The following is a 121597-nucleotide window of genomic DNA, read 5'->3' on the forward strand; positions in this document are numbered from 1 at the left end:
CTTTGGATTCTGTTCGCTGATTCGCTATGTAGAGACGCTCCACTGCCAATCGTTTCTTAGCGATTTGCCAAGTTTAACTAAGAACAAGTGTTTCACACACATTGTAAGAATGTTGTACAGTACTGTAGCATGCAATTAAATCACATTAACACTGGGGTGAGTGATGAGGGGCTCTAAATACAAAAAATACCCAAAAAGATCCCAGGAAAATTCAGTGATGCACATGAAAAAACAAAGGTATCTCAGGAGAATTTTGAGGATCAAAACCCTTTCTAAATGCCACCATTTTGCATGTAGGCACCATCAGGATTTGAAAATTTTTCAAAATGGGAGGGGGACACCCCCTCCCCTTATACCCCTCCCCCCAGGACGCGGATCACTGTCACAAATTACCCGGCTCTAAAAATGGTCTGGTGACAACCCTGGTCCTAGGGCTATAGACCTAACTTAATTAGACACTGATAAAGTGTTCTACGTTGACCCAGGCCTGGTCACTATGCTTTATCGATGTAAAATCAGTTGTGCAATGCCTAATACTGGGGCAGATATCATCATTAGCCAAGACAGGTCACACTGCGTACCCAAATGGCATACCCAACACTACACAGTAGATCTCAATGCCTGGCAGTCACATTATGCAGCCCTACCTCATGATCAGACTAACTGTCCATTTCATGACAACATACATTCACAAGAAATAAACGATTACAAAATACAAATGGGAACAGGCCTATGTGCAAGCATTCAGAAAAGTAAATTACAAGTTGCTGACACTCATAAACCTAGGCTTAGGCACGGGCGGCGATCATGGGGGGGGGGGGGCCGGGGGGACATGTCCCCCCAATATTTTAGGTGGGGGATATAGTATCTAATATCCCCCCTTTTTTTGGTGGCATAGTTTTTGTTGATCATATTTTTTGTATTTTTGTTTATGATATTGCTAGTAATTTCAAAATAGAAAATGCTTAGATGCAACTTACAAGGCCTGGGAAGTGCCATTTCCAGCGATCTGGGAGGCATTTTCGGCCAAAATTTTCTTTTACGCTTCGCGCCAACTTATGGTGGCTCTACGCTTAGATAGTTTGCATTAAAGCTTCGCCCTCCCTTGTCAAATTCCTTGCAACGCGCCTGTCTAAGACGTGTCACAATTTGTTACTAAATATCACCAAAAAACGTCACAGACTTTCACTGAAAGTAGTTTTTACTTTTTTTTCGAAATGAATTAGCTAGATGGACCGCATCCGTAATGATGTTTGGTTTGCCGATAAAAAAAAAGCAAAATAGGGCTGTAGCAACCAGTAACCATATAGATATAAAGATATATATATAACGAATAAATATACTATAGCGCGAACCATGGGCGGGATTACGGGGGGGGGGCAAGAGGGGGCATTTGCCCCCACTTTTTCCCAGACCTTAGTTCACTTTTTTGTCGTTTTTGCAGACAAATGTGCACAACCCTAATCGAAATTATCCCCCACAACAGCTCTATCAAATAGGTCTATTTGTTTCGAATCTAAGTCGAATTTGTGTTTAACATCGTAACATGTAGCATGCAGAATAACTGGAGCTGGAGCTAGCACATGGTTCGCAGCACAGGTTAGGAATCCTGGAGCTAACACACTATAGATAGCGATTCAATTCTGCATGTGATGAACCCGCGGCATGTGCTACAGTGCTAGCTTCAAAAATTGATTTTCAACGTTGCTGCTCTACTTAATGCGTTGAATAACTAAATCCAGAGAAACGATTTACGAAAGCCAGATTTGCATATTGGGTATATCAATAATTAAATTCAATACACAGTGTATTGAATTTGTTGCACCCAGTCGCATTGTAATATCCAAAAAGTCACCCCGCCTCGACTTCAGTGGCGACGGAATTAACCGGTGGACTTGAGGGGCTTATCCCCCATGAAAAAGTGGGGGGGGGGGGGTAAAGCTAAATAGTGACGTATAAGCTTCAGTTCTTCTATCCGTCCTCCCTAAATTTACACACGTTCATTAATTGTTTAGATGCAATTTAAAGCCTATATATGGGTGTTAATTTTACCGATTTAAGGGTACCTTTCATCGAGAATTTCGACGCTCCTTGCCAACCGATGATGGCGCTCCGCTTAGATAGTGACGTATAACAAAAGTTGTACATCTACATCTGACCATATGTTCTACTATCAATCCTCTTTAAATTTGTAAACGATAATTAACTATCTAGATACAATTGCAGACATGAGATCCATATTTCAAGGATGGGTACATGCAGCTTAGAGCACTCGGGAAGTGCCGTTTCCGGCCATCTGGAGAAAAAATCTTGTAGCGTACGCTCCGCGCCAACCGATGGTGGCGCTCCGCTTAGATAGTCTTGCTCGCAGGTTTGCCCCCCCCCCCCCCCACAACTCAAATCCCGCCCCTGGCGCGAACAACTTTGGGGATGAAAGTTGCTACACGCCTGCACCAAAGCAAATGTCCCCCCCCCCCCCAAATATTTGAAACAGATCGCCGCCCCTTGGCTTAGGCATATATATGATGCTGCTATGCTAGCTTGTCTTCTTTCATATTAGCTTGCTGCACAATAGAGTACTCAACTGTCACAGTATGTGTGACTCACTAGACTACATGTAACACTATTTGTGCAGCAATCCAGGTGGCTATAGACTATAGCTGCGTAACTAATATTCACCATCCAGCTCATTGCCTTTGTCCAGGACTATCCATTAACAACATGAAGGAACTGGCTTTATGAGTCCAAGTATGGCAAGATTACATCCCATCGTGAAACTTATTTTGGTGTGTACACAAGGTCATTCAAAAGTCATGTGTCATTTGAAGAAGTGAAGGTTGTTTTGAATTATTTTAATGATAGCATCGGTTGACAGGCCGTCAGAATTCCTAGTTGTTGTTGATAGAATCTATGCGCTGTTGTGCGTCTTTCTGCATACGTTATGTGCATGACATGATATTATATTTGCATTCAGCTGTGTGTGATGGATTGGCTTATCCAATCAAGAGTTATCATTATTGCTTGCATCGGCTCTTCAGCTGTAGGCCTATCACAGTTTGAGAGAGTTTGAGAGAAGCATATTTTCGAATTCGGGAGTTGAGTTTGTCTTCGTCCTATTTAAGGACGATTATTGTTTTAGTTTCATCCCGACTATTGCTCTCAATTTGGAATCTGAACATTTCATTCAAGTTTATCACAAGAAGAAAATATCTGACTCGTCTCCTGAACTGTTTCTGTATAATCTTTATATTTCGGACTTAGCCCTCGGCAGAATAATCTTGTGTAAGGTGCCCATGTGACAGGGAATAGTGTCCGGGCGTCTCACGGACACTATTCCACGGGAATTGTGTCCGTAGGACAACTTTCTCGGGGGGAATTGTGTCCGGCGGACAGTATTATCTGTCCGGACGGACACTATTAACTAGGAAAAAACGTCCGTGTGTGGTGATTTTCTGTCCGCGCGAACAGGATGAGAGAATAGCACGGACAAATGTGTCCTACAAGCTCTTCTGCATGGAAACGTAGTGCAAAAACATCAGGACAGCAAGGCTTCTTTGGAATATGCCTTTTCATCTTAATTGCATTTCTTAATGGCAGGATTTATAGAAGAACTTTAGACCAATTTCACTACATGATGAACGGCTGAAATATATGGTCATAAATGATTTCTTGCATGATACTATTTGGACAGACACAAATGAATGGAAATATCAATTTAATTTAAAATTTATTGCAAATTTAATTCTCCTTCATGTTCTCTGCTGCATAAGATAAATACATTTCTATAAATGACAAAAGTGCTGCAAGACTCGTGCAACATCCTACGTCTATTGTGACATAGAACAACTGTACCTGTTTCTTTATTTTTAGTACAAGCTGTTTCAAATACTTTGTTTTATAAAAATCATCCAATTTCCCTTCTACTTTTAATACTAATGCTGGACAACCATTGACAATAACAGATAGCCTCACATCTAGTAACTTTTGAAATCTTGGGGATCTCAAGACAAAATGACATTCACATGGAAAAAAAGGTTACATAAATCAAAGTAAACCATGCTTTGGCATCCACAGTTGTAGCCTAGCAGTATTTGTTGGTCAGGCAATCAATTAAAGGTAGACTACTGTTAATCCAATTATCGACAGGCTGTGAATGTGAACTATGGTGAAAATACTTGGGAATTCCTTTTCATGTGATATATTTTAAGATTGGGCAATGCCTAGCTGGTTGGAAATGGTACTTGGGAAGCAATATCAAATCATATTGTATAGGAGCAGAGGGTTTGTGTAGGGTGTTTTCGTGTGTTCATGACATGTCAACGATCGAATCATGATATATTGCCTGCACAGTCAGGCAGTGCATTATTCATTAGAAGGTATTTCCAAACGAATATCTCACCATGCACAACTGGTATTGATAAACACCAAAAACGTTTGTTGCTACGATGTATTGTTAATGGGCATAAAGGCCTCTAAGCTATATCATTTATTTTCAACAAAAATAAGCTGAAAGTTATGTTGCATTGGCTTCAAATATGCCAGATACTAAAATATGGTCACCTATGGTCAAAATTATTAAACTGTTTTTGTACCACCTGTAGGAAATTTACCTCACTGGGACATTCTGTCCTTTTGCATGTTCTTTTAAAATGTCTGAGAAAAATGTGGAGATTATAAAGACCTCAAGGAAAGTACTTCTTGATGTCACAATACAACTTTGGGGCCTACACAGACTACCTTCAAATGACATGCTGCTGGTCACACTAAGTATCAGGCTTAACATAAATACTGGGAAAGGAGGCTGTGTGAGAACCAGTTCTACTACACTCAGATTGTTTAGTGTTAGTCAAAGTATCTCAATGACTTTTGTTCAAATGTTGGAAAAGAAAAAAAATGAATTAGGGCTAATTGGGAAATGCAAGCTGAAGCCAGTGAAATCATATTTGTACACAATTCAGACAACTTGGTGCAGTTAACATTTCTCTTGCTTTTGTCTACATATTTGGCCCACCTTTTCCTTTGACATTAAATAAATATTCTTTGCACTAAAAGTTTGGTCTTGACACAGTCAACAGTATAATCACCTGAATCCTTTACTGGGGAGCATCCAAGGCCAGTCAACACTGAAAATAAAAATACACATATATACACATACATACACCCACATATGTACACATATACACACATACATACACACATACATATACATATATACAAAACGTACAAGTGCAGCTGTCTACAATACCATCCAGATTACCATTTTGTAAATAAATAGCAGCACGATAAATAAAACTATTTCTATACACATTAATTCTGAATTTTGGTGTTATTGCTTTGTTTCTCAGATTATACCTAGTAGTTTCTCGAAGTAGAGAGTTAAGTTCGGTATGCAAAGAATGTCTTTACACTTCTAATGAACTCATTTTTAGCAGCATTGTTTACAGTACTCATAAGAAAGTTAAAATCTATATTAAAAATTCTAGAACAATACTTAAACAAACAAAAAATCTCTTATTATCTTTAATTAGTAAAAAGTGATACCAAGCAGAACTAGCATATATTAGGTGTGGTAAGATATTGGCAGTAAAAACTCTTTTCCTTCAACATAAAAATATGGAACTATATACGATAAAGTTGAGACTATGAAGTGCACCCGTTTAAGTATTTTGCTTATATGACCAATGAAACTTAGTTTGTCATCAATACAAACACCTACATATACTGTATGATGAGTGCGTTCTACTTCTGCATCTTTAATTGAGATTTTAGTTAACTTACATGATACAAGACCTTTTCTACGAAAACGCTTATTCAGTTGCAACAACTACATAATGCATCACAGATAAAGAAACTATATCCCAGTTGTTACTTGCCTTGATATACTTGAATGGCATATGAGGACAGCTGTCAAGTAGCATGTATGCATAAACCAGACTGTGGTTTCTATGATCCAACATGAGTATCATTTCATATGAATGGGACATACTGACACACTTGATCTTAGTAATACAGCAAGAAGTGACAAACAGTATCTTCACAATGACAGATGCTGACACAAATGACCACTGATAGCCTGCTTGTACTCACTTAATGTGATACATGAACATACTACAGTAAATATGAGATTTCTTCCAGCTTCCTCATCTTGAGATATCAAGTTTTAAAGGTTTACAAAAGTTGACCACTGTTAATCTCCACAATAACAAAGGCCTCTTTTAGCCATGTGGTATACTTACAGACTAAATATGATATCTGTTCAGCTTCCTTTCTTGAACTTATAATTTTTACATGGTTTTCACAACTTGAAGCCTGTTTACCCTTTGACATCGGCGGAGTGTATAGCCTAGTGGTTAACGCCGGCGTCTCCCAGTCATGAGATCCCCGGTTCGATTCCCCGCCGACAGCAAGGTGTGTCGTCTGGCAAGGGTGTTGTTCAATAACAACTTCCCGACATGGACGTTAAATGGATGTGTGCCGAGAGATTGGCTTCGGTCAGCTTGCGAGTCTATAAGCCTCCATGGCTTCTTTCGCGAGTTCCTGCTTGCGGGAAGATCACATATACATACATACATACATACATCCACCCCGAAAATGTAGGATATAATCAATATGGTTCAGATACATACCAAATCTTACATTTTGAGATAGCGTGTTTGAAGCCAGGTGTCATACCGCACACATAAGTATTATTGCATAGGTTTATTAAATCAGCAAACAAATTAAGCATTGATATTGAGATGACGCAATATGACAAATCATTTTTTTCTAACCCATACCGTCACGACTCTAAGTTTATGCTTAGAACCAGGGGCGTAGCGAAGGGGTTTTTGTTGGGGGGTGTGGAGAATTTGATTTGCCGACGGATCTGGAAGTGGTGACTGAAATGGGGGAGGGGTCTAAGGGGAGGGGGTTTCCCCCTCCCCTTTGGCAATTTTTTAGTTTTGAAACGTCCTTAGATGCAATCTGGTGCATATTTTAAGTCAAACTTGATTTGCCGACGGATCTGGAAGTGGTGACTGAAATGGGGGAGGGGTCTAAGGGGAGGGGGTTTCCCCCTCCCCTTTGTAAAATTTTTAGTTTGAAACGTCCTTAGATGCAATCTGGTGCATATTTTAAGTCAAATTTGATTTGCCGACGGATCTGGAAGTGGTGACTGAAATGGGGGAGGGGTCTAAGGGTAGGGGGTCTACCCCTCCCCTTTGGAAATTTTTTAGTTTTGAAACGTCCTTAGATGCAATCTGGTGCATATTTTAAGTCAAATTTGGCACGGAAGAAGCTCCCGTTCTCCTTTTCTCTATTCAGCTTTCCTTCTTTCTTCCCCTTCCGCTCTCTTCACCTTTTCTCTTTTTGCCGACAGACCCAAAATTTGCCGACAGCGACCAAATTATTGGGGGGTGTGACACCCCCCCACACCCCCCCGCTCGCTACGCCCCTGCTTAGAACTAACAATGAATGTATATGCTATATCAAGTGAGCTGGCTTCCCTCATCTTGGAAAGATAATTGTTCTGCTTGTTTTAGCCAGTTTTCTGTTAATTAGTACATATTCATGTGACCAAAGCAAAGCATAGCAGAACAGAACAGAACAGAATTTAACCCGAAAGTCAAAAGACTTAGTGATTCCTTGCCCATATGATAATAAACTTTAGGTAGAAGATTTTCTGAAATGCTGAGCAGAAATGGCAAGTCTTGCAGAATTGAGTAATGCATACCTATGCAAAGAGGGTCGAAGGTCAAACAAACTTCACTTCTGTATAATTCTACTTATTCTGACTATAACCAACAATTGACCTTGAATGACCTTTGACCTCCATGAAAAACAATAGGGATTATCTTCTCATCAAAGGCTACCAACATACCAAGTTAAAGTTCATGAAACTTTTCTTCTTGAGATATTGTATTCACAAGGTTTACAGCCTTTGACCTCTGGTGACCTCAAATAACCATTAGCCTCCATGAAAAACACTAGGGATCATCAGTACACCAAAGGCTACCAATATACAAAGTTTAAGCAACTTTTACTTCTTGAGATATCGTGCTTACACGGTTTGACCTGTGGTGACCTTTGACCTTCATGGAAAACATGAAAAACCATGTCAGACCCCATCAGTTGGAGTTTCACAAGTTATTGCCCCCAAGAGCCATAATTGACCTTTTGTGACCTTGGATTACATAACGGTTATTTAGTAAAACGTGCACCTACTTCATTCACAATATGTCCCAATATCAGCCATGTCAGACTTCGTCACTGGAAGTTGTTGCAAAAATTAACGTAAGTGGACATTTTTTTGCCCATAAGCAACCTTGAATGACCTTAGATGGCGATTTTATGAAAAATGTTCCCCTTAATGAAGTGCACTCCATCCTTAAATTGTTATGCACTCCAATATGTACATACACAATGTTATTGCTAAAAAGGTATCAAATCCAACCATTGGCACCTCATAACTTAAGAACCAGGTGTCCGATCGAAGTGGGAGTTAGTTTCGTCTATAGAGCACACAGAGCTCTATCATATATTAAAATATTTACAAACATTTTTCTCTTTGCCTTGTATCTCCTAAAATGAGCATATTTATAAAAAAAAACATGTCGGAGCCTGTCAATGGGAGTTTGTTTTCAGCCTTTGACCTCTGGTGACCCCAAATGACCTTTGATCTCCATGAAAAATAACAGGGATAATCTAATCACTAAGAGTTACCAACATACTATGTTTAAAGCTCAAGTCAACTTTACTATTTGAGATATCATGTTTACATGGTTTTCAGCTTTTGACCTCTGGTGACCTCAAATGACCTTTGGCTCCCATGAAAAACCATAGGGATTACCTGCTCACCAAGGGCTATCAACACACAAAGTTTAAAGTTCAAGCATCTTTTACTTCTTGAGATATCGTGTTTACAAGTTTTTTAACTTTTGACCTCTGGTGACCCCAAATGACCTTTGACCTCCATGAAAAAACAATAAATATTTTTTGCTCACCAAGGGCTATCTACACACCAAGTTTACAGTTCATGCATCTTTTACTGGCTGAGATATCATGTTTACATGGCTTTCCGCCTTTGACCTCTGGTGACCCTAAATGACCTTTGACCTCCATGAAAAAGAGTTGGGATCATCTGCTGTCCTAGGTCAATCCACAGTCTAATTTTCAAGTTGAAGCATCTTGTACTTCTTGAGATACCGTGTTTACAATTTTTTCCGCCTATGACCGCTGGTGACCTCTCAAATGACCCTTGACCTCCATGAAAAAAGATAGAGACCATCTACTCACTAAGGGCTACCCACATACTAAGTTTGAAATTCCAAAAACTTTTACTCCCTGAGATATTGTGCTTACAAGGTTTTCAGACTTTGACCTCTGTTGACCTCAAATGACCTTTGACCTCCATGAAAAACAATAGGGATCATCTACTTACCAAGGGCTAATCACATACCGTGTTTACAAGCAAAGCGTCACATACACACACACACATACACGCATACACACACACGCCATCACCATCGCATAGATTCCTTTCGGCCTTCGGCAAGGAATCAAAAAATTAGATGATGAATGTAAAAATTCCATTTACCTGAAGAAAGACGAACTAACTGCCATTTACTCTCCTGGATGTGACACATGAGTTTATAGATTACAACTACCAATAGAACAACTTAATTTCTACGTGTGATAAAATATATGCTTGTTATGTGAGACTTTTGTTAGAATTTTGTCACCTTAGAGTCCTTTGAACTTCACAATCAACAAAAACAATCCCAGGATTTACTTATACCATCATTCTGACTGGAATTCTCTGGGAACATTGCTCTTGATTCAACCTTACAATGACATTACTTATGCATTATAAGATAATAGAAATACTAATTCTATTAAGTATACTAATTGTGTGCACATTTTTCTCCTTGCCAGGGGGAGAAAAACAGACCCTTTGATATATATGGAGGGGGAGGAAATGTGTGTGTGAGAAGGGGGGGGGGGGTTATGAATTGAATTGAAACCAATCTAGTGTGGTTTGAACAGAGGGAATGTGTGAATTAAAGGTTGCTTAATATAAGGACACTTATTGCCGGTTCCAAAAAGTGCTATCTGACGGCATTTATGCTTTGTTTTTCTTGTTGCTTACTGTTTTTAATCTATCTTGCACATATAAACATACTTAAACTTTAAGCGGGTTTTTTTTTCCTGGAATTGTCTATCAGTGGGGGTGGGGGGAAAACAATAACGATATGCATGAAAGAAAGAAACCTTTTTATCATAAATTATCAAGTTCTTGTCTTAACCACTGGTTGTTATACTCAAACACCTGATCATCTCCAACCTCATCATATTCAGCTTAGATAGCCTCCCTTCCTATCCTGGTGAAATGCTCTGACCCTTGGCACCAACCTATACCTATACATAAAAGTTTAAAATTATTGACTCAATAGAGAAGTTAATAAGTAACCACATTCAAGCTAAAAAAAATGCATGTTTACACCACATATCATATTGAAAAGAAGATAATTGTGCATCAGGATCATTACTTTGGTAAGCTTTTGCGCAGTTGACTACAGGCTGCTTCAGCTTCTGTTTCGGTGCAACCTGTGACAAGGTGGTAGAGATGGTCCACAGCATGAGAGACAAGAACGTCATTGAGGTAATTCAGCCTGCAGAAAAGGACGCATGAATAGTAAGCATTGCTTCAAAGTTACAGAAATTAAATAGAAAGTAAATATTACTGTGAAAACATGATTTCAGCAATCATTACGAATGGGTACTTCAAATTAATGTATGTTGCAGCATTCGGTAATAACAAGGTGAAGCATTCAGACTAGCAATATTGTTTATTGCCACAAATGCAGATCTGATCCTCCATGAGCATGCGAGCATTCAGACTAGCAAATTGATCCCCCAATTGTGGGTCTGATCCACCGTGAGCATGTATGGAGTATATTCAGACTAGCATGTACGTTGATCGCCCTTGTGGGTCTGATCCTCCTTAACCATGCAATAATTTATACTATCGGACGTTGATCACCCAAATTGTAGGGTCTGATCATCCTTGTTTGCAACAAGTAGCGAAACTTTAAAAGCGTTTGGCCGAGCGATGATGATAGGTAACAGGTAGAGCACCTTTATCATTAATATTAATCAATATTTGTTTCTGCTTGAATTTTGAGAGTTGCTTAAGCACTACAAAATTTTGCTTGTAACTGCCAATGTGTACCACTGAGGTTGGTATCAGTAACTGCATGATTATGGAGTGCATATAATCCCACTTTAATGAAATATTTAACACTTCCTGTACTTCAAACTGTTTGAGTTTCTTCAATTGGTCGTACAACTGCTTCGTGGAACTTGAAGAAAAACTGTTGCAAACAGATCTCAGGTTTATCATATTCTTTGTTACATTTTATACTGTTTTGTGAGACAAATTGCAGTCTCACCCGACACAGCGACATTATCCCGCCTACGTGTCGTTGAACAATGTATGTTTTTCTGGAGGTAGCTGAGTACTTGTTAAAATAATAAATATGGTAACTAAATATGAGCTTAAAAAATATACTGTCCTATTTTTCCTCTTCTAAGTGATGTAACCATTTTGTTTTCTTCTAATTTGCCAAGTTTTTGGGGAAGTGTAAATTTCTAAAATGTGAGATTATAAAATAAAGAATGTTTATATGCAACTTGCAAGGCCTCAGATGTGCCGTTTCCGGCAATCTGAGAGGCTTTTTTTGCCAAAAGTTTTCTTGTAAGCTACGAACCAACCGATGGTGGTGCTCCGCTTAGATAGTGTCACAGGAACTTTCGGGCACAAAACTTTCTGCCCCCAAACTAAAATGGTCCCGTACACCTATGACCTTGGCCCACAACATTAGGCTTCTGTACTCAATGTGGTACAATTACATACCATATATGCGATCGTTCCAAGCTTCTGAGATATTATGTTTAGGAAGGTGCGTTAGTGTAGGGACAGGTTAGAGGGGAGTGAAGTAACTGTTTGGCATTTTTTGACTTCAAATGACCTTTATGACCTCCGACAAAATCATGCAGTTTCTTTTACTCAATGTTATGCACTATCTTACCAAGTACGAGATCTGCCCAAGCTTCCAATATTGAGATACCATGTTTACAAGGTTTCACAATTTGACCCGAATGACCTTTGACCTCAAACAATACAAAACGCTTCTTGTACTCATGCAACAATGTACTCTTTAGCACAAACTATGGGATCAATCTAAGCTTCGATTCTTGAGATATCGTGTTTACAATGTGGGCGGTACAAAGACACGCACACACATGCCAGCATGAATGAATAGGTTACGATTATTATCAAAGCCAGGAAAGCTGCTCTTCAGAAGTTGAACATTAAATTGCAGAGTTTCAAACTGACATCACATAAAATTATCTTCTCGAAACTAAAACAAATGAAATTTAATTTCTGAAAACAATTGTCAGGAAACTGAAGTTTTCTTCTAATTAACTTATTCCTGTCTTTATTATTGTTGGCAATAATGGTTAATTTGTTAGGCCATTAAGTCGAAACTGATTTATTGTGTGAAGACAGCTACAGTCGTTTACCCTCACATAAGCCAGCAAATACTCAGAACTGATTAAGTTGCTGATTATTTTTAAGGAAATTCTGGAGGAATCATGCCAATCCTCCTCCCCCACCCCCCCCCCCAAAAAAATACTGCAAAGAAATCTTACTTGTGCAAAATTCTTTAAGTAAAATTGAATTGAATTTCTTCTTCTGAGGAAGGCCTGTGGTACTGTTAATAAGTGTGTACAGTCCTTTCTCATTCACAGCCTTCACTTCATACGGCCCAATTAGCCAAGAGCTTTCAAGCTTCCCTCCTATTCGGGCATCCTTTCTAGTATTCCGTAAGAGAACACTGGAACCAACTTCGAAGCTCTGAATAAAATAAAATCCAGCAGATATACGTAAACATCATAATACAATGCATATGTTGCCATTCATTTAACGTACAACTTCAATGTACAACATAGCATTATATAATTACCTTTTTGGTGCCTATTATCCAAATTTTTTTTGGGCCGTTCTTGGGCTTTGCCAATATTTTCTTTCACAACACCTTTGATTATGTCCGGCGACTGTGACATGAGTTGAAAAACCCTCTCCCGCTGTGCATCGCTGCAGTCTGTAGTAGGAGCTTCTGGTTGGACAATGGAGTCTTCCATGTCGACTGGTCACAACACTTTGTTGACTGAAGAATAAATAAATTTTTATATATTTTATTTTCACTATTAAGACCATTGAACCAGAAATTTGAGTCACATCACATACTCAAACCAGCATAAATATAAAACCCTGTATTCTGTGCTGTTATAGGTCCAACTTGCATACCAGCCAGTTATGATAAATATATAGTATATGAAAAACAAAACCAATGTCAGTGGCATTAATTGCATGTATCTTTTAAATTAATGGGCATGCATTTACAGTTTAATGAATGTTCATATTTTGTACTTGCTGCAGAGTGTACCATATACAGGGTTAATATTTATTTGTTTAGATATTGTAACTTAAATTGGGTTATTGATGGTCCTCTATTTAGCGGTTTTTCCCAGGACCTGGGATGTGTCAAATTAGATTTTATCGTACAGAGGACTGGTGTAGCTATGCAAGATTTGTCCAAACTCTCTTATCCCTGATTGCTTTTTCTCTGTATATGGCCTTAGCAAATGTAAATCTCTATTCAGCAATGGTAGTTTAAATTATTACAAACCTTCCAAAAATCACAGCAAAAGGTGAAAGACCTATTGAACCATGTTTGGCTGTATGGTACCCCATGAGAATTGACGACAGCATTTCATCTCAGTCATGTTTGAATCTTTCATCGAGCCAATTGGTCTGTGGGTGGTAGCTAGAGGATTCTCTGTGGTCTACCCATATCATGTCAAACAGGGACTTGTTCAGAGCATTAACAAATTCTCCTCTCTGGTCTGAGATGACAATTTTCATGCACCCAAAGCTAAATAAATGGAAACATTTAAATAACTATTGTTAAAGTATTGATTACGAGTAATGTAATGAACTACTGCCATCTGAAGAATGGCTGCATGGTTTAATCAGGAAATCATTTCAGCACTGATTTAAAAAAAAAGTAAGTTAAAAGCACTGACCATATCCCACTAACATTTTATTGACATTAACTTAAAAAACAACTTCTATAAATTCCTGTAACCAAATTTGGCCGCTTTCTGGGTCACAGTTAAAACAGTGCAAATGCAGGTCTGCGTAACTAAATCCATGTAAAGTAGAAACAAAAGTAGATGAATATTTACCTGGCCATGGTTTCAAACAGAAAGTTTGCAACAGTTTTTGCTGTTTGTTTCTTACAGCAACAGCATCTGGCCATTTTGAAAAAATAGTCACATAGGGTTTATATGATGTACTTATTTCCATTCATTGTCTCAGGAAGGGGTCCAATCATATCCACACCCATCTAAAAAAAGGAGTAAAATGGCATTCAGAACCATACACAATCTAATCATACGAACTGATGTTCAAGTGATTTATATCTGAGTTTTGTAAAATGCTAAACATTCAATTGTTTTTATTTTTTTTATTGTTCACACTGGAAGACTCTGTTACCAATTTTTTTCTTCATTACCAAACCTATTACTTACTGACTTGTCAAACCCAACTGTTATATGGAAGTCCAATGGGAAATCTCTGAAGTGAGATGCAAGTCACATGCAGTGATCTAGCTGACAATCTAGATGGTATAATTGTCACTAGGGACTATCATAGGCCTGGTAACCGTTTTCATCACCTTTGAATGTGGGGTGGGAGGGGTAACACATGTATAAGTACCTGGATGAGTGATTGATAGTTAGTCAGAAAATTGCCTTGGAATCTGTCAGTGAGATGACAGGGTTACACCTAACTGATGTAGGAAGCATACATTGGTACAACCTATACTTTGGTATCTATATATTGTAAGCATTTAGAAATGTCAAATTAATCTTTGACGGGAATTTGCAGAATTTTTTATATTAATATGACAGAAATTCACACTGTAGAGTTACAGTATGGAAGGAAAGACTTCTTGGTTATTAACCAAGTAGCAAATTTTACTTAAATAGATGTTGAAATAAGCATGGTTCATTGGGGATGAATTTTGGACAAAAGGCTATGGCTTTGTTGGTACTTTAGTTATGAAATGCATATGAATGTACGTACCTAGGACATTTTCTCGGATACTTCTTTATGACAACAATTCAACTACTGAACTCTGTTATGTTCATGTGTCATTCTTGCTTCATATCACAGTTTTCTTTTCATTTTGAAATTCATATCAGATAATTATGAAGTCCTATGTAAAGGTTTTCCTGTTGCTTTAATTATACGCAGCTAAAAAAAATACCAAAATGTGTTCTTAGCGGAATTTGTGTTTATTGCTGCAGTACATGAATATTCCCAACAGTACTGCGAGTCATAAAGTCTACTGAATGTACCACCATCATGATCATCTTCAATATATGCTTAGTAAGTTATAACTGTGAGAACAAATGAATGAGCTAGATCTTTCATTCTCTGGGCAATCTCCACACATACTCCTTATACTCTTGCACTGGCCAACAAAGGGATGCAAACTTTAAGCATCGGTTGATAACTTGATATGCATATGGTGAATGACTTTGCAGTTACAATCATGCAAACAAATATTGCTTTATAGATGACAAAAACAAAGTGATTTAGTGATAACTGTGCTGCTTGTGAACAGTATTTTCGACCCAGGCCTTGCATTTATAAGCTGAACGCATAAGGTGGTCCTTAGCCTATGTATTCCATTAACATGTAAGGCCTATGAGCTAGGATAGGTATTTGAAGAAAAAAAAACATGTTACACAACTTCCATTGCAGATTCCATCAAAATCGGGTGTACATGTGCCTCCTGCTGAAATGCCGATGAAAATAATACTTAGGTGGTGAAATTGTCACCACTCGTGTCCTACAAGGACTCTTACAGAAATTGAAATTAACCTGATATTTCTATTGATTTAGCCACCTTCTCAGATCCCTTTCTTTCAAATTAGGGTCTTTTACCAAAGTACTTCTATCATTTGGTCAAATAAGTTCATGATAAAATGTGGGATAAAACGAAAGCAAATTGTTGTGCATTTTTATTTGCTCTTTTTTCAATTGTTTCTCTCAACACCCAGCTATCCTCCTGAAAAAAATTTTATTCACCCACCCTAAAATTTGTCAAAGAGATTACACTAGGCCTATATTAGTTTTACGTCCATTCTGGTCACTATTCTAGCAATACTACAGTATATCACCAAGCAGTGTCTACATGTGATAATACATTGTAAATTTAATATAAATGATATAAACTTGGTTTAACCATGGAGCTATAATCCCAGGTTTATAGCTCCATGGTTTAACCTGCACTAATTTAATTGCAACATTGTTTTGTGCATATATTAACAACCTTAATTACTGTGGAAGAATGTTTAATGAATATTCTACCATAACCATGTACATGTTTGCATAATTAAAATATCACCAGCAAAAAGGCCCATTAACCCGTACATTATTACTTAGCCAGCACAGCTAACCTTCTGACAATGAAGTGATGGGCAGGTGGCCAACTGATTACCTAGCAGTGTCTGTGCACATCCTGGCACCAATATATTAAAAAGATATGGGAAAACCTCTAAAAAGAAAGAGATAATAAAGTAACACTCATTAATTTAATTGATCCTCCAAAATGGACAAGACAGGGACCCCCCCCCTGCCCCCTCTCCCATGCTACCTTGTGTTTTAACTAGTAAGGGGACTAATCCCAGGACATATCTTTCAGAAAATCTGAAACTAGTCCTATCCTGAAGATTTCTTTTGGTTTGTAACCTAGCAATTTCAAACACATATAATCATTATTGAAATTAAAAGCTTGTATACTCATGGTGGCATGGGTACACACTACACAGCTGATATATAATTGACAGCTGATCTGGGAGTTTTGGCAGCTACCACAGTAATATAAATTATACCAAGTAGGCTTTGTTTCAGAGATTGCCAATCGGAGTGCCTAAATTTGAATGAAGCAAATTATTTGCAAATAGGGTTAACTCTCGAAGTCCTACTCCTAGGCTACAGTAGGCTAGCCTATAGTAGCCTAATACTATTCGTGTCTTGCCGACTAATTATGCATCACGATATTCTCTAACACTAATAAAGTTTAGACTTTTCAGTTCTACTCTTAGGTGATTACAAATAATAAAATATACCTATAATCTTCAAGGCCCAAATGGCCAATGCACTTAGTTCAAGTTATATGCATATCTATGGAATCATTTCTTCAGTGGAAATAATTCTTAAAAGTTTTATACAAATAAACAAATAATACACTTACCGCCAAACCCTTCTTGTAAGCTTTCATTTTGTGGGCTTTGGCCAAGGGCCTATCTTCGTTGCCATGTGGGCCGACGTAAACTAGATCGGCATCTCCCGTCAGTCTAAAACTCTTCGATCTTCCCCTTATCGATCTTTCTAGATTTAACGTAGACTTTTCAGGGTACAGTCTTGACGAAAGATATTTTCCAATGATAATGTAGGCCTACTCGTCATCGGTATCCAGCTCAGAAGAAGTCATCTTGTAATATCAGATCGGGCTAAGTAAGTTAACGGTCTCAACTCTTAATGCAATTACTGTGCGTGCAAATATGCAACTACTAAGAAATTTTGGGCCTGCGACATGTAACGTTAACGACGTAGACGGCACATTCGGCTTACTTCACTGAGTAAACAGCAGTATACACTTTACAGTAGAATGCAAATACGCATGCGTGAAATAAAAACTTTGTCACACCTAGAACGTAGAGCGGGAGATTTCCACATTTCCCTCGTACTGAATAAAATATATTGACTCTGACCAGGATATGGCGCGAGAAAGCGGAATATATGGTGTACAACAATATATATGCTTTACTTGCAAAATACATACATGGTTTACTTCAAAAATACATATTAGACATATTTATATATATTCTGCAAAAAAATATATTCTCTGACACAAAAACATTTATAATATAAATAGCCTATATATTTTCTTTCAATATATATATTTCAATATATATATATATATATATATATATATATATATATATATATATATATATATATATATACATATACATATACATATATATATATATATATATATATATATATATATATATATATATATCTTGTTAAAAAACATATATTCTCTGACAGAAAAATATTTTTCTCTAACAAAATATATAAATTCTGAGACAGAAAAAATATATATTTTACAGGAAAAATTATATTCTGTGCAAAAATATATTTTTATTGTGTGTACGGAAAATATATATATATAAAGGACAATGAACTTGCTTCTTTATCTAAAAAGGAAGCAATTTGCACTTCGGGCTTTGGAATATTCGCTCAATAAAAGCTGAAAACAAAGTGACTTCATTATGTAACCTTATCATTGACCAACGTATGGATGTGATGGCAATAACAGAGACATGGTTAAAGGGAGATGACAGTGATGATTGTATTTTAGCTGACTTACACACTTCACTTCCAGACTTTGCTTTTTACCATTGCCCACGAAATAAGGGTAAGGGAGGAGGAGTTGGCTTTTTGATCAGGAAGGGTTTTGATGTGAAATTAAATGACAGTGGCAATCTTAGGTCTTTTGAGTTCATCGATCTCAACATTTCGTCATCAAAATCAACAATACGCATGATCGGACTATATAGGCCTCCCCCAAACAACAAAAATAAATTAACTTTTGCAATGTTCATCGATGATTTTTCATCTCTACTTCAAATTTTGTCCTCTTCCACAACCCACCTTAATTATCATGGGGGATTTGAATATTCATGTTGATGTTCCATCAGATCAAAACTTTGCTTCTTTTGATGACTTACTCCAAGCTTTTGATTTCCAGCAACATGTCTCTGGTCCAACCCACAGAAATGGACATACACTTGATCTTATCATTTCACATAAAGACTCGGATCTTGCTAAATGTACGTGTGTGCATGATGAACATTTATGTACTTCTGTCCACTCAGTTGTAAGTTGCCTCATTAATATAGACCGACCACCTCCTGTCAGGAAATTCACTCAAAGGCGCAACCTAAAGAACATTGATTTTGACCAATTTCGTTGTGACATTGGATCTTCATCTTTACTGCTAAATCCGCAAAGTTCTCTTGACTCTCTTGTGGACCAATATTACTCAGTTCTTAGGACAATTATTGATAAACATGCACCTGTCACAAGAAAGGCTGTAATTATGCGCCCAAGGGCAAAATGGTACAGCAGAGACATCCGATTAGCAAAACGTGAGAAACGTAAATGTGAAAGAAAATATAAACACTCCGGTCTCATTGTCCACAAACAGCTGTACATGACTCAATGTAAACATTACAAAGATTTGCTAATCTCCGCAAAGTCCTGTTATTTTCGACAACAGATTACCTCCGCAAACCAGAAGGATATGTTTCGTATTGTAAATAAGCTAACTTCACCGGAAGTGGATAATACCCTCCCAAAATATGATGTCGCTGAGAATCTTGCCAATCGATTTGTTGATTTCTTTCAACAAAAAGTAAATTCTCTCCAACATGCTTATCCTGACTATGGGACTGGTAATATTCCGATGGAACAATGTAAATCAAAGTCAGTTTTTACTGCTTTCAAAGAAGTGAGTGAACAAGATGTTTTAGAAGTTATTAACTCGTCACCAGTTACCTCTTGTTTTTTGGATCCTTTGCCAACATATGTCTTCAAGGAGTGTATTTCAGACTTACTACCTTTCATCACGAAAATTGTTAATCTTTCTTTAACTTCAGGTCAGTTACCATGCTCACTGAAGCAAGCGGTGATAATTCCTCATATTAAAAAACCCAAGCTTGATGCTAATAATCTTGCAAATTACAGACCTATATCAAACCTCCCTTATCTATCCAAGCTAATCGAACGTATTGTTTGCAAACAGTTTCAAGATTATCTTTCAAACAATGATCTCTATGCGAAAATGCAATCTGCATATCGAGCAAATTACAGCACAGAAACTGCTCAACTTTATGTGCAGAATAGCCTTCTCTGTGCCCTTGATGAGCGTAAAGATGCTTTACTAGTCCTGTTGGATTTCTCATCCGCCTTCGACACAATCACCAAACACTTTTAACACGTTTGCATGAAAGATATGGTGTTGATGGAGTTCCATTGTATTGGATGAAATCATACTTAGCAAACCGTACCCAATGTGTTATTGTGGATCAAAATCTGTCAAAGGAAGTTACGCTTGCAACTGGAGTCCCACAAGGCTCAGTTCTGGGGCCGTTACTTTACACCTTGTATGTAGCTCCATTGCATGATTTAATCATTTCAGCTAATATGCAAACTGTTATTTATGCTGATGACATTCAGTTATTCACATCTTTCCATCCTGATCATTGTTCCGATTCTATTAAAAAAATCCAAAACTGTATTGCAGATGTAAAGTCATGGGCTATATCAAACAATCTTTTTATCAATGACTCAAAGACTGAAATCCTCCATGCTACCTCGCAATTTAAATCCACAACAATCAAATCTATTTCAGTCAAAATTGATCAGACTACCATCACTCCGTCCACGCACGTCAAAAGTCTAGGAGTTGTACTGGATCCCCATCTAAGCATGAAACAACAGGTCAATGCTGTTTGCAAATCATCATACAATGCCGTACGGAAGATCAGCCGGATAAGGAAGTTTTTAACCAAAGATATCACTACAAAACTTGTATGTTCCTTAATAATGCCCAGGCTTGACTACTGTAACTCCCTTTTATTTGGCCTTCCTGACTCTACTAGACCGGCAGCCCAGTGCACTTTGATCAAACGAACGAGGTACCAATATCTGAGTATTGGAACATTTGTGGAAAAACCCTGTATATCCAAAAGTGGATGTCTGCCGTGGTCGCTCTGCTGCATGGGGCCGGTTAAAGGGGGCCCAAAAATGCATCTGATCAAACGAACGAGGTACCACTTGAAACCAATGTCAACTAATGCATGAATGCCACATAGTACTGAATGGCCCATGCCAGACAAATTTTCTGCTGCAAAGGGCCCGCCAGACGCCCAAGAAGGGCCCCTAAAAAATGCATCTGATCAAACGAACGAGGTACCACTTGAAACCAATGTCAACTTAATGCATGAATGCCACAAAGTACTGAATGGCCCATGCCAGACAAATTTTCTGCTGCTAAGGGCCCGCCAGACGCCGTCAAATATGGCCCAAATGCCCATTAGCGTAGCATTGACCCAGATTAAATATGCACGGTACCACTCAAAACCGGTTTGGAATGTTCGGGTTGATTTTACAGACTATGGAAATCATCATGCCAGACAAATTTTCTGCTACAAAGGGCCCGCCAGACGCCCCAATAGGGCCCATAAAAATGCATCTGATCAAACGAACGAGGAACCACTTGAAACCAATGTCAACTTAATGCATGAATGCCACAAAGTACTGAATGGCCCATGCCAGACAAATTTTCTGCTGCTAAGGGCCCGCCAGACGCCCCAAAATATGGCCCAAATGCCCGTTAGCGTAGCATTGACCCAGATTAAATATGCAAGGTACCACTCAAAATCGGTTTGGAATGTTCGGGTTGATCTTACAGACTATGGAAATCATCATGCCAGACAAATTTTCTGCTACAAACGGGCTAACAGACACACTAAAAAAGGGCCCTCAAATGGGCCATGATCAATCATAGTTGGTACCACACAAAACCAATATTAAGTGCAAAGGTACTTTCCACAGAGTAAAGAACTGCCAATGCAAGACAAATTTTCTTCTGCATAGGTCCCACCAGATAGAAAGTATATGTGGCCCAATGCGGCCCTATATGGGCCTAATGAATTGTATATCGATGCAGACTATATGTGCCTTGTGACATGACATTTGTAGCATTCCACACAGTAACGAAATGCCAATACAATACAAATTTTCTTCTGCAAAGTGCCCACCACATGTAAACAAAATTATGCAGTTTAAATAGTTAAGATACCACAAGAAACCAATCTATAACAATCAAGAATATCCTGAATTATTCAAATTCCTTCCTGCTACATAGGCCAATGGAATAATGAGATTGGTATACTAGTAGGTGTATCAATTACTGAACATTTCATTGAGCAAAACAAAAATGACGCGAACTCAGTCTTTGAGGGAGATCCTGACAGTTATAATGCATTCTCAAATCCATTCTTTTTCCTTTTATCCATTCTTTTTCCTTTTATCCAGTCAGTACTTTGTATCGTGAGCAGTGTTTAACTTGACAGTTACTTTGTTTCGCTGGAAACACTGGAGCAGATTAAAATCAGTTTATATATTGTAAATAAGAAACCCAAAATCATTTTGTATCTTAAAACACTGTGTTTACGTTAGCATTGTAAATCTACAAAGTTTAAAATCTTGAGAAAGAACGCTTAAGTGTCACCTTAAGACATACATGTAGTCGAACAAAAGAGATTGTTTTGTTTCTTAAGCTCAGACAAAGAAACAATTATCAAACAATGGTGAAAATGCTTTATAACGTGTACCTTAACGATAAAGGTTTGGGTTGAAACTGTCCAATATGGTTTTTAAAAGATACATAATTGAAGCATAGAAATGTATATGTACCTTTATGCTAGGTACACTCTTTAAAGGACTTAAAATGCTAAGATTGAACAAACAAATACTGATATCACCACGTATGACTCCATTCCTTGATACAAAATATAAAATGAGTAATTGGCCTATATTATTACACTAATTCAATTCGAATAGCTTGTAAGTCCAACAAATAGATGTGGCATCCATTTTTTCAGAAATATGAATGCTAGATGAGGGTTTTTGTTTTCATCTATGAAGGAATCCTTTACCTTTCAAGAAAGTCATCTTGCTAGTATAAAATGTACTAAAATCATAATTGGCAAAGATAGTAACAAAAGATTACTATGTGATTACTCTGAACATGACACATGTTAGGTTCGAAGTATAAGAACTGAGAATTCATGTCTCTTGACAGTGATTAAACACTGGAGTGTGTGCATTGTAAAAAGACACTGCATTTGCCATTCAGACAGATCTCAAAAGAATTATTAGTAAGTTTATGAAAATTAAGTATTCCCATGAACTTGATTCTAAAAAGACAATGGAAGCTCAAATCTATGTTTCATTGTCGGAGTCATCACTCCAAGATGGTTCAGTACTTGAATCATCGGCATCAAACTCGGAAATCACGTCTGGTCGGCTACTTTGAAAATCTTCGCTCAGTTCCCCCTCATGGAATAGATGATCTGGGAGAGCCGGTCCCTCAAACCAGTCAGGGCTGTAGCACCCATTCTTGCTCTTCCAACCGTAGTTCTGTGGATCCAAGCCAGGCAAGACTCTTCCTCAGAGTGTTAGAATTATAATGTGGGGAACTGTAATATTTGCCCAGGCCAGCAAATCCCAAAATATTTAGAGGCTTAGGTGAAAGTGTTATCTTTACTTTGCATAGAGCAGCGAATAGCTAAATAAGATAAAACACTGGTCTTGTGTACAGTAACTCCAATTTATGCTGGAAACAATATAATCATGAGCTTGAAATGTCATGTTATAAGGCACATATATCCAATTCTTTAGACCCATATATAGGGCCACATTGGGCCACCTATTCTTTCTATCTGGTGGGACCTATGCAGAAAAATTTTTGTCTTGCATTGGCAGTTCTTTACTCTGTGGAAAGTACCTTTGCATTTAATATTGTTTTTGTGTGGTTCCAAACCGGTTTTGAGTGGTACCTTGCATATTTAATCTGGGTCAATGCTACGATAATGGGCATTTTGGGCCATATTTGGGGGCGTCTGGCGGGCCCTTAGCAGTAGAAAATTTGTCTGGCATAGGCGATTCAGTACTTTGTAGCATTCATGCATTAAGTTGACATTGGTTCTAGTGGTACCTCGTTCGTTTGATCAAATGCATTTTTATGGGCCCTTTTGGGGCGTCTGGCGGGCCCTTTGTAGCAGAAAATTTGTCTGGCATGATGATTTCCATAGTCTGTAAGATCAACCCGAGCATTCCAAACCGGTTTTGAGTGGTACCTTGCATATTTAATCTGGGTCAATGCTACGCTAATGGGCATTTGGGCCATATTTTGGGCGTCTGGCGGGCCCTTAGCAGCAGAAAATTTGTCTGGCATAGGCCATTCAGTACTTTGTGGCATTCATGCATTAAGTTGACATTGGTTTCAAGTGGTACCTCGTTCGTTTGATCAAATGAATTTTAGGGGCCCTTTTGGGGCGTCTGGCGGGCCCTTTGTAGCAGAAAATTTGTCTGGCATGATGATTTCCATAGTCTGTAAGATCAACCCGAACATTCCAAACCGGTTTTGAGTGGTACCTTGCATATTTAATCTGGGTCAATGCTACGCTAACGGGCATTTGGGCCATATTTTGGGCGTCTGGCGGGCCCTTAGCAGCAGAAAATTTGTCTGGCATGGGCCATTCAGTACTTTGTGGCATTCATGCATTAAGTTGACATTGGTTTCAAGTGGTTCCTCGTTCGTTTGATCAGATGCATTTTTATGGGCCCTTTTGGGGCGTCTGGCGGGCCCTTTGTAGCAGAAAATTTGTCTGGCATGATGATTTCCATAGTCTGTAAGATCAACCCGAACATTCCAAACCGGTTTTGAGTGGTACCGTGCATATTTAATCTGGGTCAATGCTACGCTAACGGGCATTTGGGCCATATTTTGGGCGTCTGGCGGGCCCTTAGCAGCAGAAAATTTGTCTGGCATGGGCCATTCAGTACTTTGTGGCATTCATGCATTAAGTTGACATTGGTTTCAAGTGGTTCCTCGTTCGTTTGATCAGATGCATTTTTATGGGCCCTTTTGGGGCGTCTGGCGGGCCCTTTGTAGCAGAAAATTTGTCTGGCATGATGATTTCCATAGTCTGTAAGATCAACCCGAACATTCCAAACCGGTTTTGAGTGGTACCGTGCATATTTAATCTGGGTCAATGCTACGCTAACGGGCATTTGGGCCATATTTGACGGCGTCTGGCGGGCCCTTAGCAGCAGAAAATTTGTCTGGCATGGGCCATTCAGTACTTTGTGGCATTCATGCATTAAGTTGACATTGGTTTCAAGTGGTTCCTCGTTCGTTTGATCAGATGCATTTTTATGGGCCCTTTTGGGGCGTCTGGCGGGCCCTTTGTAGCAGAAAATTTGTCTGGCATGATGATTTCCATAGTCTGTAAGATCAACCCGAACATTCCAAACCGGTTTTGAGTGGTACCGTGCATATTTAATCTGGGTCAATGCTACGCTAACGGGCATTTGGGCCATATTTTGGGCGTCTGGCGGGCCCTTAGCAGCAGAAAATTTGTCTGGCATGGGCCATTCAGTACTTTGTGGCATTCATGCATTAAGTTGACATTGGTTTCAAGTGGTACCTCGTTCGTTTGATCAGATGCATTTTTATGGGCCCTTCTTGGGCGTCTGGCGGGCCCTTTGCAGCAGAAAATTTGTCTGGCATGGGCCATTCAGTACTATGTGGCATTCATGCATTAAGTTGACATTGGTTTCAAGTGGTACCTCGTTCGTTTGATCAGATGCATTTTTGGGCCCCCTTTAACCGGCCCCAGGGGCCACATGCAGCAGAGCGACCACTGCAGACATCCACTTTTGGATATACTGGGTTTTTCCACAAATGTTCCAATACTCAGATATTGGTACCTCGTTCGTTTGATCAAAGTGCACTGGGCTGCCGGTCTATACACTGAAAAAACTTCAAACTGTTCAGAATTCTGCTGCCCGGTTAATATCATGTTCATCGCGTCATGATCACATGTCTCCAGTGCTTCAATCACTCCATTGGCTTCCAGTAAAACAACGGTCAATTTATAAGCTCCTCCTCTTAACGTACAAATCACAACACTCCCTTGCCCTTGGTTACATTACAAATTTAATTCCTCAGTATCATCCTCAACGCCAACTTCGCTCGTCTACAAAGTGTCTTCTTGCCACCAGCCATACCCCAAACACAAAGTTTTATGGAGAAAGAGCCTTCATCTCTGCTGCACCTCATCTCTGGAACAATCTACCATCTTCAATTCGCAATGCACCATCGGTTGACTGTTTTAAGCGTCTCTTAAAAACACATTTATTCCAAAATTTACAGTGATTTGTCTTGCATATTTGTGTACTTGTTTTAAGCGCTTTGAGGCCTTTGCATAAAGCGCTCTATAAATATTTGCTTATTATTATTATTATTCTCTAACAACAAAATTCTATTCTGTGCGAAAAAATATATTCTGGTCGAAAAATATATATATGCTGTACAAAGTACCAAAACATATATATTCTCTGACAGAAATATATTTTTCTCTAGCAAAATATATAAATACTGAGACAGAAAAAATATATATTCTACAGGAAAAATTATATTCTGTGCAAAAATATATTTTTACTGAATGTAAAGAAAATATATATATTCTCTAACATTCAAGACCTATTCTGTGCGGAAAATATATTCTGTACGAAAAATATATTCTGTGCGAAAAAATATATATGCTGTACAAAGTCGGAGCTCTGTAAGTGCTGACTAAGATGTTTGTTATTGTTCAGTAACTTCAGCAGTGACCAGCCTGTTCATTTCACTGGCCATTCATAAAACGCACATGTTTGCTCAGAATCTTAATGCAGTTCATAGTTAGTGGGTTTGCGATATCACATTGCACATGATAGTACCAGGGATTATTCCATAACAACTCCCTGATTGTACGACGGTACGTTCGACAGCGAAGCCTTCTGTACCGTAACTAGCCGGTGTAGCAGTACAAACTGTCGCAAATATTCCATATTCAGTATAAACTGTCCCGGTCCCACAGGACAGTTTATACTGGATTTACCAGTACGTTTGGTCTCCCCGGACCTATTGTACAAGGCCAGTTGGTACAGACTGTCTCCCCAGACAGAATATGCTATGGTTACACGGAGGGGGACATTATTTGACGGTCATATATTTTGTTGTAAATTGTGTCCCCCTGAACACAATGTCCGCCGTAGCATGTACGTCCCAGTAGCAAAAATTTAATTAGTAATGGACTCTGGCAGTATCCGTATTATTAGCAAATTGTCGCATTTCGGCTTCCGTATATTTTGCAGTAAAGTCGTGCGACAACTAAAAACGGAAAAGCTAGCAGAAAACGTGAGACAAATTGCGGATATTCTAAGAGATGAGAGCTATCCAAGTGGGTTTACAAGAATAAAACAGAGAAGAATCTTACGGAGACAAAGTCAGTCTTTCAGACTGGCTGAAAATGGAACTCTTGCGTACCGAAATTGAAGGAAAGTGTTGCTATCTAGGGCTACTCAACTCGCCCAAATCGAAGCAGCTCACACTGACTAGTGACATATATAAGGTAATGTCTGTAACTTACAGTATAGGATACACAATATGCCTTTGGTTGTTAAATGGCGAACGGCCATTCCACAGTTAAACTATAACCAGGCCTCTAGGATCTTTTTGGTGAACAAATCATGATATTCTTTTACCACGTTTGGTTAGTTGTAAACACTCATTCGCAAAAGTCAAGCAATTGCTTGTGCAACATTATAATCAGTTGTATGCTTGAGCAAAGTTATTAGGGCCTATTTCTTTTCATTTTGTTTACCCAATTGTTTACCCAAACAAATTTACCCAAACAAATTTTTGTGACAATTATTATAAATTTCCACCTTTAATCGCCCTGCCTATCATAAAAGATAACAACAGATTACTAAAGCTTAGAGAGCTAGTCTGGTTTGCATGCATGGGACACTATAAAATGCAGTTATTGGACTATAGCATATAGCCGAGCCTACTTCTAGAGGAAAGTGGCACTAATACTGTACATAATAAATTCACGTTCATTAATTTTGGTTGGTAAGAACAGATATTGAAGGCCTGATAGTACTTTTTTTAGGTGTGGCATATTCTCTACATGCCAAACATCACTGCAGAAGAAAACTTCTTAAATATCTATAGACCCCAATTGTGGCCAAACAATGTGTACAATATTGGGAATATTCCATTTCAAACACTGATATAGAGTTGTAATTCAATTTTAAGGCACTTCAGCTAGAACTACCAATTCTGCAGCCCATATATTTGTGTGTGTTTGTTTGTTTGTGGGTTTTTTTTTGGGGGGGGGCAAAAAAACATGATATCTCCTTTGATCATGAATTTTCTTATCTCTTTGAAGGTGTTCATCTTTGCATAGATAAACCAGACAACAGAGTATGTCTATTGTCTAGATTCTATTGGAAAACTATCAACGTTGATGTAACAAGTTATGTTCAACAGGATGTCAAAGCGTCATTGTCATGTAGACCTACGAACAAGTCTCCATAGCATTCCTGTAACTGGATTATGGAAACAGGTAAATATTCAATCTGTTTTAATTGCACAGGATGTCCTCAGTATGCCGTGAAGGTTTAGTTTAGTTAATGTCATTCTTTCTGGACAAATTAAACATTTACAAGTTTAACGGTAGTCTGTATTGGCCCTAAATTTTGGCCACTTTAGTTGCTAGAAGTTTTCAAAAAGTACTTTTCTGGGGGTAATAACCCTTTAAATTGTGCTCAGACATTCTAAATGATGACACGAGATGATTGAATGTCCCAGTGAGGTAAATTTCCTTCAGGGATATAAACATACTTACAGAATTTTGTCCAAAGTGAAAATTTGGCATATTTAGGGCCTATACAGCAAACCTTTAAGCCACACTCTGGCCTAACTGCAGAGCAACCATCAATATAGGCATGTAATTGTAAGTTGCAAAAAGTGGCGTATCATTTTACTGGTTTAGTGGTTGAAGCGATTGTAAATATATGGTACAGTATGGTGTAAGTTACATTTTCATATTTGCAAGGTTAAAATAATTGGCCTAAATCCACCAACACCCTGTTTCGATCAGATATCCCACTGTTTTTATCTAGATCTGTGTACAGCATGAAGCAATGGAATAGAACAACAGTCAAGGCAAAGCCTACAACTTGTAAAAAATATTAAATTAGCACCTAAATGCTGTCTTCTTTCTTAACAGGTTGGTGTTGATCTTATTGGTCCTCTACCAGTGACAGCTGCCAATCGACTGTACATGATAACACTGTCTGACTTCTATTCAAAGTGGCCTGAGACTAAGGCAGTGCCTGACAAGACTGCAGCATCAACTTCTTATTTCATTACTGATGTGATGATGAGGTAAGCATGTCTTAAAAAGTGAACAATTTTCTGTAGTTAGTAACTAGTTCCAATATGAATGGCATCATATCTGTTATTTGTACCATGCAAATAACTTGTAGTGCATGCCAGAATGCTGTGTTTGAGTATAACTCATTTCCAAATAGGTATTAAGCATACAGAAAGGTCACAAAGGTAGGTGAGAACCGAGAAAGTGTACTGTAAATCTTTGCAGGTTAAGTCCCCATTAACAAGTTTATATGTAAGTAGTTTTTGTTCCTATATTTACTTGCAAAGGTTCCACCTCTGGTTTTTAAGTAGCATATAGCCTGACAATTGTCGTCATTTAATTTACATCCCCAAAAAGTGATTTTGGCTGGACATGTTTCACTGCAGCAGACACAGTTTATTTGTTCAAACAAATGATGAGTAAATAATTAAGACCACATTCCACAGCTAGACACCACCTTTTGTGTGTTGTTTTTCAAAAAGGTGTTGGACAGTTTGATATTGTAACCACAGGGAACTTTTCTGTTTAGAAAGTGTGAACTTATTACTGATTGGCTGTTTTGACAGGAACTTCGACAAGATAAGAGAGATAATGTATCAACTGAGTTTTGGTACCATTTCTCTGTTAGGTCCGTTGTGGAAAATTGCTAAATGTGTTTGTGTGTGTGGTGGGGGGATATTTCCTGAAACCTGGAAGAGGGACCCTCTGTTTTGGCAAAATAGGGCAATGTTTAGGTCTCTTGATTCAAAATGATGTATAATAGTACATTTTACCATAATAATGGTTAGCTAGCATTATTTGGTTTTGCATTTGGGTCATAGAGAGGGTGTTTTGAACTCCCATGGATCCTGATTCAGGATAATTAATGTTTGATCGGCATTAAACAGTCATGCCATGCACACATACATCAATAGAGCACCAAAAGGCATCAAACTTCTGTTGTATCCTAGCTTAAGCTAATTTGATAAATTTCTGATATTAAATTTCATTAATATGTCACAAATGTTGTATTGGCTCATGTGGTTAAAACTTTTCAGGTTTGGTAGTGAACTGTACAATATAGCGCCAAAATTATGACATGCAATCTCCAATTAAAAAAATGGACCCACTATTCCCATAAACATGTAAGTGTCACAATAAAAGATCATCCAATTAACTCAATGCCTAAGCATAGTTCAGTTGTACACTATACAGTCTACACTTAACCAATATGGTGAATGTTAATTATCTTTGTAGTGGAGCTTACACATAACCTTTCAAGAAGATAATTTATTTTATATATGACTTACAGTGTGGCATTCACTACTCATAATATTGCTTTCAACTTTTATTTTGCACAGATTTGGTTGTACTGATATCTCATCTCTGCATGACCACCAATGGAGGGAGTATGTATGAAGTTAACAGAAGACATGTCTAGACGATTTTCTTAGCAGTTAACTTGTTACCAACAATAATCTTGTCTTTCACTCTAACATATCATCAGAGAAAACTTCGTCGGCTGCTATATGTTTAAGCAAAGACAGGCCATTGACTTTTCACTGCCAGTCGTTCGGTGGAAATCCATATATTTGCAGTTCAAGTTGAAGGGTTGTGACGCTCGAAATTCTTTATCACCTCATTACTTCATTAAATAAAAAATACGAAGGCGTGTTTCTTGGTTCTGGAAAATGTGTTCAAGATAAGTTCTCATAGTAAAACATATAACCGACCATATTCTGCTTCCTGTTGTAACTTTTGCTGTTATGGATTTCTGTGTAAGTCTTAACGAAAAACCCGTTGGATACATGAGAATCAGCTATTTTATTTTGTAATTTACAATCAAGATTTAACTTTTGACGGTATCAAGTTGCACATTAAAGCATTTTATAGGTAATCCTACTGTTTGTGGAAAGCAGTTCAAGGGGGGATTCTAATAGGGAAACTTCTGCATGGTTTTATTGAGGTCTTTACCAAACTCTAAAGAGGATGTTCTTCATGTGGATTATGAGAGTTTCAAGTACATATTGTTTGAAGAAGAGTGACAGTAGTATATCATTCTAACCAAGCAATACCTCCATGCTTGAAGGATGCTCTAGAAAGCATGGATTATCTTTAGTTGCATCAGAGCTACAAAGGGAGAGTCATCATTCCAGTTAAATTTCCCCATGCAGGGGGTAGGAAGTGGGTGTGGGCACACAACATCAGAGGGACATTTTCTCATTCCACAACCACCACTCGTTATGCTATAAACCGATACACACCGGCCATATCACTTAAATATATATGATGTGTTAGTATGTTATCAATACTATTTATTGAGATTGTTTATTGTTAACCTTGCTATAAAAAGATATGGGATGCCATTTTAAAAATAGTATGTACAGACAGTGCCCCCCCCCCCCGGCTCCTGCCTCCCTGATCCCATGTGTAATCATTTTTTCATTCTTTGCCCAGTCTGATATAGATTCAGAATATTGTGTTTGTGCATGACTATCATCCAATTTCATGTTTTGATTTTACTATATTAACTTTCTTTAAACAAACTTTTCTCTACAAGAATGACATATTTAAAGTGTGAGAAACATGATGAGACAACAAATCTAGCATATTGCATCCTGCTCTGTCCTATTTGCTTTATTCTTTCCCTTGTTTGGCTTTGTTTTGTTTCCTGTATGTTTTGCAGCTCTTTTGAAGAGAATATTGTCTAATACATCTTTTCTAATTTGAACCACTTTTGTCCAATAAGAAACCTTCATAATAAGAAACAACGAACCTTTATCACTGGAATTGCCTGGAATGCCATTTGTCTATACATATGAAGATTTGCTTCGCGCATGGCCATCACAACGGGCTTAGGGGGCAGGGGTGGGGGAATGGCCTTCCACCCTGTTGAGAGGAAGAAAACCTTGACTCGACGATTGAGTGACAAAAATAAGGAACGGTTAAAAAGTAAACAATAAAGTAGTAATGAAAGTCAATAAATAGGTGTCAAGCCCATACGGAGAGGGTTGGGCAGTGTTGACATTTTCAAGGTCAGAGAAGTATCTTCCAGCTAATTCACGGTTGTTATTAGCAAACAAAAATATTTCGGAACTCATCACAGATAGGTCACAGACTTAAGAAGACCCCTCCCCATGACACAAATTCGATAACTTACCATCCCAACTCCCCCCCCCCCCACTTATCCTTGCACTCAAAATTATGTGTATGGGCCTGAGCTTTGTATACAGCGTTGCCCATTTCATTTAGGATGTAACTTGAAAACACTCTCGGTAACTTCCCGTCCTATCATGAGCTTTACGCACGGATGAAATTTCATATTGGCTAGGCAACTCTCGTAGACCCATGAAGTACAGTTACCATACTTGCCAAAACTTACCCACTGTGTGTTAGGGAAATACGGAAAAAATGAAGTTTGGACTCCTAAAGTTCGTAATATTTTACCTCTGCAATTATCATATTTTGTTGTAGCTGTTGCATTACCTATCCCGTACCAGCCCTCCGTTGGGGAGGAAGTTAGGTTTATACTATCTCTCCCTCTGTAAAGATGACTATGAACGCAATGTAGTTGCCGAATACAAAATGCAACATATACGGAGGATAACATAGCAGCAATCACAACAAAAACATGATTAACATCTTCTACAGATGGAAGACTTGTTTCTTTTTTTGTCCCGTTCTATTCTTTGTTTTGCAGCAACGCACAACGTCTCATTTATTTCCTGTAACATTTAACTCTGACGTATGCATCTGCTCTAATTATTGATATAATGAACTCAATTGCCTTTTGAATATCGAAATGCTTAAATTTTATGCGGGACAAAATATGCTATGAAGTATTTGCGGACATTCTGTACCAGGACATTTCGTCCGGTGGGACTATATTTGCTGTGAGGGTGGGACACAATTTTCAGCAGATAATGTCCGACCGGACTAAATATGCTGGTACAAAGTGTCCGCGGAGACACTTTGTACAGGGGGACACTCTGTACTGTCACACCGGCTTAAAGCAGCATTTTGCGTTGGGTCGCTTTTTTCCACCTTTTTAACGTGTGCATCGATTTTTTTAGATGTATCAATCATAAAACAGCAAACTAAGATACCATCCAAGTTTCACCCTGCCAAGAGCGTTAATTAGCGAGTAATTAACGATTTATGTCGATAACGAGTAAAAGTGTCCTCGACAAAGTTTTCATATCTCCAAATCCACTAGTTTGAATTCCACCAATCAGTGAATAGTATGTTTATTCATGAGCATTTTGCGTTTGGTCGCCGTTTTCTACTTTTTTGACATGTCCATCGAGTTTTTTACATACATCAAATCACAAAACAGCAAATTAAGTTATTAGCCAAGTTTTTCCCTGCCAAAAACGTTAATTGGCGAGTATTCCACATACAAAATTAATCGCATTCAGTTCCCAAACCCACTAGTTTGAATTCAACCAATCAGAGATGCAGGTTTAGTTATGAGCCGTTGCTAAAAATAGATTCAAGACTTTGCGTTGGTACAACCAGGGAGTTGTTATGCAACTTTCTGGTACAACTGCCATATAGACTGTACACAAATCAAGCGTGGTGTTATATTACGTATCTGTCAATGACGTTCGTAGTGTTTAAATATTCATATTATGGGCGAGGTTTATTGGGTTCCCAACGGAAAATATCTTGGAGAACAACAAAGTTCAAAGTTGCAATTTTTTCGACTTTTATGCCACCATTTGAAGTAAAATATAAATAGATAAGCTAGTTATGTATGTCGTTATGGCATAGTGGAGTCAGTGAGGTTGAGAAAAATCATAGAAAAGGACGCAAAATGCTGCTTTAACAGTAACTGCTTACTTCTTCACATTCCAAGGTTATTAGTTTGGAACGTTTGCCGGTGTGTTACGTAAGCAGTTTGCCAAACCTCAGTGAAAACCTAGTGCCCCCCCGAGTGCCCCCCCCCATCTGAGATTTGGGTTGGTACAAAAATATATATATATTTTGTTATATTCAACTCCCATCATCTGAGTTGGTTTTTCATAAGGACAAAGCAGCACAGTAATTCGTATTTTCTTCAAATGAGCTGCGAAGAAATGAAAAAAGTTTATCCTTGAACGTCGGGTTTCGAAGTCGTAACCCGCGCCATCACAACAGGTGTCGATATTTACATTGAATGTGTCAGTGCTCACGCCATACCAGCGGATATACACGTCCGCTTCGCGAGCTACATGACTGTGAGAAGGGAGGGTACTGCAATATGTTGCCTTGGTCTGAGGTTGACAGGTTAGGAGCTGACGAAATGTGAGAATGTGAGGGTCCGCAGGCACCATACTTGACTATATTTGTGGACCCATATATTAACCCTGTTGTGTAGGGGGTGCAGAGGTCATTTGAGGTCAGATGCTTGTAGGAACAAATGGCGAATGTTCACACCTGCATACTGAGCCATACTCGATGTGTGATCAAACTTTGGATTGCATGGTGAGATCCCTGGTAGGAGCCAATAACGATGCTGGAACCTGTTACATCTTAATAGATAATGGGAGAAAACGAGAAGGACAAGAAAGGAGTCGGGGGTCATGCACACATTAATTCAACAAATGTAGGTTCTATTGATAGGGTTAGGCATAATATCGACAGCATTGTGGTTCATATCCTCTGCAAAATTCTGCGCCTTGTTAAAATCATTACCTCAAAAATAGCAATTTCTGGAGATATCTTCAGATCAAATTTAGCATCAAATGAGGCAGCATTTTGCATCTAGCCCATCCTCCGTATGCGAAAATTTTCCAAAGGGGGCAGTGGCGGCGGAACCGGGGGGGGGGGGGCTCAGCCCCCGATGAAAAAGTTGAGGGGGCAAATGCATGATAAGCCCCCCCCCCATATTTACCAAGGCTCCGAAACGTGCATCTGCCCATTTTTCAATGCATACTTGTCGATCTGTCCGATGCACACGTATACTAAATAGGTGTAATAATTTTAGTAAATGCTGGGGGGACCCTCGGCCCGTCCCCTGGCTATAGACCACATTGTCACCCCAACCGCGTCTTTACGCCCCGTGAAAAGTGGAAGCAGTGAGTGTGAGTACCGGTAAGCGCAACACAACTTCGTCTTAGGCCAATGACTTGCTTCATTTCAGCCAGTTCTCCAACATCCCCTTACTACACTCAAAAACGTCTTTGCGAGTACACTACGAGTAATAGCTACTCTCTTAAAACACCATCGAATATACAAATTACAATGTTTTTACAGACTTTTACGTGCAATCTGAGAAATTGCAGGCTTGAGACCCATATTTTAGGGCTAGGTATTCGCAGCATAAAACACTCGGGAAGTGCCGTTTCCGGCCATCTGGGGGTTTGAAAAACCCAAAATTTTCTTGTACGCTCCGCGCCAACCGATGGTGGCGCTCCGCTTAGATAGTCTCTACACATTAGCCCCCCCAATAATTTTCCCATTCCGCCGCGCCTGGAGGGGGCACCCACTCCCCTTAGACCCCTCCCCCAGAACGGCGATCCGTATCCACCTAAGTGCCCCCCATCAAATGCTGGTGCCCCCCTGTGCCCCCCAGACTGAAAAGTCTGGTGACGCCACTGCCAAACCTTGCAAATGAAACGAACGTGGGAAAGTCATTTGCACAGCTCAAATTTCCTGCGATCTACCGCAAGTGCCTATTGAAATCTGTAAGGCAGGTAAACTGTTACGTCAGTGGTGCAGGGCGCATTTCACTCAATTGTATATTTTTTTTAGAGAATATATATATTTTTCTCTTAGAGAATATATATATTTTTTCTCTTAGAGAATATATTTATTTTTTCTCTTAGAGAATAACTATATATTTTTTCTCTTAGAGAATATATATATTTTTTCTCTTAGAGAATATATATCTTTTTTTCTCTTAGAGAATATATATATTTTTCTCTTAGAGAATATATATTTTTCTCTTAGAGAATATATATATTTTTTCTCTTAGAGAATATATATTTTTTTCTCTTAGAGAATATATATTTTTTTCTCTTAGAGAATATATATTTTTTTTCTCTTAGAGAATATATATATTTTTTTCTCTTACAGAATAAATAATTTCTTGGCATAGAAACATATAATTTTTGTGTTAGAATACTTATTGTTAGATAATATGTTATTATAAACATATATACAAATATGTCTAAAATGTATATTTGAAGTTAACCATGTATATATTTCGCAAGTACAGCATATATATTTTTACGTAATATATTCCGCTTTCTCGCGCCATACCAGGGAGTTTTTCCATAACAACTCCCTGCTCTGACCCCGGATTTGACCTCCATGCTCCGGATGGCGGGGAACTTTCCGCCGCCGCGTACCGGTTGAAATACATTTACCTTCAACCTACATGGTGGATCTTTCTCCAACGTTTAGAAATTCCGACCTTCCAAACAACTACCCTAATGGTAGTAACGATTGATAAGCAGCAGAGTCAGACAGACATGACTAATTAGTTCAGAAGATCAATTTAACAGTATGCAGCCTTCTGACACTGACAGTCGACGATCGAAATATAGCGGACAGCGCCCCTCTGGGTGTAGTCTCCACGAGAATAATAACATTTGCCGCCTCCTTCCCGCAACAATCGACACTCGGAGTATTAGTTATGCTTTAACCGAGTTTTGAGGGTGCATGCTGACCGATATATCATTGTCAACTTGGTCTTTGCCGGTAAATTACCTCCTCCTTATAGGTCATAAGGGAACGTAGATAGGGCCAGAAACGTTTGTCACTCAACAGAACCATGTTAAAGCTCTTTAAAGAGAACCCGGACACTTTCCACGGTGGCGTAGAAAGCAAGGGAAAGTGTCCATGAGACACTATTCACGCAAATGAGACACTATTTCCTAGTAATATGTGTCCTACGGACGCACTGACACTCATTACTGCCACACCCACGCTGACCTGACATAAGTTCTCCTAAAACCCTACTTTACACCTACTACTTCAGGGTCGTCGGAAGCTATTTGGGATTGGTACGGCAGATCAGAGTGTGACCATCTATCATAATTATCGGGGGACGTTTGGTAGGTCAAACTACGCTACGCGCCACCATGGTTGGCGCGTAGCGTAATGGAGATGTTGAAAAAAGTGCCTCCCAGATTGCAGGAAATGGCACTTCCCGAGCTTGAAAACAAGACCCCTGCCATGCCATAGTAGTCAAATTTAGCCTACCTGCTTGTTTCATTTTGGTTCTTTATTTTTTGCCATTTGTTTCTTAGTCCTAGTTTTTTTTTTTTTTTTTTTTGCGCCGTGAATATTGGTCCGGCGTTCGCCGGACCTGCCGTACCGGCTCCGACGCCCATGTACTTACTAGGCCACTATATAGCATGGTCCTAGAACCTAGTCTAGCTATAGTGTATTTAGGCTTAGCCTGGCTACATTTGTGAATGTAATGACGCAATTCCTGTCATATTTGATATTCACTGAAATCATTTTCTTATCAATCAGCTGTCTGGGCTAATATCCAGTGTGCCATATGGCAGTTGTGCATCATTTTATATACACACATAATATGTAAAGATTACAGTTCTTGCCTTCAAGTCATATATGTTTTTTTGAGGAAGTCATTACATTTATTGAGCCTTTGGGTCTTAGATGTTCTCACAGTTGTAATGACTATAAGGTAAATCATGCATGTACATTATGGTTGACGTGAGACATGCATCTGGACTTTATCATGACACATATATAGAATAATTCCATTGTTGTTGGTCAGTGTCCAAGGTCATTGGAAAAATGGAAAGTTGTATGTGTGCTACATGTCTCATCACAATTAATGTTCACTGCTTTTATATGTGGCATGTGACTTGCTAAATTGGAAGTAAAATATCCCGTATTGTCATTAGGTGTGGGTCAAGGACAGATGGAGGTTAGCAAGGGTGACAAAACCTGGATATCTGAAGAAATGCATAATTAGGCCATATTTGTATAATTGCAGTCAGAAAAGTTCAGAGAAACAGTTCTGTGGATTAAAGAGTTAATGAATAATTATATTTTCGCATTATTTTAGGTCATGTCCTTCACTTTTCTTTCTCATCCCTGCATAATTCTCTCACTGTTCGGTTCCCTTGTTTCTCCATACCCACGTTCTTTTTTTCCCTCTCCTACCTGCATGTTCTTGCCCTCCAACTACAAGTGTTCCTTAAACCTACCGCAACCCTGTGCCATTAGATGTTATCGGCCCAAAAGAACTTAAAAGAAACCATTATAGGCTACAGTAATACATGGTAGAAAGTTTGTTAACTATGAATATCACTAGTAGTAAGTTGAGTCTCGTCTATCCGACATGCCCAGTGATTAACCTCCGCCACGTATCACGATCTTGTGCAAGGTTTATTGCTTCATCGAAATTGTTAATGTTAAAGTCCTTAAATTGCGATTTTATTTTTTCCAAGCAAGGTAGTCACGGGCCTTCCTACTGGTTTAGCAGTATGTCTCAATGCTTTTCTTAAAGCAACCTTTGCTGGAGCGTCCTCCTGGAGTCTTGCTACATGACCGAAAAATCTCAATCTTCTATGTGCGACTATGGATGACCAAGGTGTTTGGTTGGTTTCATTGTAGAGCTCATCGTTTGATAACCAATTGTTATTGGTCCATCTAATGTTGAGAATATAACGAAGTAGTCTCCTTTGAAAAGTGTCAATTTTGCGATCAATCCTTCGTTGTGCCCCACAGTTCGCAATTGTACAAATAAAATACTCTTTTATAAAGCCTCGAAAATCCTTAGCTTGATGTTTCGGCTTATGTTTTTGCATTTGAAAATACTTGACAGTGTGTTGAAAGCACCGTTGGTTATACCAATTCTTCGGTTAATATCTCCCGGTCCCCAGCAAGCTTCCAACATATTTACACTTCTTCCAACTTTCATTTCCTTTCTTGTGATTGAAAATTTCTCAGTTTTTGTGCAATTGATTTTCAGATTCCTTGTCAGTTTCTCGGAAACTCGTTTTACGATATCTGGCAGTATAAGTCTATGCTGACCAGTTGATGCCCAATAGATATCATCAGCGTATTGTTGGTCTACTGTGAAAAAAGAGTTGGTGGTTGTGCTGTAATCATGATCAGCTAACTGAGATGGCAGGATAACTGCATCGATATCATTATAATCTGATTTCAAAGAGTAGATAAGTTATAAAAACTAGTGCGCTTGCACTGTCTCCTTGTGGTGAACCAATGTTAGTGTTAACAGAAAGTCCGAGTTTGCCCTCTAGTTGACGGTGTAGGAGACGTTATCGATTAGCAGTGATATCAAGTGAAGTTCGTCGTTGTCAAGAACCTTTTCTAGGTCATTAAGCAAGGATCATCTTTGAATTGTGTCGAACGCCTTGCTCATATCTAGCATCAATAGATTTATAGTGTAACCCTTTTTCTGCTAGCACTTTAAAAGCGAAGACGAGTTCAGCTGTACAACGTCCTGAAGTGTAGGCAGTCTGGGTAATGGGGAGGATATGCTCATCAATTAACGGACGAATCCTCCTGGCCACACAAATCGCAAGAAGTTTCCTAAGTGTTGATAATAAAATGACTGGTGTTAAGTTTCTGGTGGACCTTTAGTCTTTCCCGGTATTTGGATAGGAGTTAGGATTCCTTGTTTAATTTAAATTGGGAAATCTCCTGATTCGGCTATACTTTTTAACATATTTGCTATATGTTTGTGGGTGCATATTTGAGATGTTCGGCTGTGACCTTGTCACAACCTGGGGTTCTATTATTTTTTAAGGATGAGACTGCTTGTTTAATTTCATCTTCATCAAAGGGCGTGTTTAGTTTTTCTGGAAACATGTCTGGTTTGGGATCTGGGATATTGCAGTTAAAAGTATTTTCGAAATGTTTGCTGATTTCTTTAATTTTTGCGTCGGTATCTCCTATGTGTTCAAGTTATCGCCAATTTTAACTGTAATGGGGTCTCTCTTACTTTTCTGTTGTACTACTCTTATTGCTTTAAAGAAGCGGTGGGAGTCATCTTTACAAATTTCAATTTCGACAATTAATTTTTGTTCATGGGCAGTTTTGACTAGAAAATGTTGTTTAATTATTTTGTTCCTTTTAGTTTTTAAATTTCTCTTTTGATCAATATCTTTACAGTTGTCAATTTGGATCTAAGGTCTTTTTGTTTCTTGGATAAGCTTGCTATTTTAGTATTATTAAAACGTACTTTTTTTTGTGGGTGGATTTAAGTTTTGGGCATTGTCTAAACAAATTGTTGATAGTTCATTCCAATAAGTAGCAGGTGATTGGGAAAATTAAATTACGTAATTACGTATTTAAATTACGTATTCATTAAAGTCAATTTTGTTTGATTTAAGATGGCAGGAATTACTACTTTCAACTGTCTTATTGACTGGATAAATTTGTCTTCTTGATGAGTTATTTAGGGTGAAACTACTTACAATGATTTTGTGATCAGTGTTAATATGAAGGCCATGATAAGCTCGAGCAGCGACATTAATAGATTTGAAGTTTAATGGGGCTATGATATAGTCAGTTTTGCTTCTGATAGGGTTTCTGTGATTATTAGGTTAGTAATGAATATCACTACTTAGTTGATTAGACCTAAATTGCTGTAAATAACCTCTTTAATTGGTTCATGTATTCAAAATTAAATGAAAGAGTCTAACAGTGTTATCTGCAGATGATTATTGTACACACATCGCAAATGATGTTGCAATGTGAAGCAACTTGCCCTGACATTGGGACAATTGCAACACATGTAATTCATGTTGGAACGAACGATATTAACACACATAATCCAAATGTCAACGACATTTCCGCTGATTTCGTGGAGCTCATCACATCTATCCAGCTACTGAACGGGCATAGTCATGGGCGGGATTACGGGGGGGGGGGGCAAGAGGGGGCATTTGCCCCCCACTTTTTCCCAAACCTTAATTTACTTTTTTTGTCGTTTTTGTAGACAAATGTGCACAACCCTAATCGAAATTATTCCCTATCAAATAGGCCTATTTGTTTCGAATCTTAGTCGAATTTGTGTTTAACATCGTAACATGTAGCATGAATAACTGGAGCTGGAGCTAGCACATGGTTCGCAGCACAGGTTCCTGCACGAATCCTGGAGCTAACACACTAGCAATTCAATTCTGCATGTGATGAATCCGCGGCATGTGCTACAGTGCTAGCTTCAGGAATTGATTTTCAACGTTGCTGCTCTACTGAATGCGTTGAATAACTAAATCCAGAGAAACGATTTACAAAAGCCAGAATTGCATATTGGGTATATCAATAATTAAGTTCAATACACTGACACATGACACACACCCCACCCCACCCCAGTGGTCTAGCCCTTCATGAACAGTAAGTAACATTCAAGTATTTATTATGAATTTCTATGTTGCCTGATAATATGGCAATAGTTCAAACATAATGCTGGTACTGCCAGGTAATAATTTCATTTTCAAATCTCAGCCAGTACTATGAAATGACCCGTAAATATATTGCTCCATGATACACCTAGTCACATTGTAAAATCCAAACAGTCACCCCGCCTCGACTTCAGTGGCGACGGAACCGGTAGACTTGAGGGGCTTATCCCCCATAAAAAAGTGTGGGGGGTAAAGGTATGTTCAGCCCCTAATATTTGCCAAGTTCTCCAAGAAGTGGGGACCGCGGGGAGAATTTCGAAGTGGGTGCTGAACATATTCTTGATCGGTCCAATGCACAATATACTAATAATTTTAGGGGGAAAGAACTGTCGAGATGCGATTTATTGTTACCAGAGGTGTCATATATTTGCTGATCTAGGATTTCCTTTTTGCTTAAATTTCGACACGCCGCGCCAACTGATGGTGGTGCACCGTCTAAATAGTGACGTATAAGCCTCAGTTGTGCATCACCATATAAGTTCTTCTATCTGTCCTCCCTAACTTTACACACGTTCATTAATTGTTTAGATGCAATTTAAAGCCTATATGGGTGTTAATTTTACCGATCTAAGGGTTCCTTTCATCAAAAATTTCGACGATCCTTGCCAACTGATGATGGCGCTCCGCTTAGATAGTGACGTATAACAAAAGTTGTACATCACCATCTGACCATATGTTCTACTATCAATCCTCTTCAAATTTTTAAACGATAATTAACTATCTAGATACAATTGCAGACATGAGATCCATATTTCAAGGATGGGTACATGCAGCTTAGAGCACTCGGGAAGTGCCATTTCCGGCCATCTGGAGGGTTTGTAAAGCCCAAAAATTTCTTGTACGCTCCGCGCCAACCGATGGTGGCGCTCCGCTTAGATAGTCTTGCTGGCAGGTTTGCCCCCCCACTTTCACAACTCAAATCCCGCCCCTGGGCATAGTCCAAGCATCTATATTTCGGGCCCCTGTCCGCGGAGTGATGATCATGCGCCACAAATTATAGATTTGAACTCTCACCTGAAGGAACTCACCAATAAGCTGGATTGTAAGTTTTTAGACAATATGGCGTCGTTCACATACGCAGATGGTGAAATCGACTTATCTTTATTTCATGTCGATGGTGTACATCTCAACAGAAAAGGCACCGTTAAACTGATCAACAAACTAACGATCATAGGCCCCATCTGCATTCGAAAGAAGAGCTCAAAGATGGAGAATGCCCGGCATATGGGAGTTTCAAATCCCTCCCGCAACTTCTATAGTCAACACCGCTCGAATGGGACTATCCACAACAACACGTCCAGATATGAACATAGGCAGCAACGGATGAGGGGTTTCACAAACAACGATCACCAACGTGAGTACCACCGTAGACCAAATCGCCATCCACGAACATCCAACTCATCTCGTCAAGATTGGCAGCGGGAATGCCACCGCAAAGAAAACCGCCAACCAGTTGCTGACCACTTCAATCACCGCGGATGTTTCAACTGTGGTGAACGCAACCATGTAGAGGCAAACTGCCGTCTCGAAAGGAGGATAGAATGCCATCACTGTCATCGACTCGGTCACAAGGCAAGCCACTGCTGGAACCGATAGGATGCTGGCCAGAAGGAGCGTGCCGTCAGTATATCACCCACACCTAAACATTTAAATGTATTGGACAAATGTGACCATTTTATTTTGCCGTATGAGGACCCACTCATGAGTGATGTAAGTCAAGATCTCCCAACTAATTCAATACAACCCCAGAGTAAAGAAGGTAAATATGTAAATATAACTAAGGGTATCCAATTCGGATTTATAAACATCCAACACCTTCATCCTAAACTAGATCAAATCCCCACACTTATAAACAGAAATGGAAGGAATGTTGATATATTTGGATGCTGCGAAACATTTTTAAACGATACTTATCAAAATCTGGAAATCACGATTCCTCTATATAATACTATCCGTAGAGATAGATTAAATAAAGCTGGTGGGGGTATTGCTATTTATATCAATGAAAACATTCCATTTAATAGGAGAAATGAGTTAGAATGTGATTATATTGAAGCCATATGGATTGAGCTTGTCTTACCATTTACCAAAAATATTTTAGTTTGTGCTGTTTACCGTCCACCAAATTCCAGGGTTATATGGTATGGTCATTGTCATGAAATGATTAGCAAGGCATATAGCTCATGCATGGAGATAATAATGATCGGTGATTTTAATATTGATTATCTACACGCTAATATTCCTTCGTGTTGGAATGAGATAATTAGTCATTTTAACTTTAAACAATTAGTAAATATGCCAACTAGGGTGACGGAGCACACCGCTTCCATAATTGATCATATCTATGCAACTAATGAAAATCATATTTGTGATATAGATGTTCCAAATATTCGATTGAGTGATCATTTTCCAGTTTATTTCAATTGGAAAAACAATCTTATGACAAGGCAGACTATTCCAAATTCTCATAAATCTGTTGTATACAGATCAATTGATAATATAAATACATCCTTGTTCTTTAATGATCTTCGTAGCTTTGATAGGACAAGAGGTGAATTGAGCTCTCCTGATGAAGCCCTTTCCAACTGGGAGAGAAGTTTGAAAAGAATACTAGATAAACATGCACCTAAGAAGCAAAAACGTATAAAACGAGAATCGCAACCCTCGTGGATCAATGCAACCATTTTGAATGCGATGAAAAGCCGCGACTCTGCAAAACGAAATGAACCTGACTTATATCGATTCTGGCGCAACAAGGTAACATGTCTTATACGATCTGCAAAGCAAAATTATTTCAAAAAGGAAATTTCAAAGAATGTTGGTAACACAAAGGAGATCTGGAAGATTTTAAAAAATGTTCAATCAATGAACCATGACACCAACAACGAAGGCCCCAGTATACTTAGAGTTGACGATAAGAACATTACTGGAAATGCTAATATAGTAGAAATGTTTAATTCGTACTTCACTTCAGTAGCAAGAAGCTACACTGACACAACTCATTCAAACTTTGATAGTTCGTCTATTGAAAGACATATCTGTCCTAAAATTCCTCCAGATGAAACATTCGAAATTCCATGTATATCTGAAAATTTTGTATTTAAATATTTAACTACTCTTGATGCCTTCAAAGCAACAGGAGTTGATGAGCTGAGTGCTAAAGTTTTAAAAATGAGCGGCCCCCATATATATGCAAGTATTACTCGTATTATAAACATAAGTATTAGGACAAATACATTTCCATCTAGATGGAAAGTCGCAAAGGTAATACCCATTTTCAAGAGTAATTCACGACAAGATTTATCGAATTATCGACCAATTTCTATTCTCCCTGTTTTGTCCAAAATTTTGGAAAAACATGTTCATATTGCTCTTACTAGTTTCTTAAAGCAATTTGATTTATTAGAAAATGCGCAATCTGGCTTCAGATCGAAGCACTCATGCGAAACTGCTCTATTACATGTCATGGATTTATGGATGGAAGCAATTGATAAAGGAGAACTGACTGGGGCTGTTCTATTGGACCTCAGGAAAGCGTTTGATTTAGTAAATCATGATATTCTGATAAAAAAGTTGAAATTATACCAATTTTCAAGTGCTACTATTGAATGGTTTAAGTCGTACTTAATGAACAGAAGTCAGTATGTCGTCATGAAAGGGACTGCGTCCTCATGTATGAATATTAGTAATGGCGTTCCACAAGGGTCAATCTTAGGACCACTCTTATTTTTAATCTACATTAATGATTTTAGCCTATGTTTAACTCACTGCAAAGCCGACATGTATGCAGATGATACTGCTTTCCACATTTCAAGCTCCAATGTTGAATCTCTTCAAAGCAAGTTGAATTTTGATGCTAAAAATGTTTCCAATTGGTGCAAGAATAATAAAATGGCAATCAATACTAATAAAACCAAATCAATGTTAATATGTTCCAGACAACGCTATGATAATCTACGAGGACAAAGAAATATTTCTGTCAAGATGAATGATATCGTATTAGAGAATTCTGATACGGAAAAACTTTCAGGAGTCAGAATTGATGCTCACCTGACATGGCAAGCTCAGATTGATTACATATGTAGTACTATTAGTACAAGATTAGCTCTGTTACGAAGGATTAAACAGTATTTAGACACTCCCACGTGCATACTTTATTATAATGGGTACATTCTTCCAATACTTGACTACTGCTGTCTAGTTTGGGGAACTACCACTGCCCATAATACCGATAGAATTATTAAATTACAGAAAAGTGCTGCACGCATTATTTTAAATGCTACATATGAAGATTGTTCAAGTGATTTATTTGCCAGGCTGGGATGGAAGACTTTTGACAGACACGTTATGTATAGAAGATTAACCATGGTTTTCAAGTCAATTAATGATCAAGGACCGAAGTACATGAATGAGATGTTTAAACCAGTTACGAACATTCATAATCATAATTTAAGATCCTCTACTGCACGTAACCTGCACATTACAGGCGGACACACTAATTGTTATAACAACCGTTTTTCATGCATTGCCGCAAAAGACTGGAACAAACTCGATCAAAGAGTAAAATCAGCAAGAAATCTTAACCATTTTAAACGTCTTGTATCTGATATTGTTTAGGCCTACTTCACTTTTATTTTTACCAAATTTCTTAAGTTTCTTTACTCTGTACACGTTTCTTAAATATTTTTTTAATAAAACTATTTTATTAAGCATTATTAATGTATTTACGACTTCTAAAATCTTCATACTTTTTATATTATTATATGTCTTTTTAAAAAACTATTTTTTTAAAAAACTATTTTATTAAGCATTATTAATGTATTTATGACTTCTTAAATTTTCATACTTTTTATATTATTGTTTGTCTTATCAGAGGGCCCCGTGGAAGATTAGCTATTGCTAAACGAGCTACCCTCTTAAAATAAAGTTGAAATAAATAAAAATGTAACAGCTTACATTTCAGCGGTCCGTAGCATGCTGTGCTAAAGATGTGTGTGCAATCTTGTGTCATCAGACTAGCAAGGTGCGTAGCCAACATGACCAAACATCAATAAACAGCTGGCATTATAATGTAATTGAGAGCACACAAAAAAAAATACTGTTACAACGTGCCGCACTCTTAAAGGCAAGAGTCCAATGAAAGACTATCATCTGGATCCGTTTTTGCCAGCAAGAGTTGCTTCGACCAGGGGATATCCCAAATCCCTTTGACGAGATGTATGTTGACTCAGACATGGTTCACCAAGATAAGTTTCTGGTATTGTGCCTTACTCCACATCCTGTCAATCGCCGGCGGGTTGCACAGAAATGGAAGCTGGATGTCCAATACTAATGAATGTACTGTACCTAGTTTATCAGAATTAATACAGAAACCAGTGAAACAGGGTTTGTGCTATGGGAGCTAAGGATAGGAAATCCAAGGGGTATTGCTCATCCCTCCACTTTATATAATCACAGATAGTGTGTTCTTCCGTTCATAGGATTGAGAGAATTTTGTTAAACCCTATATTAAATTAAGACTGGAAAGATTATACCCTAAATTCAGGGTGTCTACCCATGTTGCAATCAGGTAAAACATTGCAAATGAGTTGACTTTATGTTTTTCCAGCCGGGGAAAGTTAAAGGAATTTGAGGCAAACACAAAATATCATGGGGCACACTGGGATTTTTGCCCCAAGTGCATGTGAGTAGGCACCATTTTCGAGTCTTTGGTATGACCTAAGGTCAAATCCAAGACCACCCTTTCTACACGCCAAAGGGTGGGGATGCAAAAAATACCGAAGATGAATCCAAAAGTCATCAAAGTGACATTTCTTAACTTTTCTTGTTTGATTTCAGGTAAAGAGATATTAAAGGTAAGACAGCAATATTCTGGAGGTCTGTAATCTTAATACCTCGGCAATTTTCTGCGCCGGTGCAAAAGGGTTGAGAATATTTCATCACAAAAGTCTATGACTATTGTAACATGCGACCTGGGAGATGAGGGGGACTGAGGCTGAATCCTAACTACTACTAAATGAGTGAATCATTGAGCATATCCAACATATCCGGTGTGTATTACTTTTATAATCCCACTATGGCGGTAACAAGAATTGAATAAGAAATACTTACCCAGTCAGCTTCTGAAGATGTTCACACTGTTGAAGGCAGAGTATAATGGCCATATTGAGGTAACCTACAAATACTATTATATATTTGCAGGAAATCATTCAATTTAGCATTTGAAAATCCTAAAACAGATATATGTTCCTTCTGTATCAAGATGAAGACCAGAACTAACACCACAGATGACATACAACAAGAAGGTACTTTGACTGAATTATTGGTACATAAGATGCAAGCCAAAGAGTTTTTCTATTCACTGATGACAGAGGACACTAATGGGAGTATACTATCAATATGCTTCAATTTAATGCAGAATCAAGCTCTACAAAAATCACCAACAGGGGAGGCATATTATGCTAGACAGCGAATGGCTGTACTTTCTAGGGGTCATTGACCAAGACATAAGTGAAATTTTATACATTGGGTGAACAGGGCAGAGAAGCAATTCAAGTTGCCAGTGCTCTCATCAACAATCCACTGCCAAAAAGGGGTCAAGACCATCCGCCTGTTCAGAGATTCTTGTGTTGGTCAGAACAAGAACTTCACAGTTCTGGCCATCAGCATGTTGGTGTACAAACACAAGGTAACAGTATACACATCTTTTTACGTCAGCAGACGGTGCATTTAGCAGGGGTGAACAGATCCTTCGCAGAAAGGAGAACATTCTGTTGCCCAATGGGGCCTATGATGCATTCAGAGTGTTAGGGCAGGTTCTGATCTATGACACAGATTAGAAGATATTTGACTTCAACACAGTTGTGGAGGAACATTTCAGATAAAATCCAACGATCAAAATAACTGAAGCGAAAATCCTTTTTGACCCCAATCAGCTTTTCCAACAGTCAAGATTTCTACGCTGCTGTTGGGTGCCACATGTGTCACTGAAGCAAAGTAAACAGTAGAGTCGGTGCAAGCCGAAACAGCTCGGTGACCAAATTGTGTAAAAGCCACTAAGAAGCAAGACATAGTTATGCTCTTGAAAGGCTATGAGACAGGATGAAATTGAAGATGTAAGTCCTTTTATGGTCATATATACAGAGCTGATGTAGATGAGGGAGACTCAGATGAAACAGATGAAGAAACTGATGACAAGATGCAAGGTCTCCACTCATGGGCAAAGAGTTGATGTGATTGTAGAAACATTCATATTAATCAAAAGACATACATGATCCAACAGAGGGAGTTGGGGTTCTTCCAAACATGACTAATAACAATAACATTTAAACATCTTCAAGTTGTTTGTCACTAGTCGTCAGTCCCTGGAATCTGAAAAGCTAAACTGCGAGTTCGATCGCACCTGTCAACCACTAGTGATCATAATGAAATTAAAGCCTTGGTTGGCTTTATATAGTTGTTAAAACATGCCATAACAATTTTATATTCATTTCTACACTTTCAATGTTGTTTGGATATATGTCATGTCATGCACCTACTTCCATGATTGACGAACAGGTTTGACCCCACACCAGGTGCATACCATTGATCCCAAGTGCCTAGCATAAAGCGCCAAGGCACTAGGCCATATTATATTAGAAGGGAAGTTCTTTTACAATAGTGGAATAGAAGTTAACACAATCATCAAATGAATGGAATTTTAATTATTTTTGTGTATGCAGTGTGTACAGGTGTATTGAGTTCTGTGGCAAAAGGGCTTACATCCATATTACACTCATTTTAAATTGATAAAGTATTCAAATTAATATAGGTAATGAAAACAACAAGCCAAAGATATGCCAAAGTTGTCCATTCCGACACTATACCATAAACCATTTTATAATACTAACTTTATTTCAATGGAAATTTCCATTTGATTATTTTTCTCTCAAACTGAGAAACAAGAGCCCAACAGACACTATGGTTCCTTGCTTAGTGGAAAATTAAAGTGTTGTATATCGGCAGCACCCAATATCATAATATTTATGCCCACATGAACCAGCTAGTGACCAACAACTTTATTCCAACTTTATTGGATACAATCTGATTTAATGTATTGGAGTTGTTCCAAGTTTAGTTTTGGCCCCTCCCCAAAATTTGGGCTCAATAATGTTTGCACCCAAATGGTCCCAAAAATATTGAGCCCCACAAATCTGGGCACAAAGAATGTGTCCCAAAATGCATTTGAGGTTGAAATAAGCTTTGGACTCACCCGGCACAAAAATGGTCAGAAATTTAAGGAACCAGATGGCCTACATGTATCAACTTTTAACTAACAACTGCATACCAAGTTTAGCTACAATCCAACTTAAGGTTGCAGAATTATTGCAATGTAACAAAAATGTTGGCCGAAATGGTCCCAACATATTGGGCCTCACAACTTTGGGTCAAAATAATGTGTTCCAAAATGTATTTGAGGCGGAAATAAACTTTGGGCCTACCCTGCTCAAAAAGGTCACAGAATTGTTTTGGGCCCAGATGTTCCCCACATAAGTTAGGCCTAAAGTGTACCAGCTGTTAACCAACAACTGCATACCAAGTTTATCTACAATCCAATTGAAGGTTGAGGAGTTATTACAATGTAAAGAGTTTTATGTTTGACTCCATAACCTCATTAATATTCATAAGATCAGCGCAAAACCGATAGGGCACACCTCACTATAATACATCTACGTAGCAAGTATGACAAATATCCATCACTCTGTTGTTCAGCTATGCGGACCCAAGCAAGTGTCACAGACGCACACACACACACGCACACACACGCCAACCTGGCTGCATAGGTTCAATTGCTTCTAGTAAGGAACCTAACATGGATATTAGCCTCATAAGTATCAACCTTTTCCTATAGTTACCTATACATCCAACTTGTAAAAAGCTTAGCTAAAAGCACTGTAGCATTAGGGATAGGGTACACTAATTTAAACAATAGATTCTTCCCTGAATAATGCCAATTTATCCCTTTGTTCTAATAACTGCTGCAATTGTTTCTAATACTAAATACAATCTCAAGAGGTTGTTCCAGCAGACTTGCACAAGATTGGACAGACCTGACCCAATCAAGAAACAATGCCATACATGGAACCTACTGTCAATTCATGTATTAACCACAGAAGCATTGGTAACTTCATCCACTTACACACATGGGCGTCATCAGGTGGGGGACGGGGGGACATGTCCCCCCCACTTTCAAAAGTGGAGGGGATATCATATCATTTGTCCCACCCACTTTTCAGAGCAGTTATTAAACTAGAGCACCAATGGTGCAGAAGCTCATACCTTTTCGAGCTGAAAAATGTAGGGCCCACAAAACCAATTTTGGGCCCATGAGGGATACCCCCCCCCCCCTCCGTTAGCAGAATCCTGGCCACACCACTGGCTATAATTCCTATTTTCCCCTTTAAATCCTATTTTACCCACTCTCTCAAACAATACCACTGACCTACCCTATTAAACTTTCTCCCCCTCTACCTTAGCAGACATAACAAGCACTCCCTACAAGACATAACTTCACAAGCTGCCTACATACCTCAGGCTCAAAGACTTCTAAGAATCGGCAAGTGCTGATTGGCTATAGGGCTCTCATGCTTACAGTTCAACAGTTAATAACAACTCCCAGTCCTGCTTTAATTCCACTAACAGCCTCTGCAGAGCTTAACCACAAATGTAAACAAACACTGCAGAAACTGGGAGACAAATTAAAGGAGCTTTGGCAAAAAGTGAAGGCTCAGATTTTTTTAAACAATGGGGATTAATTGTAATTAATTAACTTTTGACCAAAAATTTTTAGGCATCACCTTATTCATACACAATCCAACAATCATCAGTTCAACTTTGAATATGATCCATCAAAATCTTGAGGAGATTGAGATATTTGAAAATATTACAAAGAATGACCCCCGATGACCCCCTAAATGACCTTTGACCTCAATTTTCCGAACACCCCTCGTAACTCTCATCCCGAGGAACATTGTGACTAAGTTTCATTATAATTGGCCATAAACTGTACGAACAGGAGCAATTTGAAAATATAGGGCCGCGGCCCGGGCCACAAAAGACCCCTAGTTGATCTTTGATCTCAAATTCATGAACACCCTGAAGGTAAAACTACCATAGTACTATCGTGACAAACCCTCAACATTGTACCATGGAATCTGTAGGAGAAGAAGCATTTTGCGTATTTCCACAAAATGGCCCATTACGGCCCACAGGTGACCTTTGACCCCAAATTTTGGACCATCTCTCATGGCCCTATACCCAATGGTCCTTGTGTCCAAGTTTCATGAAATTCCATCAAACACTGTGTGAGTGGGAGCAGTTTTACCAATTGTTGACGGATAGAGTGATAGAGTGATAGAATGATAGAGTGATAGAGTGATAGACGCTGCACTGTAACAATAGCTCACACCAGCATGCTGGTATGAGCTAAAAAATCACATGCATATGCGCGATTTTCTATCACAATTGCTGAGCTGATTCAAGTAGAATCTAACTTAAGAATCATTATCAATAAATTGCACTGGAAATTAGAACAGTGCTTGGCCCTTTATCCCCCTTCGCGGTTGCTACGTCTCCTGCTCATCTCCCCAGCAAGCTCGTGCACAGCCGAACGTTCATTCAGTGCTCTTCGACGCATGAAGACCTAGCTCCGTTGCACCATGACACAGCAGCGCCTTAACCATCTCATGATCTGCCATGTGCATTGCGATAGGCTGGCAGCGTTGAGTCCACAGAGAATCGCAGAAGAGTTCATCAGATCATCAGACAGTCGTATACCGATTTTTGGGAACTTCTGACACTGCGGTGAATCCTCCTAAGTTGGGTGTTGGGACAAGCACCGAGTGACCCAGTGACATATTCTGCAAATATTTAAGGTCAAGAAATCTGGACTCCCTTGGCCCCTGCTATCTATCACTTGCACCGTCATTTATCTCCCATTCTCCCAATATCCTAAATCTGCCCATTTAATTCGTTCGGGGGGGGGGGAGAGACCATTCGAAAGTGTATTGAATCTTGCACACATGTTCTTTGTATGGGTTCCAAGGGATTAGGTAAGCCATACAGGTAGATGGTGATGAGTTACTATGTTCATATCACTACCTCCAGTCCCTTGGACTGGACGGACGAATATGGGTGTAGGGGCTAAGTAATTAAGGCTACATGTATTCGCCGGATATGGTAGATCTTTATTGTTGAGTGCCGGCTAGGCGCTACACACGCTCTGCGCGCGGTGCCTTTTTCTGATTATTATTATTAAAGTACCTGGGCACATAACAACTGACGTCTCGCACCTACATGCATGTATTATATATACCACTCCACTCATCCCGGAGGTGACGGCGCCACTTTTTCAATATTTCGTTTGAGATGGACGCTGTGTAATTCGTCTCCCTTGGTGTCAGAACGGCATCTTTCTACCAGTACTTTCTGTCGGAATTTAGTTTTGTGAGACAAAATTTCTCCTCACAGATCTGGTTCTGATGTAACTAAAAACGACTCAGGAAGGCCGTCTCCTGCGATCTAGGGGGTCTTATGTACCCAAAATTTTCTGGTACGCTACGCGCCAACCAATGGTGGCGCTCCGCTTAGATAGTATAGTGTCCCCCTCACTTTCTGAAACCTGCTGACGCCCATGCTTACACATTGCAAGTGGCCATGAGTAACATGATCAAAAATGGTGGTGATAAAGTGGGAAGTTGACTTTCTTCAGATAACACTTTGCTGATCTAAGAATGTGCCTGTGACATATACACATCAATACAAGCCCACTAACCGTTTACAATGAACACTCAGGTTTTGAACAAGTGATTCAACTCTTAAGTATTACAACAGCCAACCAAGAGAGATGGAAGTAAACATTCATGGTAATACAAAAAGATATTATACTGCATACGTAAAATAAACAGGTCTCAAAGAGCAAGCCATTTTGAATAAGTTTAAACAGATGTACCTTCCTGATTCCTTAAAAGCATAACAAGGATGCAAAATTGACACAGAAATTCCCTGTCTAAGGACAATATAAATTAAGATGTTATTACAAACAATGAGTATGAACTTTACTGGACTGGCCATTTATTCCTTCTGACTAGCTTCAGATTGTGCAATGTGCAGATAAAGAAGATACTAGACATGAGGTAACAAACCTCAAGGATAATGCTGTCTATTACAGCTACCTTAGTTTGGTTCTATTGCAGAGATGTTGTTTTAATTTAATGATGGTTCACCATCATTGACCCATCTCACATCTATAGTCGGCCATTTTGTTCTCAGGCAAGATAAGACTGGTGTTGGTTCACTAAGCACTGTTAAGTCAGTAGGGTCAGGGATGGAAGCTTTTCCTTCTGTGAATCGAACCTGCACAAAACAAAGATATAGAAACTATCTTATTGTAAACAACCACAGTTCACATTGAAGCTGTTTCTACACAACAAAGGCCAAACAGGTAAAATTGAATTTATTCAGGGCCCTCCCACAAATTCTGAGATATTACCTAGACAGTATTTTTCCGGGATCACTTGTAATCCAGGGCAAAACATCAGGAAAGTCCAGTTAAGGCCGGTAATGTGAGGAGAAGTGTTTAGTAAAACCAAAACCCTTGCAGCTTCTGGAGTAACGTGAAAATGTACATTCCAAACTTACCAGCTTTGGATATTTACGAGTGAGGAGCTCACCTGTTTCCTCATGACCTCAGTACTCTCGTTCTACCGTGCCTAGAATGAACTGGTAACCTTTTAACACTGTTAGCCCTCTATGGCGGAACCCTCCGGCCAATTATCTCCCTTCTCATGAGACATCCTCCCCTCCCAAAGTGAATTCCTATCCGCTACTAAGGGTAGTCTTCCCTTCGGAGGGGAAATTACCCTTGCTAACTCAACAACGTTCTATAATCTGTGTGCTCCATGTACGCCTCACAACTTCAGCATATCCATCTGAAGCGACCAAACTGCAAGATAACCCACACAATATAACATCTTAAATGATATTTTACTTTACATGACCCAACTCCACCCCTCATTTGACTGACCAACTCTAAGCACCTTCGTTCATATAGGTTCAAAACCAGTTCAAAATATTGAACGAACCAATCTTACTGTGGTTAGGCATCTGAGTCTAAATCAGCAGTGACCCCGACACTTATTGACCCTCACCGAACTCCACATGTAGGTTATGTCAAGTCTAGAATCACCGCTCATTCGTCACGCTGTGTCCCATTACCCCTCAGGGGAGGGGGGTGGGAACGGAGACAGGTAAGCTTGTCACTCTTATATATCCAAACCAGTTTTGGAATATTAACTATGCTCCTCATTTACCTGTCTCCTGGCAATGTCAGCACTGAGTAGCACTGCATGATGGTGGGAGGCTCAAGAGAGGGATGGGGGGGGGGGCATACTCAACGAAACCAGCAACACCATGCTACCAGGGCAGACTTTGCCTGTAAAGTTTTCGATAAGTAAGAAGTCACATATGTTGTTGGTGTTCTCTAGGCTGCTGGAGAATGGCATTCGTGGAAAGATGAACAAGCTCGTGGTTGCCCCGGAAGCCTCCCCGTCTCTTCAAATACCATATTAGGGCTCTGATTGGGAGCCATAGCTTGTCTTCTGCAAAAGAGGACATGGTCTTGAATTCCGGGATAAATATGTCTCCCGGGAGAACAGCCAACTCTTGCTTTTTGGCTATGAACACCAGATTCAGGACTAGCCTGACCCCATGGTTTTTTAACCAAATGTGATTACTCTTTGTTGACAGTGCATGTGAACAACTCCTTACTTGCCAAGGCTACCTCAATGAGGGACACAGTTTTCCTCCTTAATGCCCCCAGAGAGGCTGAACAAATCTGTTTGTGAGGTTGCAATGTTAAGGCCTGAAGCACTGCTGACAAGCCCCACGAAGGAGCCAACCATGTGACCCTTGGTCTTTTATTGGCCATCCCTCTGAGGAGTTAAGAGACATATTTGTTGGTTCGAGGGCTCGAGTCATCCCTGAACCCTTCGTGAACCACCAAAATTGCTGACCTTTAGTTCTTAATGGTGGCCACTTGTTTCCTTTCCTTGAACAGCTTCTGCAGGAAACGACATAAGGCTGTCACAGAAATCTGTCTAACATCACACAACTCTCCAATTCTCTGTCATTGGGAACTGTAGATTCTCTCTTTGCATTGGCTGCCATCAAGGCAACTGCCTCCTAAAGCCCTTTTGTCTGTGGGAAGTCCTGACAGTTCCAGGCAACTAAGTTCAGCCCTTTGATGTATGGGTGTAATAGGGTTCCTCTCCTCTGCGACAACAGATCAGGTGTGTCCAATGGGATCACTGGGAAGTCCAATAGTAGTTGAAGCAACTACCTGAACCACGGCCTCAATGGAACAAAATGGCACTATAAGAAGTACTTGTCCTCTGGACAACCTGATCTTCTGTATGACTTGGCTGAGTAGACATACGGGTGGGAAGGCATATGCCACCGTGTAATCCCATTGGAGTAACAGAGCGTCTGTTTGATGTCTTTGATGGAACCACCTAGTGTAGAAGACCCGTAGCTTGGCATTCTGGATGGTTGCGAACAGGTCTATCAGAGGTCTTCCCATGGTTAGGGACCACTCGTTGGATCTAAGGTCCCCCTTGACACAGCATCTGCCATCACGTTCCTCTTCCCTGCAATGTGAGATGCCTGCAGGGTTACGTTCCATTCTTTGCACTGTATCAGCAGTTCCCAGGATGATGCAACTTGGTAGAATGTGTCCTCCCTTGATGGTTGACATAGGCCACCACCGTGGTGTTGTCAGTGCAGAATGTCACTCTGGAGCTTCTTACTTGTAGCAGGAAGGCCTCCAATGCTCATCTGACAGCCAACATTTCTAACAGATTGATGTGGTACTCTCTCCCTATTGGGAATATCCCCAATGCTGTCTGATTCTGCCAATGAGCTCCCCACCCTGTTAATGATTCTGCCAATGAGCTCCCCACCCTGTTAGTGATTCTGCCAATGAGCTCCCCACCCTGTTAGTGATTCTGCCAATGAGCTCCCCAACCTGTTAGTGATTCTGCCAATGAGCTCCCCACCCTGTTAGTGATTCTGCCAATGAGCTCCCCACCCTGTTAGTGATTCTGCCAATGAGCTCCCCACCCTGTTAGTGATTCTGTCAATGAGCTCCCCACCCTGTTAGTGATTCTGCCAATGAGCTCCCCACCCTGTTAGTGATTCTGCCAATGAGCTCCCCACCCTGTTAGTGATTCTGCCAATGAGCTCCCCACCCTGTTAGTGATTCTGCCAATGAGCTCCCACCCTGTTAGTGATTCTGCCAATGAGCTCCCCACCCTGTTAGTGATTCTGCCAATGAGCTCCCCACCCTGTTAGTGATTCTGCCAATGAGCTCCCCACCCTGTTAGTGATTCTGCCAATGAGCTCCCCACCCTGTTAATGATTCTGCCAATGAGCTCCCCACCCTGTTAGTGATTCTGCCAATGAGCTCCCCACCCTGTTAGTGATTCTGCCAATGAGCTCCCCACCCTGTTAGTGATTCTGCCAATGAGCTCCCCACCCTGTTAGTGATTCTGCCAATGAGCTCCCCACCCTGTTAGTGATTCTGCCAATGAGCTCCCCACCCTGTTAGTGATTCTGCCAATGAGCTCCCCACCCTGTTAGTGATTCTGCCAATGAGCTCCCCACCCTGTTAGTGATTCTGCCAATGAGCTCCCCACCCTGTTAGTGATTCTGCCAATGAGCTCCCACCCTGTTAGTGAAGCATCCGTTGTTATGGACGTCATCTGGAAGTCCAACTTAAAGGGAGCCCCTTGGCTCCAATGTTTTGTGGTGGACCACCACTTGAAATGAGGAACTACCTCCTCTGATCGAGGGACTCATGCCTGCCTGTGTAGTCTCTTCAGGTCGAGAACACCTAGCAAATGGACCTTCTTTGCAAAGTTGAACTACATCCACCATGCTGGCCATCAGTCCCAAAGCTCTTAGCCAATCTTTTGCTGGGAACTCCTGTCGTGACAGAATTCGGTCTACTACTGACATCACCACCCAGAGAAGTACTGAATCCTCCGAAAGTCCAGTACAACTACCAGAAACTGGATGCTATTTGCCGGGACAAGGTTCCACTTTACGTCATTCATAAGCCAGCCTAAACCTGGGAGAAACTGTAGGGCTTTGTTGAAGTTGTCCCTTGTATCATTTGTATGTTCTTTGGATTCTCCTACTATAAGCCAATCGTCGAGGTATATGAACAGCGTCACCCCCCTTTTTCTGAGGAGACCACTGCACCCACCACCCTGGTAAACACTGGAGATGTGGACAAGCCGAACAGTAGTGCCATGAACTGGAAATCCCTTCCTTCATACGAGGGCTAGATATCATAGGTGTTGTATCCTTATATGTAAGAAAATGTCTTTAGACCATTACTAGCCACTCACATGTCCTTTCTGAGTAATGGGATGATAAGCTCAAAGGTTTCCATACAGAAATGTTTTGGTGTAATTTTTGGCAAGGGGTTTCAAAGTAAGAATGGGATATCACGTCATGATATTTTTGGTGAGAAACAATGAGAATCTCGATACCTGTACGACTGCCTGTTTCTTCAACAACGCCAAAATTTTACCCTGAGGCGTTAACTTCTGAAGAGGATCCTTAGGTGTTGGTTTATCTCTTGTCCATCCCTGAAAGGGGGACCAGAGGTAAACTATTCTGTATCCCTCTGATACTGTCTTCAACACTCACTGTTCTGCATCAATAAGTGCCCACTGATGGGTAAAGATCTCCCCCCCCCCCCTGGTTTTGCAAAGGTTAGGCGGGCTTCCCTAGGGCTGGATGGCAAACAAGCTCTACTGGAGGAGCGGTCACTTTCCAGTCTTGTCGTTGAGGGTGATCGTTCTTTGCCACTGGTCCCTCTGGTGCCTACCCATGGCCCTCTGGCTCTACTTCCCAGTGACCCTCTCGGGCCATGTCTATGTGGTATTCCTCGGCCACCTCTGAATGGCCTTGATTCTCTAGGTCTCTAAGAATGGGTTCTGCTTTTGTCAGTCAACCTCAACTCTGACCTGGGAAGGTTCTCTCTCTGAGAGGACGAAGAACCCTGTTCCACCCGCAGCTTCTCTTTCATCTCCTGGGGGATCGCAGGTCACCTGAATAAACTTTCCCATGCCTCATCTGGGACTCTAATTGCCCTGTCGGCTTTCGCTGGAAAGGCCGTCCATCTCCTTTTGACCTCAATGGCGTCAAACCTGTCAAAGCAGGATCCACAAAGACTGTTCGGAGTGAACTTGGTGGAAAAGAAATCTGAGCACAAAACTAACGTTCTAGTCACTTTGGGTGGTAGAATGAGATGGGAAGTCTTTGGCCATAGGGTGCGGTCGTAGAGGGGCACAGTGTTAAAAGGTTACCAGTTCACTCTAGACATTGTAGAACAAGAGCGCTGAGGTTGTGAGGAGACAGGTACATGTGGAGCAAAGTTATTTACGATGATCAAGTCAATTGAAATTTCACTCAATTGAGGGTATATTTTCTATTGTTTGAACCAATTATAGGATGTATAGTAGGATAAATTACGTGAGTGTGAATTACATGTTTAATTGAATTACATCAGCTAGGATTACATGTTGAATTGAATAACATCAGCTTGAAGTACATATTGCATGGATAACATGAGTGTGATTGTTCAAGTCATTATACTTGTGCCACCTCAATATAAAATTATGGGATAAAATTATGTGTACAAATTGCAATTACCACTGGTTGCCTCTGAATGTACCTTTCTTTTACATTTTTGGTTTCTATCTTGATGGAATCATTGCTTCTTTGTGTTTCCAAACCAACAATATGTGGGGCAGGTGGGTGAGAGAGAATATAGGAACTGATAGGATGGACAGACTAAACTAGTGGATTGAGTGCCACATACATACACATACATAGTAGTATTTATCTGCATATAGACAAATTTGAACTGCTCAAGATACCTTTCCATCTGTGCAAGACCTCTTCAATCCATTGTAATGAAAAACTTCAAAGAGCTCTGGAGTAATCCTAACAGGCTGGAAAATAAAGACATTGATCTTGTCAGCCAAACAAATGATCTTATAATTCTACAAATCAAAGAATCAAACCTAGTCAACCTCATTCCAACAAATGTTGTTGAACTGCATTAGTAATGATATCCAATGCACCCTCTCAGTAAACCAAAGGTTGCTGCATTCGACCACTAAAATAATCAACATTAATGTTGCTAATATAAGCATAAATGTAAGCAGAATGCAAAAATGCATTGTGGTTTCGATGACGTAACATGAGCAGTTCTATTCATGAATCTGACGTACAGTAATGTATAGTGAAGGTTTTCAAGGGTTTCACAATTTGAACCCTGGTGACACCAAATGACCTTTGCCCTCCACCAAACAATATGCTTCTTTTACACAATGTGGTACTCCTACACACCAAATATGAGGTCTGCCCATGATTCCCTTCTTGTGATATTGTGTTTACAAACTGTCACAAATGCACTCACGCACACACGCACACCCACACATACGCTATCATGAATGCAAAGGTTACGATTATCATCGAAACCAAAAAGAGGACAATATCAATGGATGTTTCATTCTTAGTTATTTCTGAACCAGGTAGACATAGATTTTGATACACCCCACCCCTCTTTTGCTATTTTGTTTTATATTCAAATGTCATTGCTCTCAACTGACTGTTAAGACTGAAGCTGGTCTTGATCCATGAATCACAACATAGAATGTACTAAATAATCAGTGAAGTCTTACCTCATCTGGGAAAAACTCATCCATAAATGTATTTTGCAAGATAATTGCTGTTTCATCAGGGTCTAGTTTCTGCTTCATTATGTCAACACTGCAAGCAAATAAAGAAAACATTGATACCTACACAATGTTACCTACTTTGAAAAAAAGTTTGAGAAACTATAAACTTTTCTACAGAACATGTTGCATTAGAAATAAAAAACTACCAGGTTACTGAAGGGATCATTCTGTGACATGCCCAAGTATAGTGCTGACTGCATATAAAGGCTGCATGGTATACCAGTCTCGTAACTAAAACGGTTTTAATCAAAACTACCGCTTCTACTTGGTCCCTTACATTAACTAGAATGTTCATCAATGATGTTGTAGCTTATATGACTATTGCAAAGTGACCTGTACAAACTACAGTATCATGTTTCAAACACCATTAAAACAAATTGAGATACTGATGCTCATTGCAATACTGTCCTCTTTCACATTATGAAGGTTTGTCAAGTAACTTTTATATAAGTACTTCCTTTTGAAGGAGAAACACTTTGAAGGACTTTGGTTTAGCTTCATACAGTATGATCTTGGCCTCATTTCCCACTTAAAAAAACTCCAAATATGTGTAAACATGACAAAAAGAACATGATGGGTTAATGTGCACAATTCATAATGATAAGACATTTTGTCCCATTTTTGACATCAAATTTAGAAATGACACTGTCAGCATACGTAATAATTTCTCAAGAACCTGCAGTCAGAAAACTGAATGATGACATTTCTGTTAATTCTCTCAGTTTGGGCAGCACAATGTTTTTAAGGCTCGTTTTATGAAATATTACATCAAATCTGGTCTGCCTTATATTTTGAAACAAAGTATGCAACTATTTTTTTGTTTTTGTCTCCTAGAATGCGTAAGTCATGAACGTGTCTTTATGAGTTATGCACGGCAGACAGAGTTTCACACAATAAAGTCCCATTGAAATCATTGGAGCAAAATGCATCACAATTTGAAATTGCTCAAGTTCACTTATTACTGTTCATTTCATTTGTTTGTAATGTAAGGTTAGATTTAGCTATGAAAATTATAGGCCACCCACCTGTAAAGTCTGCGAGTTTTCTATGATGAGTTTATGGATATACCTTGTTCACAAAATTGTCCTCATACATACCCACATGCACAATATACATGCCAGAAAGAAAAAGCCACTGCATTTCTCATAACATAATATGCATATATATTCTGAAGAGAGTGACATTTTAAGCATATAGTATCTTAGGTCTTCTAACCTTAAGTGAGGATGGTACAATACCATACTGGTAATATTGTGGTATTTTTCCTGACACTACTGTAAGAGGAGGCCAGCAGGGTAAATATCAGTTCAAACTGGTGATACTTACTATTCAGGAATAGCAACTAAGTCAAGCTCTTGTAGAACATCTCCAAGTAAAATGGTAGAAATAAAACCACTCCCTTCTGTATCATAGTTACTGAAGATCCTTCTTGCATGTTCATAAATTGTTTCTGGTGCCACCAATGATAATTCCTAGATTCAAGAACAGAAACAAGGGCATTATGACCATGCGTTAATAGAAACTGTGTGGCCAAGGAAAAGGGCATACCTGCACAGAATAAGCAGAAATGCATTAAGGTTTCAATGATATTCTAAGTTGCATGTTTTACAACTCAGATACACCTAAAAGAATGTCCTTATGACATCTTTTCACCTCTAAGACCTTTGACCTCCACTACAAACCAGTGTTGCAGTCGTGCCCTTCACATCAGCATCCAACTATAAGTCCTTGGAATCCAAGTCTTAGTATCTCAATGATCAAGTTATCAAGTTTTGTACATTCATCTTTAACTAATCAAACATTACCTGGGTAAAAATCCAGGCTGGGGTCATATCAAAGACTCTAAACAATGGCCCCCTGTTCACCTTCTCCCTTGGCGGTCAACATATCTTTTGGAACGGGTATGTTCGGATTGGTTATGTCGCCTGCCTTGCTTAAATAGTCCCCAGAGACTTTACAATGACATCAGGAAAGAGCATAGAAATGACTAAATTTGCAATTTGCAAACATGTTTCCTATGTTAACCACTGTCAAGGTAACATTTGTATACCAAGTTATTTGAAAAGAAAATGATGCAAAAACTGCATATGCACAATGGCAAACCATCTGAACTTTTGAAGGTACAGTAGGAGCAGAGAAAGAAATATGTTTCCACACCTGCCTCTTTCTAACTAGTGATGCACTCCACAGGAATGCTTGATCAATTGAATAAGCAAAAATGTTGCAATGCAATCAAATGATAAACTTTTTGTTTCATATACCTTACAATCTTTGAACTTTCTTGGAGAACATACAACCCGATTGGATATGAAATGGCCTTACTATAGTTAACAAATAAAAATGTGACTGAAAATTTTAGGTCAATTCAGTACCTATAAAAATATAAAATACTTCTGGGAAAAACAAGCCAATTTCTGCTCTCCCCCACACACAGACACAAGTACACATAACATCATGATCGCATAGATTCCTTTGGCGATTAGCAAGGAATAAAGATACCAACTGGAAGGAAGATTCTGTACAGCTTGGATCAAAATTAAATAATTGATCGACACTGTTACCTCTTAGTGGCATTTGCCTGATGACTTGGATGGTCTATAGCCAAGTATACAACAGTTCGAGGCAAATCTGAGTAACTTCTTAAAGAAATTAAGATATGCTAGTAAGAACAATCATTTAACTTGGAACTTACAATGAAAAGGTATCATCAGTGTGAAGATTTGACATATATATTATATTCAGTGGAAGGATATTATAAAATAGGTTGAAAATTCTCAGTTTTGGTCCTAAGGGAATGAGGTAGGGAATAACTTGTATTTTAAAAAGTATGTGCAAAATAGATAACGAAAGTAAGCTGTTTTCCAATTATTACTAAGGATTTTAAAAGTAATTTTAAGACCCCTTACAGCAAAAAACTTTGTGTTCAATGAAAAAGTGCAACCTACTCTTGTAAAAAAGATGGTTAGATGTGTTTCACTGCCTAACAGCCAAATAGGGCACCTACAACACTTCAGAAAGGAACCGACCTGGACAAGGAAAGAAGGAAAAGGTATCAAAGACAATGGTGCACAAGAAACAGTAAGTATTGGTCCTTACTGTCATATAAGCATAACCATTTGGAGAATTCAAAGGCATGAATTTACATTCTACATTTGGCAGATATTCATTTACAGTTTTAATAACATTTAATTTATTACACTAGCAACTTAGATGGTAGTCATGAAGTTTTCCTGGACTCAAATCCAATTTTAGCATTACATTCTACATGACCATAATATCTGCTTCTCATTTTCATTGAGAGACACTCAAGACACACTAAATCATGATACTAGTAAGATGTGGTCATTTCTCTTCTACTCTTAGCAACACTTTCCAAACATGTAATATAAAGACTAATTTCACAATATATAAGATATCTCACAAAGAACAAGACTTTTTGCACTATATAAGATTCTCACAAAGACTTTGCACTACTTAAGATTTTTCAGATGGTAGATAGTAGATACTTACTTTGCGCTATTTAAGACTTTTTCAGATAGTAGATACTTACTTCACAATATCTAAGATTCTCAAGCAGAGTAAGAAACCCAACTTCTGACTGCTGACTGATTCCTTGCATTTCTGAAATATCAAAATATCAAGACAATTTTGCCTGATTTTTATGTTACTGATAATAACTTTTACGGAAACATTGCCAGAAAACAAGTTATATACATGATTTACTACAAACTTAGTGATTCCTGTTCAGCATATTGTATGAGAACACAGATGACCTTTAAGTTCTGACCAAAAAGGTTCTTGCACAATAATGGACCACCAATAAAGTTTGAGTTCATTCAAGCTTTATGTCTGGAGCTACTTTATTTATAACATTTCTAGATGTTCATCTCTGTTGATTTTTGACTCAACCAAATCAATAGGTTTTAATTGGCTATGCTGGGTCTATGCACAACTGTAACAAGTACATCCAAGTTTTACTTTTGAAATGATCAGATTTACATGCGTTGTTTGATGTTGACCGACACGGGACGTTTTTCATGGAAACCCAACAATTTCCAACGTTTCACTACTTGTCTCCTGGAAGAGTGTCAGGTTATCTCCTATAATCCCTGACGATAATGACTGTCTATTCATGAAGGGTTAATTGAAGGGTTTATATTGATTTTACTTCGAAAAGTGTTGGTAATCCTGTAGGTTTGTAAACTAACAGACTGGAGAAAAATTAGGCCAAGTTAAAAGCTTAGCTTTGAACAATCACTTGATGATTGTGTAAGCCTTGTGTAAGCCTTCCCTACTATGCAGTACAGTCTACAACGGCTCATAGTAATTCTGATCAAAGAAATGTCCTTCTCAAAATAGTCAACGGATATTTACGAATGATTTGAACTTATAGTTGAAAATGTAACTACTGTACAACTGGTCTACAAAGATAACCTATCTTTCTTACTCGGTGAACACAAAGTTGGAAGGCAGCTGAACTTTGATGCTTTGACTGTATTTAACATAGCAATGTCTGTACAATAGGCTACCATATGGTTGAAACAATAAATAGGTTAGGCCATTATATGCATTTATCTTTTCTTTGGGGTGTGCTGGTACTGACAAGTACTTACTTAAGCGTTAGTACTACTACATTCACTCACTCCACATTGAGATTTAGGGCAGGGTCAAGCAGTAACAGAGGGACATTTGACTGTGTTCCTTACACATTTTGTCTCTCTTTGCATAGTTTGGGGGAGTATTTTGCAATTATTGTGTAATTATCTAGACAGGTAGGTACTTGCTTCATACTCATCAATTTAATTCTTGTGGCTGTTACTGTAGGAAAATATGGCATGAAAAACATCATGGTAACAAAGGGACACCAAATTAACATGTGTTTTCACACTTTTTTATAAGATGTCAAATTCACTGTTCTTAAGTTGCACTGACCATGTTACTTATATCATGTGTTGGCTGGTACATTGCTCCACGTACACCAAGGAAGAATTTGATGAACAGACATGAACTGTAAAATCTACATTTGATCTTGTACAGTAACGGAGGGACAACTCCTATGGTAACAGAGGGACACAACATGTTCAGTGTTGTTTAGTAAAGCCTTTGGCCTGTTTTTGCTGAGCTACAGATTCAATATTTTTATTGCTATTAGACCAACAGTTATATTATTAGCCAAAAAAGGATAAGAACATTAAACCAACAGATTTATTCACCAAAACATTAGCAATTACAGTGGTTAATCAAAAAATGTAAGAAAAAAGTAAAATATAGTAAGAAATTGATTTAAAGAACAAGTTTAAACAGAACACTCTTCATCATTTAGCACTCTCTAACTGCATAATTAGCAACTGTTGGGTGGGGGTGGCTAGTATGGTTCGAAACAAGTCAGTAAATCACATATTTACAGAAGACAGTTTTAATGTACAGTACTATGTGCAGAAATTTCATTACAGTAGTATGCCAGTCTCATTTTGTGTTCCAAATACTACAGTACTTTGCAGAAACCAGTTGGTGCAATAATCGATACAGGGCTTAAAAGTGAAATGTTGAGGTAGCTTCTAACTTTATGATAAAACCATACTGTAATAATGCAGTGGTATTAAAACAATTTAACAACTATTACAAAAAAATACAAAAACATTTTGAGACATAACACAAGACAGTTACAGTAGCTACTGTACTGAAGAAAGTTTCAGTATGCCTGGATGTAATCTGTGGATTAAAAACTATAGTTGAATTAACTTCCTGTGATATTTATATCATCAAAACAAAACAACAATATCATAAAAATAAAAACCAATATTCCAATCACAACTATGCATTGAACATGTGTGCAAACTTTTCTAGTATTTTCTTGTAATCCTAATCAACAAGCTTTGATGTTGCTCCTGCTGAAGGAAAGTGGCTTTTGGGCCTCTTGCAAATGGAAGAAACTGTCCTTGATGCTCACAGCTGAAATATTGCTCACAGTTTTGAACTGATTGGCATCAGCAGAAATCTGGTGTATGAATGAAAACTTCCATTCTATATCTTCCAGCTGGTGTTTGTGGTGCAGTTTTTTATAACTCAAACTTAGCTTTTCTTTTAAGCGTTGGACTCTCTTCCTCTCCTGTTCCTTCTTTCTGTTTTTTCAATATTTTTCTCTCAGCATCCTTCTTCAAGTACGTCTCTATTTGCCCTATTTTGTCTTCCTGTATAGCTTTATATGTTTTTTCAGCTGCTGTCAGATGCAAATTTACTGTTTCACTTGCAGACAAAACCTAAGTACATTTACTGAATAAATTTTCCTTTCTGTTTCTAGACAAGATGCCTACTGAAATCACATTCTGAGGAATATATTAATGCTAGTCAAGCTATTGTTCTCTTCACATAAACAGGAAGTCAAGAATTCCATTCTTAGAACACAACAAGTAGCAAGTAAACTCCCAGGAATCTGTGCACAAGAGCAGTAAACAATTGTCCCTGTGTGACTGGTAACGGAGGGACACTAGTTCACTTGTTCTTCACTTTAGCATAAAAAGTAGCTAACACCATGGTTTAACAATTCTTGAGTGGTTAATCCTAAGAAATTATTTTTTTACAAATTATGAAATTTTCCCAGCAATGAATGACTAAGAAATAAAAGAAAAGTATGTATTTTTTGCTAACGGAGGAGGGACAGGTAACAGAGGGACAGTTATAGACATTGAAGGGGAATTATTCCTGTAGTATGCATAATATTGACCATGTCTACTAGGTTGTGTAAGTCATCTTTCCAGGTCATCTTTTTACTAGGAAACTTTGGTTTTAAAAATATCACCATAATTCGAGAATTTTTGGTATAACACAAGTGCAAATTGGCATGTACTATATCTATAACGTTTTATTAAATTAATATTTTTGTTCTTCAAGCACAGTGGTAAAATACAACTCATTCACAATTTATCCATACCAAATTTGACCATGTTCTGTACACATTTCCAATTTCAACCTTAAATGTTACATTTCCTTTGACCCTGCCCTTTAGCAAAATTCTGCATTGGAATTTTTGTGCTGAATTTGATGTCAATCACTGCAGAGATGACCACATTGCCAAAAACGAAATACAATACAGGTAAAAATATGTCTCAAAAATAAGAAGAAATGAATATTATAAGCAGGCAGAAAAGAAAAGACATTCTTCAAGGGAAACTGCAATGCCGGAAATGCGTTACCGAAGATGAGCTCATTGTTGTATTTTAAACCCGGAAATGGTCTTAATAATTATTCCTTTTCATTTTATTCATCATCATATTTTTTTTGACAGACCAATTGGAGAATTGAAACCAAGCATTCATCAAATTTACAGAACATTGTTCACTTTCAATCCATTTGACTCTCGGTGTGTTAATCAACGTACACTACAAGCTGGAATTAATGAGTTGTATGCATTGGGTTGGGTTGCTTTGGGTTGGACGATTATAATTAAAATAGATCTATAAGCAAGTTCCAGCAATGAGAGATAAATGAGACTTCAGTTTAAACTGAACATTGCACTATCTGTTTTGGACCTGTAAATCCCCTCTGAAGAATGCTAATCATTGTTGAACTACAGGTTAAAAACAATTACGGTCAAACATCTGAAAATGTCATGCCTGCTAAGTTCAGATGATTTAAATTTCTTCTAACACACACCAATATCTAAAGTTGTCTTTTTTTTCTGTAAATATAGAGGCCTATGTATATATAGGGCGTATATCTCACAACAAATCTTGCATGCTGGGTTCAACTATGTGTAGTACTAAATCCTAATGTAAAGATGTTGTTTTGGGGCCAATGTTTAGAGTATTATACATTGTTCACAGAAATAAAATGACGGCAGTGGATTAGGCCATACAGTACGCTAAAGTCGAAACAAAGATTTGGGACACGAATGTATACAAAATATCCACAAAAAAGTTTAAATGCTACATTTACCTATGATACATTACATTGGGAAGAAAGCCGGTAGGGATGACAGATAATACTACTACTACTACGTAGAATTATACATTTGGATGTTGCTGAATACAACTACAGAAAAGCAGTGATCACATTAAGTGATACTTCAATTTAAGAAAAAGTTGAATGACATTTTCTTGTTAAATTTAAAATCGAAGCTCTCAAGAAATGTTGTAATTTTTAATGGAAAGATGCAATAAGCCCGATTAAAATAACGAGACGAACGATCACCCCAGCTCCCACTGTTTTTTTCAAATGCTGTCAATTTCTAAACAAGTTTGCACAGAAGCATCACTTCTTCAACATGGTCACAAGTGAATAACAGAAAATATCATAATAAAATAAAAGGTTTGTGTAGACTTGTAGTAGAAATTTATTCACTGCATGGTTCAGGCACAGAAATGGAAATGGATACCTTTACCGTTAAAAAGATAACCATGCATAAGGAAATATTTGCATACTGTGAAAAATTAAACCAATAACAAAGAAATGATTACTATAGAATTGGACAATTCACCGCAGCAACACATATTGTATTGAAAAACAAATGAAAATGTAATCCAATTATGCCATAGACGTGACAGGATATTTTCATAATGCCATAACATATAAAATCACTTGCCACCATCCCCGTCCATTAAATAACCTACCTTGCCCCTCCATCCTCCCACTGCTACCATAAAAGTTTCTTTTATAAATGTATATCGCCTTGAAAATGTTCGTTCATGAATTTGTGACTATTGTATTGTACAAAAGCAATTCTTTTCACAGGTTAATTTGGGTGCCAATGCCAGTGAACTGCCCTGGTAATCTAGGTCACAGGATGGCTACTTGGACTGCGTACAAAATGTAGGTCATGTAGCTGGCTGCCCTACATTTCACTAAACCCATTGTGTGGGCTAGTCCAAGTAAAACCTGGTTTGTCACTCATTCCACTGGCTAATTATCATAATATTTAGGATCCATGGGGGGTTCATGTACTGTGGAACATTGGCAGACTGCCAAAATGTTTTAACATTAACAGGTGTGGTCATAGTGATATAACAATAGAATGGCCTAGGTGTACTTACACAGTTTGTATTTTCTGGCGGGCTTACAGTGAAGCAGAAGGAGAGTAATCAGTGCATGAAACAGGCCCAGGAATGCATTGAATGGGTTGGGTTGAGGGAGTACTTACCCCTCTCCAAGAATTTGCTAAAAAAGAATTTGTCAATAACTAAAACCAGAGGAAAACCCTCACAGAGGTTACCTTAAATACAGTACATATACAGCACAAGAGTAGTTTGAAATCAAGCACTGGCTAAATATTGCTATGTCAGGAAAATCATGAAACTATGACTGCTTTTCTGCCAAACAGTAATAGCTGGCAGATTGCAATCACACTTTTCTCATTTGCTCCATGCAAGTATTGGTTGATCTTGTGGAACCCACTCCCCCCTGTAGCTGCCTATAAAATGGGGAAATCAAGGTGCCAATGAGATGCAAAGGATTTGTGCTTGTGCTTTGTGCTTTGTAATGTCTACAATATCTAAACTATGGCATACAAAATTTGTTGAAATCACCACCAGCAGAGGAGTTGATGTGTGAGAAACAATGTATTTTCAGGTTTGTAAGAAAGTTACCATATCAAAATATTTAGTGGGGGCAATTGCATATAACAGTCAACATGTTGTTGCACTGATGTTCTTTTATCATCTGTAACGGCAACCTGCTTTATGGAAGGATAAGAAAAACTATACACTCCCTTCTCAATCTGTTCTGCATGAAAAGTTGAAGTCACGCTTTACTTTGCTTTCTAAGGGTACATACCTTCCAACTGATATCTTGAAGAGAAGAAAGAAAGGAGCTACATTGTAACATATGGAATTTGTCTCTGGAGAGGCCAAGCAGTGTTTCTAAAAAAAACTATGACCAGAAAAAGAAAAAGAAAAAAAGAATAAAAAATGACATTGGGGCAGGCAGAGATGGGGGATTAATCACTTCTTAAGGTCAAGAGGTGAAAAGCTGATACCAGCAATATTATGACAGCAACTCATCCATATGCCTAGTAGATTAGTACCAATGAGTAGTTAAGTTTTGTTTAGCTTAGCTTAGCAGAGCATAACTCATGGAAAATATTTAAACAAGCTTGATTTAAAGAACTGTTGTCTATAGCCAAGAGTTTTCTTCCAATAAAACAGCAGGTTGTGAAAATATAAGCTGTTTGCACAGCAACTTATGGAGCAACCAATTGAAGAGTAGGAATTCAAACCACATGAAAAATATGAAAGCAGATAAAGTTTCCTATCTGGAGATATCTGTTTACAAAGATTTCAAGTTTTTACCCCTGGTGACCTTAATGAACTCTGACCTAGGCTACACCAAATTGGGTAAAAACTTTACACTACATAAGGGTATCTTACCATGCATATGAGCTCCTTTGATGTTCAGGTTCTGGAGATGCAGCATTTGTGAGATTTTCACATTTTGCCCTCTTCTGACTCAAAATGACCATTGACCTCCAACAAAAACAACAGGGTTCACTGAACTAACTTACAGGAAATCCACATGCCAAATGTAAGAACTGCACAGGCTACCATCCTTCAGCTATCATGTTTACAAGATGACCTTTGACATTCATGAAAAACACTACTGATCAACTTATCAACAGCAAGCTACACACAGTTCAAACTTCCTGCAACTTCCACTTCTTGAGATATTGTGTGAAAAATGTTTTCAACTTTGAACCGTTCTGACCTCAAATGACCTTTGACCAATATTAACAACAATAGTTTTTCCAATGCATTAACTGCTTGCTTACCAGGGTTCTACCCTTTTGCTTCATGTATATCTATTGTGTTGTAAAGTTTATCCCGTAGCCACAACTCGCTGCAGTAGAGACAGCATTCTTTCGTTCGTGCAGACTGCAGGGAATTTAATACTGTTTGTTGATTAACCAACGCTTTTCTTGGCTTTTTGTCAGACTTTTTCGAAACCAATGTTTTGAATGCTTTTCCGACAATTTCCTACGCTATTGACTTGGCGGTTTTTGTCACCTTCGACGAACTACTAATGTACCTATAGCCTAGGGTTCATGTTCTCACTAAGCTCAATATACACAAATTTAAATTTTGTCCAAACTTTAATTTGGAAATTATTATGTTTACAAGGCTTAATATTTACAGATATGTGCATGCAATATACAAACATTCCATGCAAAATAATTTTACAATTTACAAAGAAATTATAAAAGCTATATTGGCATGGTACAGTCTCATAATTCTGACTTACATTAGAGAATAGAATACTTCTCCTACTCTGTGCTAAAGTGGCTTCAAATGTAGAAAAGACAACTAATGCAAACAGCACAGCAACCACTATAAAGATTTGCACCATTACTGTCCGAATATTGATGCATCTAAAAACTGCACACAGAGGCAGCTCAAAACAATCAATGCTTAAAGTTTATAGTACAGGCAATTTTTATGAATTGAGATTATATAAATGGAAAATACTTCATTGCAACTGGTTCAGCCCTTCCATTCTGTACAGTTATTTTTTAGAGTTTGTCCATCAATACAAATGAAAAGACTTACTGAATCCTGATATATCCTTCTCTAAATCAAAAACATTTGACACTGCTCTACCAGTCAGCATTAAGTTGGTTAAACTTTGACTGTGGGCAAAGAAAGAAAAATAGTTGTCATAATTCTATGGATCATTGACAATTTTTAGCATGAAAATATCTGTAATGGAATTGTTGTTATCCCTGTACCCTGTGGTTAATTGTTATGATTTATTTGTTTCCAAACAAATTCAATCATGGTAGGATTGAAAGAAATTTTGGTTCTTTTCAGAAGAAGCTGTGGTTTTTTGAAAATGAAGATGTTTATTCAAAAATTTGTTATGTTTTGCATATAGGCAGAGTTGTGAATGTGTGTACTTGGGGTTTGTTTCTCAAATAATCAAAACTTTGGGTCCACCAAGTAAGCAATTTGAAGATTTTGCGTCCCTGGCTAAAACATTGCGTCCCTGATGCAGAATCCTGCAACAATGCTGTTGTATGTATGAGCACTTTGAAAAAGCGTTGCAAAATGCAAAATTGACTTCCAAAATTGGTGGACATGTGCCTGGGCATTGTTTAGACTCCATGACAATAATATCATGGAGACAAGGTGAAATGTCAAATAACGAAAAGAAACTTAGTTCATAAAGCTTATATCACAACCAGAAAGCAAGCCAAAGGGCTAAGTGATTCCTTGAAACACTTAATGTGAGCTTCATTTTGGCAGTTACTGTGTTGACCTCTGTCGAGCCCAAGGAACCATTGACCTCCACAAAATGGGTTTCTTGCACATAATAAGTTTGATTTACATAAAAATTATGAAGGTTGATGCAACATTTACATTTGGAGTAATTGCATTTACTAGGCTTCAGGCTATGACATATATTGATCTCAAATGACTTTTAACTTAGTTTTGAAGCAAAAGGCTTCTTGTACTCAATAAGGGGACCTCCATACAGCGAGAGAAGTTCACTCAATCTGTATTTGTTAATATTGCATTTATAAACTGCAGACTTTGATTGCTGCTGACCTCAAATGATCAATGATCACCACAATATGTACCAAGTTTCTTGTAGTTAATAAGACATGGTAACAAGTTCATACAGACTTTGCTTTTGAAGTTTTTGTTTGCAATATTTCCAGACTTTGAGCCATGTTGACCATAAACAGCCATATACAACTCATTGTATACAATAAGTTACTACTTTTATAAGTCCTAACAAGATTTTACCTTCCATGTCCAAATGTTCCGTCTATCAAAGGTTCTGTTGGATCTTGCATTTCTGCTTTAATCGTGTCAATTCCCTATTAAGGAAAAAGCAAACAACAGAGGAATTATAAACAATTGTTGCATAAATAATGATCACATTCTCCATGAGCTCCCATTTTGAATCACAATCTGGCTTTGCTAGGATATTATTACTTTGAACACATATAGATTATACTCAAGAACAATACAAGGCAAGGAATCAAGAAGTAGCTAGCTATAGGAATCATGCAGTAATATTCGTGACCAATTCTTTGTCATAAAATACTTCTACTTAGATTGCTCTAAATTTAGAAGAAAAGATGTTTGTTAAAATGTTTTATTGACTGTCTTATCTGGAAACATTAAGGTGCTATCAAATGTTAAGCTCTTTCTGTAAATATACAGTACAGGCTGCAATAAATGCAAAAAACCAACCACAGACCTTGACTTTATCCACAGTGCAACTCCACTTTTATTCGCTCCTCTGCGATGCGCTGACAATAAGCATCAATGAACTGAGCTTCTTATACAACGAAGAGAGAACCTTAAAGAAGCTTACAATTCATGGATACCGTAGCAACAACAAACTCGAAAAAGACAGCAACTTTGCAGGCTTTATTGACACAAGTCATATGTGTGCAATAGACTGTAACTCGTTCCAACCTAGGCTTTACGTCAATCGGGTTTGTTCCTTTCTTCTTGATTTTCTAAACTGCAGACAGCACACCTATGCTATGCTATTTTCTGTACTTTTTTTTTACTGTACTCAATAGACATTACCCGTTGTACCATTGACTCCTCTGATGTTATGAGCTTTGACCCCCTCCCCCCCCCACCCCCTTGAATCAATTGCAAATGGTCTGATCACTACAGTCAGATAAGGCAAATAAGCTCAATCCTTTGATGTCTGGGTAAATAAGTATTCCTCTCTACTGTGATAGTAGATGGGGGAGTGTCCAGCAGTACCACTGAAATGACCATCAACAACTGCAGTAGTTCCCTGAACCTTGGCCTGCAAGACCAGAATGGTGATATGAGGAGAATCCATCCCGAAGACTGCCTGATATTCTGTATCACCTGATTGAGTAGGCATAGAGGTGGGAAGGCATAAGCAATCCCATGGAAATGACAGGATGTATGTTTGCTAAGCCCTTGGGGGTGGAATCCTCTGGTGTAGAACATATGTAGTTTGGCATTCTAGGTGTCGCAAACAGGTCTGTAAGTGGTCTTCCCAGAACCTTGAAACATCTCTTTCAAATTCCCTGGGACAGGGACCACTCGTTGGGATCAAAGGTCATTCTCGACAGGGCATCTGCCATCACATTTTCTTTTGCTGCTTTGTTAGACACTCGTAAGACCAAATCCATCCTTTGCACTGCATTAGCAATCCCCAGGTCAGTTGGTGTATAACCTTGTGAAGTGTCCCCCCCCCCCTGAATGTCAACATAGGGCACCACTGTGGTTGTTTAGTCGGTGAAAACGGGCACTCTGGAGTTTGTCACTTGCTCGCCTGACAGCCAACATTTCTAACATATTGATGTGGTATCTCTTTACTGAGGAACATGTTCTCCATGCTGTCCAGTAATGCAAGTGTAGTTAGTGAGGCATCTGTTGTTATTGATGTCATCTGAAGCTCCAACCTGAAAGCAACTCCCTGGCTCCAATGCTCTGTAGTAACTGTTTCCTCTGCTCCATGGGACTCATGCTTACTTGTCTAACTTCTTTGGGTCGGTGACCCCCAGTAAGTGACTACCATTAAAGGTACTTTACTCTTTCTTCCAAGGGGCTCAACCTCTCTTGTTCTTATAAATTTTACCAACATGTTGACGACTGCATTTGTAGATAATCACTTGTATCAGGTCTCAATCTTTCAAAGGCATCTGACACCCTCCACCATCAAATACTGATGGACAAGCTAGAACACTATGGCATTCATGGGGTTGCTCTTAATTAGTTTAAAAGCTAATTATCAGACAGATTACAGTTAGCTAACTATAATAATACCATTTCTGCTTCCAAACATATCGAATGTGGAGTTTCTCAAGGTTCTATTCTTGGCTCACTGTATTTATTATTTATGTCAACAAAACTCATGTGAATTTATATGCTGATGTTACTAACCTTTTCTATTCTCACCCTGATGTGGCTTCTCTCATAGACACTGTTCAGTCAGAATTTGTCAAAATTCACAATGTTAAGAAAACAACGTCAGTCTTCTTCAGATCTCATAATAAGCTAGTTGACCAAAGTATTCAATGTATCAACTCTGTGGTGCAAAAATATTGCTATATGCTTCTATTAGTTCCTGGGAGTTTATATTGACAAACATCTCTCTTGGAAAGATCACATTCAGTATATCTCCATTAAATTTCATAGGATGTTGATATTATTAATTGCCTTCTCTAACTGCTTCATCCTCACCCAGGGTCTCTTCTGGCTCTGGTTCCACTGCTGCAGCAAGTGTGTCTCTTTCTTTTTCTCTCTCCCTTAGTGAGATTCTCTCCTGTTCTCTGTCATGGTTGAAGGGTTCTGATGATACATCTGAATCCGTAGACCATCTCCTACTGCTGCGGCTACTCGGGGACAGCGATCGGGACCTGCTTCAGTCACGTCTCCTCCCGTTCCTGGCTCCCGGTCCCTGATCCTCTTGTCGACCTCTCTCTTCTAGCGACTCTTCGGTCGTGACCGAACTTGCATGGGGCCCTATTGGATCCATGACCATTTCTCTGTGTCCCTACCGATGCTCTCTCTGTAACCCAGCCGGTTATGCTCTGCGACCTGCCTCTCCTTTTCTTTTCCGGCCGTACCCGGACGTCCTCCTGGACACTTTGGCCTTCAGCAATGGAACCATGCATGAACTTACTTTCGCATTTCCCTTTGGCCATAATCATATTACAAATATATTACACTAGGCAAAAAAACAAGTGAAGGGAACAAGAAGAATGCATGACTAAATTAACAACTCCACATGTTGGCATACAGGTGGGAAACTAGTGTTAGCAATTCACACAACTGGTACCCATACCCTGTATATGTACTACAAAATGGTACAAGACCTGCTTCCAAATTTATCTCAGACACCTTCCCAAATCAAAACGGATAATTATCGGGTTGCACCAAAAATATGACCACTTAGTCCTTCTGAAAAGCACAAAAAGGTCCTGATTAACACAGTTCCGAGCGAATTGGGACGTAAAGAAATCCAAGCACAAAGCAAACATTCTAGACATTTTGGGTGGAGGGATTCGGTTAAATAGGGTGCACAGTGTTAAAAGTTTACCAGTTCATTCTAGGTATGGTAGAACAAGAGTGCTATGGTTGTAAGGAGACAGGTAAGCAAGGAGCTTCAGCCACTCAAATAGCAGTTCACTTTGAAACGTATTGTTTAATAAAAGTGGCAATATGTCATGGTCATACAGGACATAAACCCCGGACAGAATTGAAAATTATGCTAATGAGCAAGGGCCATAAAATCTGCCAAATCTGCTTATGATTGGTCTAGGCCCCCCAAAAAGGTTTAAAGCGGGTGTTTTTCTGGAAATCTAGGGCAGTTAGCTGCATGACCTACATTTGTATGAAGCAGCCACAAAAGGGACATGTTTACAGTAAATTGCCATGGGGCCCATGCAGTCTGTTTGGCATGCAACTTTTGCTGCAGAAAAAAGTAGTAAAACAAAAGATTTTAGGTAATGACTGGGTCATTACTTGGAAGCATATTCCATCTTATACAATAGTTAACAAACACTGTCAAGCTGATTTAATTTCTTTAAAGAAACGTTGTTTCAGAGAGTGTAGGAATGCAGACACAAGTTAGATTACTGTATGTCATCATGGGCAGGATATCACATCACACCTATGGAATAATTGGATTACATTATCCTATCTTTTCCAACACACTATTTGTTTGCTGCGGTAAATTTCCCAGTTGTATGGTGAGTGTCTTTGCCATTTCTTTGCTAGATCTGGTGTTTCACAGCATCTGCACATTTTCTTACACAGCAGGGGGCAGTCCTACGATAATCTTTCTTTAATAAATTCAGTCGAATTTGCTATCCTCTATCCATTAGAAATTCCACCCTTGTTGTTAGATTTCCATTCAACATAAAGAAGTTTACTTCTTTCAAGCATCTTCTTAATTTGCATTAGTGCTTAATTATATTGTGAAGAGCTTTATTTATTTGTCCTTCTGGAGCTGTACTTAGTGCTCTAGGTCAAAAATTATGGTTTATTTGGTAGAACTATTAGTGCTATATTATAATGTTAGCGTGAGAAGATGTTTAATAATTCCCAACAGAACCTGCAATCATTCCATAGCCTGAATTCAAAATATTTGTTTTCATATATTCTTGCCTCCAATCTTAGTTTACTACATTACACCTGGATCTAAAACAAAATCTTTAATTCCTATGGTCTTTATTTTACTTAACCTCTGCAGGTTAGACTAAGTGTTAGGTTCTGTAAAGAATTTTTCTGAGATATAAATATATAAATATTTACTCTGTAGTGTGGACCCACAAGACTTTTGTGTGAGCAAGGACTCAAAATGTTGGCATATGCTGGAAAAAAATGTTTGTGAAAAAGCTGCATTATGATCATAGATACAACTGGTAGTTTTTGATAGCTCTGGTAATTAATTTCATAGTTCAATAGTTGGCCAATCAACAAATAACACAAAGGATAGACTGGTATACCACTGTGCAGTTACTTGTTTGGGAAGTCCCATTCATTGCTACTTTTGAACACGTTTTAATAGCAAACTACTGTAGGATTTGAACCACACAACCCAGAATGGAGCAAAGCAAACCTACTTTTTTTCCTGACTTGACTGTAGTAGAAACTTTTAACAAATTGATTGTGCAGATAATATGTTCACAATTTGCAACACAATAACATATTCCTTTGAATTAAACAAGTGAGGAACAGTTTGCTGCAAGATGATAACATGATTACTTTTCAAATGTCATCAAGTGAACCATTTGCAGCATAATGATAAGTTGATCGCACCATAACATTTCCATAGCTAAATCCTAAGTTGGTTACAGATATACTGCATTTAAACTTAACTTCGAGACAAAGAAGTGGTAATGCCTCAATAAAAGCCCAGATTACCCTACCTTAGTCAAGATAATTGAATATATAAATATGAGCACACCACCATCCTCTGTGAAATAATGCAAACAGCTGCTGAGTGCCTCATAGACATCCTCTGTATTACCATAGTTGTTAACCCTGTCAAAGGAAAGAAAGAATCAAAGCTTACTCCATGTCATCACTAGTACCATTTCTAGAAAACTGGATGTTAGGTATTCAGCATGAAACATTATAATTCACTCACTATTTGTGAGTCATAAACAGGTATCAATGATAGATTCATTCAATTCAGTTATTAATGCGCATTAAGCATCGTATTTCATAGGTTTACATACCTGAGTTAATCTTTCATCACAACAATTACACTACATTACAATTATGCCCAAAACAAACAGCTCCAGCTGGGCAAAAAGAGCAACTGTTGGCAGTGAATTACAGGGATCAATTGGTCAAAGGTTGTCACAGTTGGTCTGATGAGCAGTTTCTCATATTTCCTTGTTTTACTAAATGTTTTTGGCGATGCCCTTCCCTCCCTTTTAAAGTTAAGATCATCAAATATGCGTGTACCAATCGACCGGTTAGTCCATCTGCTATTGCTGCGCTATGCAGTAGCCTTTTAAAATTAAGATTATCAAGGTGCATGTGAAATCAAAATTTTTTGTCCAGTCTGCATGTTTTGTACTATTGCTTTGTTATGGCAATAGCCATTTAAAGTTAAAATTATCAAAGGTGCACATGCAAACTGACTTGTTGGTTCAGTGAGCCATTGTCTTTTTTAGAAAGATAGTCATTTCAGTTTGATTCTTGTACTCACTAAAGTTGATCAAAGAATGTTTCCTTTAATGTTTGTGTTTTATACAAGCATTCCAGACTTTGACCTCAGTTGACCTCAAATGATCTTTGACTGCAACAGAAAATAATACTCCATAAAGGGGATTCACAGTAGCAAGTATGAAGTTTAAAGCACCCCTTTTTTATGTAGAGAGTTTACAAGCTAAGGTGTTACACACTATGCCATCACCCATCACATAAAAGCCTTTGGAAATAAATATAAAAGGAAGCAGTGGCATGGATTGTCATAATGTGCTTATTCATGTCACTAAATGTTGTTGGTAGTCACTCCTTGGGACAAGAATTTTGAAAAAAACACATCACTGTAGCTTATACCCATTAATGCTTGATGAAGGGCCAAGTGCAAGCTATTGTCCCCTGTGGACCTAAAACTTAAAAATCCTTCAAATATGGAATTATAGGTATCATTAGAAAGCTAACTGTCTGAAATTTTTGATTACCAACAAATAGTTAATGGAATATGTGTAGTTAATGAATGACTTGTGCAGAATTTGCATAATAAATTAAATGATAGACGCACAAATGATACACATAAATCTTGATTAGCTAGCTACCGTAGTGCATTAAGTTATTTTAATGGATCTCATTCATGAATTTATTTGCCCATCCTTTGCAAACTTTTGACAAATACAAGTTTGTTAAATTATGATAATTGCTAATTGGATCATTTCCAATGCTGAATGTGCCATACAGTACGTCACATTTTTTTATTCTTTTTTTTTGGCTCATGTTGTAAAACAGACACAATAAGACATTAGATCATTTATTCTGCCCAAAGCCATATTGTTTCATATTTTCTTTTAGTTGGAGAAGAACGTTTTTTTGCAGCGACAGTAAATTTTCTCTAAAGAAAATATTTTCATTGGTTTTAACAGAATTATTAATTTCTTACTTTTCCAACAAAGTATTATATTTTCCAAAGTAAACAAAGTAATTTGATGCCTTCGGTAGATGAGTTCTTCTATGAATTCAAATTTCTGTAATATATATGGTGAACAATTTATTTCTACAAAAACTAGAAGTAAACTGCTTTTTCACTATGACAAATTACACAAGCAGTTCAATTTATAATTGCTAATTGATTATTTTTGTTGCATTATCTGCCTCTGTAGATAGCTCCATAGGACATGGAATTAATTTTCTTTAAACTTACAGATACAACAAATTTGTATATTTTCATGTACACTAATATGTATGAAAAGACCAAATTGGTCAATAAATGAGGTGAAAACTAAAAAAAAACAGAATGCAAAATTGCAGAGGTTTTGATGACTTCAGTACAACAGACTTCTGCTTGTTCAACAGAAATGGCTCTAATAATATAAATGTCCTAATTTCTATCATTAGATATCACATTAAAAGGCATTCAATATATGACCGCAGATGACCTTTGACCCCCACTACAAAGAACAGAGTTCTATTACTCAATATAACACATCCACATGATAAGTATAAATAAATCTTGAGATAAATCGTTTAAAAGGTTTTCAGAAATTGACCTTGTTAGAAGAAATTGCTGTGAAGATATCAAGTGAAAATTAAACAAATGATTAACAAATAATTACTTGTACTATAGGGGATTGGCATGATGTAGGCTATATTTTGACTCCAGCACTGGTAGTTTGGTATGTTGGATAGCTAAGAAAAACTGAATGATACAGCTCAATTTTCTTCAACAATGAGTGATTGGAAAGAATTTCAGCACATCCAAGCCTGACATTAAGTTTCGTCATCAACTGTTTCTAGAAATGACATGAGACAACTTTGCCAATCACAGTATCAAGAACCTCAAATTTTCAGATATTCTTTCATTTATAGTGCTGCGATCTTTCTTCAAGAAGTAACTTTTTTTTACCTGTCCAAACTATTTTCCACTTACATTACATCTCATGATCTCAATGTTAATAATTTTTCTTTTTTCTTTGTGCTTTTTTGTTTGCTTATACTGTATAATTTCTTTAATACTGGAATATACAAAATGAAATGAAAATTGTTACACTAAGTTAGGATGATTTAAAAAATATATAAGTTGAATTAATAGTACATGTTTTGTTAATTTTTATTGAACTTTAATAGTACATATTCTTATTTGATACAAATTTTATACAAAAACATTACTTTTCAAGGAAACTTCCTTATGGAAAATATCCCATATATCGTCATATGTCCAATAAGTTCAGCTTCATTTTCATATTTCATGTTTTTAGATCATATTTCAATTATTTTTTGTTGACACTGTGCCACATGATAGCACACTTGTGATGTCCAGCTAGAAGTATGTGTTTGGTTGACAAATTTGTTCTGCAATGATGAACTGCATTATCAGTTTTTGAGGAGATAACAATGTTACAGGATATGTATTGAATCTCAAAATTCAAAATACTGTAACTATTTGACTACTGTAGAGCAAGTGAGTTAAATTTGTCGAAGAATTAAGTAAGAACTAAAATAAGATTTGTAGCAATCCCTTGTGGGCATCAACCATGTCATTTACCCATAATGATTTTAAAGTATAGAGTTTTAAACCAAAGTGTTGCAATATCCAGAAAGGAAAGTCTTCCCATGTGAAATATAGACCCATTTAACCAACTTTGAGCGAGCAAGTCCCCTTATTTAGTTGTTCAGAACATTCATAACATTATTTATATACTATGAATTTTTTTGAGAAAATGGCCAAATTTTTCACCATTTGAGATAATCTGTTGACCCCTTGAGCCAGTTTGTGCCCATTTGAGATAACCTGTTGATCCCTTGAAGCTCTGAGAGATAAACCCTTACAGGAGCTTTAAGGGCACATTTAAAGCATGAGTATGAACTCTGAAGCAGATTTAGAGACCTATAGAGCCCATTCACAAAACTAAACTGAACTGACTTTGACCAAACGATGTTCGCCAAAAGAAAATCATAGCATTGGAGAATTCACAGATTAATTGTAGCTTTAGTTTTGTAGTTATCATGTTTAAAAGGTTTCAGACTTGCATGTTGACCTCATGTGACCTCAACTAATTTCAATAGGATTCTTGCAGTCACCAAGCTGGATCTACATACTATTATGAAGTTTAAGACAAATACAATTCTTGTGTTATCATGTTTACAAGATTTTCAGACTTTCACTTAAATGTTGACCACAAATGACCTTTGACCTCCACCAATTTAGGTTCTTTTACTCAACAAGCTGAATCTACATACCATGTATGAAGTTCAACAGAGATGTATTTTTGGAGTTATCATGTACACAAAGTTTCAGACTTTTGACCTCTGTTAATCCCAAATGACCATTGAACTTTACAGAAAACAATAGGCTTCTTTTACTCAATAAGACGGATCCACATACCAAGCATGAAGGTAATCCACCATTAACTTTTTTAGTTACAGTGTTTACAATCAAGTGTCACATACATACATAGACACACACACACACCATCACCATTGCAAAGATTCCTTTTGCCACCGGCAAGGAATACAAAATTAACAATTTCTTCTGGTCCCATACGTCACTCTGTATATTAATTACGATACTACCTTGTAACTAAATGTGACAAAACTTTTGTCTGTATACATTTAAAGGCACACTCTCAGCTAGGAAATTGCTAAAATCAAAATCTTGTCTCAACGTATTCCCCGATTAAAAAATAAAAACAATGCTGCCCTCTTCTCACAGCGGCAACATATTCATTTCTTTAATATGGCATTCTCATCCTTAGCTATAAACAGCATACGCAAATGGGTACCGTTACCGCGAAGGTATCACGTTTCCGAGATTATAATCTGCCTCTCAGTGTTGCGTAACCTATAGGCATACTGTGTAATTTGTACTGTGTGCTATGCGAGTTACGCAATTTTTCAATTGGCTATATGGAACAGTGCATATTGTACTGCTGGGAAAACGCTATACCAGCTCGTAGGAGCAGGTAGTTGTTACGGGCCATATGATCTCGTGCTGCCGATTTTTGTTGGAGAAATTGCTGAAGAAATAAAATGCGAATAGTTTCGTCGTGTAATTCTCTATAAACATGTGACTGAATGTGTGCTGCTTATGTACTGTTATTTGACGAAACGACTTGCTTCTGGCCTAACGTTCTTCAACACTTGAGTTCAAAATTAAATAAAACTGTGAGCAAACAGCTTATCCACTAGAGAGCCTGTGTAGAAAAAACATGCACATAATACAGACAGCTTATAATGAGCATGGTGAACACAAAGAGATAGATGTAAGGGGATTAGTAGACAAGGGATGGAGAGAAGAATGAAAGATAAAAACCAACAGTGGAGGATAGGTAGGAGATAAACAGTGGAGGGACAAAGAGAGGATTAAGGGAAGGGGTTGGGAATAAACTGGAGAAGGACAACGACAGAAAAGTGTGGAGAAAAAAAGGGGTGGAAAAAGCTATGAGAAGAGGAGTAATGGGGGAGGGGGGCAAGGGGAGAAGAAGGGGGAATGGATTGTTGAGCCCATGAGGTTGAATGGTGCGAAGGCGTAGCATCCACAACCTCTCTGCTGATTCGCACTAGCTCAGGACGGCTACCTAAGGATTCAATCCCCTGGGCCTATAGAGACATGTCGTTAATGGTATGGTTGCATAGCTCCCAACTCTTGAGAAGGCAAATGCTGATCCATGCCACGAATTGCCGTCCTGGGGGAGGGGTATATGGGGGGTGTCTCCCTCCCCTTTTTATTTTTTTTGGAATCCTGGTGATGCCTACATGTAAACTGGTGGCACCTAGAAAGGCTTTTGTCACCCACAATTTTCTGAGAAATATGCATTTTTTTGTGTGTAACATCAATAAATTGAGTAGTAGGTGATAATTCATTCTTGCCCGAGGCATGAAAATGTTCGCTGCTCGCCCCAATGAAATGAAATATAGCCTAATTTGAGGTTCAAATGATGATGTAAAGGAGGTTTTATACTCTATTATGCTAAATGCTAAAGAAATGATGGTTGCTAAGTCCAAATTTGATGCAATTTTTTTTATGTATACTTGTCAATTACAATGCAGGTTTTTGGGATGCTTGAGCAGGTCAGGGGCTTTGGGTGTTAGAATGCGGGTCCAACCCGCGAATTGTGGGTCAGTTGGGAGCTCTGTGGTTGGGAAGGTTAAAGTTTTCTCCAAAAAAACCTAAAAGATGAATGACCTTCGGCACAGGGGTAAACTGGACTCCTCCAGCTGCCTTTACTACATTTTACTGCATTACTACAAACATATGGTGGCTTCCACGCCAACTCTCGACCAGAGTATGCTGTATTGGCCCCAAATAAACCAGATATTCAAATATGGTTACCTTCGGTCAAAGTTTTGAAACTGGTTTTATTACCACCTTCCAGGAAATTTACCTCACTGGGACATTCAGGCATCTTTTGCTTTCAATTAGAATGCCTTAGAACAATTTGGAAAGTAAATACCTCTAGGAACATATTAAATATTCTAGCAATTATAGCATGCTAAATTGGGGACAATACTACATAGCCCACCTTGAAAATATCCTGTAGCCTACTCTGGATAAACACTATCTAATATGGAAGAAATGCTTTGGTTAAAGTATGAATATGGTCACTTGAACATTAAGAAATGCAAGTGAGATAGTGGTAAGTTTTCCCTGCTCATGGTTATTGTATATAGTTGAACTCAATGTAAGAACTGTACAGATGCAATCAATGTGTTAAAAATAAAAACATGTTACAATACTGACTTACCTAACTTTAGAATAAGCAATACAAACAATAGTAGGGCAGTGTTCCAAATACGGAATGCAAGGACATATACCCAAATACTAGGAGACGCCATGCCTCCATTGTGGAACTTCTCCATGATACAGTAAGTATAGCAGCTTTACATGCAAAAGAACTTTTGCCAAAACTTCAAAAGACCCTATAATGTCCCTTGCATTTCAAACATCTCCATCTGCCACTATCTCCATCTGCCACTGGGCCCGACTGGGGTTATCATGAGAGCACTGAATGAACTGTTTTATCACTACTAGCTGCAAGTTAGAGTACCTCTTCAACACTCTATGACATCACAAAATATGTTATGTTAAATTGATCTCACACAATACAAAATAAAGACAAGTTATTCTGTACCAACAATAAATAACCCAAGATCAATGTCACATTAGAACTACTGGTATGACTGAACAAGCTACAGTAATTAAAAAGATCAGATATTGCTATCATGCAAAGCCAAATAGTGTACAATCAAGTATGTAGTGAAACCAATATTTCAATCATTTATAATACTTATTTAATATGACACAGTTGTAACTTTGATGACATCAATTATGTAGTTTACTTACACTATGAATGAACATGCAAATCAATGCTAAATACTACAGAAAGGAGAAGGATACATAACGCACTGAATGCAACAATCAATGTTTGACACCATGGAGAAGATAAATTCTTATGATACATTGCACTAGCTTAGTAACTTCATTTTACTGAGACACCATGTTTGTTGTTGTCTGTTATGGCACAGTTTGTTCAATTGTCTTGAAGCCTTGTGATATCTACATTCTGGATACTTGTTACTCCCATTGTCCACTCTTGTGTCCTTGATGTATGGTATTTAAATAAGCTGAGAAACTGCTTTGACATCAGCTATTTCAAAATTGTCCGTATCCATGTTAACAACGTTCACTATGCAAATCCATAGCTTTCACTGGAGAACAAGAAATATGACAATCATCTTACGTAAAGTAGGGAAGCACACATTTATTAATGAAACAATCCAACACAAATACTTCCAGTTCCAACCCTTATATCTGCTTGCAAAACATCCATCATGCCATAACGCTATGCTGTGCTGTACTGTTCCTCTAAAGGATGTTCTGTACATCTGTAATGTGAAATGAAAATGGAAAAAAGACATATTTATGGCATTGTGTGAGGACAGAAGTGTCACAACGATATACCTGTTCAAATGATATTCCAAGATATGATTTATTTGATTTTAATTGCAAAAGAGACATTCAGGCTCATAGCCAAGGTAACTGGGTTGGAGCCAGCATAAATGTTATGTTTGTTTATTCACTGAGATTGTAACTTGCACTCATTGTAATAACTAAAAATTATTGTTCAAATCTGGGTGAAAGTAGACCCCTTAATGATGCCCCTAACACGTTAAACTAGAAATATAGCTCACACTCAAAATTTGCCAAAAATGTCAATGTCTTTGCTGATATGAAACTATATGCACATGACAACCTGATCAGATGACAACTACAGTATAGGCAGTTAAGAGTAACTATCTTTAAGCAGTGCAAGTACTGTACTGTATGTACGAATGATGCCACATCATCATGAAACATTAAAAGAAAACATAAAGAGAAAAGAATAAATGTGCAATTTTTGAACACAAACTGCTTCAGGTAAATGTCTTTATTTTTCAGAGATAAGGAAAAATACTACAGGTACTGTTATCATTAACTTGTGTGGTTTGAACATTTTTGGGTCCCGCACATTTACAGACCTCCAGTGGCTGTATTAGCACCATATTTAGCACTACATGTCTATGTCATTAATATAACATAATACAATAAATGAATAAATGTGTCCAATGTCCTAAATCTGGTTAGTCATATTCCTACAGTAGTAGACTGCAGACCTAGCTAAAATGTAGACTTATTTACAGCATGGAATGGTTACAGTATGTAATCAAAAAATTACCAGTCTCCACTGGGGTATAGCTGCTGGAGTGCATTGCTGCACCAGCCTCTGTTGGGCATGGCCTTTCACTGAGGAACTGGTGTTATCTTTTCTGGTTGATCAGTTTGGATACCAACCTCTCGAGTTTCTTAATTGGACACACACCTTCAACTGAAAAAGACAAATAACACCGGGATGTGCAAAGTAAATAATATATCAGAATGCATACTGTACGCATAGCAGGGAAGTGCTCATGAATATTTGAGTGCCAGGCAGATTGGGCGGTAGTGTGATCCACACCCTGGGAGAGGAATTTCATGGGTGGGGTACCCCCCCCCCAAATGGACAAATTTTGCACATGAAGTATGCTTAGGTGGTGCTATATTCCTATTCTGTGCCATATATTCTCCCAGATTTTGGTTATGGTAAAACTTATTAAATTATCATCAAAAAGTGCTAGGCGAAAAAGGTTAAATACTGTTTGTGCGGGGCGGCATTCAGAACTGCTGGGCGTACAGTAGCTGCCCAGTGTGAGCAAATCCCTGACATAGTGAATTATATAACTTCCAACATAAATTACTGAATACCACATTTTGCCCTTCACTAAATAGTCAAAAATTCAAATAAATTTTGCAAACACAGAACAGTAATAACACTACTAGTTAATACAGAACTTTGCTATTGGCAGCATAAATTCATCACATCTGCTTTATGATTTACAGTATGTATAGTGTCAACTCTGCAAGTATTCAAGAATGGTCCATTTACTAACATAGTGCAAACCTAAACTAGTGATGTGCAACAATTTCCCTTATATTTCTTATTTCTATGTTAGTAGTATACACCTGCAGTATTATAACTCATCTACTAATACCTTACATACACTAAATGTCATAACGTTTGATGTTACAATGGCAATGTCCCAGTAGGCTTGCTCATACACTAATATGTCACCAAATTTCATCATGTTCAGGGATGCATAATTGCTTTCAAAAATATAGCTAGGCTTTGCTTATTTCCAAGACTAAAAATTACGGAATATTCTACAGGTGTGCCCTAAACAATGAAGTGTTTAAAAGATATAAACTATAGAAACATGATATGGTATATAATGGGTGACCATTCTAGTTCTCTCACAAATCAGTAGTATCATTTTCATTTTGTATAATTTTTAGAACTGCATGATCAGATTATGTGTAGAGCTATGAAGCCTATGATGTTGTTATATTTTGCCAAATGTCTTTAATTTCTATATCATGATGAATTATATCAATCATTGTAAGACGGACTCAACGACCCCCAGAATGGTGCGTCATGTCCGATGAAGCGCATATTTGGTGCGTTATTACAACTACAATATGTGCTTCAGTGTCCGTCAATGTGCCATGCATGGTGTATCCTTTAAATTAAATGTGATAAACTTTGTCGAACATAAAATGGTGGCATTCACAATTAATGGTGACATTGATTTGTTTATGTTGTCCTTGATTTTATGAGTAAACAACGATGATAGCAAACTATCATGTTATGAATGCATAAACATGTGAACAATATCTACTATCCTTCACTAATTCAACAAAGGAGCCTGTAGAGCTAGTGTAGCTTCTTTCTGAGAAGGCTTTTGAGTTTTGAATTAATTTGGAAAACTTAGTAATATCAGTTATCACTTTACACTACAGTTACAGGAAAAGCCGCTACCGTTTTTTTTAAGTTACTATACCAAGTTGGGAGTATTATAGGCAAACTCTAATTTGGGTGAAAGAGTTTAAATTACAAAGTGGCTATTCTTACGACTAGTCGTAACAAGAATTCCCTTTTACGCATGCACAGTTGCTTTATTATAGGCAAACTCTAATTTGGGTGAAAGAGTTTAAATTACAAAGTGGCTATTCTTACGACTAGTCGTAACAAGAATTCCCTTTTACGCATGCACAGTTGCTTTAACGTGGCTATTTTTACGACTAGGAGTACTCTTTTTACAACTAGGAGTAACAATATTTTCCAGTTAAGGGTTGGGTTAGGGGTTAGGGTTAGGTTTACCCCTACTACATGGGCAGTTGCTTTATTTACTTTACTGCGCATGAATTCGCCGATGTCGTAAGAATAGTTTATAAATAATTGTTACGACTAGTTGTAAGAATAGCCACGGCCTTTAAATTAATGCGTACATTTTTTCTTTGCAAGTGGAGAATCATCCACAGCTAAAGTGGCTATGCGGATTGACAAACAAGTGAAGCAAAGTAAATATCCTAGCCTATGCATATTAGACTTAAAAAAGTAAAAGAACCCAATGCCTTGGTAACTTAATTCATCTTGGAGTTGCTCAGCAGATTCGAGGTTATTTCACCACTTAAGAACCCATTCTCAGACAAAAAAAAAGACAAAACTGAAATGGCTACACAAATTAGGAGTCTGTAACTGAGAATGACCATGCATGCAAATATGCAGTAAATTTTCAAGTTGTCAGACTAATTTATTTGTTGCTAGGAACTCTATAATTGTGCTGGTAAAGTAGAGTAGGAAATGAAAACAGTTACTTTATTGCGTATAGGCCCCTGTCCCTCACGTACCTCATTGCATACTAGACTTACAGTTACAAAAGAAATATGCCCATATCAAAAATGCTCTTGACAGGAATAACCATCAAATTGAGGCAGCCCTCCATGGTGCATAATTTTATAAATCTGGGCCTGGAGCTAGGCTACAGTAGTCCTACTTTTGCTATTGATTCGCTCATGAGAAGTTGCATTTCTTTCGAGTTTAATTTTCTTGTGGGGAGATCTCCCTACCAAATCCATATTACACTAATGTAGGCTAAGTCCTATTCATATTTGCAAAGCTACCGAATCATAAACCAAACACATGATACCGCACACTTCCATACTGATCATGCTTAGTAGGCGAATATAAGTAGAAAAGCATAAATAACACTTCATGAAATGTTCGGCTTAGGCTAGGCTACAGTTTGTACAGCAGCCTGCACTGCAGTAGCATGGACACTGCGGAGTTCGGGCACCTAAGCCTTAAAACACCCCAAAACTATATCTCATGGTATAAATCACCTGGAACTATACTTGATATGGTTGGGTCATTTTGGAGAGAAAATAACTGTAGCTTCGTAGTTTTTCGTGCAATTGGCTCTTGCTGTAGGTTGTCTTATCGTGAAATCGCTTATTTCTTAGGGGTGTCCGAACTTCGCAGTGTTCCAAACTTCGCAAAACTGACTATACTACTACTGTACTAGCCTATGTCTCTCGGTGTATTAGTTGCCTTAGTTTGTAGTACTCGTAGTAGTAGGCCTAGCTAGCATGATCTATTGAACAATATAACAATGAAGCCTACGGCAGACCAAACACTTCGGCCAGAAAACAGTAGCCTAAATAGTAAATATATAACGTTAGTCGTTAGCATAATTTGCTGCCTACCTTCTCGTATGTTCTGCCATGCCAGTAAATGCTCCGCGAAGGTAGCATTGGTCATTTTGTCGATCCCCGATCTCTGTTTCAGTAGATCGTTTTTGGAGACCCAGTCCATGTACGTAGCACCAGCTCAAGTAAACTTTCCATTCCATGTCCGTTTTGTCGCTCACTGCTTTTGGCATTAGGATCCACAATAAAGCAACCTGTGCCTTCCACCTCAACAGCGCGGCGACGCGGCCGCAATATACACGTTACGTGTATTATGCTACCACTGCATGAAACTGTGCTATACATTACGTATATTTACATACAGGGTTTACACTGTACACTGGCAGTATATTACAAATACCGTGTCACGTGATTAACGGTGAACCATCCAAACCTATGAAATTGGCCCACCCTCTAAAAATTTCCTAGCTGAGAGTGTGCTTTTAAGGTTTACCCTGTAACAATTACGAAAAGCGAAAATATATCCAGAAATTTGTCTTTCTTACTGTATCATTAGCAGAAACAATTAGAGCCTCTGAAATTTCCCAAATATAAGAATGCAAATAGCTTTGACTTGCACTGAGATGAACCAGAATGCAAAATGCTTTGAGGTTTTGATTCCTCTGTTACACTACACTTCTGCTTCTTCACCAGAACTCATAACTCTTATAATTTTAAATGTCCTGAACCACTATTTTGATGTACAATTACACTATGGCATGATAAACACAGGCCAGTCTACTGTACATGGCAATACACACACCTCCACCAAAAACCATAGGGGTCTTGTACTCAATGCCAAGCATTCACACACCAAGTATGAGAAGTACCCACGATTCCTACCTTGAGATATCATGTTTATTTGACATCTAGTCTAAAATGAACATTGACCTACACCAACAACAACAGGCTTCTTGTACTCAATTCGGCAAATCCATATACCATGTATGAGAAGTATCCATGATTTTTACCATGAGATATCATTTTTTTCAGTTTGACCTCTGGTGACCAGATGAACAATTTTGAGTTCTTCTATTCAATATAACGCATCCACATGCCAGGTATGCAAAGTATTGATGTTTCCTAACTTTAATTATTTGTGTTTACAAGGTTTCAATATTTGATCTCTGGTGACCTCAGGTGACCTTTGAACTCCACTAAAACAAGAGTTCTTTTACTCAATATAACACTTCTTTCAACATTAAACGTCTTTTACTCAATGTAACATGTCTTTTACTCACCATAGGTTACACGTATTTTGTCAACATTAAAATGAGTGTATCACCCAGATCATGGTCTTACAATACACAATTGGTGATTCTCATCAGAACTGTATATTTCTGTTTTGTCAAAATGTTATCAAATATGTAAGAGGTCATTTTCACTCAGATTTTAGAATTTTTTTTAAAGACAATTCAAGTTGTGCAACACTTGTTGTGTAAAAATCTTCCCTGATACTAAAAGTAAATTTTATACTCAAGAATTTTTTTTGTAATATTCACTTCAACATAACATTTAACTGGCATATTTCACGCTGAATATTGTGGAATTTTTTTATTTGGTAAAAGTTAAATTTACATTTTCCAAGTTTGAAGACTGTAGGCATTTGCACCACGAATATATGCCAATGAAATGGCAGATACAGGGAACAGTGAATAGTACATCAAGTGCTGCACTACAATAAATTGGCAATTCTGTAACCTGCTGAGTCTCAGCAGGATCCTCTGCATTTCCGGTTAGTAAAGGAGGGCTTTTGATGTATATGCCTGCTTTTGATGTATGCTAGCTTTCTTCCGAATCCTATGATCTTTGCTCTGATGAATAACCCAACTCTACTCAAAGTTTTACCTCCTGCTGTATGCACTTGTTGGTGTCACTACCATTCCAATAGCTGTTACCGAAATATGAACAAAACTTAGTTTACTGAAATATTTTTATGTCATTGTCTTTGAAATATGAAGGTCTTTCCCTTGGGTTAAAGGTTTTGAAATATGTACAGTAGGATGTAGGAATGGGCTTCATATGTTTGTGCTCCAAGATGATATTACATAGGCTTTCCATTTTCTACTTCCTTCTCACAGCAGTAATTGAAGTTACCAGTTACAATTTTAATGTAGTACCTTAGATTTCCATGGAAAGTAGCTGAGTCCACACTTTGGCCATCTGATTGGGCAGCAACACTCTCAATGGTGAGGTCTTGTTTATCCTTGTGACCTACTAGTATGAAAGGAGTGCTGTTGTTTCCTCGAACAGAATGGAAAATTTCCACTATTGACTGCAGTAAAATGGCTTTCCGGTCTTCTGCTGTAAATGAATACTTGATTGTATCAGTAACTAAACTTTCATAGGTTTTACATTCTGACACAGAACATACATCTTATCACCTATGTATTTACTCTTTTTTTGTAGGAACTAGCCAAAATGGACATCAGGTCCTTCTTTAAACACACTGTATGCATAACAAAGTTTACAGTAGATTTTTATTATTTTATACATTTTCTAACATATCATTTTAAAATAGTAAAAGTCTGACAAATCCAGGTTCCAACTTGTTAAAATGGTATGTGATTTGTAGTGATTTTGCACTATTATATATGTCTTAGTCTATGACAAGCAATAATGTACAGTATTATGTATTGTTTTGCAAAAGATACTGGTTTATGCTTAGGCTACATTTAGCTACACTTAGATTACATTGGCCTATATAATGTATTCAAACATTTAGGTAAGGTTAAAAAGCAATTGCTACAATTGTACATGAGTGAACAAGAAAAGATATATCGCATACTGGAATATAGATATACTGAAAAATATTCAACAATCATTGACAGTGCAAATTTTGAGTGGAAAGCAATCTGCTAGTATCGGCCAACTTCTATTAGTCAATACTGCGATTTTTTTCCGGCCATTGTAATGAATGATGAAAGAGAGATGAATCTACTCAGAACTGACACTCCACCGAACTACAGTGGTCACAAAACTTCGACCAAACTGCCGAACTCACAATAGCATTAAGACTTTATGGGATTCTGCCAGTTATGATCAAATTCAATGGCTGAAAAGTACATATATAATTTTTTGGGTGTGGTCAGGACAATTCACATGCAACTTTTTGCAAATATTACAAATGGCATAAAAAGGGGACTGCCCAGAACCAAATTCAACATATATATACATGCAGTTTAATACAATACCTTCTATCTGTCTCCAGTGTTCCTTAGGATCACCACTAAATAAAAGGTTTTTCAATATAAATGCCTGAAGAGGGGCAATTATTGCACATGGTCCACCTTCTCTTTGCAACAGAGCCATTGGTTCATCTTCACTAAATATAAATCCTTGGAATGAAAAGATTGATAAACCTTGAATAACTTTGAATACTGTTAAGAACATGTACAGTATCTTATGGTGAACCACCTCAAATAAACAATCTGATGGTCCCTAACAGATGATTACACAAGAAGGGATCTCCAAAACAACAGTACTTAATGTGCATATGAAATAATTGTAGGAAATGTAACATGTCACATTTTTCTCAATCCTCTTGTAACTAGTTTGAACCAAGCAGGGTAGCCTACAACATTAGACCTACTGTACTGTACTGTACATTAATTTAAGACATTTAGGGCATAAAGAGTATAATGTATTTGCCAGCTGATCTTAGTTAAAATATCATTTGGCTTTGTTCCTGACGAATGTGTATTCAGCAAAATCAAAAGTCAACTGCACCAAACTCAAGATTGATCATCATTAGTTGATGATGCAAAATATTAACTCAAATCTACTGTATATTAAGGTTCTCCAGATTTGTGTTCACAAGCATGTTTTATCAAAAATTTCATATGGCCCTGCATCTATTGAATATTTTTTTAGCAAACCAAAGTGACACTGAAAATGTTGACCTGTTCCACCAGACCACCACCATATCTATCTCAAATACATGAAGTCAAAACAAAGTATGGTAATAGAGAAATTTCAATTTGAGTTAATGAGGAGGCAGGTCTACATGACATCACAGATGTGAATCATGATCTTCCACCACAAAGATTGACATTTCACCATGAATAGAGATGTAGTGGCCATGGATGGAAGGTTGTAACTTCGGTACTTTTCACCAGTATAATACTTTCTTTTTCGGTGGGTGAGTGATTTTATCGATACACAAAAAAATACATGATTAAAAGAAAGGGCACTTTTGGAGAAAGCAAACCTGTGTTTTCTATTTCAATTGATGGGTTCTGGGTTTTTTGCCTAATCGCAAATTGCCTAACGATCGCAAATGTTTAATGCATTTGTTACACAGTCCAAGCCCAAGTATCATATCATATGGCACATACCATGTAAGGAAAGGGATAATTGATTAATTATATGTACTTACAGTATGGGACTGTCAAGGTAAAAGTTGCTTTGCGCTGCCTTTTATACTAAATATCAACCACGTGAAGATTAAAAGTTATCAGCATTTCCAATTCACTATGCAATTCAAGCGAACGAAACAAACGATATTGATTTGTAAATAAAACTGTAAATATAACTTCGTTATGAAATAAAAAATAACAATTTGTAGTCTGATGTATTTTTTAGTTATTAAAAAATGGCATGGTTAGACTCTTTAAATGCTAATATAATTATGTAAAAATTGCATTGACCATAAATGCCATCGGTGCCCTTACTCAGATTCATTTTTGCCCTCATGCCCTTCTCATTTGCAGTCATGCCCTTCACAATTGGAATTTACCAATGGCCTTTCCGCTGCACATGTCCTTTTGAGGCTTATGTTAAGCCCTGCAATACTTAATAATAGAACGTTGTCGTCTTGACCTACATACTCAGTAGGGCTGTGTCATTCCGGTTAATTGTCTAACCGGTTAACCGTTTCTATTAACCGAACGGTTAACGTTTAAACGTAACCCGTGTTGTTGCCTCAAAATAAGAGCCGAAAATCAGAGTTTATAGCTCAGATTATAATTCCGAAAGAGCGCCACCACTTTTGATGCGGAAGTACATTCTCAAAATAGCGCTGCAAGTATCGTTTTTTCGTAACGCGTATGTCAAGAATTTGGTTGTATTTGCTTAGTTTTGACGATCGTTGCATTGAAAAAGACGAATTGCGCGTTTTCATGAAGTTTTAAACAGATTTTTGTTTCTCTTTCAGTTCATCGGTAACTGTTACAGAGATATTTGAAGCAAATATTTCTTCTTTAATTGCGTAGCCCCTACTGTAATAGCGCAGGCATTGTATGGCAGTTATAAGCCTAATATTACTAGGCCTACTTAATACTGGCATTGTGTATTGAAGTTCGCGATCATATGGAGTGTTAGACTACAAGGCTTTCACCAGCTAGGCCAAGGTTAGGAAAGTCGGTTGTTAGGAAGCGATTACTACAGAAGTGTACGGTAGTAGGGCTAGGCCTACGCAATTACAAGTACAACAATGGGTCACAGATATATTGAATTTGTGCATTGTGGAGGGGTAGGCAGAGGGTAGGGGGGAAGTGTGGAAAACATTGTAAAATTTCCCGCGAACACCCTGTCGATTTCCCGCCGGAGTTCGCGCAGCAAACACAATTAGCACGCGTAGCATAATGGCGTGGGGTAGTCCCCCGGTGGGGTCAGGTGGTGGAACCCCTTGTGGGGGTCCAGGTGTTAACGCCCCGGAAAATTTGGCGCGTCTGGCGATAAAATATTCGCAGCTGTGGATGCAAAATACTGACAACTTTTTTAATTTAAATTGTTACGAAACTGATGAAAATTTTGAAATGACAAGTTAGAGTAGCCATATTTTGTTATAAAATGAAAAGAGATCTATCTGTCTTACAATCATTAAAAAGTTTAACTTAAAAAAACATGCGATTTTATGAAACAACGTTCGGCAAAGCCCCATTCCTAGACTGCCTAACAATAGCTTGCACGATACTACAACTACGGTAGGCTACATTTTCCAAGATACCTTGCCAAACAACTGTGAGCTCATCCCCTGTCTAACACCTGTTGTTAACAATTTTTTGGCATGTTGTCAAGGAATGTTTCATGGTCTAGAATTAATAAGGTCAGTCAGTAAAGGTTCGGTTAAGTTATGAGAATTATTATCTTAGACGTTTAAGAAAAGTAGGTAAAATATGATCCCCGTAACAGCTAGGTAAGTAAAACAGGCAACTGACTCCTCCGCATGAACAAGACAATCTATTCCACATGATACATGAAAGTAAACCTTGTAATCACATGTTTAAGGCCACTTGGCATGATTACAGTAACTAAATGCTTAATATTGTTTCCATGTTCTTGTAGAAAACGTAAACTTCGCAATATACAATTAGCTGTGGTTTTGTAGTTACGTGAGATCCATAACCGACGAGGTGGTTAGGCTATTTGCTATACACTAAACTATGGTAGGATATTATTTTCTCCGTAATTTTGGAAATTCTAGAAATACTTTTTCGCCGCTTAACACCAGATGTGTTCTTAACTTTTATTCATAATTGGGTGTACTAGAGCCTTGTTTACATGACATTAGTTGCATTTAGCACGATATGCCAGTTTCGCGTGAATTTTTCGAAAGTTTTTCGCTCGATCTTTCGTAAAATTTGAAAGGTGTACCCACTTACTTTTCGTACACAATTGGTTATTTCTCTACTGATTTTCAGAGTTTTTTTTACAGTCAAGTGTATACGTTGTGCATTGAGTATAAACTTATCGCGAATGCAAGAAAACGATGCGGGGATTTCCAGCAGACAAATGTTTTCTTTGTGGGATTACTGAGTCTGTTGAATGGAATCCCGCACCTTAGAGGGAACACTGAACTGAAATTACATCATAATAAAGAAAACGTTTACTGCTTAAATACAATATAAATTTGAAAGGATTAGATGCAGACTCGCCCCGTTGTCGAACGGGGTAACAATAGGCGCTTCACGGGTCGCATACCGCTTGGTAATCCCTTCAATCGTACCGCCAATCTTAAAAATCTTTTGTATGGATGCATGATAAAGTTTGCAATTGTTACGTGATTTTCGGCAAGCAAATGTTGCGGTCTATTTCGGGAATAAAGTGATGTGAAGACGTGCCGTTGCGACTGCGTAATTGGCATTACAAAAACTGTTAAACTTATACGATGTACGGCGGACGTTTATCCGGCCGTTCGGTCGGTTAACCGGTTAACCGTTTAACCGTTACAGCCCTAATACTCAGTAAAGTTACTAGAGGAAAAAATGTACGTCCCAGGGACCCAAGCCCCCCCCCCCAAAAGTTTGCGTCCTGTGTAAAAAATTTGCGTCTGGAGCGAACACCAATTGCGTTTGTGTTACCTACTTTTACTAGTGTAGTTGTAAAGATGCGATTGTATCAACTTCGTGAATGTTATTATCGACTACACCTAGTGCAAAGTACACGTTTTTATAATTGTTTTGTTGTTCAGCGCCATTGAGTGTTTTTACAGTAATGTGCGCTTTACCAAGTGTTTCCACCTTAACCTTAACCTTACACCCTAGGCCTAGGCCTATAATTTTAGGCCTACGTAACTTAACATTAGGCCTAGCCTAGCTAGCATGTACTATCTAGTATAGTACTAGGCTAGGCTAACCTTAGTAGCACAATACTGTAGATGAACATAAATTTACCTTGACACCATCTTGCAAAAACATTTTCATCCAATGTCTCTCCCCATATCAATGACTTAACAGCTTGTATCGGACTACCACAAAAATTTATCTCTGAACCTTGACTGTCGCTGGTAGAAGCCATCTTGCTGTCTGCACTAGAAGTAGGAGATCCAGGGGAAAGGGCAACAGCCTACTATACTTACACCTCTATGGAACGCGAGAAGGGCTTCAAGCACAGTAACAATAACAGTATAGTTTGTTCAAGGATCAATTTGATCAATGTTGCAGGTAATTCTAGGTCAGAGCAGACGATATCAAACGTGTTCGCAGCGTGGTCGAATTGACTAAATGTAATAAGTATGGTTACTGAAACCATCTTCCTCCGTAACTCGCTAAGGAGCTGGGCATTATGGGAATAGGGAGGAATGTAGAAATTCGAAAAAATGAAGGTGACCAATGATGATAGACAATTTGTCAACTATACGGGCAGAAATGTCGACGTGCAGTTGGGGTAATATTCCCTGCAAGTTAGATACCATTGTAACGATTTGCCTGTACCTCCCGCAGATTCCCGTTATCCCCCAGGAGAACTGAAGTATTTCCCGTTACATTTAGTTTAGTTTAAAGACCCAAGGAACAGGAAGCCTTACAGTAGCTTATTTGAGCCCCTATCCGTGTTAGATCGTGGATGAACACCGGTTTATTTCAAGCCCTTTTCTTTTCGATAAGTGTTCAGATGATAACGAGGCAGGGATGGAATTCACACATAATCCTGCTCCCTGGACCGCCTTTTAATGTCCCAATCCTACGGACGAGGGTGTATACCCCAGCATCTGACAACTTTCTCATATACTGAGGTTGGTAAAAGCGTTCGCCATCACTGCAGTGCAGCCATGACGAACAAAGTTGTTTCGAAACCAAGTGAAGAACAGAAAAAACACCTTTTCCCAAGTTCACTAACCAAAAATAACAAATCCACGGAAAAATCCGTACAGAATAGGTCAAGAGACTGTGGCACCTGGCGGAATTTTGATCCGGGAACCTACTGATTGTGAGGCAGACACCCTGACCGCTGAACCACAAGTAAAGAAACAGTTAATTATGCTAGCCAAAGTTGTAGTTAGTCCCCAGAGTCACGTGGTAGCAATCTGCAAGATTCAATGCGGGTCACGGTGTATGAAGGAGTTACGGTGGCCACGTGTGAGCATGTGGGGGAAGTTTTATCGGTACAATACACAGGTCATCATAGTCTTAGTTTTGCAGTCGCTAGGGTCTTAATTTTGCAGTAAGGTCTTAGTTTTTCAGTCGGTGGGGTTTTTGTTTTGCGTTAGGGTCTTATAGTTTTGCAGTTGGTGGGGTCTATTTTTTCAGTTGGTGGGGTCTTAGTTTTGCAGTAGGGTCGTAGTTTTGCAGTGGATAGGGTCTTAGTTTTGCAGTTGATAGGGTCTTAGTTTTGCAGGTCTTATGTCTTAGATCTTAGGTCCATGTAGACACCCCTTATAACTACGAAATTCAACACCGCCAGGGAGTAAACTTCGGAGTGCAGATGCACTTTTCCGACGCCCGTGCGTAGATTGTAGGTAATGCCTTTGTTTAGAGGAAACGGAATTAACTACAGTGGAAGATACTGGGGGAGTCTCACTGGAAAACAACTCAATGAAAGTGGGGGTGCCTTTGACACCCATGTATGTACGGTTATTACACGTAGTAGGGCTAAACATGGTGTGGTTCAAAGTTATATACAGTAGTCGAAAATATGGCGGGTAATGTGAAGGGCGTGGAACCCGCTAAATCAGTAGAAAGTACTAGTCCAATCCCAAGTGGAAAAGATAATGAAAAGCTTGTGCGAGACATAGTTGCCCTAGGCTAGAGGTGATGGTGACATATCAGTCAAATAATGGGCTGGTGGTTATTTCCAAAGAAAAGCCGCAGTGGTCGCTGATTTCAGCTGAGAACAAGACTTTTAAAGCTAAATGGGGTATGTGGAAGGTCTTATGTCTCAGAGACGGTATTCTTCATCAAAAATGGAAATCTGATTCCTGGACTGAGATCTCCTGGAAATTAGTGGTGGCTTAACTGAGCGTGCGCAAGGAGGTCTCTGTGTTAAGAAAACTATGATGAGAGTACAAGCTAGATTTTACTGGGCCGAATATCATAAGGATATAGAGAGATGGTGTCAGCAATGTGAAATACGTATTTAAGGGAGGAACCAATTAAATTTCAAAGAGCGCGTATGTAAAATGAAGTGGTATGAGCCCCTATAGAAAGAGTGACCAAGGACGAAGATGATATAATAGAGCGATATACGCCAACCCGTATTAACTAATAACCTGATAGTTAACTCTGCTCTAAGATGAATAGACAAAGTTCGCAGATAACACAACTACAACCGTGACTAAAACTAGTAGTGATTTCGTGGCAGCCATATGCATATAAATAGCTGTAAAGGGCACTGATATTCAAATTTAGTCAGTCTGACTCTGCCAATGCAAAACCGTAGCCGGGAAATACCCTTAGGGCGGGGAGGATGCAGTTAAGGAACATACTAAGTATCGCCTACATGTTACATATACCAATTTATTTACCCAATAATTTTTGCAACCTTCGATGGTGGTAAAATCGAGAGGTTTCTCAACATCATGGATTTTTCGGCCACTGTACAATTGAGATAATCAGTTGTAACGAGTTAAGCCTAGCCTAGGGCCCAATGGAATTTGGAGAAGCCGATACTTTGAAGAATATAATTTGTGCTACAAATAATGAAGGAAATCATCAAGAAGTTAAAGTTTAGGCTAATCCCCGAACCCTTTTTTTCACTGCTCAAAACTTAGCTATTTGATGTAAACCTCATATCTTTTTTATTTTGTTATGGTCATTACTTCTGAGGAAGATAATTGTCTACTCCTAAGCTATTCATTATTATGTGGGCCCGATTTCGCGAACAAAAATAACCAGTGAACTATTTCTATGAATATATTCTAGCGAACAGGTTCAACCCACCCAATAGCGAATAAATACATACACAAATTAACCGAAAGTTGAAGCTGGCGAACGCTGTACGGTAGTTCTATTAGGCATTTTATTTTAGCATATATTCAAATCATACGAAGTTTTGTATGGTGCAGTGGCGGCGGAACCGGGGGGCCTTGGGGGGGCTCAGCCCCCCCCCCAATGAAAAAGTGGAGGGGGCAAATGCATGATAAGCCCCCCCCCCAAAATTTACCAAGGCTCCGAAACGTGCATCTGCCCATTTTTTAATGCATACTTGTCGATCTGTCCGATGCACACGTATACTATATAGGTGTAATAATTAAATATGATGATTGATTGTCTGTATCATGCCTCATCGAATATTAGTGTTTTAAATAAGAGGGTAATAAGCTAAACGCTACACTCATCAACATTTGCGTTTACACTACGAGTACACGCAAGGCGTGGAACATGGCTTTATGTTTAAACGCAATCAATTATTAAACGAACAAAAACACAATATTAGCATTTCGCCTGTACTGTATAGGATACATGCATTCATGACATGATGACAGTGCTAGGTCATAGAAATTTGTTGGCAACTGCACATGCTTTTGGAATTACCCATTTGTTGACATTAAGAAATGCTTTCTGTTTTTTCTTATGACATTTATTTAATTCAGGGGCGTCGGAACCGGTACGGGCAGGTCCGGCGAACGCCGGACCAATATTCACGACGCAAAAAAAAAACAAAAGTAGGACTAAAAAATGGAAGAAAAAATCTCGGAGGTATATGTTTTAATAAGTTTCAATAATAATGACGGCAAGTAGGCTAAATGTGACTACTCTGGCATGGCAGGGGTCTTGTTTTCAAGCTCGGGAAGTGCCATTTCCTGCAATCTGGGAGGCATATTTTCAAAATTATCTCCATTACGCTACGCGCCAACCATGGTGGCGCGTAGCGTAGTTTGACCTACCAAACGTCCCCTCGATAATTATGATAGTTGGCCACACTCTGAACCGCCGCACCAATCAAAAATAGCTTCCGACGCCCTTGTAATTAATTGCAAGTAGTAATTTTCTACACTCAAAAACGTCTTTGCGAGTACACGTCGAGTAATAGCTACTCTCTTAAAACACCATCGAATATACAAATCACAATGTTTTTACAGATTTTTACGTGCAATCTGAGAAATTGCAGGCTTGAGACCCATGTTTTAGGGCTAGGTATTCGCAGCATAAAACACTCGGGAAGTGCCGTTTCCGGCCATCTGGGGGGTTTGAAAAACCCAAAATTTTCTTGTACGCTCCGCGCCAACCGATGGTGGCGCTCCGCTTAGATAGTCTCCACATATTAGCCCCCCCCAATAATTTTCCCGTTCCGCCGCGCCTGGTATGGTGGAGTATAAGGATCGCGAGATACAATTTCTCAAAGTAGCAAGGAAAACATGGTAAATATGACTGATTAAATGGATGCGAGACCTGGAAAATGAATAAGGGGATGAAAAGAAAAGCGATATCTTTCATAACAAATGCCTCGGGAGAATGCTAGGGATAAGATGGCAAGAACGGGTCAGCACCAAGGAACTTCTAAAGAGAGCAAAAATGGGATCACTAAGCATCGAAATTAAGAAAAGAAGATGGAAATTCATTGGGCATATATTGCGCCAAAACCCAAACAACGACAGCAACATCAGCAGGAGAAAGAGAGGGCGACCAAAAATAAAAAGGCGCAGGACAGTGGACAAAGAGAGAGAGGGCTGGTTGGCGATCCTGGAATGAGGCCAGAAACGCAGCTGCCGACCGAGACGAATGGAGACGCTCTGTGGAGGCCTTATTTGCCTCTAGGCAAGAAGAAGACAGATGAGATGAGAAAGGTCAATTTTAACCGAAATTTTTCAACTTTTAGGTCATTCACAATCACAGGAATATATGAATTGGCCTAGGGAAATTAGAGTGCGACAGTCGGAAATTCCGACTGTCGCACTCCAATTTTCCAACTATCGCCAGTTTTACAAAGTTTGGGGGGGGGTTGGGCATCCCCCCCTATGAATCTTCCAGTGGCTCTCTTAGTACCCCCCACCCCATATTGATATTAGTTCAAGTATTAGCTATATTAGCAAATTGGAAGAAAAGCTTAGAAAAGTGGCTAAAATCAAAACAATGCGTCCTTTGATAGGCAGAAGAAGTCCTATGATACTATAGGCTTAGCAATGCCAAAACTTAAAACGTCGTAATAAAGTTTGGCAGTATGCGCCCAGAAAGAAAAGGAGACTTTCTACTAAGTTGCAAGAATATTGGTAGGCCCATATTGATCTGATGTAAGTTATTTGATGAAGGGACTTAGCCAGAAATTTTAAAAGGGGCACTTCTCACAAAGGCAAATAAATACTCTTGGAGCGCCATGATGTACAAAGTAAATTTTGGCCCAAAATGATTCCCACGTTGCAGGAAATAAACAATAATGAGAGTATTTATTACGTAGTTACGGTGGCTTAATAGAGACATTGGATAGAAACAGTGTCCCAAAATCTCAAAATTTTGACTTTTATCTCAAAAGTATGACAATTTAAGTTAAAAGTATGACATTTTATCACAAAATTTTGACTTTTTATCTAATATTTTGACTATTTTTCATAACTTTGACTCAAAAGTTTTTTTTAAAGTCAAACTTTGGCTTTTTAACTCAAAGGTCCAAATAAAATTCAAAAAGTCAAAATTTTGAGATTTGAAGACACCTTTTGTCCTTCCTATATGTCCCACTATTATGCCTCCGTACGTAGCAGACGAACTCTCAGGGGTAATATTGAGAAGGGTCGCCTAGCTTCCTTCAACCTGAAAAGAGGGCTCTAATGATATTTCCTGCTTTTACTTACTGGTTGATGGAGTCTGGAGGAAGTGAGTAGAAATCTATGGTCCGGGGGGGGGGGGGGTTGACGAAAAGACATGGTCACGTTATTTGGTTCTCATTCTATCATCGTGGTCGTATTTGTATCTGTTTGTATCTGTCTTTTATACACTTTTGTACGTATCGTTTTAGGACTCTACTTCGGTATTGAGTATAATATTTTGACCTCGGCGCCTGCAGCAGGGGTAATATGGGGGCATATTTGGCATCGAAGTTTACCGCAACGGAAATTATCTGCGGAGGCAGAAAACTGGGTAATGGAGTCTGTTTGAGGAAGTGAGTATAGAAATTTATGGTTGCACTGGTCAGGCCTGGTCAGGCCTCGACAAATTTAGATGTACTCGCTATTAGGCGACCATGACTTAAAATCTACCCACCACTCTGTCTGCTATTCTACATTGTACAGATCTACAACATCAAAACTTTCTATAAATAAAAAGGTTAGGCAGATACATGGTGCCAAAATTAAATTTTGAACAAAGTGAACATGTCTCTGAATCGTAAATAAGCAGCTCTAGGCCTACTATAGTGTCAATCAAATAAAAATATAACATCTTCAACAACAAAGAACGAAGCTTTGCTTCTGTTACATTAGGGCTCCACTAGTATTCACTAGGGGTATGATATACAGTAGCAGACGAAGCCAGTGGGAGCAGTAGGAGCGATCGCTCCCGACCCCAACCCCCTCCCACCCCCTTTGAGTACCCCGAAAAATTAAATTTAACTTAAAGCAGGAAATGTCATTAAAGACCTCTTTTCAGGTTGAAGGAAGCTAACCGACCTTACGCAATCTTTCTGAAAGTTCGTCTGCTGCTTAAAACGATAGTCTTATTATTGTTTATTTCATGCAACGTGGGAGGCATATTTGGGGGGAAAATTCCTTGTACATCATCGCGCTCTATTAACTGTAATAATGCTCCCTTTGTGAGAAGTGCCCCTTTTAAAATTCTGCTCCCCCACCCCCCCCCCCCACCTCAAATTTCTGGCTACGTCCCTGCAGTAGCTATAGGTGTGCGCGAGTCCTAATCCTATACAGTACCATTACACCTCTATTACACTGCCTTAATCAAAGCGATCTTTTACACAATGAAAATCTGAGGTTGAAAGAGCATGATCTATCTTCCAAAAAATCCTTGCAGTAATAACAGCAAACTTGTCTCAAAACTCCTTAAATTGTCGCATTTGTTTTGGCGAACTAAAACTAATGGCCAGTAGTAAAATGCCTTAAAAAATAATTTATATGATTTGCCATCTTATGTTGGTATTCTGACTGGTATTCTTCACGTTGTTGTGTTAACGAACTCAACTTTACCCCATCGTTGCTGGCCTAGGCTACATAAAATTGCTCATAGGGATAGCCAGGTTTGTTCGAGTTGTCCTGTCTCATAATCTGAAACGTTTCGAAAGTCGGACGTTACTTTTAAGGCCTAGCTATGAGGAAATTGGTGGAAGAGACTACACAACTTGCGATCAACAGCCGATCCAGACACAGCTCGTGAATTCACTCCCACTAAGACCGTTTTACACAATTAATTCGCATTGAGATCGATCAAAGTAAAAACTATAACTAGGCGACAGTTAAATTTCGTAAACGGCACCTGGTCATTTCCCCAACGTAATTACATCCAAACCTGAAGTTTTTATATGGCACTGAATCTCGACAATTGCGAAATACGACGGAAAGCTTCCAATAGCACTGCTGTATGTACAAGAGTACACCTTTTTGCATGCAATGTTTGCAGCGAAAGTGCCAGCTTGGCGATACGATGTAAGATACGGAAGTTTGTTCGCGAGAATTAACTTTACTCTACGGATGCCCAAAGCTAATAGGCTATCCAATTTCCATCAGTCTCCTATTCTTAGGAGGCGTAGCGCATATGTTATTTCATAGGCTGGTCGGCGGGAGATACGGTAGATTATAAAACAAGGTTTCCACAATTTGATCTCTGGTGACTCCAAATGACCTTTCACATCCACAAAAAAACAATAGGCTTCTTGTAGTGAACGTCAAATCCCTGGATTCCAAACATGTGACGCTTTTTCAAAAAACATGTTCTGAATCTCTTTTCCTAGTTTTGACCCCAGATTATGAACGACAATCCTTCATTTTCATAGAAATTAGATCCCTAACCCACTCAGGGGCGTAGCGAACGTTTTTTTGTTGTTGGGGGGGTGTGGAGAATTTGATTTGCCGACGGATCTGGAAGTGGTGACTGAAATGGGGGAGGGGTCTAAGGGGAGGGGGTGTCCCCCTCCCCTTTGGAAAATTTTTAGTTTTGAAACGTCCTTAGATGCAATCTGGTGCATATTTTAAGTCAAATTTGATTTGCCGACGGATCTGGAAGTGGTGACTGAAATAGGGGAGGGGTCTACCCCTCCCCTTTGGAAAATTTTTAGTTTTGAAACGTCCTTAGATGCAATCTGGTGCATGTTTTAAGTCAAATTTGGCACGGAAGAAGCTCCCGTTCTCCTTTTCTCTATTCAGCTTTCCTTCTTTCTTTCCCTTCCGCTCTCTTCACCTTTTCTCCTTTTGCCGACAGACCCAAAATTTGCCGACGGCGACCAAATTATTGGGGGGGTGTGACACCCCCCCACACCCCCCGCTCGCTACGCCCCTGTTAAATTACCCACTTTCTAAACCCTAACTCTGATTTCAAACGAATTTGTAAATTCCTGAAAAACCTGAAACCCACGTTCGTCCTGGGGGGAAAATACGCGGCAGGGTCATGCATGTGGATTCATGGGCATGAGATACTCCGGGTGCTGAAAAATCTTTCCGCGTGGATCTCACAATATTGATCCAAAGTCTATGGCGTTTTACGTCGGTTCTTCTACTCGGAAAGCTTAAAAAGCTGACGCTTTTGTTGGCTGAGGTATAACTGCAACCTCCAACAATACAGAATTGTGGCATTTCGGGGGAAAGGAGTAATATCATTGACGTTTTTGGCAGCTCAAGTATACAACTTTACACACTAAAAGTGTTGTTGTGAGTGCGGTATACCAAAGATGACGTCACATGGTCACCTGATGTCTTATGAATGTTTCAGGAATGTCTGAAATAGGTTTCCTAAAGAGCTGAATTTTCATCCAATTTTTCACGTATTTAACGTCCGAAATTGATAAAGTTAATTACAGCAATGTAATTGGAGTGAGTTAAGGATTACATACATGCAAAATGGTGGGAGTTTATGTTCATCGAAAAGTTTCAATAGTTGGTCTTTAAGCTTCATTTTTTTAATTTTGTGTCAAATGAAGTGTTTAACTCTTTGTTCTGTTATGTAACTCTAAAACTGTAACTGCATTCTATAGTAAAACTTTAATGAATTGGCAACATAATTTGTTCCAGTAATGTTGCTTCCTGATTTATTGTACCAATACAATATGTCCTTTCTTTACTTGGCGGTTCAACGCATATCACTAAACTTTATTGTACGTGGAAGGCAGGCGATCAATCCATTATATTATTTGCATCAGTAGAAATCACATATTTTAATTGAGATAAACATCAACATTATAGATGGATATGAGTTTACACCAACGACGAATGCAAGAAATGAAAACGATTTATCGAGGATTTTCACTTCGGCCAATGAACAGTAGGCTTCCACAACGGTCATTAAAATGTCTAAGGAAATCCATCCGAACATGGCTTCACGCTCTTGCTCTTTTGTATCTTTCAACTTTGTCTTCACTTACAAGACTTTGAACGAGCCTTGTCAATCATACTTGCAAGTATTACGTCTATTACTAGCTGACCACGAGAGTCATTGTAAACACCACTAACTCCGTTGCTCCTATGTCGTAGGTACATGGCGAGTAGTTATACGCATATATACTTTTAAGGTTATTTTGCTATAATACTTGGAAAAGATGGAAAAAGTTTTGAGTAGTGCAGTATGTATGTTTGTAACAATATATGAAGTTTTCATCTATTGTCTCTTTTTCAGGCAATATTACATAAAACTTGTTTCGGACATCACTGGTGTTTCGGACATCACACACATGGACGGAAAAATTGAAATGGTTATAAAATCAAAACGGATGAGTGGAAATGTGTCATGTACATATTGTAGTTTAGGGATTACTTATGCTTTAATAAGAGTAACAAAGCAGTCTTGTGGGTTTTAACATACTTCATATATTTGTTGTTCCATGATGCTTTGGACATCACCAATATGTGGACGGAATCATTTTGCATGTTGTTTAACTTTATTTTGAAATACAATGTGGCTGAATGGATAAACATCTGATATATTAATATCATATGACAGTATTGAAAAAGCACACCACTTTGAAATTTGTTATTTAACCCCAAATTTAAAATTTGGAGTTATCAACTTTTTGAGTCGAGAATAGCTCCAAATTACAAATAGTGCAGTTTAAAACATTTCCCGTCCACATTTTGGCACCTCTGAGAGTATAGCATACCATATGCATATCTCAGGAAACTGTCTATGCTATGGCAGCTACAGCTAGGTGGAATCTTTCCATGGGGATAATAATTGTCCCTCACTTATTGTAAAAAAATCCCACGTTAAGCCGCCCAAGTTAGCATACATGGCATTTGGAGCATTGTAACAAAATAATTGGAGATTCTGGAGACAATAATATATAATAATTTAGAATAGTTCACTACAAATAATAATCTAGCCTTGAGCATATATCGTATATATCGTATATTTCGTATATTTTGTATATATCGTATATATATATATATATATATATATATATATATATATATATATATATATATATATATATATATATATATATATATATATATATATATATATATATATATATATATATATATATATATATACGATATATACGATATACACGGTATATGCTCAAGGCTAGATTATTATTTTTAGTGAACTATTCTAAACCTACAAAGAAATTAGGGAGGTTTATAACGTGCACAGGATTTCAAGGGGGGGGGGGGTGGGGAGGGGAAGCAACTTCCTACGTGTTGAGGAATGTTGTGCAAATAAATACTCTTTGAAAAACTTGAAGATGACTTATACCCGAAAGAGAGGTCCAAATCTTCCCTCACATATTGTAAAAAAATCCCACGACAGAATCATACAGCCCCCGACTGACCCAAGACCGGTGTCTCACCTCCTTGTGCACCCCACAGGTGTAAACTTGTAGAATCTTCGGTGGCTCAGACGAGCTGAGTTTGAAAATTTAACATCTTCTATGAATATTTTACCTGAGGGGAGGTGTGTCATGAAATATGGTAAAATCTAAAGTCTAAATCCAATGCTACTTTGAACGCACTATTTTACAATCTCCTCATGTTTAAGAGGGCAAACCGCAAAGTTACTTTCCGACAAAATGGATCCTCTGTACATTCCGTTTCACAAATTCCCTGCAGCTTTTGAATGTTTGTTCAACATAAGGGGACTTTTTAAATCATATTTCTTTCTTAGTGAGTTTTGAACGACTGTCATACTGTCTATTATTGCATAACTGAGGAAAGTGAATACAACATAATTACTGAAACTATACGCAACAAAAAAAAAAAAATTAAGCAAATGTACAGTTTAAAATTATGATCACAATTTCATTTATTAATCATGCATAATTGCCTCACCCCCCCCCCCCCCATAGAAAAAAATGAAGGAAACACACAGGCTCGGAAAGTTGTACCACTCCAGTAGCAGGCTTTTAAAGTTCCTCGACGATGGCTATGAGGGCACGTGTGACAGATGTCCCATTGACATTTTATCAAAAATTGTCCTCTTTGGGAAAAACTTTTCCACCTTGACTGACTTTGAATTGACTTTGAGTTCACGTGATAAGGCTTGGCAAATCATACAGTGACACAATTCCGACATGGAAAGAGGGCCAATGCAGGGGATAGACTAAACTGTGTCGTCTTTTCAGTTGTATTCATCTATATAGGGACTGTATACAGTAAAATCTGCCATTGCAAACATTACACCAAGGGTTAAAATCCCCGAGGAGGGGGGGGGGGGGCACTTAACACTATCGCACTGGCCACGCACTGCCTTGACTGAACTCGAACGTCTATTAACGTGGATAATCGTGGATTAAATAGCAGTGTGCGTTTACTTAAGACTTGGACTACTTAGCCAGTTTTAAGTTGGGTCAGCCATGGGCTGCGATAATGGGGGGGGGGGGGGACGGGGAGGACATGTCCCCCAATATTTTAGGTGGGGAATAGAGTATCTAATACCCCCCCCCCCCAATATTTGGTGGCATTGTTTTTTTTAGCATATCTTTTTGTATTTTTTTTATGATATCGCTAGTAATTTCGAAAATAGAAAATGCTTAGATGCAACTTACAAGGCCTGGGAAGTGCCATTTCCAGCGATCTGGGAGGCATTTCCAGCCAAAATTTTCTTTTGCGCTTCGCGCCAACTTATGGTGGCGCTACGCTTAGATAGTTTGCCTACAAGCTTTGCCTCTCCCTTGGCAAATTCCTCGCAAGGCGCCTTTCTAACCGTGCCACAATTTGTTATTATGACCGAAAGTAGGTTTACCTTTTTGCGAAATAAATAGCTAGACGGACCGCATCCGTAATGAAATTTGGTTTGCCGATAAAAAAGGAATATATATATATATATATATATATATATATATATATATATATATATATATATATATATATATATATATATATATATATATATATATATATATATATATATATATATATATATATATACATCGGCGGCGATCATGGGGGGGGGGACATGTCCTCCCAATATTTTAGGTGGGGATATACGGTAGTATCTAATATCCCCCCAATATTTGGGGGCATAATTTTTTTTGTGGCTATAATTAGAAGATAATGCGTGAGATTATTTATCCAAATCATATTTGGCGGTGGCTAAAACTTCATCCAACACGTGCTGCATGAGGTAAATGACTCTCCGTGGTCGTTTCTGTGACCTGTGACCGTATAGCATGTTGTCACTCATGATTATTATCATAATGTCTGTACATCTCTTGTGTATGAGTGTAAATACGTACAATCATATATATGATCCACATCGATATGGGTTCACTGGGTTTCCATTTGGCCTGTTTCCTACAAGATATCTAACCGCAGGCGCGTAGCCAAGGGGGGGGGGGAGGAGGCGAAGGATGGAGACCGCCCCTCCCCCTCGAGTATATTTTTTGGGGTATTTGTTGATGATATCGATGTTTTATAGTAGCCGCTATAAGAGGTTTATATATTTGTACACCAATAAATTAACTGTGTGAATTTTCGCATATTCCTTGACCAACAGTCTTCATCATAATTCCCTCTACTCGTGCAATTTTGACCGGCCTGTTAGGGGTTGAAGGAGGTTTTTCTATATTAGTTGTCCATTAGATGAAATTTTGTGCAACATTATGGGTATGTTTTGAAGTGAATTATTATTCAAATTCTGAACAAATAATGGGCTTAAAACCTTGAAAAGTGGGGCTGACGGGTATTGTGGGGCGTTACGTAGAATTACCTACAAAAGTAATGATCCACAGGAGATGCGATGAGGTCGAACATGATGTGTGACTGGTGACAATCTTGAAAAAGGTTATGAATGGAAAAAAACTATTGGGAAAAACTTGGTTGTCAGACAAAATTGTACATCTGGTTGGTCATTTTCAAGCCGGAGAAGTGCCATTTCCGGTGATCTGGGGGGCTATCAAAACCAGAAATTTTCTTGTACGCTGCGCGCCAATCAATGGTGGCGCTCCGCTTTGATAGTAATTCGCCTGCATCCAAGCAAATGCCCCCCCCCCCCAATATTTGAAACAAATCGCCGCCCCTGGGGTCAGCGGCAGTCAAAGCGGGTCAACACGTTAGGTCAGTCTATCAGTTGGCGACAGTCTACTCCATCTGCCCATTTTCAACAAATGCAACAAATCGCAGATATATCAGTTTTCTTTTGACCTACACCGGCACTGGTCGTTAACAGAAGACAGAAGTTCAATGTATGCCACCTTTGTTCAGTGTGCAGGAGATCAGTTGTACGGTTATTGAAATCTATAGGACATGACACTTGATTTGCGGTGCGTCCTCTAATTGCAGACAAAAACTGCAATGTGAAATTTCAGAGGCAAGTTTTTCTTTCCTCTCGACAGTTTCACTACTGCCAGGGCCCACAGAGCATTAACTTCTACTGATCCAGTGGTCCAGCGGCGGCACTTTGGCTGAGTTCTTCAGGCAAGGGGAGTATTTGGGCCTCAGAGGGAGGAGGAAGACGGGGGACAAGATGGGAGGGAGGGGAGGAGAGAGTGAATGCTTTTCACAGCAAGTCAATTTAAGCCATGGACGAAGAATTTGCAGGTGCCTGTGAGCTTTTCGTTTGATCCGTTGTCATGCGCCTATTACACGGGTAACACGGAGCTATCTTTTTAAATGCCTCTTGAAATTGTGGATGCTTTAGGCCATATATAATTGGATTGACACAGCTATTTAGAATAAGGAGAGCAGATACCCAAGGCATAACGGGATAACTGGGGGGTACTAAGGAAGCTATAGAGAAAGGCATTATGCAGAGTATGTATGAACAGATCACAATGAAAAGATTTTTCGTGACCTGAACGTGTCGGCGAAACGTGGCAGCATTCACGGGGCCATTTCCATACGTCTTCCTCATCTCAAACCTTCTTTCTGTGTTTTGAAATAGTTCGAGACTTTTTATGGTGATGTATCGATAAATCTTGACATAGCATGTAACAATAACTATTAAACTGGGAACTTGAACGAGACCGCTCGTTAATATCGCATATAGATCCGAATAAGGATTGGTCGAGACAGTGGCGCATACTTTGTACCGTTCGGAAAATCCAATACCACCAATACCAAACATGGTGGGTAATATTATAACAGTAGTCGAGACGATCCAGGCCGTTGATAACATCATAGCTAGATTGCGTTTGGAGTAAAGTTTGTCGTAAGTACACCGTGGTTTTGTAATGATGTAGTATCTGTTAAACGCAATAAGAGCTAAATTAAGAACACTTCCCCATAACCCTATTAACACAACAGCCCCGACTACGGTACACAAGGGGTCGGGTAGCGGCCAGACATCGTTCAATAACCCAACGACTATAAATGGTAATATGAAACATGTGGCTAAATCCGTCACCGCAAGATTGACTACAAACGCGTTTGTCGGTGTTTGAAGCTTTGTGGACGTTGCAACCGCTGTCAGTACGAGAATGTTGCCTGGGATACCAATGACACTAATGAATGACGTGATAACTGCTATTACAATTCTCTGAACTGGGTCTCTGAGTTCGTATTCCGGAGTTAACGTTACCAATAGCCTTGGTTTCATTGTAATATTTGCTGCACTCGCAGCATCCATCTTCAGTCTTCGTTGGATAGCGATCTAAACATAACTCCAATTCCGACGTTTGTTAACGACTTATCGCAGTAATGTCATATCTTGTCACAATTTACACCAGTCAAGGAGATCTTTGTTCAGCAATTTCGTCACAAACTTCCAATATATCTGCAAGTAAGCATAGAGCATAGGTTCGTTAACATCTTATCATCAAGTGTTTACTAGAATAAGGGGTATACACATACACATACACACACACACATATATATATATATATATATGTATATATATATATATATATATATATATATATTTATATATATATATATATTTATATATATATATATATATATATATATATATATTCATATATATATATATATATATATATATATGTAAATATATATATATATATATATATATATATATATATATATATATATATATATATATATATATATATATATATATACTTAAGGAGTACTTTGTAGTACAGCGGTTCTATTGGACGTTTTCCGTCGTATTTATTTAAGGTTGGATGTAGTTTCGTTGTGACCAGGCAGCGTTTATGAAACTTAACAGTTCGTCTAGTTAGATTTTTTACTTTGAAATATTTCTTAAGGCATTTTCCTACTGGCTATCAGTCATAATTCGCAAAGTATAGAACAATTTTAGGAATTTTGAGCCAAGTTTGCTGTTGTTGCTGCTAGATCGCTTTGCTTTAGGCAGTGTAATGGAGTAATAGCGATATTATTTCGCGCATCAATCTGCAGCTAAGAGACAAAATGAATAACGGCGCAAATGTACGAAGTCGCACTAATCGAGTAGCGGTTCAAAGTAGCAGTAAGGTACTGTATAAGCTTAGGACTCGCGCACACCTAGCTACTGTATATAGTATATACCTTGTAATATAGGAGCCCTAATGTAACAGAAGCCAAGCTATCTTCGGATGTGTTTTTACAGACGTCTTATACCTTTAATTGTTTAAGACATAACAGTATAGGCCTAGCTGCTTATTTATGATTCTGCGACGTTTTACTTTGTTCAACACTGACTTTTGTGGAAAAAAAGTTTAAATGTCATACTGCACAGAAACATAGTCTTCCAATGTGCAATTACGTAGCACCATGTATCAGCCCAACTGCCTAACATGTGTTCATAGAAAGTATTGATGGTGCAGATTTGTACTTGTCTTTGGAGACTTGAACAACAATCATAGGCCTATTGGCGAGTGAAATTTGTCGAGTAGATTTTTAGCCAAATAGCGAGTACTTTTAAAAATATTTGTCGAGGCCTGAAAACCTCCATAACATGATTTCTCATGGTAGAAATCATGGATACTTTTCATATATGGTAAATGGATTTGCCATATTGAGTACAAGTATCCTATTGCTGGTGAGGTCAAATCTCCAATAGGTCACCAGAGGTCAAACTCTGAAAAACCTTTTACATGATATCTAACGATGGAAATCGTGGATACCTCTTATACTTGGTGTGTGGATTCATAACATTGAGTACAAGACCCATATTGTTTTTGATGGCGGTGTGTATAGCCACGTACAGTAGACTGACCTGTGTTTGTCATGCCATAGTGTTATTGTAACAGCTAGTTCTGGTTATACTAACAAGCAGAAGTCTAGTGCATTGAAGACATCGAAACCTCAATGCATTTTGCATTCTTGTTAATTGTAGATATTAATTCATGAAATTGTCAAAACTTGGTTCGATTAGGTAAATTATCAATAATTAAAACCCTTCACTGAATGCGAAGAAACGGGTCGGATGCACTTTTGTTTATGGGGCCTGACTTAAACTTTTGTTTGAGTGAAAGCACTGGACAGTGAACTTAATACAGAACCTGTTTTAACCTGTTGTAAATGAAATGTATGACCTTTTCTGCATATTTTTTTCGTTTTAGGTTCCAATGATGTGTTTCATACTGGTTTGAAAAGCACTAGAACCCCAAACTGTTCAAGAACCTTATGGGATCCAGTCCAAAGATCATTGAAGTCAATAGAACTTCATATCCTGCAAACGTAGTAAACTCGAAATAAACGCTATGAACTTCATGTACTTGATCTATAGGCCCACATGAGTTCAAGTATCTTGTTGATAATAACAATAAAGTTAAACCTTGAAAACTTTGCGTTTAGTGTACCACTAAACGTACCCAAGTAAACTGTGACAAGGAATAACTAAGTCTGTTGAACGTTATGATGTTTTTTTTTACTATGTTTACATAAAAAACGCGGGCACCCACCCGCACAAAACACAACAGAAAATGAATACTAAGAAGGAGAGAGGAGGATTAATAGTTAGAGAGTGACGGCTGCTCAGAAGTGACACCTGAGGTACATATTTACCTTTATAAAGCAAACATTTGCCTATACGTGATCAGCTTATACGAGATGTAATTATGAACAACTATTACCGAGTACGGGAATTAAAGGCTGAGTCTAGAAGCATACTTAATTTTCATATGTTGTATAGAAAATTAAAACTTTGCCATCAGTGCATGTTATATTTCTGTGCCACTTGTAATTTTGAGAAATGGCCATCTGAGGCTCATTAATAAAAGTGACACATAGTGTTACAACACACAGACCATTAGTCAGTTGCTCCAACGCAACACTGAACTCTATAGAAAGCACAGTACTTTCATTGCCACAGTAATATATTTTCAATAGATTACAAATTTGTCAAGTACAAGTGATATTGAAAGGGTGTGTTTTTTCATATTGGAACTAAAAGAACTTGTTTTGATTGAGTTATTTGATTTAATAAAACAATTAATTACCTGTTGCATTTAGGCCTGCTCTGAGGAGCCTCAATCTGAGCAACCTGACCATCACCTTAGTCTTAAAGTTGCATATTGTAAAGATGAGAATCACGAAAACTAATACGTTTTCTTTGCTCCTGGACTGACATTTCAAGAGTGACATATCTGCCCACAGTTTATACTTGTTTTTAATTCAGGTTTGTTGCTGATCTGTCAGTTTTTGATAAATGTTTAGGAAAAGCGGGTAGAGTAGGGACCGTGACAATATGACACTAATTTATTAGTAGAACTGCATGAGCTTCGATTCAGTTCAGTTTTAGCTACAGTAAAGTCTGAGTATAAATGTGATACAGGTAAGGGGATTGTCATGGGGTACCCTGGTTAGGGCTGCAGATGCTGCAGAGGTGGATGGGGCATACTCGTGGAGTAATCGTAAAGCTTCTTGCGGCTGCACGCATCGTAGTAATTAGATAAACAACATTGATAAGTTGGTGTACACTTTCTATAGCGGCAAGTATGGTGGGGGTGGGGGAGGGCCGGGAGGGGGCACTGAAAAGATCAAGCTGAAACTGGAACGTCACAGAATCAGATTTGCCTCATTAAAACAGAGATATCGACGTTGTTAGCAGTAAAGTGTTACTCTTATAAGTACTAGGCCTAAGTAATGAATAAAGATGCCACTGATTAAAACTATGACACCTACCTTAAAGCATGCCTCCACAAGTATAGTCGGGTTGTTTTGTATTAACACAGCAAGGGTGATACATGGGAGGCCTTCTAACGAAAGTCCTTTCCGTCAGTGCCTAGCAAACCTTTATACTTGTTTCGCTATGATTTTTTTTTCGATGTAGCCTACGTATTATCACTGAATAATTACATCTGGAATGCATACGATTCTCTAACTGATAATATACATCTTGGCCGTCCGTCGGTGAGTCAAGTTGAGACCAACCACTGAGAATATGAAATTGAAAGCAAACATAGACAGAAATCAAGAATCTCCGAAGTTATTTTAATAGTGATTTGGTATAATTGTGGTCTAACTTCGGTGGGTGTAATCTACTGAGAGCCTCTGGGCAAATCTCCATAAAAATGGAAATATGTGCTGAGTTTACGCACATACATTCCAGGTGGGGTTCAAAGGATTACCGCAGTAAAAGGAAACTGGGTGACCTTTGACTGATCTTTGATCACTCAGTTGCGTATACAGACCTAACATGTGACCAAACGGAATACAAGGAACTCAAGTGCCAACAGCAGTAAAGCCGATAAACAAATTCAAATAATTTTATGTATATGATATATAATATAGTTGTGTTAGCCTATATCAATAAAAGAAAGAAAGAAAGAAAGAATGAAAGAAAGAAAGTAAGAAAGAATGTAAGAAATTGGTTTCTGATCATACTCAGAGATGTTCTGTTCCCTATTACTAAATGTGTCAGTAAAAAGGTGGAAATATCGCGGTTTGGACGGAAAGAAAAAAATCTAAATAATGTTATAATATTTATAAATTAAGGTCTCCTTATAACAATTAAAACCTTCATATAGGTTGTGACCTTATTTTGCGAAGATCATGGACACTTGCTGTCGTGTTTGGTTGACTGCCATTTCGTCACTTTTCATTCGAGTTGGCTGAAAATCCGTGAGTGGTTTGCATGAGTTCAGTTTTCATACATGCGATCATTTTTCCCCAGTTATTTTAAATATAGTTTTGAAGGCCATTTGAGTTTATTTTCTGAACACGTAGAAAAATGCTACTCCTCCTAGAGCGTTTGTCCAAATGTTGTGTATATAAACCTTTCAATGGTGGTGAACCAAAGTTGTTCAGGAAAGAAAGTTTTGTCGTCATGTGAGGGCCCAAAACAGGGTATTCTGTGAAGTTTCAGTTATGATGAAATGAAGGCCACAGATCATGTGCAATGATTGTGACATTTGTTTTCAACTGTTTAGTATTCATGACCAGTAGGCCGTTGCGTTTTGGTGTGAGTAGCAAAATGCCTTCCATCTTAATTTCCCGTCATTTTGTGAAATTATTCCACCCGTGGGAGACTTGATCAAGTCAAATATTTACTTCAGGCTCGCGATCTAGTTCGTCATTCATTGTAAAGGACTACTTGGCAGATTTGCAATTTGAACTTTTCAACAGTTTGTATGTGAAATACGACATGTGTGAATGATGTATATTGTTGAATCAATTCCGATTTTTGCTCTTGAACGGTCGTTCCATTAATGTATGGGTGTAACTTTCGTGAGGCAATTTTGGGTTAGCACAATATCCACAACATTTTAGCAGATATAGCAGAGGAATACTTTTTCTACGTTTGCGTTTGCATGAAAGAAAACTACGAAGTGCACATATACTGTTGGTTCTTTGTTTCGCAATGGGGTTTATGGCGTTTATCCCTAGTAATAATGGCAACGATCTTATTGCATAACATGAGTTCGTGACAGTGTTTCCACTGTCAAGGAAATTTCCCGGAATACGACATCTATTCAGAGACAAACAACGAGTGGTTCGTATATACACCCTACAGTAATTAGGGCTAACAATCGTTGTAATTTATGTTGAGCTCGCCAATATTTATACATTAATACTCAAAATGACACAGTCTCAGGTGAAAACGTTGTGACCACCATACCTAAGGAAATGTAACATTGAAAAGTCTCCTACTCCCATAAGAAGGTGCATTTTGAGTATTAATGTATTAGGCCTAATATTTGTGAGCTCAAAATTCACAAAGGGTCAACAATATCTGCAGAACTCATATAAACAAAAGGTTTGTCATGATGTTTTACAAGGATAACATTGGCTCCTACCCTGTTACGACGAAGTCATCCATGAAACCTCCATACAGTTTTGCATTCTGGTTTAAGAAAGGCAGCTCTGCATTTAATTATTCAAGGAAACAGCCTTTTGACTTTGCAGATATATTTCAAACTATGATCATTGCTTATTTCAATAAAAAACATTTATCTTCATGTCTTTTTCAAAACAAATATTTACAACTTTCCAACGTTTTAACAAACTATATCTACTATGAAGGACCATAAGGCAAGCTGGAAAAAAATGAGATGGGAGGAAGGGACATGACATCGTTATCTCGCCTATGTCTTATATTTTCGCCTAAACAAATGGATAAACTACTCAGAAATATTGTCAATCAAAACAAATTTCTGTGTGCAGGGTTCACTCGATCATGTCAGATAGTGACACATGCTACCCAAAATTTCACTATCACTTATACTCTTAGAAAGGAAATAGTAGACTGGGTGTAGATAAGACTTATGATTTGAAAAGAGTGGATAAGGACTCGACAAAACTGAGCGGCTAAAACAATGTTAAGCTGTCCAATGTGTTTTCAAGTTTTCTGGTGTTTACATTAAACAATTGGCAATATGACAGGTACGTTGTAGCTTTTCATCTGAGTGAGCTATATACCGCCCTGAGTATTTGAGAGACTTAATGACTCTTCAAGTTAGTTTTGGCACCATCAGTTTTATAGCAATATACAGCGTGCATTCATACCACTTGAAATATTAATTTCCTAACAATTTGCAAGTTACTTAGACGTGCAACCCGGAAATAACCTAATGTAATAACCCACATAACGTACTTTGGTACACATTCACGGTGAATATGTACATTGAACAGTGCCTCGATTGTTGTGATAAAACGATATGTAAGTCTTGTTGTACCTTAGGTGAGTAGGAGTACCACATTGAGTGTAAGAAGCCTATTGTTTAAAGAGGAAGTCAAAGGTCATTTGGGGTCACCAGAGGTCAAAACGTGGAAACCTGTTTCATAATCTACTGTTTATCTACAGCCGATTAGCATATTAGATAACTTGTGTGTTACGCCTGATAACAATAGGAGAGGTTGTTGGCAATACTTCTGGGCATCCGCAGATAGTATCAGAGAAAATCGAACCAATCGATTTTAGCTTAAGTTCGCTCACTACATACCGGTACGTCGTTCCATTATACAAAGGTGTGCTGTTTTGTACATACAACGTTCGAGTTCATTGGAATGAACGATACCGTTGTGAATCACAGGTATTAAATCTTTGCTTTCGTAGTGTTGACATTTTCCGTCGCATTTCGCAATTGTCGAGATTCAGTGTCAAAAAAAGAAGAAAAAGAAACGACCAGGCGCCATTTATACAAAAGGTAACTGTCGTCTAGTTAGATTTTTATCAATGACCAATCTCCTGTAATGTCATCTATCTGATCTCTTTCAGAGTTTGCGGCATCCAGTATGTTGGTGAAACCAAACCCACTCTCAAGAGTTCTATGTTCACAGATCCACAGTCAACACCATGAAGACTGAGACCCCGGTTGGAGAACACTTTAAGCCTTCCCAACCATACACGGGATTGACACCTTAGGTAGCCGTCCTGACCTAGTACGAATCAGACACTGTGGATGCAAGGCCTTGGTACCATTCAACCTCATGAGCTCAAATTCAGGAAGGACATGACTAATCTTTCTCCTGCCTCCCCCACCCCCTCAATCTCCCATTGTTTCCCGCTCTGCCAACCCTCTTCCCGTAGCTCTCTTCTACCTTCCCCCCCCCACACTTTTCTGTCTTTTTCCTTCTGCAGTTTATTCCCTACCCTCTTCCAGCAATCCTCTCTTTCCCCTCTACAGTTTATCTCCTACCTCTCCACTTCGCCTGTTGGTTACCTTCTTCTCTCCATCCCATGTCTACTAATCCTCTTACATCTATCTCATTTGTGTTCACCCTGCTCATTGACCTGTCTGTATTCTGTGCTTGTATATTTCCCTTTTGTTACTGTTACTTGTCATTCAGCCTCTGAAGAAGATCCTGCTAGGATCAAAACGTCAGGCCCACTTACTTTTACTCAAATTAAAAAAATATATATTACACATCGATATCACCACGGCTTGTTTATGTGCAGGCAACCCCTACACAGTATAGAGTATGGTACAAGGCATAGACTACTAACAATAAACATTGGACATCCCCATCTGAAGTTTAGATTTAAGAGCATTAAATTACTTTAGCCCAATAAACAAAAATTACAAAGTTGTAACCACTTTATTCCGAGTTTCGAGATATTAAAATCTTAACTTAATGACACAAGACCCCTTTAGAGTTGATCTGCAGAATAAAATTGCACAATTATCTGTCATTTTGGTAAACATTTTCGACGCCAAAGCATGGAGCTGCCGAGTTACTTTGGCTTCAATGTGTTATACACTAACAACGGTAGGAATAAAATTGGGTTCGTTAACACAGACACGTGAAGGAAAAACTGTTTAGTGTCAGAATACACTTAAGATGGCCAAACATCTCCTAAATTATTTCATTTCCTACATGCCATCAGTCATTATTCGCAAAATATACAACAATTTAAGGAGTTTTGAGACAAGTTTGCTGTTATCGCTGCTAGGATTTGCTGTTATCGCTGCTAGGATTTTTTGCAAAGATTTTCACTCAACACCAGTTGCAAATGAAATGCTCTTTCAACTTTAGATCTTCAGCACAGTGTATAAACGATACAGCGATGGACATCTCAGGTCCAGCTAAAGATAACAAAGGTATCACGTTTCATTACTGTCTGCATTTTGTTGCGACACGAATAAAACGTTACTTGCAAGCAACAGAAAGTTAACTTTTTTTCAGATGGCCGCACGCGGTTTGGGGTGACTTCAATGCCTTTAAAAAATATTTTCAGTGTCGCGGCCTGAAAACCTTTAAAACATGAATTCTCATGGTAGAAATCATGGATACTTTTCATACATGGCATATGGATTTGCCATATTGAATAGCCAACA

The 121597-nt window shown here is 38.4% G+C and overlaps 2 protein-coding genes and 3 long non-coding RNA genes across 7 annotated transcripts; 1 reads left to right on the forward strand and 4 right to left on the reverse strand.

Annotated features, from left to right (window-relative positions):
- Positions 1-2356: 2356 nt before the first annotated feature.
- On the reverse strand, positions 2357-17907 carry LOC139958800 (uncharacterized). Of its 2 annotated transcripts, XR_011789880.1 has the most exons (6): positions 17373-17907; positions 14293-14453; positions 13734-13979; positions 13008-13211; positions 12694-12898; positions 2357-10649 (listed from the first exon to the last, which is right to left on the reverse strand). It is a non-coding gene; the product is annotated as an uncharacterized lncRNA (long non-coding RNA). The 2 variants fall into 2 exon arrangements; XR_011789881.1 differs by lacking the exon at positions 14293-14453.
- A 9255-nt stretch (positions 17908-27162) lies between these two features.
- Positions 27163-31838, forward strand: LOC139958873 (uncharacterized). The gene is made up of 4 exons (XR_011789895.1): positions 27163-27441; positions 28264-28440; positions 29107-29264; positions 30594-31838. It is a non-coding gene; the product is annotated as an uncharacterized lncRNA (long non-coding RNA).
- Positions 31839-53152: 21314 nt separating this feature from the next.
- On the reverse strand, positions 53153-98046 carry LOC139958376 (ubiquitin carboxyl-terminal hydrolase MINDY-3-like). Of its 2 annotated transcripts, none has more exons than XM_071955392.1 (12): positions 97846-98046; positions 93424-93567; positions 92350-92530; positions 78351-78465; positions 73219-73292; positions 72019-72098; positions 64035-64105; positions 63430-63510; positions 61811-61956; positions 60428-60515; positions 59618-59692; positions 53153-54023 (listed from the first exon to the last, which is right to left on the reverse strand). In XM_071955392.1, the coding sequence occupies exons 1-12, from the start codon at positions 97967-97969 to the stop codon at positions 53874-53876; spliced, it is 1329 nt and encodes a 442-aa protein (XP_071811493.1). In that variant the 5' UTR covers positions 97970-98046; the 3' UTR covers positions 53153-53873. The 2 variants fall into 2 exon arrangements, with proteins under 2 accessions (XP_071811493.1, XP_071811492.1); XM_071955391.1 differs by having other exon boundaries at positions 92350-92533; positions 97846-98041.
- On the reverse strand, positions 84766-92343 carry LOC139958377 (uncharacterized). The gene is made up of 2 exons (XR_011789775.1): positions 86844-92343; positions 84766-86013 (listed from the first exon to the last, which is right to left on the reverse strand). It is a non-coding gene; the product is annotated as an uncharacterized lncRNA (long non-coding RNA).
- Positions 98047-110418: 12372 nt separating the features above from the next.
- On the reverse strand, positions 110419-116935 carry LOC139958842 (melatonin receptor type 1B-B-like). The gene is made up of 2 exons (XM_071956221.1): positions 116502-116935; positions 110419-113187 (listed from the first exon to the last, which is right to left on the reverse strand). The coding sequence occupies exon 2, from the start codon at positions 113038-113040 to the stop codon at positions 111988-111990; it is 1053 nt and encodes a 350-aa protein (XP_071812322.1). The 5' UTR covers positions 113041-113187; positions 116502-116935; the 3' UTR covers positions 110419-111987.
- Positions 116936-121597: the final 4662 nt, after the last annotated feature.

This window comes from Apostichopus japonicus, chromosome 18 (assembly GCF_037975245.1).
Source record: "Apostichopus japonicus isolate 1M-3 chromosome 18, ASM3797524v1, whole genome shotgun sequence".
NCBI classification, from domain to species: domain Eukaryota; kingdom Metazoa; phylum Echinodermata; class Holothuroidea; order Aspidochirotida; family Stichopodidae; genus Apostichopus; species Apostichopus japonicus.

What these genes read in the sequence shown, in the direction of transcription:
- LOC139958376 (XM_071955391.1), bottom strand. Translation starts at nt 97,969, where the DNA reads ATGGCTTCTACCAGCGACAGTCAAGGTTCAGAGATAAATTTTTGTGGT. An exon ending in TTAGTTGCTATTCCTGAATA is followed by an intron (nt 60,516 to 61,810) that starts GTAAGTATCACC and finishes ATTTGCTTGCAG; the next exon opens with TGTTGACATAATGAAGCAGA. An exon ending in GGTCTTGCACAGATGGAAAG is followed by an intron (nt 54,024 to 59,617) that starts GTATCTTGAGCA and finishes TGTTTTGTGCAG; the next exon opens with GTTCGATTCACAGAAGGAAA.
- LOC139958842 (XM_071956221.1), bottom strand. Translation starts at nt 113,040, where the DNA reads ATGGATGCTGCGAGTGCAGCAAATATTACAATGAAACCAAGGCTATTG.